General features: G+C 39.0%; 4 protein-coding genes and 1 long non-coding RNA gene across 7 annotated transcripts in view; 2 read left to right on the plus strand and 3 right to left on the minus strand.

The window, feature by feature from the left end:
- Positions 1-13,025, minus strand: part of LOC146478916 (N-alpha-acetyltransferase daf-31-like) — a 13,139-nt gene extending 114 nt beyond the window's left edge. Inside the window, exons 1-10 of one of the 2 annotated variants that reach the window (XR_014865058.1) lie at positions 12,899-13,025; positions 11,456-11,554; positions 10,305-10,363; positions 8,857-8,902; positions 7,953-8,006; positions 6,838-6,899; positions 5,106-5,150; positions 2,238-2,322; positions 264-1,287; positions 1-176 (exon numbers count right to left, since the gene is read on the minus strand). The exon at positions 1-176 is cut by the window's left edge and continues 114 nt beyond it. Coding sequence is in view for 1 of the 2 variants with exons in the window: in XM_085111644.1 (XP_084967770.1) it covers positions 1,072-1,287; positions 2,238-2,322; positions 5,106-5,150; positions 6,838-6,899; positions 7,953-8,006; positions 8,857-8,902; positions 10,305-10,363; positions 11,456-11,554; positions 12,899-13,012 (780 nt within the window). In the remaining variant the exon portion in view is untranslated. Of the gene's footprint in view, positions 1,288-2,237; positions 2,323-5,105; positions 5,151-6,837; positions 6,900-7,952; positions 8,007-8,856; positions 8,903-10,304; positions 10,364-11,455; positions 11,555-12,898 lie in introns of both variants that reach the window. The other variant, XM_085111644.1, reaches the window with a different exon arrangement.
- Positions 13,026-13,131: 106 nt separating this feature from the next.
- Positions 13,132-24,056, plus strand: LOC146478917 (histone-lysine N-methyltransferase SUV39H2-like). The gene is made up of 3 exons (XM_085111623.1): positions 13,132-14,227; positions 18,065-18,313; positions 20,827-24,056. The coding sequence occupies exons 1-3, from the start codon at positions 13,247-13,249 to the stop codon at positions 21,052-21,054; spliced, it is 1,458 nt and encodes a 485-aa protein (XP_084967749.1). The 5' UTR covers positions 13,132-13,246; the 3' UTR covers positions 21,055-24,056.
- Positions 24,057-26,902: 2,846 nt separating this feature from the next.
- LOC146478918 (uncharacterized) lies at positions 26,903-43,990 on the minus strand. Its single transcript, XM_085111631.1, has 11 exons — positions 43,836-43,990; positions 40,868-40,908; positions 38,320-38,447; positions 37,535-37,601; positions 36,555-36,627; positions 35,686-35,766; positions 34,588-34,936; positions 33,772-33,845; positions 32,992-33,084; positions 31,094-31,297; positions 26,903-30,408 (listed from the first exon to the last, which is right to left on the minus strand). Exons 1-11 carry the CDS (start codon positions 43,974-43,976, stop codon positions 30,337-30,339), a joined length of 1,323 nt encoding a protein of 440 aa, XP_084967757.1. The 5' UTR covers positions 43,977-43,990; the 3' UTR covers positions 26,903-30,336.
- Positions 43,991-59,236: 15,246 nt separating this feature from the next.
- Positions 59,237-107,133, plus strand: LOC146478919 (voltage-dependent L-type calcium channel subunit alpha-1D-like). 2 transcript variants are annotated; one of them, XM_085111624.1, is made up of 46 exons: positions 59,237-59,390; positions 59,569-59,798; positions 59,995-60,102; positions 63,661-63,800; positions 65,649-65,758; positions 66,920-67,072; positions 67,456-67,655; positions 68,740-68,843; positions 69,550-69,665; positions 69,794-69,856; positions 71,820-71,919; positions 72,849-73,009; positions 73,498-73,610; positions 73,883-73,995; positions 74,781-74,912; positions 75,450-75,525; positions 75,769-75,892; positions 77,136-77,334; positions 78,902-78,968; positions 79,896-79,971; positions 80,747-80,846; positions 81,110-81,239; positions 81,814-81,873; positions 82,356-82,462; positions 82,764-82,851; positions 83,107-83,214; positions 83,832-83,884; positions 84,856-84,901; positions 85,761-85,861; positions 86,215-86,416; positions 87,169-87,327; positions 87,705-87,815; positions 88,675-88,758; positions 91,070-91,150; positions 92,019-92,138; positions 93,394-93,459; positions 94,856-94,947; positions 95,365-95,527; positions 96,992-97,216; positions 98,290-98,395; positions 98,979-99,089; positions 99,469-99,599; positions 101,026-101,142; positions 103,132-103,187; positions 103,599-103,707; positions 104,280-107,133. In XM_085111624.1, the coding sequence occupies exons 1-46, from the start codon at positions 59,378-59,380 to the stop codon at positions 104,922-104,924; spliced, it is 5,769 nt and encodes a 1,922-aa protein (XP_084967750.1). In that variant the 5' UTR covers positions 59,237-59,377; the 3' UTR covers positions 104,925-107,133. The 2 variants fall into 2 exon arrangements, with proteins under 2 accessions (XP_084967750.1, XP_084967751.1); XM_085111625.1 differs by lacking the exon at positions 91,070-91,150.
- Positions 96,659-96,912, minus strand: LOC146478920 (uncharacterized). The gene is made up of 2 exons (XR_014865064.1): positions 96,770-96,912; positions 96,659-96,731 (listed from the first exon to the last, which is right to left on the minus strand). It is a non-coding gene; the product is annotated as an uncharacterized LOC146478920 (long non-coding RNA).
- Positions 107,134-144,179: the final 37,046 nt, after the last annotated feature.

A 144,179-nucleotide genomic window follows, 5' to 3' on the forward strand; every position in this document is an offset into this window, starting at 1 on the left:
TTCTTTTTGTAATTACAACAGCTAAGATCTGCTTTTTCTGTGTAGTCCTAAAGTGCGCATAAGTATTTATTTAGTAATATAACGTGCCTTTGTACCTACTTATATAGCGTACCTTTGTATTAGTAGGCACCATCCTTAGCGGACCCGAGTAATCTCGTTCCCAGAGCCCGCGTTACCTTTATCGAGTGGAACGAGTTGCCCGTTCCGCTGGATAAGGGTAACGCGGGCTCTGGGAACGAGATTGAGACCCGAGTTTCTGGGACCATCTTCAAATGCGCAGAACGTGTGCGCAGTAACAAAGAGGCACCGTCCTTAAATATACATGTACATTAACACAGATCAAATAGTGACCTTCAAAAAACAATGGACTGTTCTAAGGATACATCCATCCTCGGATATCCAAGGGCAGTCAGTCGGGGACATGCAAAATGGCGCGAAGAAAGTTTCCTAGAACGGTTCTTGGAAACTTTCTTCACGCCATTTCGCCTGCCCTCGACTGACTGTCCCTGTGTCTCCGAGGATGGCATACATCTTGACTGGGTGGTCTTCGTAAATCAGGCACCTGGATAAATTCTAAAATTTGACAGATCTCAACATCAACAAAAGGTAAGTAAAGGCAGAGGTGGAAAGGTTCTTACAAAATAGAAAGATTGTTCATGTAAACAGCGCCATGCCCGAGAAAACGCGTGCGATTAAAGGTGGTTTTCAACTGTCGCGTAAATTTTACATGCGTACCGACGTAACGTTAAGTGGCTTTACGAACGTAAAGAAAATTAGAGACGATGTGTGAGCCACTTGGGTAAACATAAAATGTTGAACACCCACGCAAGCCATCCATACGTTGCTTATTATGTAGTTTACGCACGTAAAGCCAAATAATTTATGTCTGCCTGCACGTAAAATTAACGCGACAGTGGAAATTCACCTTGAGTCTTAATTGGTTTGGTATGACTTCTTATTGGTTGAGAAAGTGGCACGAGTTTTCTGAATCAATCACAAAGCACAAACAAAAGTTTCACTGAAAACTGCTCTCGTAATCAGGCACACAACGCTGTATAAATTGTCCTTCTACTAAGATCCTTCGTGTGTTTTGTTCCTCGTTTCTTCAAGCGTTGTTCGAGGACATTTACTGGGGGCCTCTTCTTTAACATGGCGGGTGTGAGAAAGTGACGGGCAGCATTTGTGAGTTGCTTCACTGTTATCTTGGCAGTTGTCCTTCCTTTCTGCTAGTTTTGCTTGATCCCTGGAATTAGAAGCTTCTTGATCGTTTTCGTTGGCTACTTTTTCCTACAGTGAGAATAAATCAGGCGAGGTTACTGGAGTTACACCCAAACTTTTGGTTTGTAATTTCCATATAGTCAAACGTCCACGTTTGCAGTTGCAAACTTGCAATCTCCGTGGTTGATCAGAAAGCTAATGTGATGCAAACAATGGCTGAGAAAAAAAGAAAACTTAAGTCGGTCAGGGTGTGGGAAAATGATAAATTTTATTGCGACGGCCTTAAAGTTGTTGAAGTAAAAGCTATTCTCTACGAATTTTCCGTAATTGGGAAGTTAGTCCAAAATTACAGTGGCTTTCAATTTCAAAACCAGTGTAATTACTCTGTCCAATAATAATGGACGTAAACCGCGGAATGAACCAATGAAAACTCGAAGCAAATACGTGTAGCCGGCGTCAAGCGCGGGAAAACGCGTGCGACCAATCACGATTGGCTTTGATTTTGTTTCTCATTGGTTGAGAAAATGACGCTAGTTTTGCTAACCAATCACAGCGCGAAGTAAACCAAAGCAAAATTACTTTCAATAATCAATTGTAAGTGTGGGCCGACACCAGTTTTTTCCAATCGATCCGACACGAGTACGATATTATTTTTTTCGATATCAATGTCGATACCAATATTGTGACGTCATCATCCAACTTTTCTGTGAAGTTATCACCTACACTCTAGAAACACTCTTTATGGTCCGTAAACATTAAAAAAAACTCAGTCCCAAGCAACAGTGTTTCAACTTTAATTGTGATACTTCCTTCGAGCTCAGTGCAACAACACAAACACAAACGAAAAAAATGATGGTTTTCGACACTAAAGCAGCCTTCAAATATTTAAGTGAGCTGTCACGTGAACAGTATCGAAAGCGATCGAGACAGTCGATATTTGTCGTACGTATCGATATTTTTCAAGGTATCGATTATATCGAGTATCGTAGAAATGATGAGTTAGAAGAAATGCAACCAACCTCTAGCTTGAGCCCAGTCAGATCTCGTTTCATGGCATAAGCATCTTCTCCATCAGCATAATACTTTGGTTCTATCTCAGAAATGCTGTTAATGCAAACAGAAGACAAACAAAAACAATGATTTACTGAAAGGAGTGGAGAAAAGCAAAACCCTCATTCAACGTTACAGACAGAGTGCTTTTAACGATTACAAAATATAATCTATTGGTTGGAAGCATTTTGAAACTTCCAAATACTATGAAGTTGTTCTGTTTGGCTTTACTGAAAGATGGGGAAAGGGAAATTGCATTTAGTTTAATACAAGCTAATATAGTCATACCTAACCGCCTCGACTAGCTTTAGCTATTTGTGGGAAGGTATATACCTAACTTGTAACTCTCTGTTTTTAATAAAGTGCGTTGTTGCTGTAGTTGGGAAATTTCCAATCTGGGTAGTGTTCCAGATACGAGAGGGGTCTCATGTCGAAAATTCGAGAAAACTGGCTGGTTTCCTGGATTATCTAACCCATATATAGGTATACACCAACTCAAAAAGCTTTGTTTACAGCCCTCAGTGCACAGAATAGTCAATGACATTGTGCTTTTTTCCCTTTAAAGGAGAAGCTTCACAGTCTTTTTTAGTAATTTAAATCGCTATGCAAGCCTCTTTAATTGAAGAAGCCGGGTTAGTTTCTAAAGAAACTGTGGTCCTGCGTCGGTGGGGAGTAGAAACAAATGTTTGGTTTATCAACAGTAGAAAACATCAAAAGTCTAAAACATCAAAAGATCTTGAGGCAGTTATGAACTCAGAACTTCAGAAAGTAATTAACTATTGCAATCTCAATAAGTTGTCTATTAACATGAAGAAAACAAACTTTATGATAATAACATCTCCACAGAAGCCAACTATACACAATATTAACATTTTAAACATTGATCGCAAAACTTGTATTAAATATTAAGGCATTTATTAAGATGAGCATTTGAATTGGAAAACTCAAATAGCACATGTACAAGGCAAACTGACTAAAAACCTTGGAATCCTCTACCAACTACGGAATCACCTGAATTTAAAGATGTTAAGACAACTGTATTATGCACTTATTTACCCTTATCTTAATTACGGTGCAATGTGTTGGGGCAACACGTATCCGACTATTTTAAATAAGATCAGTACTAAACAAAATAAATGCATTCGTAGTATTTTTTTTGCAAGCAAACAAGAACCCTCTTCCCCATATTACCAAATCCTTGAAATTTTAAAATTTGAAAATGTTGTTAGATTCAAAATCTGCTCACTGGCATTTAAATTATGTAACAATCCATCAACTGTTCCAGCAATCTTCCATAAATTTTTAATACCCACAACAACTGTTCACTCCTATAATACCAGAAATGCCGCCAAACTTAATTTCCACCGACCACAAGTTAGAACTAACATAGGCAAATTTACTTTTAAGTACTCTGCTTCTGTCATGTGGGAAACTGTCCCCATGGCATTGAAAAAAACAAAAACATTTAACAGGTTTAAGAAACTTTATAAGGCCCACCTGATGTCTTGTCAATCAAATAATATATGTTCTGTTTAATGATCAAATATAATAGTATGTAACTATCTAATAATAATAATAATAATAATAATAATAATAATAATAATAATAATAATAATAATAATAGAGTTAAAAATATTATTAATAATAATAATTGTCTGCTTATTTTTTGATGTTTGTTGTTGTCGCTGCTGTTGCTGCTGATGATGTGTTGTCCTTTTCCTTTCCTTTTGTTTGTTGTTGTTGTTGGTTGTTTGTATGTTGCTTGCTTTTTTGGGTGCTTTTTTTTGTTTTTGTTTTTTATTTATTCTTATTTATTTTTTGCTTTGTTCTTCTTTTATTCAGCTTGTCCTGTTTAGATCTCTTGCTCGGTTCAGTATATCTTTAACATACCTTAATTTACACAAATATAATTCTCTCCTGTACATTAATCCTAGGCTCTATAAACATCTCCTACATCTTCTAATATTCAATAAAGCTCAGTGTCATTTCCTTGTTTACTTTAAAGTAGGTGGTGGTCAACTAGAAAGCCTTTGCTACTTTGACCACCACACACATTTTATAATTTGTACTGTATTTATTTTTATCTTGTAATTATCTGTTGTAATACTTTACTTTTTATGTTAATGTTGTGTAAATAGTGTGAAATAAAATGAACCAATGAACCAATAACTAAACGTAAATTGGCCACTGTAAAGAGATTGAAGTGCTGGCGTTTTGAGTGTTGGCCTTTTGTCAGAGCAGATTCAGTCTGATGAAAGGCTAAAGGTTGAATCGTCAGCACTCCAGTCTATTTGCGGTGGCCAATTTACCTTTAGTTAACCTGTATCTTCATTTGTAGGCCATATTGAGTAAGCAGCCAGGAAAAGTTCATTTCTTTGCTTGTTGCAAATAAACAGTAAGTACGACGCAAACGCTAGCGCAAGCGCAGAATGAGATACACATGCATATTTCAGTATCCCAAGATGACGGCAATCTTGTTCCCAGAGGTCGCGTTACCCTAGACCAGCAGTCGGGAAATGAGGACTCTGGGAGCAAGATTAAAGATGGGGGAGGAGGATGCCATCTTGGTTTGAATGTAATCCATAGAGGCATGGAGCCAGTATTTTTCATCTTACGTTTGTCTTTGCGTTGTCCTGGTTCACACGTGTAAAATGCAAGCGCAAGGAAATGAAAAATTTTCCATGTCTTGTGTTGGTGCTTGCAAATGTGTTGTGGTAGTTCACACATGATGCATATGCTTGTGCTTGCAGTTGCGTTTGTGTTTGCGTTGCTCATGTGAACTAGCCCTAACTGACTATAATCACCTACTCCAATAACTGAAGTACATTGTGTCTCACCTGAAACCAAGAGTCTTGTTGTAGAGATGAAGAGCTGCTCTGTTGCTGTGGAAATAAGTTAACCCAGTGATCAGCATCAAATTTCTCCTTGTAATATCAATGTTTATTCAATCCCTGAGGTCATGAGAATTAAGGATATGATCACCCAAGGTGAATTTCCTTCATATTTTAATATTTTCTCCCTAGTACTTTTATAAGAAAAGCATGGGGACAAGATATGAGAATTTGTTCTTTGATATTAGGGATTAAAGGGTTAATCAATTGATGAGATGTCTGACCTGATAATAAACAAGAATATGAAGTACAAGATAGTGAACTAAACTACAAAAGCAGCACCTTTTTACTAATTTTAAGTTGCATTTTCCAGCAGTGACAATAATTCTTGTTTATCTTTACTGGGATTAGATCAAAATTTTACAGTCAATCTACGTCACGTGTCACCAGTATTTTTGAAATTTGAAGGGAGGTTAAGGTGGCCGAACACAGTTTGCGCGCGCTTTGCAGATTCTGCTAGTGATGCTATTAAGCGCGCGCTAGGGTTGTGGTACGCAAATACGGCGGTCGATAAAGTGATCCCTCAATTTCACATGAAATTGATAATAAGGTTAAGTTTTGATCCTAAATAACTAAGTTTCTCGTTTCCTGACTCTTTTTCTTTTCTTTCCGAGCAAAAAAGTCATTCACCAAGACCTTTTGCATGCTTTTCATCTTGGCCATAAAACCCAATTAAAGCCACGCATGCGCATTTGACCAAAAAATTGCGTCTGGTTGTTTTCGTGGAAATGAACTGTTTTCTAAGGAACCGCACATTAGAATTTCGTGAAATTTGGCATGAAAAAAGTTCCCTAAAAGGGTAACTCGCCTACAAAGAGAAACCTAAATCTAACAGAGGGTATCTTCACAAAACATTAAAAAGCAAAATCAATATTTAAAGGAGTTCTCTCTGTTAAAATTACATGAAAATAGCGCAACTGTGTCAGTGTTTTGTGAGTTGTTCTGGATACAAAAAATGGAAAAAATCTAATGAGTACATTTTCTAAAAATAAAGGAAACCTACTATTTATGGACATTTAATAGTTTGCTGCGTTGCCATGGAAACGGTACTTAGCTCAACAAGACATACGAAAATACATTCTTTCTTAGTTAGTCTTACACCATACCAATTTTGGGCGTCCAGAAATACATAGTTCCAAATAACCTCTTCTAACACCTGTACACTAAAAAACTGTATTCGGCCACCTTAAGGTTTGAAATTTACATGAGATTTCAAAGTTCCTGTAGAAATTACCCTAGTTTATTAATGGCATAATGCTATAAATATTATTATTATCATCATCATCATCATCATCATCATCATCATTATTATTATTATTATTATTATTATTATTATTATTATTATTATTATTATTATATTACAACATTAAGTATTTAATGACAATGCATTTTTTTCGGAAAGATTTCTCAAGATTCCATTCAAATCCCGGACAGTACAAAAAGGAATTTGAATGTTCATTTCATTCTCTGAAAAACTGGTCACATGATGTAGCTGTAGACTGACAGTAAATTATTGTGATAAGGGAGAATGCCTCCATTCCCTCTCCCTTCCCCTTCTAAGCACCTACAACACAGGTCACCCAATTCAACATGACCTACAACACAGGCCACCCAATTCATATGACCTACAACACAGGGCACCCAATTTGAGCTGTAAACCATTTGCCCAGTCTCTTACCTCTTTCTCACATGGAGAGAAACATACTGGGCATTGAAACACTCCACCATAGCACGAGATGCCTGGAAACATAAGAGTGTGCATACAAAAATGAAACACAAATTTAAGTTGACCTCACATGAATCCAGAGGGCACACTTTTGAAATGAATAATACGAACATTGACGAAGTGTCTGGTAAAAAGCAATTCACTCAAAACAGTTTCCTTTTTTAAATATATTAAGGAAAAGGATATTAATGCTGTTACTTCAATAGAAGCAGAGCTCTATCATTGATAGTTAACAAAACAACATTAATTACTCTTCTTAAAGCACAATTACATTTTTTTAAATGTAGCTAAGTGTAATTTAGACTAACTTAAACTTGAGATAATAAAAAAGAAAATTATTGCAGGTCAGCTGCAAGGTGGTAGATGTGGGGTGGCCTGGAGGGTTGTGCAGGGCCCTTGTTTATAGTTCTTCTGTGGACGTCAAGGCATTTTATGTATGCTTGAACATTGTTCTGAAACATTGTTCGCAAGTGTTTGCTCCCCGCCCATCCAACCCTTTATGTAAGTACATGGTAAGTATTTTCTTGCCACTGAATTCTTAGTGTGACGGTGCCTGGTGGTTGCCACTCACAGGGTTGTCATGGTTATCCTTCGCACTCAGCTCAAATTGCACATGGCTCCATTAACCATTCAGGCACCTACCCCATGTTCATCTTTTTCACCCAGCTTGGCAAGCAAAAGAGGGTTTCAGATGGCAATGACAAAGCATTTATTTTCTCAAACTAAAAAGAGGTTTCAGTTTTCAAATCAAGGAATGAATTATTAACAGATCTGTCAACAAAAATGTTCTTTCGGGAATTCTACACCAGCAATTACACAGCATGGTGTCCTGTTTTTCCCAAGTAATCAGTCTTTATAAACAAAACTTGTCTTGCTTTTATTTCGAAAATGTGACGCTCCACGGATTTGAAATTGACCGTGTAGGTTCGTTTTTAGATGAACTTTGCAATGCAGAAAAATTAATGAAATCTGAAAGTGGTCAGTTAGCCTTGTTACCACCTAAATGAACTGTTTTCATCAAGTAACACAATGTACTTTTAAAATATACATAAATATATCTAACAAACCTGTTCCATCAGTTTTTGTGCTAATCCCAATCTTCTGTGTGAGCGTTTAACAGCCTGTAAGTAAAATAAACCTTTCACAGGGTGTTTGCATACATGTGGGACGATCTGTATTGTCCGTTATATGTCATCAGTGCAGCATGCACAAGCTCTGAACAGTTAGATAGGTGTTTGCTTGTTTATCTTTTTAAACCAATGAAGGCTCTGAAGATAAATAAGACCCTGAAGATAAATAAATTACGGACGTTTGACTGAAATAAATTCCCGCTATATTTACTGACTCTCGCTATTAAAGACGCAATAAAGAGAGTTGACTGCGTCTACCATACTCAAGTTTTAAGTAGTAGTAATAAGTAAGCTCAAAACATTATCATGTAACACACAATAGCTTTCAAGTCTATGGATGAAATCTTCAATTGTGTTCATTCAGATGAAAGCTATCAAGCAACTGTTTATTATCAATACTTTAAAAAGTGGTTCTTTTGATCTCTACGTGAACGGATGAGAGCAACAAAATTAACAAGTGAAAAGGTATTTGGCAGCACTTAAATTCCTTGGTATTTTTTCTGCGAAATTGATCATGAAACAGATGCCTTTGAATTTAAATGTAACAAACAACCACAACGATCTTTATTCGTGCCCAGAAATTATACAGTGTTACATTTAATACAAAAAAGAAAAATTACTTAAGAAGAGGGCACAGCCACTTAGAAATAGCAAGCTAATCGAGCTAAGTGGCTGGGCCAAGCGGAAAAATTTGCAAATACCCTACATTAAAATAGAACTAAGGACACGATTTACCATTCACACACACACGCACACACAAAAATAACAATAAACAAGGGGAAGTGCACACGCAAAAACTGGAAAATAAATTATAATTTGTTATTGAATTTGATTTTCATACCAAAGAGGTAATGTGTCCATGGACGGCTTCATCTGGTTCTTCTTCCCTAAAAAGCAAAATTTATTGTTCAAAATTGTAATGACAACAAAATTGAATCAGTTGACTCCAGCATTGGAAGAAAACAACCCAGCAACACTGTACTTCAAGCTTCCAGTTTATTTTATTCCCCACAGGTAAAAAATAATATAAATGAAGGGCTTGCTTGAGAACTACCTTTAGTTATATCATTAGGAAATCCAAAAACTCATTAATAATTCACAAGCCCATTGACCTATCAAATGGTCGATAAAACATCACGTGCAGAGGTTTGAAAACCCGATAAAACCTCCTCCTTATATTAGTATGCGGTGATTAATGTTTTTCTCGTACGCTAATTTCCAAAGTTCACAAAAGCATCATTGTTATGAACTCTCTTGACACACGCTTTTCCAGGAATGTTTTTGAAGCCATTCAAAAAACTCGCAGCACATGTTTTATCGGGTCTAAAACTACTCGGCTGCACCTCGTGGTTTTAAATCCGGATTAAACACTGCTGCTCATTTTTTAAACATTACTCAATGCTTCATGAAATTAACACAAATCTTAAAAAGTTGCGTTAATCTTTGTTAACGTTAATTTCCACGTCATTAACTAAGTGGCAAGTTAATTTCCGTGACCTTAATTTCCATTATTTTCACCCTAAATTCTCGATACACTCCTGAAAGGAAAAAGCCTTGTTTTGTCAAGGTGGAGGTCCACTGGTATCATGGACACTGTGAAGAAGTGGCCAAATTAATTCCTTCGCTTAATCCCGTCATAAGGGATAATTCCACCAACATTGTCTCCATTTTGGATCTTTACACCTAGGATTCCTGTTGCCTCAACAAATTGTGTTTCTTTCTGTGAATCACGGTAATTTCCCTCATTTTGAAATTTTAGCACCTCTTTCGCATTAATTACCTCTATTGGGAAGTAATTAAGACAAGCACTAATTTCCTATAATAAGGTACACTGTATGCTACTTAAGTGGACATTTGGCGATTAATTAATTAAACCCATTGCAATTTTCTCCAAATTAGCTCTAATTTGTCACACAGACTCATTATCAGATGTTATTTACCAACAAGGAGGTCTGTATTGAGAATAACTGTGCTCAAGGTCTTGAGCATGGCCCACAGGTCGCAGGCTGTACAAGGCAGAGGGCACAGTTTTATCCAATACAGACTGCCCTTGGCTGGTGAATAACATTTCTTTTTTTTGCAAGAAATCAAGGGACAAAGTCTTGCAACAAATCCTCCCAGGTTTGTAGGCAACATCGAAAAATTCCACCCACTGCCGAAACCAATCAGATTGTATGATTTACACAATTCCACCCACTACTTACACTGAGAAAAAAAAAACATTCATAGTTCTTGTGCCTGTTTTCTTATGTTCAAGCTTAAAAGTTGAAGAATTATTCCACGACTTACATTTTTGCAAGTACATATCCCACAATTTTTCCTTTTTCATCTTCAGCAACGTACGACAACTGAAAGAACAAAAATAACAGGATCCGAAATTAACTTTTTTAGGCAGGTGCCAACTGGCGACTAAATATTTTTTTTCAGTTGCCATATGGAAAAATGTGGGCGCCAAAAGGTGTCAATAACATTTTTCCTTCGCAGTAAAACACAAACCAAACTTTTTGGTTGCCAATTTTTCTTTTAAGAATCAGAACGAAGAGAACGCATTTGGGGACGCAATGGCAATTTTTCTGCTAACAAATAAGATTAAATACAAACATGCTGATCGTAGCTGTGAAACGTTGTGGTAGATTTATAACAACAGGAAAATCGGTTTTATACTTCAAAATCAGCGGAAAGGTAAAAAAGTAAGTGACCAATTGGCGGGCGGCTTTGAATTTTATTTTAATCGATTTGGCTGAAAATCAAAGTTATTGTTTGTATAATGATCGTGGCATGAAATAGTTAATCCCCCGTTGGCGACCAGTTGTGAAATTCTGGTCGCCAGTGCAAAATTTTTAGTCGCATTGGCGACCAGGAAAGTGCAATTTTGGACCCTGAATAAGTAATTTAACTTTAGTTAGTCAACCCTTTAAAGCAGAGCAAACAATGTAACAGGCTGACAACTTTTCATTTTAAAAATGTTTTCAAAAATGTTTTCTAAAAATGTTTTCAAAAAGCCAGAGTTGAGATGCTTAAAAAAGAAAAAGTTTATATGAAACAGGAGTATGGAATTTTTTTTTTCTATTTATTTTTTATTTTTAATTTTGAAAAGTGACAGAGCACTTTCTGTAAAATGACACCGAATCGCAGGTCTTATGGCCCTGAAAACGGTCAGAATGATGCGAAAGAGAGAAGGAAGGAGGAAGACAAGAGAGGACAGGGGAAAAAAGACTATGCAACCTTTTCTTTTATATTCAATTTGGCAACTTATTTGAACGCCAAAAAGCATTTGCACTGTAAATTATTGTACCAGTTGTCAAAGAAGCATCACTTGAGTGAGCACATTTCCAAAAATCCAGGCAAATAATAATAACCAGTAATATGAAGATCCATCATGAAATTTGTAAGTACAGTACTAGTGACAGTACACAGGGAAAAAAAGGAATAAACTTCACCTGCGGCCAGGACAAGCCATGGTAAAAATAATACTTCATTTGATAATTCTCAGGTAGGCATAGCAAATTACAGTGTTGCATGTTCATGAGATCTTCCGGCTGAAAGATAAATAAGATGAAATAAGGCACATACCTGACAACTTCTAATTAAAATAGATTACTACAGTGTGTATTATGTTAATGTAGAAAAGGTTGCCACAATACTGTAAGTTAAAAAATGATTTCCAACGATTTTCTGAAGACTTCCGAACGTTGCCCGACAAAAATGCCAGAAGATACATGTAATCCGACGACCTTTGATTCCAATTTGAATCAGATTTGCAGACTGAAACATGAAAATTTTAGCATGTTGTGATACAGTTAGGACACAAAGTTGACATTAAGCGCCTTTTTGGGGGAAATTGAATTGAATTTTTGTTATTAATCATGTGTTAAAGAACAACTTGTCCGGATTTGTGAGCCAGGCGTGACAAATTGTCCTCCATGACTTGTGTGACATCAATGTCTTTAGTCCGCAGGGGTGAGACTCATGCATAATGCGTGAGAGTTGGCAGGCATAATACAGTGTATATGGGGAGAATCCACTCAAAAGGGCTGCATTTTTCACTCACCTAAATGTAAGTCAAAGGCAGTAAATGCTTTTAAATATTTTCATTTTAAAGGGTCACAAACATTGACTATGGACTGAAAAGGTGGCAAAAATTGAGCAGTAAATACTGTCAAAAACTATAAAGCAGAGCTTAATGTTTGTTGTTTGTATTGTAGGGTGTTATTCTCCTGTCTTTGTTGCATCTTGGAGGTATAAGAAAGGTGGTCAATTCTTTGTTCTAGAGGCGTGTGAAAGGGTACCATCTTGGTAAAGTTAGAATGGGAAAGGGTGAGTAGTTGAATCTCCGGGTGGAGCCTCCTTAAGTGAAACTTTGTTGAGTAACCCTTGGTCATCAAGCAACACCTCTGTATACATTTACTCCGTAAATAAAAATTTTCTTATGCTTTCCTTTAATCCCTTAGGATTATTTTTTTAATACAAGTTCCCACACCAATGGGAACCCAGAAATGGCTCAAACTGGCAAACTATAGCTACTGGTACCCACTTAAAACCCGACTAAAATAGGGTGTTAGTTTAAATTATGCAGGTCTCAAATTACATTACTGTAACAGTTCGACGGTCATGGAAGTCATATTGTCTCGTAAGTAGCTTGTAATTAGCTCCTTGTCCAAGGCAATCGAGCCACAATAAAAATTTACGTTAAAGTTAAGACTTAGATAGCTACAACTGACAATAACTAAGCTTAGATTACGCTCCAAAGCCAGCTGTTGCCAGGATATAATTTAAAACTCAAGCTTTCACTTTAGCGTTGGTCAGAAACTAACAACTAAAATTTCAAGTTAATGGTACTTATAATCATGATCGATTTGACATAGAATTAAAGTGATGCTTACCGTCGCACATCTGATGTTCATTTTGACGGTTTTCGAATGGCAAAACGGAAATTTGAAGGTGTTTTGCAAGTAAACTTCAGTATCTTTTTTTACTCGCATGGACTGAAAACACATGAGCCTAGGAATTATGTCCAGCGGAGCCACCCATCGATCTCGGTCCAGGACTTTCTCGGTAAAATTTCGAATTTATCCAGAATCCCTTTCGGGTTCCTCTTGAGTAAACTGCGGCGGGAAACAAGACAACATGGCGGAAATTGCAGGTTTTGAAAAGTTCATCCACACGCCTACGTTTGTCTTTCCTCAGTTTCCAATTACTCGGGGGAAATCTTGATCCTAGGAGAGTGCTTCATGATGGATGAAAGCTTTATTGCATCTCTTGTTTTCTTAAATTCTTCAAGTTCAAGTCAAACTTATCTGTCAACTTTAGATGAAGTTGAGACCGCCGACTCAAAACTTCACGAAGTCATCTACATAGAAGACTCACCCTTAGTTTCAACGTCTAGCACGGTTAATGGAGAGACGCCAACTATAACGCCGTGCTCCTCTGTCTGCGAAGACGAAGACACTGGAAGCGTGCAAGAGGTTTTTGCGGATGACACTTCAAGTATTCGGCCTCCTGTCGTTCTTATTCAAGACGACGACAATGAAGACCAAACCACAAATCAGACTTCACTACCTTCTATCGAAACGCTTTCTAGTGTTAGCTCTTCATCGAACCTTAGTTCCTTTCTGGAGTCTGTTGAACAAGAAAGTGCTTGTCTCCCAGCAAATGATCCAGATTCCTCAACCGCATCCAACAACAACATGTGTGGGAGAGATTTTACGGTCCCCTGTTTGGACTCGATAAATACACTTAAATCTCGATTTGAATCCGAGTATGAACTTCATTTGAGACTTCGGAAGATTCTTAATAGGGGTAACAAATCACATCGTAATAATTTATATAAGTTTAAGAAGAACCTTCATCAGCAACTTGATGACTGGGAGAAATACTTGAACGAACAGAGCCCTAACGAGGCATACATTGCTGTGGAAAACATGGTAGATAACGAGGGTCCCCCCAGGGACTTCACTTATATTACTCAAAATATGTGGCACAAAGATATTAGCCACTTATTTGATATTGACTACCTTGTCGGTTGCAACTGTGAACGGATTTGTACAATGGACTGCTGCGACTGCCCACGTAACAGTGGAGGGGTGTTTGCATATGACAGAAATGGACGGGTGCGTGTTAAACCAGGGACGCCAATCTATGAGTGTAACTCACGTTGTCCTTGTGGTATGTCGTGTAGGAATCGTGTGCTACAGCGTGGACGTACTGTGAAGGTGAGTGGAATGTAATAGAAAATAGACAGCAAGATCTGATAAACCAGGATATAGAGCTTTTTTGTTTTGTTTTGTTTTTAAGAAGGTGAGTTTTTTTTTAACAATTTTTATTTGCCTTACATGACACGTCATTTACAATACTGAAGACTATTAACATTACTTACAATACTTACAATATTAACCACAATAACTATATCTACATTGTTAACAATACTTACCATACTTACAAAACTAAAAGTACTTACAATGTCCACACTACTTACAGAAATAACGCTATTTCTTCTAGTGAACTTATACTACTTACACTTCAATGCAATACTTGCGCTACCCACAATACGTCACTTATGCTATCTACAACACTTATGACTACTTGCAATACAATACCTACACTATAGTACAATACGATACGAATAGTATAAGTATCGTATGTTAAGAAGGTGTTTATTAAAGAAGAAAGAGACCATCAATTTGCAGAAACAAGTGGAGAGAACAGAACTTCGACTTTACTACAGTCTAAATCCTAAACAACTTAAAAGTACTGGTTTTAAAATAGTTACTACACTAACAGGATCCAAAATGGATTTTGTAACCTACAAGCTTTTAATACCCTCACCAAATTCTCTTCAAGTGTTAGGGTTTGAGGTTTTACCACGTTACTTGATTAAGGGTGGGTTTTTCCAGCGATCTACCTCAACAAAACCTCAAACACCATTACTTGATGAAGATTCCGTGAGGGAATCAAAGGCTTGTATGATACCAAATCCATTTCGAATCCTGATAGTGTAACTGTTTTGAAATGTGATAAACATGACAGGATCAAGAAACAACATCTTTGTTAATTAATAACTAAGCTCGACACATCTCAGTGGTCATTTTGTTCTTTGTTCTTTCAGCTTTATTGGTCAATTAATTAATTAATAAACAGCAAATAATAAATATGAGAGAAAGAAATATGAAAAAAAGACCAATAGGGTTAGCATGAATGGGATATGGTACCCATGCGAGGCACAACCCCAACCTAAGAAAAATCAAGTAAAAATTACAAATGAGAACACTAACAAAAACACAAAGATTGCGAACGATGGCACGAACAGTCACAGGAGGGAAACCAGTTGCGAGGCATGTCTATGTCAAAGGTGGTATCTAATAAAGTAAAATAGGTGGCACATAGAAAATTCTTAAAAATACTGAGACTGGAGAATTTGTCAGGAAAGGCAAGATTGCAGATAGTATTCCAGGGTTTTACAGTTCTGTTGAAAAATGAGGCCTGAAAAGTAGTGGTTCTGCAGTGAGCAGAATGAATGAAGGTATACTGTTGAGGGGTAAATCATTTGCTTAATCACGGGAATTTGGAACACCCTAACTTATGTGAGCTAAATAGGTATGTGGTGCCTTGCTGATGCACTTATTAAGCTTAGTGTCAAGTGAAGGCAAGTCTGAGACTGTCGAACTCAAGTGTACAAAGTTGTGAACAACCTCCAGTTCATACTAAGAGTTTCTGATATCGTTTGGGGAAACCACATCCTGACCCAGGATGTGTGTTTCTTCAGACTGATGGTGAGTCTGAAATCTTGGCAGGCCTCATAAAGCAACTCATAAGCTGCTGAAGGTAGAGATCTGATCTTGGGGAGGATGTTAAAGAGGCTGTCCCTGCTGATCAGATCGAAGGCCTTCATGAGATCTACATGTATGAAGACTATGAGGAGTTTGCTCCTTGTATTTCTCCTCTACTTGTCTGAGGGAGAATCTCATGTCGATGGTGGACCTGTTGGCTTGGAAACTGCGCTGCGATTCTGGGTAGACTCTCTCTGCAAGTACCTGGAGTCTCTTAGCGCAACTGCTGCGCCCAATCCTGGATTACCTCGCCTGTGGCAGACTTCTAAGGGGCAATTTTTCCCTGTGTCAGGCCCAGAGCTTGCTTGACTCCATCATATATCCCTTGATGTTACCTTGCAGCTGCGGTCTGTATCTGTGAGCAAAGGTGGAACCAATAGGCATCGGCACAGCACCTAGCACTCTGCTGAACTTTGCTGCTGGCAGACTGTAGGACGACCTGCAGGTTCCTTTCACTGGGGCAGAATTTGTATGCAACCAGGGCTTTTCTCATCTCCACGATGATGGGTATCAATTCTGCCGAGGGAGTATACAGAATAAAACACTTTATTTAGAGAGGGTGGCACGGAATAGTTGAGGTAACTAATAAACTTGTGGCCCTCTATCTAAAAAATTCTTACAAAACTAATACAATGTAATAGGAAGTGTACATAGACCAGTCTGCCGACTTGCTAATCTTCTTGCCCAAGGTGCACATGGCAACATTATAGACAGTATCCCTAAAGTTTCCCCATCTTTTTCTGGCATTAGCACTGGTTGGGCCTGAGAGAGAAGCCTCTACTTTGTAGCGCACATAAAAATTCCTCCACTTTCCCTTGGTCGCGTGCCATACTGGTGTCGATGCGAAGTCTGCCAACCTTCTGCGAGCAACACAGTTTCTTGTTGGCAGTTTTACCTTGTTACACAAGGCTAGGAGTGGTCAGTATAATATGCACCATGGTAGCTGCGCGTGAACTTGATGCTGGGTAGGCGGAACACCTGGTAAGAATCCGGTCAAGCTGGTTCCAGTGCTTGGATTGAGGGTGTCTCCAGGAGACACTGTGTTGAGGCTTCGTATTGAAGAATGTGTTGTTGACGAAAGGCCATGATGACAGCAGCACTCCAGCAGACATTGCCCGTTTTCATTTATTTTCCCAGTGCCAAACTACCCTAAACAGGTAGGCCAGGAGTTGTGATTGACATCCTCTCTGCCATTGAAATACAGGGTCCGACAAATACTGAGCCCGGACGCCCATGACAAGCTGAAAATTTAACCGGGCAAGTGTTCCATTTCTCGAAGAAGCCCGCCGGGCCGTGGTGGTTTACTGACGAGTTGTTTTGTGTAAAATGCTGAAATCTATGTAATGTTTACCCTTTGCAATAAAACTTGAGGCATTTTAGGGTACAATACAGACCTTTTTGTCAACATGTCGTCAAGTTTCATTCTGTGTTTTTATCGGTTTTGATCGCCACTTTTGAGGAGGCCAAAAGGCAAGAAAGACCACTATTCCCCTAACAAAGTGGTCTTCTGCCATTATCGTCCGATTATGGATAAGTTTGTCACGAAATGGCCAAAGCCCATTACCGGTAACACGAGTGCCGAAAAAAATGCAAAACGGAAGACAAAATATGATGACAAGGAGTACGATTCCAAAAGACACAAAAGGGTATTCCAAGCGAGGTGGCTTCAGGAATTTCCTTGGCTAATGGTGCCGAAGGCAGCGGAATTTATTGTCTGCGTATTCTATGAACGAGACAGATAGCGACCTTCATCGTAAAGAAAAATGTTTTATCTAAGCCATAGAGTCAACATGTTGTTGCAAATAAAGAAAGATGTTGCAGTTACCTGCAATTTTGCTTTTGGTACAAATGCATTAGAATATTGTACTTTCTTCACTCTTTTACTTTGCAAATTACAGGAATTGATTTTGCTAGGCTTTCTTCCATCGTGCTATGTATTGTACAACCAGGTCATCCTCCTGGGCAAGTGCTTTTTGTCTCCCACTTGCCCAGGGACAAGTTTTGTCAAAAATATTTGTCGGACCCTGAAATCACCAAGGATGAACAATGGCTAAATCAATCAATCAATCAATCTATCAACTAATCAATCAGTAACAATTTATAAATCAAAGCTGCTTGCTGGCCAAAAGCAGCCCAGTAATTAGACGCACGTTAATATAATGATACCAGTTTTCCATGGATAATCTACATTATATCCTGATACAGAGTAATATCTGTTGACAGGTGGCAATATTCCGGACTCCAAATGGATGTGGGTGGGGTGTGAAGACAATGGAGACAATAGAGAAGAACCAGTTAGTGACAGAATATGTTGGAGAGGCCATCACGCAGGAGGAGGCCGAAGAGAGAGGGAAAATCTATGATAGTTGCGGACAGACATACTTGTTTGATTTGGATTTCAATGAAGGGGAATGCTTGTACACTTTAGATGCAAAGAAGTATGGCAATATATCTCACTTTATCAATCATTCGGTAAGAATTATTTTGTCAGCTTATATCTGACTGCCTCCATAACCTATCAAATTACCTACATGTGCTTGAGTATCAACCTTAACATCTATTTGTCCTTATCTACCTTCATTTCTGGTGTTGCTAGCGTTAGCCCTTCATCAGAGCACATCAGGTATTTTCTGACAAAGGCTAATGCTTGAAATGTCAGCTTTGTATCGTTAAGGTGACCAATTCGCCCTCCCATATCAACAAAGTCGATAAAACCAAACACTCATTGTCACTCCCCAACTGGCACAGCACCACAGTTTCTCTAGAACTTACTCCATTTACCTTCATTTCAACCTACCTACCTTCCCCCTACCAATCTTTGTGCTTGACTACTTACCTACCATACCCAATAATTATCTAAAGTATGTACTTTACACCAACAAATATGTCTAACTCCCAACCTACCTTAACTATTTACTCACCACCACAACCACACTCCTGTTTACCAGCCACAACCAACCTTACACTAATCATTCTACCTAACTACCAACCACTTCCCTTCAGCCTTAAAGGGGCAGTGTAACCTATTTGTGATGCTACTTTCAATGACCAAAAACCATAGTTGATGATGGAATCGTCCAAATTGTGGTTCAGTTTTGTTAAAGTGCACCTAACCCCCAAATGTTTTTTCTGTTAAGTAAATCTTTGCACCTGTTCGAAACATATTGCGCTATTTGGCGCCTTTTTCAACCAAATCTTGACTTTTTAAAGGATGTAAAAGTTATGAAATCTAGCCATCACCTGTCCCATGACCGAGCTAGTAAGGGGCATGGGTCTATTCCTTACTTGATGTCACAAACTGATTTGCATTGTATTGAGGCTTTGTGAAAATGCATGCAAAGCCGTTTGTGACATCACATAAGGAATAAACCCATGCCCCTTACTAGCTCGGTCATGGGACAGATGATGGCTAGATTTTGTAACTTTTACAGCCTATAAAAAGTCAAGATTTGGTTAAAAAAAGGCGCAAAAAGGCTCAATGGGTTTCAAACAGGTTAGTTAACAGAAAAAAATTTGGGGGCTAGGTGCACTTTAACAGTAACCCTACTGCACAGAACTAGTGTTAGTTATCTTTTGCCGTGGATGGCCAAAGTTGAATTGGATTGAAACTTGAAAACATTGGCCAGTTTTTTCAAGTTCTTCCAGCATATTTGGAGAAATCGCTAAAAAACCTGATTATAGTTTGTTCTTCCCAGGAAAAATCACTTAAGGACGGTGCCTTTTAATACCGAAGTATTTTTGTGCCGTTTATTACTATGCGGGAAAAGGAGATCTTAGCAAGGCCTATTGGAATCCAAAAAGAAAATTGGGGGTAACCACACATTTTTCAGAGATAATTAAACATTAGTATCTCTAAAAACCGCCAAAACATAAAGCAATGTATGGGATTTTTTCCTAAATTGAAGCCTAATTTTCTCTGAAAAATGCATGGTTACCCCCAATTTTCTTTTGACATACCAAAGGCATTTGGTAAGTTCTGCTTTCTCCGTATAGTTTTAAACCGCGCAAAAATATTCCTGTTTGGTAGGCACCACCCATAGGAAACCCGAGTATCTCGCGATGCGCAGAACGTATGCGCAGTAACAATAGCAGGCACCGTCCTTAATATTTTCTTCTCAGTGCTCTAAGAGCAGTTTGATGTTAGCGAAAAGGTACCTTGTCAAAATTTTTAAGCAGTTTTGACCTAAACACAGAGAAATCCCCATGACAGTGCCCCTTATTGCAACCCCACTTATCTTACGACTGTCTTGCCATAATCCATTCTCTCATTAGCCCGATTTATACTAGAGACGGATAATCCGACTGGAAGAACTTGGGCAAGAATTTTTTAGTTTGTCTGATAATCCATCCATGTATAAATATGGGCAGCAGACGGATTGTCCGTCAAGACGAACTATCTGCTTAGTTCGTCGTGGCAGATGAACTAAGGTGGATAATCCGTCTGTGTGTATAAATGCAGATGAACTTTAATGCCGCCATTTTTAAATTTGTGGCCAACTCGACGATTTGACTGGTACCCATTCCTTTTCCATGCACCAGTTTCTAGCGACTTGCATAATCGGTCTAGTATAAAGGGGACAAACTATGAGACGAACTAATACTGTGTTTAATAGTTCGTCCCGCATTTATACTAGACGGATTAAACAACCAGGGCCCGGTTGTTCCAAAACCGATTAGCGCTAATTCACCATTAAAAGTTAATCGAGGCTTTCATCATCGCTCGTTAAAATGGCTTTGAAGGCTAAATTCAAGCTAAAGGTAGAGAAAAGTCCAAGTCAAAACTGAGGAAATCTTTTGGAAAAATCTTTGTTCATTAGCAATTAAACTTGAGTCAAAGTTTGCGTTAATCCAGGATTAGCTTAATCGGGCTTTGAACAACTCGGCCCTGATGGATAATTTGTCCAGATGGATATCCGTCTCTAGTATAAATCGGGCCATTTACCTATTTTTAACAAAAAATAAACTATTAATTGTCCCCTCTTCAGTGCGACCCTAACCTAGACGTGTTTGCTGTATGGGTGGACACCCTTGACCCCAACTTTCCACGAATAGCCTTCTTTGCAAACCGTAAGATCAGAGTAGGAGAAGAGTTGACATTTGATTACCAGATGACAGTGTCTGAAGTCGGCGCAAGTGGCTCGGGGTCACCAAGGAAAAAGGAGCGAATTAAATGTCACTGTGGAGCTGCCAACTGTCGAATGTATTTGTGTTGAGAAATTATTTTAGCAATAAAATTACCAAGGTTCCTGTAGTGGCTAGGTCATACCATTTTGGGCATTTTCTGCCCATGTTTGACATGAGTTGTAAATTTAAAAATGCATATTAAATTTTATTTTATTCAGTGGTAAAATCTGCATGCAACTTACAAGTAGATTTACAAAAATTTCTCCAGTGTTGTCAGAAAGTCATGCAAATGTTTCCAAATGGTTTGCAAAATCTTCTGTTTAACAATAATTTTCAGTCTGCCCATCTTTTACACTTGGAAAAGATGTTAGAGATTGTTATGTTGTGGATCATTTTACATACATGTAAAATTGTAATTTTTACTCGTGCCATTTTCACATTTTCGCAGAGGTTAAGTCAGTGTTCTGCATCACACCATATCACACCATTGCCAATGGACAAAGTTTTTGATGTGTTTTTGACAACAATTTGTCAACAATTTCCTCCAAAAATGCACATAAGTTGAATGTGGGTACTCCATATTAGGTCAAGGTATTTGCCATTTTCATGACTTTATGAATATTTAAAATATATATATGTTTGAACTGCAGGTAATACATTAAATAGAAGGTTTAAAACTATGCAGAGAAAGCAGAACTTAGCAAGTCCTTTTGGTATCCAAAAAGAAAATTGGGTGTAACCATGAAATTTTCAGAGATAATAAAGCTTCAATTTGGAACAAAAATATCATACATTGCTTTGTATTTTACTGCCTTTAATTATCTCTCAAAATGTGTGGTTACCCCCAACTTTCTTTTTGGGTTTCAGTAGTCCTTGCTAAGATCTTCTTTTTCCGCATAGTCATAAACCACACAAAAATACTTTAGTATTAGTAAGCACCATCCTAAAACCTTCTTACATTTGAAAATCTCAGCTTTAAGACCCTTCTTTCCACTCGGCTTTCAGAACGTCCAACGACCTGTGGGATTTGGTATTGATAAATCTTACAACTGCACATTTTTGAAAAATGCAGAAAGAAGAACAGCTACATTGTAGCATTTTCGTCAATCCGACAACAGGACATTCAGGAAATGAGTTACCACCCCCCTTATTTTTTTGCAACCTAAATTTTATACCTAACTCATCCGAACATATCAAACTTTATTAGTTTATACAAATTTGGCTTTGAAAAGTCACAAGACGATCTGGAAACGCCGAAGACAACATTTTAAAGGGGAAGTATCACAAGAATTTGATGTCATTTGAAAACCCAAAAACGTTTGTCTGTCAACAGAAACAAGAAAATAATTGGCTAGTTTTGTTATAAACTATCATCCCAGTGAAACAAAACTATTGATTAGTGCCTCTAGTCAGAGACAGAGTTGGTCGGAATTGATTGAAACTTGAAAAATGTTAGGCTAATTTATTTCAAGTTCTCGCATTTTTGTTTCCAAAATGTGCTAGAACAGATCAGGAGATGTTCCTTGCAAGAATTGAGTTGATTTCTTTCCTCTCGTTGTTCTAGAATTATTTTGCAGCTAAGTTAAGGTCTTATTTCACCATTTTTTTTTTTAAAAAAAGAGGTTAAAAACACCATGACACTTCCCCTTTAAGTGTTTTGCTGAAATGTCCTCGTTGGGTTCCTCTGATAGAATGGCTTAGTACAGGATAGAGCGATTTTCCTGATTTTCAAATGATTAAACATGGAACCCAAACAGCTGATAAATGGAAATAGCAATTTGATTTGGTTGGCAAGTAAAACAAACGTGGTACATGGTTTCTGGCTGTTTTCAGTCTGTTGCCACAGACAGGGTTCGTACGGGTTATGGAAAACCTGGAAAGTCATGGAATTTTAGAATTTCATTTTCCAGGCCTGGAAAGTCATGGAATTTAGGTGTGGGTCATGGAAAATGATGTTTATTAAAAACGTACACAAAATGAAAGATGATTTCCAAGAAAATGGTCAAATTTAGGTCACGGGAAGTCATGGAATTTCAAAAGCTCAAAAGAGTACGAACCCTGTACAGAGTATTCTAGAAATTGACCATTGTCTCCAGTGTTTTTTCGCAATCAAGCCCCAAAGAGCAGATAGCTTTATCCAGCGGATACAATAAATTGGTTGGAGTACATTTTATCCGCTGGATAGCGATTTATCCACTGGATAGAGTTATCCGCTCTTTGAACAACTTGAGCCTGGTCAGTCAATCAAACAATGTGCAGGAAATCAAAGCTTTGTCGTAATTATCCTGACAAGTAGCAGATGAAACATTGAAGTCGAAACGAAAATCGCTCTAACCTAGCTACTTTAAGTTGTTAACTTTGATAGTCATTTCCAGTTCATGTGGTAAAATTATCTTTTTTCGAGTATATTATTGTGGTAATGTATCCAAAGAAAATTATTTTTTTGTTAAAAAAAACTAATTTGAGGACAGCTATTTTTTTTATACCAACCTTAAACGGATCTTAAGTTCTAAAAAAGGTTAGTTTTTTCAGGGGCGAAACTTGTTACAGAAGTAATATTTTAATGCGAGTGAGGCCCCTTGCTTCAATTTCCTAAAACCTTTTTTAAACATTTTTTGACCTAAGTCGTTGAGATAACAATAATTCATGGAAAACATTGTTCAACAGAACCCAAACTTTAGCCATGGTCATTGATATTTGTCCAGGTTGCATGTACACGCTATAGTAGTAGGTGATCACTTGTACATACTCACTAAAACATTACATTGGTTAATCATTAGTTAATGTCAGTTTATTCTTTTCCGGAAGAACTCTTGATGGAAACGTAAGCTGATACTTTTAAGCAATAAGAACATTTAGAAAACACAGTACTCATCATTTATTTTCATAATAGGAGATTTTTGTCCACCCGGCCCCCTGCAGTGAAAATAGCGCCAGCTATGTAAGGTTATGTAACTTTTCCCCCAAGCAAAAAAAGGTGTTGTGTTTGAACACCTGCTGTTCATGGCGTTATTTTTGTATTGGTGTTTGCTATTGTTTTGTACATCTGGTAAACCTAAAAACTGCAACGCAATAAAGTCAATTTAACTTTCTTGCTGTGTGCAAAATTTCTGATTGATACACCAGAGATACTTCCATAGTCTCCACTATTTTGAAAGCTTGTGATGAAATTAAAAAATCTGACCTGCTTCAACAAGTTGGTGCTCCTTTGTTTCGTAACTAAAAAAAGCTGCGATTTAATATTATAAAATCCATTTTAAGTATAAAAATCGATGATGTTTTAACGTTGGCCCGAGAATGTATCGGAATGCTCGTGCATTCGAAACGTGGTCGATTGTTATTCTTCTTGAAATGGATTTGAGCACTATTTTTGCGTTCGACGTAGAGAGAGCGCTCTCCTAATTGCATTTGGAGTCGCGATTGTACGGGACAGTCAATGGATCTTAGGACGCGTATCTGGCACCTCCCGCAGATTTTGCAGGGGCGGATCACATCGTAGGATCGAGATCATCGAACGCACTCCCTTATCTTTGATTATTACTGGTAAAGTTTGTGGGCGTGGTTCCCGGTTTTTTTTTTTTTTTTTACCCCAGAAACCCAGTACCCAAATTGTTTTCAATAGTATTTAAGAGGTCATTAAGGACGCTTTCCATTTGTCAAAAATTACCGTAGACCTGTCAGTCGGGTCGTTTGGAAGGCAAAAAAATATTGAAACTTGCACATTGCTTAAATGGTTCGCGTTAATTTGAAGAAATCCAAAAGAATTAATGTACAACCAGGCCTTTAAATTTGCGCTTTCCGTTTTACAAAATGTCGGTGTACTGGCCAGTTCTGACAAGGAAAGTGCCCTTAGCTTCGTATTTCACAAATTAGGAAAACATTTCAAAATTAGACAAATAAAATTAAAACCAAACCAAACACAGTGCTTCTTCATTGCTAAGTACAACTTCTTGATCAAAAAAGTGCTTCGGTCACACCACTCAGTGACGTCATTCGTGAGTCTATTCTTATTTAGGCCGTTCATTGTAACTTTATTGTATATATTGTAAATACTATATATAACATACTAGAATAATTTTATGAAGACATTTCACATTCCTTGTACCTTAGATACTGATAGATAACGATTTTTGTTTTTGTTTTAGTACAGCACTGATAGAAATAAAATCTTATTGAGAATGGCCTTTGAAGTTGTTGATATACAAATAATCTGTCCGCATGGACTTTGAACATTTGAAACGTTTTTTCAATGCACAGCCAAAATCCAGCAAACGTTTCGATTGTGGCTATGTTCTATGATTGGTTAGCAAACCTCTTGCCACTTGCTCAACCAATGAGAACTGAACGAAATCAATCGTGCCTCGCTCGCACGCGTTTTCCCGCGCTTGGCACCGGTTACTTGCATTTGCTTCGAGTTCTGATTGGTTCATTGCGCTGTGTACGGCCGTTGGCATTGGCCAGAGTAATTTCACTGACAGGATTTTACTTAATTGAAAACTACTCTTATACAGTCAAAAGTGCTGGTGAACTCAGTCTATTTGACTAAGACATCAGGAAACGCTGGAGCATTGAACAGTTCCCCTTGATCAGCTCATCATCTTACGATGAATCATTTATTAATCATTTCTGATTGTTTTTCTTGTTTCGGCCTTGACTGATTGGTTGTTAGAGAATTGAACTAATGGGAGTGGAAGACAAACACTCAGCTCCCGGGGGGAGGGGGAGAGGGAAGGGGATGGGGGGGAGGGGGACGAACGTGTTACGGTATCTAATTTTCAACTTTGTGGAAAAGAAATTAGCTTGAGTTACCTAAAGGAAACGGAATGTCTCGATTTTGGGTTTGGGCTTCTCTGAGGTTTCTGTAAGTAACTTTCCAAACCTTTAAAACAACCTTGAAAGATCATGTTCTTCTTTTGCGCGTCGAAAATTAAAAAAGTGATTCCTGTAAACTTTCTTTCACGTCCTACGATATCCAGTGCCACTTTCACCGTCAATCTACGCCCTTGAGAATGCGCAAGTTCGTATTTATTTACACAGTGGAAAATTTTGTCCCAGTAGAATGCGATCTTTGAAAAACGCGCAAATGAGACAGGAAAAGAGAAAGCCTCTCTAGTATCCTAACACGAGAGTAAAAGGAACTGATTTGGGGTTCTCATGAATTAATAGGAGCTCTAGCAACGACTACGGTGTCGGCAACGAGAACGTCAAAAACGCAACAGACTTAATAACCCAAACAACAACTCTGCACGTGCATTACAGTTTTTGGTATGCATTTCTTTGCCGTCACTGCACGACTAGGGCGCAAAATTTCCTGATGGGACGTTTTATGGAGGACGTAAGCACACGAGGACAAATTTTTCTTTTTTTTTTCTCAACTTGGGTGCAGTCTCCAAGAATTCAACTCAAGGAAATTTCACCCACATTTGACATTTAAAGCGAGTTGGAATAATCGAGACGATGCTTGAAAAAACGCGACTTCATTGTAAGGACGGTGCCTACTAATACCGAAGTATTTTTGTACGGCTTATGACTGTGCGGGAAAAGCAGATCTTAGCAAGGCCTCTTGGAATCCAAAAAAAAAATTGGGGGTAACCACGCATTTTTCAGAGATAATTAAGCAATAATATCTCTAAAAAGCGCCAAAATAGAAAAGAATGTATGGGATTTTTTCCCTAAATTGAAACTTAATTATCTCTGAAAAATGCATGGCTACCCCCAATTTTCTTTTGAGATACCAAAAGCAGTTGCTACGTTCTGCTTTCTCCGTATAGTTTTAAAGCGCGCAAAATTATCCCTGTATTAGTTGGCACCACCCATAGGAAACCCGACTATCTCGAGATGCGCAGAACGTATGCGCAGTAACAATAGTAGAACATGTATTATGCACAGCGCGATACATTTGCTACGTAAAAGTAAAACAAGACAACAAAAGCAAGATAATTTCAGTCTCTTCCATGTTTTATTTTGATTCACTTTTGACATGTCCAATATTTGTAACAGGGAGCTTTAGAAATTACCACAGGAATAACACTACGCATTTGGAATAAAATAACTGCCAAATTTCTCAGAGCATCTTGTAACTAAAGAAAGTCCCTCGGCTGGCTACTTTAACGTATACGACAACCTATCCTTGCTTTCTTTAAGGAATGCATGAGCGAAAAGCGAAACGCCATTGAAACTCAACGCATCCAAGTACACGATTTTTCTGAGCGCGTTTCGCTTTTCACACAACTAGCGCAGAATTGACTCCAGTGAAATGTTTGCGCTTCGTTTGCACATTTTAACCAACTTAGTAATGGGTGATGCAACAGATACAATACCCACACCAAAAATGATTAGGCGATAAATACATCTACAATGAGTTATTACAGTTCGCGACTAAAGTCGATACACAACCGTTCTGTTGATTAACGTTTTCGGCAACTCATTGTTCTTTCAAGGTCAAAACGACAAGATAGAGCTCTTTGTCGTGTAAATGTATGCAATTTATGCTTACCTAGAAAACGATTTAAGCCTAGAAACTGCTAATGGATTGTTTTTCCCGTGGTGGTAATTAATTCGGGCTGCAAAGGTACATAAATAAATAACAGCATCGACAATGCTTGATGTTAGTGTTGCAGCCACAGTTATCTGCTTTTTGTGCTCAGTTTTTATATATTTTTTTACTCATCTCTCAATAAAATGGATTTTCACGAGATAAACTTCAAGCCCTAGCTTTTCGCGAAAAATCATCCCGATATTTTGCAAAAATATCGATATACCTATCGTCACAAGAGGTATCGTCGTGCACCCGAGTATCGTAAAACGCAACCCATGAGCACCTTGGAAGCTTCCAATGCGATTGGTTCTTAACTAACGAAGGTGATACCCTAGAGCTCCCTACCATGGATTGCTTTGAGCCAACAGAAAAATCATCTAAACTTTTATATATTGGCCTCACAGACTTCTACACAACGAAACATAACAGCCACAGCAGCTGACGATTACGGAGAGTTTTCTGCAACACTTCCTTGCGTTCCAAAGAGTTTGGTCACGTACTATCATGGCCCACTCGGCCAAAGGCTGACTAATTTTCACATAAAGAGGGCGTGAGAAAATATTTTGGAATACAGGGAACTGTTGCAGAACTTAAGCTGCTTTATATAACTGGCTCTGATCTCGGGAAAGGATTCACGGAGTTCTTTTAAGTTAACACTCGTGAATCCTAAGTACTGTATTTAAACAATTGGCTTTTGTTTTTTCAATCTTTAGAACACATTTTATCCACATTTTATCCATTTTAAGTGGTTCATGCTGAACATAAGAGTCAAATTGCTCTCCTGCCGCTTTCCTTAGTCACTTTCCTTAAAGACGGAAATGAAATGTCTCTTTGAACTTCCGGTAAATCAAGCAACTTTCGATGAGAATTTTTCTTTAACGCAAAGGTACATTCGAAAGAGAAAACCAGATATGCATATTACATTGCATAAACTTATTACTGCAGATAGAGTTTGTAGGGCGAAAGAAAATGTTGAAAATTTTCCAGTGCATTTACCTTAAGTTGGGAAGCGTAGACCTAAAACTAACATGGCTCCTAGAGTTTCTCATCCTTGCAGCGAGGTTTGGACCGAGAAGCAAGGAAGGGAGACTCTAAGAATGAGCTTGGATTTGAAATTTGCCTTGATTGTCATTAGGGCCAACTACATCAGCCAAGTGACAGCTATTTTGAGAATCACTTTAAAAAGCTAAAAGACCTCTATATAAATAGAAAGCTAAAAGTCAAAACATGCCTTAGTTTAGTCTAATAAAAGATTAGTCTGCGAGCAGTCTATATCTTCTCCAAAGTTCTGTAGCGCGCGCGATGGATCTAGCGAGCAACGACCCTTCCCATCCCCTCCCAAATCCCTCCTCGTTCATTTGTCTAATTTGCATAATTTTACCGTCATTTTGGGCGCGTAATCTGAGGGAAAAAGTACGACTGCTCGCAGTCTAACAAAAGCTATTAAGGTTTATTCTTCGAAAGTTGAATTGATGTCAATGTCTGTTCGTTCTTCGCGAATGTGCGCATAGTTAAACTCTCTAGCCGTATTTTCTACCTGCAAAAATGACATAGTCCATTAAGAACACATTTACTCTGTAAGTATCTATGGACGATACATCCCTTTCTTGAAACCTTTGCCTTTTGAATGAACCTACTATCTGAGAGTTTGGACCATGAAGACAGTCACACTGCCTTCAAGTAACTGTAACAAAACTTACGTGAATTAAAACGGCAGTAAGATTTACATTAGTAAAATTAGTACCATAGTTTCGGAGCTTTTCTTTCTTCTTTCTCCTCAAACAAAACTGAGCCACCCATTCCGCCACTGTGCGGTTCATTATCGCCCCATTTTGCTTCAGGAGAAACAAAACAGATCCTCTGGAACCTAGGGATTTAGTTTGGCGATAAATTAAAAGCACGGGTTTTACCTGATTACGTTAGATCTTGTGTACTAGTCGAAAATGATTATGATGACAATGATGGTGGTGGTGGTAACATTGTTGGTGACAATAGTAGTGATAATGGGTGATAACGATGGCGTTCCCGAAAATGATGACGATGATGATGATGATGATGATGATGATGATGATGATGATGATGATGATGATGATGATGATGACGATGACGATGACCATGACGACGACGACGACGACGACGACGATGACGATGATGATGATGACGATGATGACGATGATGATGATGATGATGAAGATGGTGTTGGTGGTGGTGGTGGTGATAACATTAATGATGACAATAGCAAGAGAAATAACTGCAACAATATGACAACTAAATTACAATCAAGTTATCAACCATTTAGTCCCAAGGGTCAGCAACGAAAGTTCCTTACTGCTAATTTTTACTCCGTATAATTATATTAACTACATCTTCTTAGAAGAAATGTTCGAATAAGTAAATTCTCCGAGATATATTTAGCAATAAAAGCTAAAATTTCAAGTTCAAGAAAATGAAATGTTGAAAATGAAAGACGTTCAGTAGAAATGCCATTCGTTTTTTAGCGCTAGCCTTTATTAGAAAATTGTGTTGAGATATAGGCATTCCCAAGGTGATCAGTTATTGAACTCTCCAGACCTGGCTTGTTTAATTTCCTTTAAAGCACTTGAGAGAACTTACATGACCAACTGATTTGAAACTTGACCTGGGAATTAAAAGGTTGATATCAAGAAACCGTTATTTTGATAACATTCTTTTCATTTAACGTAACAAACTCTAAACATTGCCAACAAAGATGCACCTTGCTGAACATTCTCTCTCCTTTCCTTGCTGCCTTTTCTGCGAGACCACAGAGCTTCGCGGTCTTTTTAGCACAGGCACACCAACCTTTACAGGTTGGTTAAGTTGGCAGCTTATCCTGTAAGCTTTTGAAGTACGCCTCGTGGATTTTGCTTACAAATTCTGAGTCATTCTGAAACAAGAATTCAGAGATCTTTTACGATGACAATAAACAGTTTGAACCCAGAATGTACCACAGTTTAGATCTTTTACTTACCATAGAACATAAGAAGCTCATGTGAGTTCATAATATAGGGAAATTTCTCAAACATCGTCTCGTAAATTCATAAAAAAAATGAACAGTATCGTAGAAAAGAACTGAGCAGAAACTCCTATTTGAATGGTCACACTTTTGGGATTTCGTCCACAGACTCAAAAGTTTGAAAATCTCCTTGTACAACATAACAAACAGCACCACAGGAAAGTACTGCTCAGTAGCTTTTATATTTTATATATTTATATTGTAATAATTATATTTATTTAGTTAATTTTTATTTTTAAATTATAACGGTTCTTGGGAGGGTTTCTTTAGGTGGTCTGCCTTGTATGGGGTCTCCGACTCTTTTGTAGGTTATCCTTATGACTCTCTTTATCTTCTTAAAGTTCTGTATGAACTTCTTTTTTGCCATGAAATTGTAATAAATAAAAAAAAATTATATGGTTGGTTTCAAGATTTCTTTTACAGCCTCCAAAGTTAGAAACACCTTGTACAGCATAAAAACAGCACTACAGGAAAGTACTGCTCAATAGCTTCCATTGTCACAATTTAATTGATACGAAATTTGAATCCAAAATGTTCATGAGAAATCAAACAATACCTTTAGTAAATAGGTGAGAGCTTGAACAAGCTGTTCTTGTGTCAGAGGCGCAATTTCCATTTTCGGAGGCTGCTTGGTTTGTGGTGGTGGTGGTGTTGGTGTCATAACAGTCACCGCTTTTCCAGAAGGTTGGAAAGCAAGTGGTGACATTAGAGAGGCACTGGCCATACCTCCTTGATCTGGCAAAGGCTTCTGAGGAGACTCCTACAATGGGAAACAAAATGCAATCTTACTGAACTATTTGTGAGTAATCAGTCCATGCATGTGAGGAAATATAATTTTTGATAGAAAAGTACATGTACCCTCCCCATATTAATCCCCACCTTCTAATAAGCCCTTCCACCCTTTCACCTTCCCACCCCTTTGCACAACCTAACATTTATCAGCCCACAGGGCCTTTAATATACGAAATAGTATACAGACTTTGTGTGGAGAGAGGCAATGTAGATAAATTACAATAACGGGGGAGCAGGGATGGCACAGTGGTGAGCGCACTCACCTCCCACCAATGTGGCCCTGGTTCGATTCCCGGACTCAGCGTCATATGTGGGTTGAGTTTCTTGTTGGTTCTCATCTTTGCTCCAAGAAGTTTTTCTCCGGGTACTCTGGTTTTCCCCTCTTCTCAAAAACCAACACTTCCAAATTCCAATTCGATCTGGATTATTGTAAAGCACTTTATCATGAGCCTAGTGGCTCGAGAGACTGCGTAAGCACTCCCCGTGTTATTACACGGAATGCCCGCAGGGCATGACGTGTCTAGGTTTCGGTCGGGTATCTTTTTTTTTTCTTCATCGTAGTCACAAATGTGCACATTAATTTATGCATTAAACTCTGTCCTCCCCATGTAAGGATATATTGTTCTGATTGTCTTCAACAGAAGCGGCCCAATCAAAATCTATTTTTCAGGCACATATCACGAGAGAGGGGACCCACTCATCACTTCCTGTGTGACGTCAAATCATCATTTGATTTATTCATTAAAACTAGATTAAATTCTTCCCTCTCCCAGAAGGGATCTATTGTTTTGATTGTCTTGAACAAAAGCGGCCCAATCAAAATCTATTATCGGCGCGTATATCACGAGGGAGGGGACCCACTCATCTCTACCTGTGTGACGTCAAAGCAAGTCATCATTTCGAAAAGTTGTTTTTGTTCAATGGCGGCCACATGTATGAATTTAAGATCTGCCGTTTTCAGAGAGAAAACAAACCTTTTTCAAGCGGTAAATCGAAATAATAACTTCTAGGTAGTACTCGACAGTTGAAACGGTGGAAATTGGGAGAGTTCACAGCAAAGAAACTCCGCTTTAAAAAACAGATCGAATGATCAACGCGAAGGATTAGAGCTAGAGGAGGCCAGACCAGTTTAGTGGGGTCATGACGTTATTGCATAGTTATTTCTGGTATGATTCCTAGTAACACAACGATAAGTATCACGCAATATATCTGAATAAAACCATTCAGACAATTATTGCAATTGCCAAGGGAGGATAGTTTTTAAATATCTGCGAAACATACAATTGGGAATAATTGGGGCTACATTAAGCATTCCGTGTAATGCCATTAGAGGGGCATCTTGTTGACATTAAATTTGATTATTTATTTTATTTTTCATTTTATGCCCTTTTCCTACCAAACCCTAATCAAATGCAAAGTAGCCTACATTTTAAGTAGTGGTCACATGGGGTTCCATTACCAATATGAGGACTAAAATGTGGTTTGAGCCATGAAATAAGTAGCCTGCTTTGCAGATGTACTTTCAGCTCATCATGCAATCTTTCCAGATTGCGTGACAAGCCAAAAGAGCATCTATGAGGGGGGCTGTGGAATCAGATGCCTTCAGGGACAGGGGAAACAATTTAAGTGCTTTCTTTTTTTAGACTTCAATCAACAACTAACCTTAACTTGAGAGACAACTGTTGACTGTGGAGCAGCTGATTGCCCAGGTAATGTGTTGGCAGTCTTAGTCTCTGGTCGCTCATTATGAAATAACTAGAAAAACAAAGATGGTAACCAGCTAATTTATTTCAAATGTTTGACTTTGTGTGACTGATTCTATACATATTTTGAGCTCATAATTATGGTTTTAAAAGAGAAGTACAAAAAGTGAATGTTTGCCCCCATTCAGACTAGGTCCCTGGATCCGGTTCTCTGGCATGGGCACTAGTCTGAACAGAGCTTTTTTGCCCGAACAAAAATCTAGGCACCCAGGCACAGGCACTACCCCCAAGGGTAGTACTCGGGCACTGTTCCTGAGAACAGACACTTGTCTGAACAGGATTTAATCAGTTCGGGACTGCGCTTTTTCCTCATACCTCCCTACAAATAGCAGGCACTATAAATTGACAAACGAGAACATGATTGCTCCTTGGGAACCGAGGAGTTTGAACAAAGCCCTTTTAAGTGACCGGGCACTGGGCCCTGGCACAGGCACCTAGTGATTTGTGGGCTTCGATCCTGACTTTGCTAGTTTCTGTATTTTTTTGGTCCATCAGTTGTTGCCATAATAATTATTATGACTGACAGCACTAAAATTTGAAGCTCAGAGTTCACCTATTATTGAGAAGTGAACTTACAGTAACATGTCCCAAGGAACTCTTTAAGGTTGTCTGGAAAAAGGCAATTGACACTCAAGAGTAGAAATAAAAAAAAAACAGTAATATCCATTTAACCATATACCTTTCTTTGTACTCCAGATTTTGTGCTGTCGATTGCAGAATCATCTTGTGTTCTTCTTATTGGCCCTACACCACCTAAAAACAATAGGTAATAAGTAATACATAAGTAATAAATCAAAGACGAGGAAGTCAGAGTGTTTCATCCAATTCCAAAACACTGAAAAATCAAAAAGTCAAAAAGTAGGCAGAACAAACATGGTGGAGCCGAGTTTTTTTCTTTCCTTTCTTTTTAACCAACTTCAAGGTATTTGGAAATCAGGTGAAACACTTTTTCTAGTGTTTGCTATAGCTTCTCAGGGGTTTCATTAAGTTTTGAAGTATTGGGGCACCTATAGGAGAGTAGCTGGGCAGAAAATTACACTTGAAGTGAAGTTCTTTATGTTCAGTTTGAAAGTAGGCAGGTACTGACTCTTGTGTATTCTGGCACTGGTACCCGGGTCCTGCCTTCTAATACTCGGGTCCCGCCTTCTTATGAGAACCCTGGCTTCTCAAAATATTTTAATAATTCTTGCAGAAATTCAAAGCAAAAATTCACCATTAAGATCACATTTCCAAACCTCCTCCACGGTAGCAATCTCCTTTGTTTTAACTTAGTTTATGAGTTACTAATAAGTTTGAGAAGTTGCTTTAAAACATACATGTACATCACAGACAAATTAGCATGTTGTTTTCTGCCCTGTCAGACTTCAAGTGTTAAGCTCAGTAGCCACTTAAAGTGATGCCAAACGACACAAAGCATAATGCTTAGATTAATTGCTGTAGAGGGAAGAAAATAGTCATTGAATACCACATGTTTTTGTTGTTGAGTTGTTCGCACCTGAGCTAATGGGAGCCTTCATATCTGACAGCGTGAGACTTTTTTTCACTTTATCCTTTCTTCTGCTTGACTGCCCCTCCCCTGCTGGTAACACACCATTCACCAGCCCCTCCCCCTTAGGTGTATTTGAAACTTGTCCTGACAGGTAGGGGGCAGGGGAGGAGTATGCTCGTGGCTTCTTAGGACGAGTATCCTCATTTTTGAAGAGTCTCTGAAGTTGTTCTTTTTGAAGCTGGTTTTCTTGGAGGAACCTCTGCTGTTGTTCCTGTTGCTCTTGAGGTATTTGTATCTGTTGCTTTTGCAGAGGGCTACTTGGAGAAACCAATATGCCTGGAATGCTTGTTTTTGCCTGTGTTGGGAGATAAATGCAAAATACAAGTCAATCTATACACCTCTAGCCATTATCTATACCCAATCCAAGGAGGTTCATTGAAAATTCTAAAGGGGAAGAACATTACATGTATAAAAAGCCAAACATCTAATAAGAAAGCATGAAGCTAAACTGGAATTACAGAGGGGGGTGGGGCATGGACATTTCTAGAATGACACATTCAGCCAGCACATCTTTTAAATATTTGGTTTATTATACATGAATCTGCGTGCTTGCATCTAAATATTCAGGTCACACACCTTCAAACACCTCAATGAACAGGGTACCCAACTCAATTTGCAAGTTACATGCTTGAATGAACAGCTGACCCAATTCACTCCCAAATGATCAGATCTATCAACTTAAATACACAGGACACCCAACAAAAACCTGAATGGATACTAACAAGTCTAAAGCTGAAAGAACAGGATATCCAACATATACCTAAACTAGTAATAATCAAAGACTAGGGAGTGTGTTTGATGATCTCGATCCCAGGGTCTTTGCTAAGTTGGTGATGATGTCATCCACTGAGATACGCGTCCCAAGATCCGTTCATTCGTTGATCAACTGTCCCATACAATCTCAACTCCAATCTGTATTAGGAGTGCATTCTTTCTACGTTGAATTGCAATGAACAGGATAACCAACCATAATTTATGTAAATGAACAGGATACCCAGCAAAGTAAATGGATAAAAACAAGATGATGCCCAATTCATACCATACCTGATTGTTGTATCTTTCCTGTGCTTTGGCAAACAGCTGCATGATATCCACTTTGTCTTCTGTTTTACTTTCTTGACTTTCCTTCAAAAGGAAATAATTAAAGGTTATAATGTAACTCAGCCAAAATGGACAGTAAAATGTTTTTTGAACTTTCTTATGTGTGTGTGGTAAACCAATTTGCTGCTCTTCTGTACCTATCAATATTAACCCCAGAGGGAGAGGGGGTGGGGGTGTTTGAGGGGGACCCTGAGAATATACAGAGTAACTGGATAAAAAAAAGTCAACCCCATCATTCTGGGAACTGGTAATTTCATCTAAATTTCAAGTAGTTACATACAAAATCCGTACTGGTTACACATTATTATACAGTCAAATTCCCTAGGGCGGGTGAGGGTAGAATAAATGCCTTCCATCTGCACATCCCCCACCCCTCCCCCTCCCCCAACCTTTCAGGCGACATGTGCATTTGGAGGTGTAATTGTTACGTTTGGAAAAGTTGGCTCTACAAGGATACTGAAGGTTGGAAAGAGAGTATATGCAATTTAGTCTGATAATGTAGTTTTATTACTTAATGATCATATAATCATTTACTAGAATAAGCTGTGTTTTTTTGTCTAGGAATGAAAACGGAGATTGAAGGATGAACATGAAATCATGGGAAAGGCACAATTTTTAATGAAAGCACATGTTATTCTTTATTCTTGCAAGGGGGTAATGAGATGAATAGAAAAAGAGCCAATAAAAAGTTCATTCCACCGGCTCATAACATTCTCTTCACTTCAAATTGCAGCAAGGCTGTTCATGCAAACATTAGTATCCCAGTACAATGAGGGTTTTGAGTCAAAACATGAAATTAAAAATTAAATTACCTGTGGAACTTCTACTGCTGCAGGTGGATTGCTTACAACACTGCTATCGACCATCCCTGTCTGAGAACTGAGCCTGTGTAATGAGAAACAGGTTTGAAAGTAGTCAGTTTTGAAACACAGCACTTGGCTGATCACGTGTACACTAGTAAGTAATTAGGCACTGTGCTTTATCGTTCACTCTGACAAAGGACTAGTGCTCGAAACGTTAGCACTCGAATCTCTTTATGGTGGCCAATTTACCTTTAGTTAAGATTTCTGTTAATAAACCAAACATTCGTTTCTACTCCCCACCAATGTAGCACCACAGTTTCTTTAGAAACTAACCAAATCAATTTTCATGCCAGAATAGAAAGTCAATCCGGAATGCCAAGGTAACAAAATGACCATTAAACAGCCCATTGTTATTCACACTATGCCTGATAGGTGTCATTCCAGAGCAGATCAAAGCTCAAAAGGCTTTGTACAGTTGTCTGTTCTTATTACATGTATGCTTTGAATCTAGCATCAGACAGAAAACCAATCCAGTACAAAGTATTCCACTTCAAGAGCAATAAGTCAGATTTGAACAAAAATTGTGCCCTAAATCAGAGAGACTTAATGTTTTCATGCTGGCACAGAAACTATCCAATACAGTGTGAACATGGACGTGTCTGACATTTTCCATGTACCGCAGTGTATGGTCACTGCGGTCCTATGCCCCACTGAGGGCTCAAAGGACTTAAGAGAGAGAGAGAGAGAGCAGTGTACGGTATACAGTCTGCAATTTGTATTCTTCAGCTTGAGGTCTGAGGTCTGGGATCTGCAGTCTGCAGTCTGACGTCTGAGGTAGACCTACAGTTTGCCATTTGCAGTCTGGAGTCTGTTGTATGCAGTCTAGTGTCGGACATCTGAGGTAGATCTGCAATCTGCAATCTGTAGTCTGGAGTCTGTGTTCTGCAGTCTGTTATTGGTGTGAACTTAGCCTTATCTGCAATACTCACTTGTTCATCAGTGTTGCCAGTCTTTTACACTCCTCACTGTCGTAGAACCATATACCAAATATCCCTTCTGTAATCATTAATTAAAACAACACCAATCAGCAGTTAAAATGAAGCAAAAAGCACTGAACATGATTCATTTGATCAGTCAATTCTTGTCCTGACTATCCCTAGGGGCTACGTAGACCTTTATCACCATTATTTGGAATTTCGATGTAGGCTGGCCAAGTAACAAAAAACAATTGACACTATACTTGAAAGAGCATCTTAAAATTAGTAATGAGGTCAAGTGCAAGAGTCTTGTCTTTTAAAATACTGAAGATACAGTTCCATAAATTCAGGAATTTTTGCAAACGTTTGTATGAAGATAGGCAAAACTTGCCTGTTTCCACATGAATGTCTATAAAACTTTTAGACTTAACGAACCTAGCTACCTGTAACTTGCTTTATCCCTTAATAATGTATTATGTCATATTTTTACAGATTTGTATCCACATCACTATTATTTCTACAATTTAAAATCAACACTTCTAAATGTTATTTGCTTTAAAATTATAAACTGAAGTTGACCAAAAACATTAATTTTGTAAACATCCTTGAACTGACGATGGATACTGAAGTATCCCAAACATGTCTTCCAAACTTAAATGTTGTGCCGTATTTTTGAAATGTCTAATATCATTTTCAGATGAAAAGCTTTGCACTAAGCCTCGTTTTCAAAATGAGGTTCCAATTGAAACAACTTGGAAATGGCCTATTCTGTGACCCTAAATGTGATCATTACTAACTTGCGATATTTCTGTATAACAGAAAAGGATCCTGAAGCTTGAATTCCATGTTACTTGTGATTGGCTCCATCATGTTGTTCATGTTTAGTCTGTTCATTATGAAGAAAGCAATGCTTGGCGATATCGACCTACGACAATAATTAAAAATCATTTTCAGAATATTAGTAAATTAAAGAACATTACATAAATTAATTAGTAAAAACTAGGGGCCAGTTAAACAGAGTCTAACTTAGGCCGCAGCTGTATGTTAATCTATTATAATAATTGCACTTTTGTTATTCTTTACTTTTTTTGCTCTAGTTAGTTGCACGTTATACGCCAGTTAGTTGCACGTGGCAGTGACCAACTCGAAAGCCTAAGCTCCTTTGGTCACCACGCACATTTTACTTTTCACATTTATGTAATTTAATGCCGTCTTTATGTTAATTTGACTTATATATTGTAATTTCCTTTTGTTGTAAACCATTGAAATGGTGCATAATAATAAAAACCTTAACCTTAAGCCTTTCCCGTCCGAGGGAAATGGCGAATTTTTCTAAATCGCTAACTATGAACTGGGAGACCACATGTGATATACCATTTAAAAGGTATTTTCTGGGGTGTGCTATAAATCACACCAACAGAGATGGAGGAGGTCACATATTAGAGTGAAAAAAAGTCCAAAACGAAAGAAGAAAAACATTGAAAATTTTCTCATTCGTTGTACATACTGGGTATCCCCCTAGACTATAGCTTAATGTACAGCTCTCAGTGCATTGCTTGTTGTAAGATATCAACTGGACCCTTAACGAACAAAGAAAACAAATCCAAAAGGTTGAGGGGTGGTAAATCAAGTCTCATATAGGAGGGGGGCATGATTTTATGCCTTCAATTTATAGATCTTTCAAAGATCTTTTGGTTGTGCAAATTTCACACAAATTGACCAAATACTGAGCTCATAATTGCATCTTGTGCCATTAATGGCACTCTTGGTCGGGAAAGGGTTAAGACAATCAGTGGGCCTCCAAATCTGTTGATATAAATTTAAAGTGGTTTATTTTAAGTAGATAAATACTTTTCTACTCTGGGATGCAAGCCTTCTTGTCACCGTCGGCAGCAGACAATGTTTAGATATGATTGTTGGCAAAATTGAAAATGGCTTAAAACGTGGTTTTGTTAAGCACTGTCAAAACTGTCTTTTAATAACTTACCCTAAGGCCCAGTTCAGACGCCGAACTTTTCATGAGTCGAACTTAATTCAAATTAAGGTCGGTCCAAATCACGAAAATCCCGCCTTTTGATTCAGACGCCGAACTTTATTAGCCGAACTTATTGATTTACTTGAAGTAAAACCAATCGAAATGCTAGCGTTTTTTTTGTTTGTTTTTTTGTTTGAAATACGTTATAATAATCATTATTATCACGTATTTCAACCAAAAAAAACAAACAAACAAAAAACCCTTACCTAATGCATAAATTATTTATGCATAAGGTTCGGCTCATGAAAAGTTCGACGTCTGAATCAAAGTCGTTCCAAAGCCGAAATTCCCTGCTGAGCCAGGCGGGAAGAACGGCTGAGCCGTTCCAAATTGAAACAGCCATTCTCAACGGATTCAGACGCCGAACTTTTCATGTACTTAATTCGAGGTATTAGGTTTGGCTCATGAAAAATTCGGTGTCTGAACCGGGCCTAAGTGACTAAAAAGAACATTAGTAAAAACTAAGTGATGACAAAGTGTAAAACTTGTGGGATGTGTCTAAAATGGACAACTGATTAGTCATTCATTTGGTAAGGACTAATTTACACATATTGATTTAATAAAGGTTACCAGGTACCTTCAGGGGTGCTCCTGAACAGTGTAATGGATGTGGCGCCTCTGGGGTATATCACTGATACCCAAAACCCTATATCGAATTAAAGCTTATAGAACTGGGTATTTATTTCATTATGTTTTCAAGAAAATGGATTTCCAGTGTTTCTGCACAGTTGAAACTTGAAGGTCCAGATCATCGTACTAGAGTTCCAACGCAATGTGATTTTTATATTTTGGAATTTTTTTTCTCAAGGTCAGGATCCCAAAGGCTAAAAAAATGTGTTGGGGTTTTCCTTAGTTTGATTGCATTCAAAAGTTACAGCACATTTTTAGAACTGCAAGAAAAACAAGCAGAGTGAACGCATGGAAATGGCTTTCAAGGAAATACTTTTTAGAATTAATAACAATTCCCCGACACATTCAATAAGTTGATTATAAATCAATTATTTTTTCTAGCACCTGGCCAAATTTGGCTGAAATTGGCCAAATCGTTTCGACAGAGAGTTGTAAGCAGAGGCGTGGGTCAATTTAGGTCATTTGGGAGAAGAGGAAAAGTGGATTGATGACTTGGGCAGGGGGTGAGGAAGGGGGGGGGGGGGGGGGGTTGGAAGAAAAAACTCCAGATTTCAGATCTCCTAAGATTGGCATCTCTGTAGAAAGGACCATATGGATATTTTCTGCAAGTTAACACAATGTGTAAATGCACACAGTGCTATGTACAGTACATGTATATATACACAAAATCATTGGCATACCTGCTATAAACAAACAATGCTCCCTCCACCTCTGTTTTCTCCTGTAATAATTAAAAAGAAACTCATTATCTAAGAAATGGAGATCCCTTCTGCTCAAAATAATTTGAAATCTCTCACTCCTGAAATAAACAAACCTTTACAGCATCCCACAAAGCTCAAGTCACAATAAATTTTTTCGCCATAAGGCCGTCCCAATAAAATGCTTCATTTCCCATCTCCCGACCGACCCTTTTTTTCAAAAAATAAAAATAAAAAATTCCAGATTCACTAGTTAGGCAAGTACTTTAATTTACAAGCACACGACCTTGTTTTATTAACAACAATTGTTATGATGTGATGTCCTTGTCTTTAATTAACATCGGTACTACGTAGGTAACGAATAACGAACAAAAATACCACGTTTTCAAGTTGACTTTGTATCCAGGCTTTCTAACTTAGCAGCCTGGCCTTCACTGGAACCCAGACCCTTTCAAGTGTTATTTCTTTTTTTTTTGCCCAACCAACCGACCCACCATCACAAGAGACGGGGCGATGGGAAACGAAACATTTTATTGGGATGGCCTAAATTATTTATGGCAAAAACATTGGTCAAATGAAGGGATGCCTGGAAAAAAGCCCTAAGTGACTTTTGATAAATTGTTAGATTCTCTTTCTAAATTGCCTTGTATTCACTTATGAAACCAAAGGACAATTTGACCTTGCATCAAAAGTCACTTAGGGCCTTGTTCCCCACACCCCTTCAAATATCCAATTTAACTAAGGCACACATAGCTACAGGCTGAAGTAATGTTAAGCTTTTATAAAAAACCCTTTCAGCCCCAATATAAACACGTATATTCTCCTCACTGTCCTCCATATATTTCTTATGTTACTAGTTGGGAGATTTTTTAAAACAATCAAGGCATTTCATCTTTGGAAATTATTTTCTTTATTCTCCTGACTTAAATGTTTAACCAAACTGTGGCATTGTAAGGAGAAATCTGATGTTGATCACCACTGAGGCTTAAAGGGGAAGTATCATGGGGGTTATAATATCTTTTGTGAAAAATGATGAAATAAGACCCTCAATCAGCTGCCAAATAATTCTAGAATGACAAGAGGAAAGAAATCAACTCAATTCTTGAAAGGAACAACTTGTGACCTGTTCCAGTGCATTTTGGAAACAAAAATGCGAGAACTTGAAAAACATTAGCCTAATATTTTTCAAGTTTCAATCGAAACCGGCCTAATCTGTCTCTGGCCGGAGGCACAAATCGACAGTTTTATTGCACTGGGGTGATAATTTATAACAAAACTAGACAATAAAATTGTTTTGTTGTTTCTACAGACAAACAAACATTTTTGGGTTTTGAAATAACAGCAAATTTGCATAATACTTCCCCTTTAAAGGGATAAATCCCTTCCTCACATTTTAAGAACTTTCTTTGTTGGAAGGTTGTTTTATTTGTTTTCTGGGAATTTTTTGTCTTTTCCAAGGTAGGGAAGGGGGTTGTTTTCCCGTCTCCCCTCCCCCTCCCCCAGTATTTTTCCCTTTGGAGAATTAGGCAAGAGTTCCTTGCATCCTAATTTTTTTTCTTTCATATGTCACACAAAACAAGTTACAACATGGGACATTGACACTGTTCTCTTGCATGGACTTCAAAAACTCATTAATAATTCATAAGCCCATTAACCTATCAAGTGGTCAATAATTGAATACATCAAGTCCAGTGACTTTATATCGATAAACCTCCTCCTTATTAGTATGCGGTGTTTTATCAGCTGATAAAACACTCATCATTAGCATGTAGTGTTTTTCTCGTATGCTAATTTCCAACGTTCACTAAAGCATAATTATTGCTATGAACTCTATTGACAAATGCTTTTCCAGGAATGTTTTTGAAGCCATTCAAAAAACTTGCAGCACATGTTTTATCGGGTCTAAAAACACTTGGCTGTGCCTCGTGGTTTTTAACCCGATAAAACACTCCTGCTCGTCTTTTAAACATAATTACTAAAAAATTTTATTAAGAAAAAGTGTTCGGCACACCTAAAAGAAACTACATGTAGAAAGCTTGAACGTGATTTAACCTCCTCAAAATAAGGTTGAATTATATTATGGCATAGTGCTGAGATAATGACATGGCATAAAGTCCATAGCAAAAAAGTACCTAAAACTGAAAGAAACACTAGAAGATTTAATATTATTCATAGCCATTAATAATTTTAGCCTTAACAAATTTCTTAAAAGAACGAATACATAAATCATGTATACATTTTGCAACTCAAACTCTACTCAGATTTACTGCTTGTGTAAAAGGGTTCGTTTAACAGTGGTGTACATGTATGTATAATAAATTAATCACTAACTGTACAGGGCTGTGTGGAAATATGTCCAAGAGTTGCACTTCAGTACCCTCAACTTTTTTCCTTGGGAGTTACTTTTGGCTTATGGGTATTACTTTTTTTCGTAGGTCGAGTTACTTTTGTCCCATGGGTTTTATTAAATACTGCTTCATTCACATTTCGCCATCAGTTTCGAATTCTGGTACCATCTACACGGGCAATCCTCTGAAGGCAGTAAGGAACAGCTGTATAAGCTTAGTTGCTAAATAATTTCACAAATTCTTCACTATTGATTTCTTAATGACATTGGCTTTTACTCTTACACATGTCCAAAACTCCGTTCGCCTGTTCGTGTATTCGGCTTCTGCGCTTGTTACGTTTATCTTTCAGAGCATATCATCGCAATTCCCCTTCTATCAATTATTAAACCTCATTACAAACTTGTAACAAAACAGCGACGAAAGAAAGGAATGCTTATAACCGGGTAATAACTATTGCCGTCTAGAATAAAATATATAGACTGGACAATCTCAAGGATTTCGAGAGGAAAAGAACTTTAGCTAAACTGGACTTGTCAGGAAGCTGCCGGGACGAAACCGAAAATTAATTCTTCTTGCTTGCTAAAAGCATATGTTCTACCTACCCAGGCTTGTGTTTCTCCGTTAAACTTGTAAAGAGCCACTTGCGAAGCACTGTCTAAAATATTTACCACGTACTGATCGCTCTTTTTTATCGCACTGAGATTTAGTTTGACAAAAGAGCTCGATACTCCCTCGGCCGCCATTTTGAATGACTTGAATGATTATTCATATAAACGTCACGAAGTGAACTCAAAGATTATGAAGCACTGTGCATGTGAACACCGTCAACAGTCATTTTTGCGTTGCCCGTAAAGTGAAAGTAAGGAAATAATTTGATCATTCGCACACTTTCACTTAAACGCCTTAAAAACATGCCGATTGTAATAGCGGAAAAGAGAATATTTCCAAATGGAATAAAGAAAACTTCTTCAAATTTGTATTTAGTCAGAAGTACCCGACGACCCTCTTAGAGAAACTGATTAACCGTATGTTGCACTAAACACTAGCTGAGTGTCCCTACGTCAACCTTGGTTACTGTTTAACGTTCCTGGGAAAAAATACCCGTTCTTCACTGCCAGTGAGCAAGATTTTTAAGAAATTAAAATCCCAGCCAGCTGTAAGTGTGATGTCTGTCAACTGACTAGCCAGCAAGCAAGTTAGCTTGTAGGTACGCAGTATCTTCCCGACTGGAGACTTAATTTGTTAATATATTTTTGTGTCATCGGCTACAATGGCAACATGGCTCGTCAGGACCGAATCGGACAAGTTATTTTCATAGATGAGAAATAACGTCGGGCCTAAAATGCAGCCGTGAGGTATTCCGGAGCTGACAGGCAGAAGATCAGAGGTTTCACCCAGCTAGCACGGTTGCACGTTGGTAGCGACCCATCTGGTAAGAGCTAAACCACTGCAAGAGGCTACCTCCAAATCCGAACTCGTCAGTGAAACTTTTTCAGCAGCCAGCCGTGGTTCACCTTAACGAAGGCCTTAGACATATCCTTGTACACCCGTTTCGGCCGTGGTCTAGTGGGGAGCCCACGTACGTGGTTCAAAACTTCCAAAAGGTGGGAGGTGCATGATTACCCTCCAATATATCACACATCGCTCCAAGACTTTGGATACCAGTGACGGTAAGGAGATGGGCCTGTAATTCTCTGTGCACTCGGCCTCACCCTTTTTAAAAAGAGGAACAACGTTAGCTTCCTTCTAGTTCTGCGGGAAAGAACCAGTGCTTAATGACTTTTTTAAAAAAAGCTTACAAGAGATGGTGCAATTACAGAGGCTGTTTCCTTAAGAAGATTCGCTGGGTTTTTATCAGATCCGTGACATTAAGCGCTTCGAGCACGGATTGGACCTCGTTAACCGTGAGCGTTAATTCCAACATATCAGTAGAAGCTGGTGTATTGGCAGCGCTTCCAGATGAAGGAGGGGGGGGGGGGGGGGGGGGCGGGTGGTCATGGGCGAAAACTGATGCGACGTAGGAGTTAAACACGACGGCTATTCCCGAAGATTTTCAGCTGAAGATCTTAACGGCGTATGGTTACTTAGGTCACTGGATGCACTGGCTGATATTGGCGTCGGGTGACTCGATCAGGAATTGTATGCGATTTGGAATTCAGCTTCCATATCGACAAAAAAACGCTTTGGGTTTGTGTTGAGGTTAGCCTCCCACGCAGACGTTCTTAGGGGTTCGTCACGCATTCCTGCAGGAACGCGTGACGAACCCCTAAGAACGTCTGCGTGGGAGGCTATGTTGAGGTCGGACTTGAAGGAACCAAGAAACTCATCCCGGCTGTTCCACAGCATGCGCTTAACTGTTTTGCGCAAGTTTTTTAACTTTTCCCTAACGTAGCTCGAGGGAGATAGTTTCAGCTTTTGTCTTATATATTCCTTTTTCTTGATCAAATTAAGTATGGCACCAGACATCCAAGGTATGGGATTCCGTCCCTTAAGCCTCTTGGTCTGTATCTAGTCAGAGACCGCTACAAGAAACGTGCCGGCTTTCCATTGATGCCAGTCAGTATTTATATCGTCATTGGCTATGATCGAAAAAAGGTTAATTGCTGACAGAGCCGTACGCAGACCCTCACAGTCGCCTTTTGCATTACCGTAGACCAATCTTAGGGTTTTTGGTGGGGCTTTTATACAACATTAAACTAGAAAATAATGACGCTATGGTCTGTAGATACCCCCCCCCCCCCCCACCCCTTATCGTTTCGGCACATTCGTGATTACAAGGTCAAGTATATTGTGCCACGAGTGGGTTTCAATTAATGGAGTTGCGCATATCAAGAGGTGGTTGTGAAGGGTTTTAATAAAGACTAGTTCGTTAACACCCGATGCGTTGTCAATGGAGTCCCAGAGGATCTCTGGCAAATTATAAGTCACTCCAATTTACCATATTGACGAACTGGTCATAACTTCATGCAGAAAATTAACGAATGCATCCATCCAACTTGGGTCTTCATTGGGTGGCCCATAGCAAAAACGGAATAAAATTCTTTGACCAGTAAGCGTAGTAATTTCGGCAAAAATGATCTCAAGCTGTTGCAGCTCGGCTTCCGATTCAGGTTTAAATTCTTTGACAGCTTTGAAGGAGGCTGGTTTTACTGATTGCGACAAGAACTCCACACCACCGTCAAACCGATCTCTCCTCAGTAAATCCTAAATATTGTAAAGCCAGAATGCAATATTTCAGAGTAGCTTTTTTTTTGGGGGGGGGGGGGGGGAAGGAGAGGATTTCAACCATGTCTTATTGACGCATATAACGTCAGAGTTTTCGGCGTACACGAGGTTCTGGAAGCGATGGAGATTACGCGCGGATTGCCAGTTTGTTGTGCGGTCTTTGTGATAACTTTTTAAGCTTCCGGCGTTCATCACGAGGCAATTGATCTTACCAGCAGTCGAAGCAGAAACCGGTCCAGGGTTAGGATTAATGTCACCAGACATCAAGAGGCGGCAGGTAGCATCTGAGTTGTTGTAGTAATAAACGTGGCACATTTTCATTACATGGCACAGTAATAAGTGTTGTCTTAACAGCCAAAAACAGAAAAATAGCAACGTCTTTCACAGAGCTCTTCGAGTGACGACCTGATTCCCTTGAAAATGTCAACAATTTATCGAGGGAGCAATCGTTTTCGGGAAAATGGCAATAAAAATTGTAAGAATGAAATAAGGTAAAAGAAGTCCAAGACTTAGCGGTACTTGTAAGACTACAGGTCGTTTAACCACGAGTCATCCTTATGTCATTATATCGTTTTAGCCCGTGCACATGCTTTTAAAAACCTCAAAACGTACCACATGGAAGACAAAATGACTACATTGTCATATATATACATGGCGGAATCTCAGTTTAGGTCAGTAAGGTGGAACTGAGGTGCCAACGAAAGGGATCTGTCTCATATGGTCGAGGGGCCGACTTTTCTCTCCCTCACCGTCTTGTCGGGGACAAGTCATCGGAAAGCAGCGCGGAACTATCTCCAGCTGGCATAAGCGAGCTGCGGGCCGAAATCTCGTGGTGCATCGTCATGGTACAACGCTCCGGCACAGTGTCTAGAGGTACCGCTGTCAGCTGTATTTTTCTCTCTTTTTCAGCCATTTTAATATTAAGCCTGGCAAGTCGCCCGAAGACACCGCAGGGAAAGAAGCGTTTCATTCATGTCCCTTGTCACGTCCTTGTCAATTGTCGACGGGTATTGTGAACTATTCATAGGCTTTAATCCAATTCTGTACATTAAGCACGTTCCCTCGAAAATATAACATCGATAAATACATTTACGTGCAAGGGGGATTGCAACCCTTAGATGTCCAAGATCAAGGGCCTGTTTCACAGGAAATTCCTCCGCGAATCTGGAGAGATTTTCAGAAAAATGTCAGGGAAACATGAAATAATTACAGTACAGCAGGTTATTAGAAGTCGGAAAATTCGAAATCTTTTCCGTGAATGTCACCGAAAAATTGAGAGGATATTCCAAATTTCCAGAAGAGGGCAGGCAATAGAAGTATACAAGGCAAGTAAAGTACGCTACGCGAGAAAATTGGGCTAAGGCTAAGCAAGTAGAGTAAGGTCAAGCAAGTTATACACACCATTCAAGTAAAGTATATTAAGTAAAGTAGGCCCTACATAGGACATTACAGTTGGTTTTACATTTACGTTCCCAGAGCCTACCATGTTTTGGGCAACCGCTGACCAAAAGATCGTAAGCTCTGGGAGCGAGGGTGGAGGTCATGACGCAAGAGACTTGCGCAGAAACGATGGGCAATGCAGACCAACACAGTTCAGGAGGAACTGCATTATGGGCTTGCAGAAACATGATTATAGGAAGCAAAATTTTCTCCCGAAAATCGACATTCAGGTTTTTCACTCAGTAATTCAAAAGCGTTTTCTTCTATCCAAGAAGCGAGGTTTGCTTTTCTACATAGGTAGACATTTACTTTCGAAGCACTTTTCTCGAAATAGAAGCGAGACCTTTAACTTCCTTCTTTTTGTTGCTATCTGAAAAATGAGAATACTGGTTTGTGACGTAAAGCTTTCCCAGGAATATACAAGCCAATGAAGAGGCTTTTCGAGAGACAAAATCACCTCGTGTTATCGGAGCACCACGCAAACTATCCTAATTAAAAACTTTAAAGTTACTATTTTGATTTTCAGCTAAATTATTAATTTTTAGTGACAACAAAAGCTTAGGTGGTAAATTTTGTCCTCCTTCATAGAAAGACAGATGTAATCGGCTCAGAACGTCTTCATTACAAAGTTCAGGCATTTCGACGATTTTTGAATTATTTTTAACGATTCTGCGCGTTTTCTTTAAATAGCAATTAAGTTTTCACGCAACAAAAGCTACGCTCGTGAAACGGAGATCTCTCTAAAAAGTTTTTGGCGCAAGCTAAATATCACACTCCATTATTTGTAAATTTCTCGTACAACAGACAGTTATCAAATGAAACTATTTTTCAGTTTGTTTTATTTCTGGTTTGGTTTAGTTATCATTTATCGTTAGTATTTAGTGTTTATTTATTTATTATTATTATTTTGCGGTCTTCCGTTTCCGTTCAGCTACTTCGGCAAATCAAAGCCAAATCTGCCATTGTTGCCTTGCAGCTGCAGATACACCATCTAATACAGACTAGTATCAGACTTCATCTCAATCAAAACCAAATGTAAGCGAATAATTTCTCTCACACTGAGTTTTGCTATCTGATCTGCAATATCCAGTTGATTTTCAACAGCGAATCGTTCAGCGTCTGTCCTTACTACGATTTAATATTCAGCTCTCACTTCTGATTTTTGATTGGTCGCTATTCCATTCATTTATAACTTGAATAACTTTTTTTCCAACTGCGGTTATTCCATACTTTTGGTGCGTATCGTGATCGGCTATGATGCTATCAGTATTTCTCGTTTGGCGATTCTCGGTGGCGTCAAATCTATAAGAGGGCCGTGTCTCTTACAATGACTCCTTTCAGGCATTTCTACCGAAAGCTTCTTTACAAGAAATCAGGTATGAAGACGATACTCAGTGTGCTACTGATATGTATAGCATATTACTTCACTATCCTGTGGTTGTGAGCAGAGTTTTCCTGGTTCTCCTGTGCGCTCCACCTTCCCTGTCCTTTTTCACAATTTTGTCTTCGTGTATGTGAATTATTTTGTTCTTTTTATTGGTCCACTGTTAGTGTTATTGTTCAGCTATTTTTGTTGTTATTGTTGTGTACGGTCGAGGCTAGGTTGGGAAAGTGGTCAGGTTTGATAGCTCTGCGAGCTTCGTGGAGGGGATATTAGGCTCTAATGTAACTGAAAGGCACTGACTGTTCATTATTACATAACGGTCCTCAAATATTGTCCAAGGACAATTATCCTGGCTTATTTTCTAAGGCAAATATAAATTATTGTATTCATTATCCTTTGACAAGCTCTTTTATTTATTTTTATTTTTATTATAATTTACTTATCTATCTCGCTTTGCACGATTTTTTTTTCTGTTCCACAGTGATGTAGAAATTCTTTCCGGTATGTATTTGGTCAACCCCCCTTCCTCAAAAGTATAATGATCCTCCTCTAACAGATAGTAAGTCGCGAACTAGTAGCCGACAAACGAACCTACACGTATCATGGCAGAGGAAAAATGAAAGAAATTGAGCTCAGTAAATTTAGTATATAGCCCTAGATTTTCAAACATTAGTTATTCACCGGTTACACAGATCAGCGATTGTGATAACGATTCGCACAAGATGGCAGCAATGGGATTAACACGTGAACTGCTAAGCCCCGCAAGTTCTACCACTTGTGACGTCATCAGGTTTGTGAGAAGGACGTCGTTCCCAGGACCTCTCAATCAGCCAGTCTGAACAAGGAAAGAGCTTGAAGTAAACATGTCCCTAAAGTCAAATTTAACATGTTAAAGCAGGAGCCCGCCTAGAGTTATGCCTCCCGAAACCAAAAGGTTGTTTAGTCGCAATATCGGTGGAAACTATGGCTTCCGGCACCAGTTGCTGACGTAATTATTCAAAATTTTCACTTTGCTCGTACGTTTATTTCAAAATTTCGAGGGTACGTTGGATGCGAGATGGTAGATAACCAACCAGTGAGTAACGCACTGAACTCGTTCAGTAATCATCCGTAGTGAGTGGAATTATAGTTTTACTGAAAAACAACCAAGAATTATTGCTAGAACTTGCCGGCGATTTTATTCTGCCTGGACGACCAAGAAATCGAATCACTGGCCGCTATCTCTGACACGGTAAAAGGCCCGATATCGCATGCCCGCTAAGCCATTCAAAGCTCTGTGATTGCTTCAGAGGATCCAATGATCCGTCCAGTGAGTTATCCTTGTCAAAATATTTTGATAGAAAGAGTTGAGGGCTTGAGGCTGTTTACTCAACGGAGCGATAAGAAAGGCAATTAGGGTCACACGATGACGTCAATGTTGAAGTTACAATTCAAGCTCTTACGTATTATTGCTTTTCACCGATGCCGCCGCCGATGTTTCCAAAGCAACAGCGTACTATAAATACCGGCCTTCAAGGTCATGACCACCAATTTTGAAAATATGCCAAACAAGACTCGAAATTTAACCCAGATGGCTCGTGTCGTTCCTTAATACAACAATCTTTCAGAGATATTTTGAAATTACGAAATAACGCAACCTTGCAATAAATTCTACTACTTCATTTTGGGGAACAGCTGTTGGAAGCGTATACGTACCGAGATGGTTCTCGAACTTTTTCAATTCTGATAAATTCGCAGAAAAATTTACATAAAAATGAGTCAGGAAACACCATGGGCAATAGGAAACATGCGTGCTGGCGATATAGAATGTTAGGGCTATTCTACAAGAAATAAATGGGGAGAAACGACCAGAAAAGACTAAAGACTACTTCATTGCGAGTAATTCAACTATATTTGAGATAAATGTAATATTTATTTAGTCAAAACCCATGTTTCCTATTGCCCCTGGAAACACAGAGCTAAAATCGCTCAAATTTGATTTTGCCAGCGTAATGCATGCAAATGTGAATGCTTCAAGAAATAAAATTTTCCCGAAATTATTTGACATGGGATCTCCGAAGCAAATGCTACAGGAAAAACTGTATTTCGCGCCACGCTTGCCCTATGAAAATGCCCGGAGGGGTGTGAGGGGGGGTTGGGGGTACGTACTTCTCGGAATTTTTTGGTGGTGTTGTGCGGCTCGATTCTCCAAACCCTGACTCTATTTCAGATCAAAATGTGTAATTTTCCGGTACCTTTTTCATCCCTGTACTTTCAAATTCATACCCATTTCAGACTTTCAGACCAAAATTGATAAAATCCATACTCATTTTCAGACCAAAACGCCTCAAAAACTATACCCTTTGGCGCCGTAAATACCTATATATAGTACATACAGTATATAGGGGAGAACGCCCTCCCCCGGGTAAAAAAGGTAATTTAATTCGTAAACCGTACCGTTGACAGCGTTCCGTATCCCGATGTTGCCCAAAAAAAGACGATAGCGCACTGGTCGCTGGTGTTGGAAGTGAAAAGCTAATACGAAACTTTGAGCTATGCCGGTTATCAAAAAGTTTTAATTAAAACTGAAAATTTACGACCTCGTTTGACCAGCGGGTGGGCCGTTATATCACTTTAGGATGTAAAGACTTCCGCTCACTGATTTTCATCAAGCTCAGGTCAATGTAAGATTAATTTTCAACGTTTGGCTACCATGCACGGAATTCTTCGAAAGGAACTGTCGGAAGTTCGTTGTTTTTCTTTGGATCAAGAACGCGTGCAAGGCTGTTGCTGTTGGTGTTGTTGTTTTTGCTGTCTTCACAAGCCTGTCTTCACAACATGACTTTTCCAAATTTGCCATGATTTGCGGCTCTGTCTTGCCAGCGATTAAGAGTCCTAGTTTTATTTCGAATTCACGAATTTGTCTACGACAGTTTACGGTGAGTAATGAACTTCCTCGTACTTTAATTACTATCTGATGTACACAGGTTTTACCTGCCGTATCATGCACCCTGATATCGAATTTATCCGCCCCCTCCTTTCCACCTTAAATTATCTTTCGTGCTAATCAGCTGTTTTCGTTTTGTGTGGCAGAATGTTAGCTTCGCAAATCGAACACTAACAGCCAGAAAAACATGGCCTGTTTAATTGGTGATTACAAGTTAACTATATCTAGATTACAAGCCATCCCTTTTTTTGTTAGGGACACTGAGCGAGCGGACCACGCGCGCGAGCGAAAATTGTCTCCCGCGAGGAACAGTTTTAGCACGCTCGCGAGATTCGTTATAACAAAACTAAGGAATAAGGAACTGTTCATAGTCTAAACTATATCAAGCTTCCTGACGTTTCATCAAACCGCACAGAATAACAAAGCTTTCGCCTTCCAGCCCTCCGGGCCGTTTGATAGGGTACGGACATTACTGTCTATCATTTTTCTCAGTGTCTTGAGCACAGTTACACAAACCGAATTATTCTGTGTGGCGGGCGCTAGGAACTCGGGGGATGAGAAGACTTGGGGGAATCGAGCGCGCCCGCCACCTCTCCCATCCCCATTTTTACCACCTGCTAAGTAGGCTAAAACCAAATGCGCGGGGAAATCGGGAGTTTCCTCGCGGCGGTAATCGTTTGTGCTCGATTATCTTGGATGCACTCACTGAACGCAACACTGACAAGGATCCTCATGAAAATGAAGTCAATAACTGCAAATTGTCATCAGAAGCCGTCTCAATCTCTGTATTCTCTATAGTTGTATTTTAAAATGTTGGAAATTAACAAAATGCATGCTGGGATAAAGGAAATGTTGTGCCAATATCTAGCCGCTAATTTCGTTCCTGTTCAGTTTTCTTTCGTTTTTGTTTCTTCCTTTCACCGCTTTCTTTTGTTTTTCTTTCTTCTATTTTGATGTAATTCAATTCCCTTTCTTTTCTTGTCTCTTGGTTTCGTTTCTTTCCTTTCCTCTTTGTTGTTTAATTTCATATTTTTTTACACTAAATGGAAAAAATTAAGAGTTGAGCCATGTGACCCAGCTGTAGGTTCTGTTCCATCCACGTACTCGGTAGAAAGCAGCCATTTGTTAGTTTATCAGTCTATACTCTTCCTGATCAATTTATATATCTTCCTTGAGACTTTATCTTGTTTATCTTAAATTGCTATGTGTGCTTTACTGTGGTTCTCTTTCACGATGGGTTATGTTAACAACGGTGGTTCTAGCAATTGTGGTACTGTTTAGTATGCTGCACAGTTGGCCGGTTTACGTAGTCCTTTTTTAAATATGTAGAAAAAAATCCTAAAGTGAGACCATCACAATGTGAACTACTGAGCAGTACTTTCGTTCCTGTGGTGCTGTTTATTACGTTGAACAAGGTCAGTGGTCGAAGTTTGAGTCTGTGGATAAAATTCTAAAGTGTGACCATTCAAATGAAAGATACTGAGCAGTACTTTCTTGTGGTGCTGTTTATTAAAGGTGGTTCTAATTTTTGAGTCTGCGGGTGAAATCCCTAAGTGCGAGCATTCAAACTGAGCTACTGGTCAGTACTGTGGTACTGTTTAGTATGCTGCACAGTTGGCCGGTTTACGTAGTCCTTTTTTAAATATGTAGAAAAAATCCTAAAGTGAGACCATCACAATGTGAACTACTGAGTAGTACTTTCCTGTGATGCTGTTTATTATGGCAAAATGCTGTACAAGGTGGTTCTAACTTTAGAGCCCGTGCTTAGTTTGTATGAAATTCTTAACTGTTAACATCGATATAAAGGCAACTGAACAGTAGGTTTCTTTTGTTGGTGCTGCTTATTATGCTGCACAATGAATACTTTTACTGACTGTTTCAGATGTGATGGAATGCTAGCTCAAGTCTGATAAATCACATTGTAAGGCTCCCTCCCTGAGCAGATTTTTTCCTGTGGTGCTGTTTGTTATCTTCTACAAGTAAATCCAAAATTTTGGGTTTTGTGCCGTGAACAAAAACACTGTAGTGTGATCATTCAAATGAAAGCTACTGTGCAGTATTTTCCTGGGGTGCTGTTTACTATGCTGTCCAAGGTGGCATCCAGCTTGTACGTGTGTGAAAAGATTCAATACGTTTTAGTATTCAAATCAGAAAGCTACCGAGCAGTACTTTCCTGTGGTGCTGTTTATTATACTACGCAAGGTGGGTTAGCCTTTGAGATCATGAATGACATCCTAAAGTGTGAGCATTCAAATGATCGAAAGCTATTGTGTAGTGCTTCTCAGTACGTGAAATTGTTTATCATGTTGTACAAAGTGGTTTAATATTTTCTCACGCACTGCGGATGAGAGTCCAAGCGTGTAACCATTGAAATGAAAAATTAAAAACTTCAACTACACAGCGGTGCCATTCAGTAGTGATACTGTTTGTTTCACGCCGTTATACAGAATTAGTTTTCTGACCTACGTCTATATAGTATCGCAATTGAATGCAGTTGGTAGTGAATGCCGGTTGGCAATTCAATTAATTCTCGTCATGTTGAAAACCTACTAAAGGCTGGTTTCCATATGATCGCAGATCGCAGATCGCTGATCGCAATAAGGTCTGCGATCGTCTGCGATCATATGGAAACCAGCCTTTAGATAGAACATGGTTCTATCTTCGCAGGATCGCAGACGATCGCAGAAGTAGTTTCCATATGATCGCTGAGACGATCGCAGACCTTATTGCGATCTGCGATCTGCGATCCGCGATCATATGGAAACCAGCCTTAACACGATTCAAAAACAAAAAGACAGGAATTTTTATTATCAGGTTAGTCTAAGCAGCTTCTTGGTCTTTTCTAATCAGTGATATGCCTTGATAGCTTCAACTTTTGCTTGTGTAGCAGTCGTTTTGATTTCCTTCCAAGTGAGCACGAGAAGCGAACGAAAGCTTCCGAAGAGACTTGAAGCGGCAAAAAACTGGATTCCTTTCGGCCTTCCTCTCCCGTCCCTCCCCTTCCCATTTTTTTCTCATTTTCACGCTTCATGCCTTCCCAAGCCCTCCCGCGCTCTCAGAAGGGAAACGACTGCTACGACTGCTGCTTCAACTCCAACGTTACTGTCAGTTATTTTTTTTTTAATTTTCAGACAAATTTTTGCCACCCACAAATATCCAACTTACTAATCGAGGGGGGCAGCAAAAGAAGATTTACGTTAATGAAAGGCTTACCCGGAAATTAGAATTGAAGAGTTGAGAGCACACCCGACCTAAATGCATTCAGATCGCTTTATTGCGTTTCAGCTAAGATTCACTGAAGTTTTTTTTTTTGCATGTGACCTTGAATTCCTTCAGGAAACGTTACTTTAACGTTTTATCCGCTGCTTTGCGCTTCGTTTTGTGATGAAAACTGAAATCTTGCCTATAATCATAGGTTTTTATTGCAAACGAAGCGGGCGGGAAATTAGCTTCCTTCGTCGATCTCAGTCCCGCTCTTAATAGTGCGATGCCTTAACCAAAGATCTTAAACTTTGGCTTCTGTAGCTCTTTCTCCACTGTGCGTCTCCAAATATCTTTCGGCCTCTTCCTACTTTCTCTTGCCGAAGTCTGCATGCAGCTCAGATGTCGGGGCTGTGCGTGAGATCTCATCTTTCTCCATTCCTAACACCGCCCATGATGGCCAATCCATCACTACCGCAAAAAATGATCATCATAACTTAATTTAAATAATAGGCAAATATTTATTTGTCAGTTACATAAATTAAATATGATATTTATGTCAGGTAATTAAGGTCGGAGGAAACAGAAGCGAAGTTACTGAAAAAGGTTCTATATGTCTATAGTTCATATATATATGCTACAGTTCAAAGAGATTTTGGACAAAAGACTTTTATACATCTTTTGGATTTTAAAACAAAGGTTGCAAATGACTATTATTGTTCTAAAATCCAAAAGAAACATAAAAGACTTTTGACAATAACAATAATAGTCTTTTGTCCAGATTTGATTTTTTTTAACAATCTTTTAAGCCCATTGAATAAACGTCGACCTCCCCAAAGTTCGCTTTTTAAAGACAACTTTCAAACTAACTAGTCTGAGACGACCGTTTTGCTAGCTCTGTTCTATTTCTACTCTGCCACTGATTCTGTCATTATTCTACTGTTAATATAGTGGGAGCTGAGTATCTAAAAGCCTTAAGGTTTCTCGTGGGCTTCCTCGCTTCCTTTATTTTATAATTATTACACTGTCTTGTAATTCTTTTTATTGTGATAAAAAAACTCATAAACTTGAAACTTGTTAAACGCTGTCTTAAAGGGGCTATACGTGAAAATTGTTACGTTTTATGGTCAAAATTGTGCTGGAATTAAAACTACATACCTTATATGCAACTAGGACGTACTTGCAAATGGAACGCATCGAGTGATTTTGTCAAAGAGGGAAAAACGGTAATTAGTTTCTAACGAAAGAACTTGAAAAAATTGGGCCCGCAAATTTTCAAAGCTGCAATCCATTTTCTTCCAGGCCATTCCAAGCCAAAAAAATTTCAGTGAAACTAGAAGAGGTATATAAATAAGGAAAAAGACGAGTCCGAGAATAAAAATTATCGCACGGAACCAAGTTTTGATTTATGCAAGATATAATGAAGAAGATACAAAATTTCAACTCTATTCCTGCAGAGTCATAATCATGTCGTGTTACAAGGATATTACGTTAGCAGTATTTATACCCAAGATAATTAGCATATGGTACACAATGAATAAAGTTATTAGAAGAGGTATTACTTGCAAAAACTAACTGATCGTGGTCTCCTAAAAAGAAATATAGAGGGAGTCTCAACCAACCAACGAAAATAAAGGTTCAATTGCAACTGAAAGGCAGCGCCTTATGGCCTCTTGACGAAGTCGCCAGATGTCCTTACGATTTCCGCTCAGAATATTTCTAGACAAAAGAAACCACGCATCTGGGGCTCGTTTCTCGGCCGATCGATAACTTGGCTGCCAGGGTCAATTTTTCAAAACTTTTGGAGACTTTCTGATCGAGATTCAGATCCGCTTTCTACAAATCTATTTTTGGTAGTTACTGCCGTTAGCCGGGTACCTCTCTTTATCTTGTAAAGTTGTCAATGTTTCACCCTTCAAGGTTATTAAAAATCCAATTTCTGGTGCACACGTCGAATACGGTTTTTCGACTACGAATAGGTCTAGCGAAATTAAAAACCCACGCCTCATGCCAAGTCGAAAACTATATATCTGATAGCGTTCACAGTGCTCCTAAAACGGATTCAATCTGTCGCATTATTTTTGAAAGATAAATGGAAAGCTATGTAAAGTCTTGATATCGCTTTATTTGCAAGGTTGTCAGACTAAAATCGGCCGGCACCAGTCACTGGCAATACTGAAAAACGGATTTAACAAGACATTGCCCAGTAACTTATCGAGTCGGCAGGCAGGCCCCTGGCTATTAACATGAAAAATTATTGCATTGTGTAGTTCCATTTTTCTTTTTTACAAGCAGACGTTTATGCACCTGTCTCTTGCCGATCCGGAATGATCTGAATAAGTTCCGATCAACTAGAAATTATAGAGGATTTAATCAGTAAGATAACAATGCCAAGCCAGTTTATGGACACCCTGAGCAGGACTTCCAGGTCACATTTTGAAATGACCTGCTCTTCTTGAAGAATTCGAAAAGGGTCCAAGCAATTTCGATCTCAGTTACGCGGGCAACCGTTTTTCTGAAGTGAAAAAAAAAAAAAAAACCCTTCCTACAAAAAAATATTAATTCATTTCGACCGAGGCTTATGATCCGAATTTAATAGATGCGTGAAGCCTCCTGGTCGCTTGATAATCTTTCGGATTTGTCCATTTTCTTTCTCTGAGTCGAAATTTTCAGTTAATTTAAACCTGTGCACCTTTAAATAATAGGTAAGAGTTATCGTTAATTCAAGATCACTTTACTGAAAGTTAGGAAGTGTTAACTCGTATTTTCGCTTCCAAGAGACTAATACGCCCCCAAGATAGGAAAGATTATCTTTTTCTTTCAAAAGATGACGGAATATTATGAAATTAATAAAAAAATTCCATTATTCGAAGAATATCGCTTAATGAGCGAACTGACAAAACAGGGAAGCTTAATTTTGAATAGTCTCAATTGTTGCGTGGAGTTTGATAACGGAATCAAGCCCACGGAATAAAGCTCATTGAAAATCATTTTGCACAGCAGAAGGGTACCTGAACAGTTTTCGTTTCATATGGTCACTCTGCACTGCACGCTTTGCAAGATCTCCATTTTCTTTACTGTTCCAAACTATTGACCTTGGACACGGCCGAGTTGCAGGCGGCGTTTTTAATATATTGAATTTCTGTGGCTCTCGAAGGTGTTCATCTGCTCGAGAGAAGCTTACTGCCCGCAAAGACTTCCGGTCTTAAGAGGATCTCGCAGCTTCCGTGAAAGCGTGGGAGTATTTTTGAATCTCTTTTACTGCATTACGCATGCGCTATAGCGTGTTTTGTCAACTTGGCGAAAGTCTCGACAATTTCATGTCTTTTCCCTAAAAAAATTCCCAATTAAATCACAAGTCAAAATTGACTTTTGTTTTTAGCCAGCTCTGTACCAAACGTTCGACAATCCAAACGTCGTTTTATGACACCGAGAGATAAATTTGTTCAATTTTCAAACCGATTTGTCTTGAATTTTCCTTTTGATACGTCCCACGCACTTGCCAAGTACAATCTGCCCAACATCCTTAGCATCATGAACAATTGCGACGAGAGTTCAGAAAGTTCTGCCTTGTAAGAAAGCAAAGACTGACATCCAACTGTTCAGAAAAATAATCCGTAAGAAAGACTTCAAGAAACACCTGTTTCTTATATCTTGCTGACTTTTTCTATTATTGATAATTTTCTTCGACGTGGCCCCCCTAGCAGAAAAACGGTGGGCTCAAAATGTTTTGTTACGAAAACCGTTGTCCGAAGTAATTGTAGCGTGACACTGTCACGCAAAGGTTCCACTGCAGCAACCAAGTGCCCGTATGCACTTCAATTCACTTTCGGCGTTTCACGCGGACAGACCGAACTGCGAGATATAAATACGGAATTAATGATGTGCATTTCAAATAGTTGACATGACTGTGGAACGACTTTGTCAAAGCTAAATGTTTAAGAATCGGGCTAATTTAAATACCCGAAATGGAGCAAAACGGTTAGTATTTTTACGGGGATGTTTTGAAACAACCTGAGCGCTGAAAACAGCCATTTCGGTGTGTAGACAGCACGACACGGGTTTTGCCGCATCGTGATTTTTTGTTTAAATTTCCTGCAACGGCGGACCGAATCTTACAAATTACTGCTAACTTGGTGTTCATGTTGAACTTTTTTAGGCTATCCAAAGGCCAATTTTACAACAGGAATGAAGCCCCTTTGGCCAAACGGCACAGATCTTATGCAGCATAGAACACGCTTGAATGGACACACTGCGAAGTATGCCAAATCTGGGGCTACAACAAAACGACAGAAAAAATCTGGAAACGCTGTTCGGCCGAAGAGAGCTCTTCTTTGCCTGTCACTCGGCAATCCAATCCGAAGTGCTGCAATAAATCTCGTGGAATGGAAATATCCTTTTAAATAGCAATGTTTAACCCTTTTGGGGATTTTTTTCGCGGGATTTGCGGCCGCTGCGGTAATGTACAGTGGTTCATGTTATGATTTCGCTCGTTGTAGTCTAATATTATATCACTAAGATTTCTGTTACCAAGTTTGAGGCTTTACTTGAATGGATTTCTTATGTTCTCCTTAACTCTTGACTTAAGCCTTTTGACGTTATGATTTTAATCACAATTTTCGCGAACTGTGCCGCGTTGGCCGCTTACGAACCACTGCCTGCGAAAGACAGCAGTGAAATAAACGAAGGCCTGGTAGGTTTTTGTGCTGATTTAAGCTTACCCCTTGTGCGGGATTTTTATTTTTTCTAGTTTGAATATTCATGCTGTGAAATGTGGTTTTGGTTTTAACTTGAGGAAAATATCATCGGCTTTACAATGGCTTAGTCTTTATGATCTGGCAAAAATATATACATATTTTTAGAATCCAAAAGCGTTGTCAATTGTATGAAACGAGCGATGCACCGGCCTCGTAAAAATATTAACACTGATATTTAATATATTGCGGTAGATTGTATACCATATACCCATATATTTCTTACCTTGTTTTAAGTTAAAGATGAATTTATTATTGGCTCAGCACTCCGCTAAGAGGTTAAATCTTCGTGGAAAACAGCTCTTGCATTTGTTTGGGGTCAGACATTTAAGATTTGTAATATTTAGACGGGCTTCGATTCCTATGTATCTACTTTAGGTCAGCGATATTTTTCTTGAACAGATAATCGGTGAGGTGTCGTTGATTGTTCGCTCGAAAGTTTGTATTTGAATCGGCTGTTTCCTTTGTTTAGGTACAGAGAAATTGGATGCGACTTCAGGCGAAAAGCGTAAATTGTCGCTGCTTTTCCATAATTGTGAATGTTTACTGCGTCTCGCAAACATGACTAGAATTGCTGCTCACGAACAAAGACCGGCTTCGCTCGTCTCGTGTCACCAGGAAAACAAAATTGCGCCCAGATTCATAAACTTTAATTCATTCGATACAAAGACAGAATTTGATCGTGTTTCTTCCAATTAAACTTTAATACCAAGAAAAGCAATGCGTTTGAGTGTAATCCGATGAAACCGCCGTTGTTAATTTCTAAGTCGTGAACTTGCGAGAAATCGATGACTTTGAATGTAAACAAAGCTTCGCTTACTTAGTTTCGTTTGACCCTCTGACAACTTATAAAATGTCACAGAAAACAAATCGCATAAAATATAGGCGTTTACACTGAGTTCTTAAAAGATATGCCAATTTGTGATCAGAAAACGCTTGAAAAAAATTCGTGTTTTCCCTTGTTTTAATCACGGTAGAGGACATGTTTTTGTGAGGTTTCCTCGTTGCCGATCAGGATATGTTCAGAATGCCAAAAAAAGTCTTGTACAGTCGATGTTTATCTCTGAACGTTATTGAATTAGGAAAGAACGAGCTGTGATTGTCTAACGCGAGATATTTATAATGAGCCCAGCCAAGTCATTGCGCATCCGTGTAAACCTGAACAGGTTCTCAAGCTATTCTTTAATTTGTAATACGTATCTCGGTTGTTTAAATGTTTAGTGTTTGGAAGGAAGACATGCTTTGAACTTACAACAACCCTTAACTGTGCCATTTTCGCAGACATAATAGTTTTCAAGACTTGCTCTGGTTTCTTTTTAATCCAAGAAAAATATTAATCGTCGTGGCAAACATAAAATGGGCTCGTTTATAACTTTGTAAACCTTGTGAACTCCGAAATATGGAAAATGCAAGTAAATTAATAAGACGGTCGAGAGAGGCAAATTTTTTAAAAATTTATTTGAGGCGACTCTTTCTCTCCGATCTAAGAGCTGTTTTGTCTGCTAAAATTAGAATTGTTAATCTAAGATGGAAGCATTAAGGTTACTATTTTTTGTGGTTTATTACATCATAATTATTCGCACCTAAAGGGTAAATAAATTTTTAAGTAATTAACAGTGTGGTCATTCTTAAGAGATTTTTTAATTTTTGTTTGTTTTTGTCCAAAAACAAAAGACAAATTTATTTATTAAGTGCAGTGATACACGGCTGAGCTCTCAGGGTAGAGTTTCTATGAACCAAGCATAATATAAAATTTGCAAATAAACCGTTATCAGTGCCTCGGCAGGGCTTTGGTCCAGCTTATGCGTACTTATAAATTAAAGTACTTACAGTTGAAATATACAGTTCGTATACTGGATGAAATCTCAACTTTGCCTCAAGAAGGTGTACATGTACACAGAATTTGGGTTATGGTGACATTAAGCGCCCCCTACTGTTTTTGCTTCCAAAATGAGAAACTTATGCATAATTCTTCAATTATTGACTAAGTAAGTAACGGTGTGTTTTATACAGAAAATTTAGATGTCATATGAAATATTCCACATCTGTTGGGTGATAAGAGAAACATTTCTGATCAAGTCATTTGCATTGTTCTGTTATTTTTGTCCTTTTGCACACTAATTACTGTCCAGATTTTCTTTGATTTCAAAGAATGCCCATATAATTACAGCATGAATGACCAATCTTGTCAGCCTTCATCCCATTTAAAGGTCCAAAATGCCAAAAATAAAATCCTTAGAACTCGCATCAGATTGCAGAGGAGTGATTTGTACCAGATTAGTCTTAAACAGCGGGGGCAGTTGTAGTGTTAAACTATTTCAAGTGTTCTTAATTAGCCTGTGAAGCAAGCGTTTCCATGGAGTTTTCTGCTTTCTGTATTTTGGATGTGTGCCGCGCAGCTAGCCATACAGCGAAAAACGCACAAACAGAAATGTTTGCTGTGCATGCTAAAGTGTTGTAGGCGGGACAAGGTTGAAATTGACTCTACCTCAGGGAGCCAAAACTTGTGCAAACAACTGTAAATTACTAGTTGTGCAGTAAATACAGCTGGCTCAAAGAAAAGGCAGTCCCCCACAAGACTTTAAGGAGATTTTAACACGATATAGTACATGTCGTTCAAATATGGTAAAATGCCAAGCAACTTATAATCAATTTTTAAGAAGGTGTTGGTACCATTCAAAGTTGGCGCCTTTCTGTCTATGGGCAATTTTTAATTATTATGCTAAATATTCTATAACTGAAAGACAAATTATTCCAAGACAAACCTGTATTCAGTAAAAGCCCTTGGGGAATGGATTTTTGCCCACTTAACACAGGGTGACTGGCTTGAAGTGACAAAAGAGATTTAAAATTAATGTAGTAGAAATCCACCTAAGAAGAATTGGCCATTTAAGAGCTTTCTCCTCTCTTTGTCATTAAGTTTTTGTTTAGAGAAATTACGTACAGGATTTGATTACCTGTATCATGGCCATACTTAATTTATGCTGTCATGGTCTCCTTATATGAAGTGACCATGGTGAAGACAACGGAAATACGCTCAATGGGTGACTGTGACCACTTAAAGGTCATGTTTACAGTAAATAAAGGGAGTAATGTTTGGGACATTGAGTTTTCTAACTGGCCATTTGATAATATAGGGCCAATATTTAATACAGGCTTGGATCATGCATGTGTCTTGTTAACTAACTAAATAAAATAAATAAATAAATATGAAAGGGAAATAGGGTTGGAAATTTTAACATCTGAAGCCTGCAAAAAAATTCACTTGCCCAAACCCCACCTGATTTTTTTTCCAATATCCCAATGCAGGGAGCTTGCAAAATCTTGAACAACTGACTTGCCCCAGATCACAGGCCATGGATCCACTGCTGCGGTCCCAATACCCCCTTTCTGACCAGACAGTCATGAATGTACAGCTGTAACATTGTCTGATCTTGTTGCATTGCTATACATTCACAATGTATTTATTATCACTTTGCTTTATTTTTGATTTGTAGGAAGTTGCTGAATATGTGTTCTTAGCAATCTTCACATTAGAGGCTGTTTTGAAAATAATTGCCTATGGCTTCCTGTTTCATCCTGGAGCTTATCTTCGAAATGGATGGAATATCTTAGATTTTGTAATTGTAGTTGTAGGGTAAGTGAGGACCATGCACACTCTTAAAGGGGCAGTATCACGCAAATTTGCTGTCATTTCAAAACCCAAAAATGCTAGTCTGTCAGCAGAAACAACGAAATAATTGTCAAGTTTGTTATAAATTATCACCCCAGTGCAATAAAACTGTTGATTAGTGTCTCTGGCCAGAGACAGTGTAGGTCGTTATGGATTGAAACAGGCATATGTTTTTCAAGTTCTTGCAATTTTGTTTTCAAAATGTGCTAGAGCAGATCATGAGTTGTCCCTTTCAAGAATTGAGTTGGTTTCTTTTCTCTCGTCATTCCAGAATTATTTGGCAGGTGGTTGAAGGTCTTATCTCATCATTTTTGACAAAAGATATAAAAAACCCCATGATACTTCCCCTTTAAGGACGATGCCTTTCTTTTGCTACTGCGCATACATTCTGCGCATCATGAGATGTTCCAAGAACCTCTAATTTTTTAAAGAAGGTGCCTACAAATTCAAGGGTCTTAGCAAGGGTTTTTAAAATCCAAAAAGAAAATTGGAGTAACCATGCATTTTTCAGAGATAATTTATTAACTTTCAATATGAAAAAAAAAAAAGCCATACATTGCTATGTTTTTTCATAAACGCTTTTTGGACAATTATTGTTGCTTAACTTTCTCTTAAAAATCTGTGATTATCCCCAATTTTCCTTTTGGATTTAAATGACCTCACTAAGATCTGCTTTTCTCGTATGGTCATAACTGGGGCAACGTTACCCCTGCATTAGGAGGAACCGTCTTTAACTTGCCTTTAACAAATACATGTAGAGCAGTAAAGCAAGACATACATGTGAATAAATATTCTGCATTGTGAAGAAATTAATTTTTGTTAGGTTATTGGGTCTTGAATTTTCTTACGATCTTGTCAAATCTCGGCTTATGTATAAATTGTTAGTTAAATTGACCTAACACATCCTGTTCATCACATCTTTAAAATTATTTTGATATTTAAGTTCTTAATTTTTGAATTTTTTGATATTTCAGTCTTTTATTTGTCTTAGTATTCTAGCCAATTATTATTATTATTATCAATTAACTCTTGGTCGTGATGAATATATGTTGCTGACTTGCCAACTGTAACATCCCAGTCTGTCCATTTTATCCCATGCAAACCCCAGGTGCATTTCAGGAGTGTGGCCAATGTGCAAGCCAGCCAGCCAGCGAGCCAAACGTACGAGCCATGCAAGCCATGCGAGGCAGACGTGCGAGGCATAAACAAAACATGCGAGGCTTGCGAGGCATGAACAACCCCCAACATAAATGCTAACCGTTAAACTGACTGGGGAGCTATTTAGGCTAACCAGAGTGCTTTTTAGGCTAACCTGAGTGCCTCGCACGTCTGCCTCGCATGGCTCGCTGGCTCGCTGGCTCGCAGATTGTCAAGACCCACATTTCAGATATTCAGCAAATATACCATTTGCACATGGTAAACTAACGAGGACAAAATAATTACATGTAAATACACAAATCATACATGTAAAGCTGTATCTGTTCGAAAATCTAACAAAATAATTATTGGTCAGGAGTACAGTAGCCAGGAGTAACCAACATAACTTGTAAGTTTTTAGCACGTGTGACAGAAATGATGTTCTCACAAAAAAAGTATTTCAGACTTAACTTTCACATAACTTGCTGTTGATCAGTGTTACATGAAAGTTTTCAGGTCAGCTTCTTAGGTAAAAAATGGACCTGGTGCTGATGTACTGTACAATATACTAACTTTAGTAAATTAGTTGTTACTTGTAAATTTTGTGGTGCTTGAACAAAGAAATAAGATCATGTTTACTTTTTTCAAATGCTGTTTCTTTCTTTTCTTTTGCAGAATAGCAACTATTTTAGTAAAGGCATTTTTGAGTTCAGGAAGCTTTGATGTCAAAGCACTCAGGGCATTCAGAGTTTTACGTCCTTTAAGATTGGTTTCTGGTGTCCCAAGTAAGTGAAAGGTTACTGCACCTTTTAATAACATGCAGACTCTGAAGTTCAAGATTCGAAGAACCGTTATGCTTTTCACTGCTGTTAATCACCACAGTGGACCTCTTAGAAAACAGTAACAATTGGCTCAACAGGGTCAAAAGGTCATGTCTGTGTGCTGTTATTGAGGGTTTTGCTAAAAGGCGGCCTGTGGCCCACAGCCCACCTCAAAGCCCAAGGCCCGGTGGCCGTGGCCCCCACTTTCTAGTTCACAGCCCCACAGCCTGAGGCCTACCTCAAATGTGACGGCCCAGTTTTTTTTTCCGGTTAGCGTACATAGCACCTCGGTTAGCCTAAATATCTCTCCAGTTAGCCTAGTTTAGCTATGGTGGGTTCCTAATCCCCTTTCTCAGTGGTTTCCTCCTCTGTACCTTCTGCAGATCACTCATCCCCTTTACTCCCAAGTTCCTGCCCAGCCCCTCCCCCCCATCTATCCCCACTCCATGATAGTGGGTATGGCTATCTACAGGGGTAAGGCTAACCTTAGGAGAGGACTTTGTTTTGTATACAGTGAAATATCGCCCAAGAAAGTGGTCAAAACTTCTATACTCAATCAGGACCCACCAACCCACACAATAAATGGTTGTCTCTGTCTGCAGCCCCTTTCTTCATCCTCAATAGATGGTGTCTTTATTGCAGAGCCACCCCTCTATCCAGCAAAAAATGACGATGAAATTCAAACCTCACTTTTCTTGTTCATCTATCAATGGTGACCCTTGCTAGCTGAATTTGAACTCAAGTTTTAAAGCAACAATTTTCTCTGTAATGTTCATGAGATACATGTAGGTGGTGTCGTCGATAACCCCCCTACCCCAGACAAGGTGGGTCCTCTTGGAACAAACTTGTTATGACCAATTCCCCTGCGAGTAATCTTTAATTTGTAAATTTTATTGGAGTCATGCCTTGTGGATACCCAGTTCAGCTCCATTTTTTTTAAGTCTACCCAAATTTCTTAATGGTATGAGAGATATTAAACATTTGAGAAAAATTATTACACACACTTTTGAAATTGAAAGACGCTTAAGATTACTTTATGTTGATCCTAGAGTTTAGGTGTGATTGTAAAGGCGAAGAATTTAATATGCTTTTATTTCTGACTCTTTTACTGGTGTTTGTTTTCAGGTTTACAAGTTGTGCTTAATTCAATCATCAAGGCACTAATTCCACTCTTCCATATAGCCTTGCTGGTAGTCTTTGTTGTTATAATTTATGCAATTATTGGCGTGGAGTTGTTTATGGGACGGCTTCACAAGACATGCTATGACAATACAACAGGTAATTGATTCAGTTATGTGCGATATATCTGCTTGATTGTTGCATGGATGTAAAATACTTCATTTACATGTATCCTTAAGTTTGAATATTATGTAGGGGAATGCTCGTGTTAAAACACGTCTGTTTGAAGGTTGGTTGTTTAATTAACCCTTTAAGCCCTAACAGTGATCAGGATCAATTTCTCCTAGTGATATCAGCTTATTCAACTCCTGAGGTCATGAGAATTAAGGATATGATCACCCAAGGGGAATTTTCTTGGTATTTTAATTTAATTAATAACTTCTCTCCAGTACTTTTGTAAGAAAAGTATTGGGACAAGATAGGCGAATTTGTTCTTTGATATTAGGGGTTAAAGTGTTAACTATTCATTTTTCTGCCAACAGGAGCTGAAGCCATGGAGGAACCCCACCCTTGCAGTTCAGGAGGATCAGGGTTTCATTGCGATGCTAGCCTGGGACAAGTTTGCGAGGGAGGCTGGAAAGGGCCCAATTATGGAATTACAAATTTTGATAACATTGGCCTGGCTTGTATGACTGTGTTTCAGTGCATCACTCTGGAAGGTTGGACTGATGTTATGTATATGGTAAGTGGTCCATACCATGTAATATTTTAAAGTTCCTTCTATGCGCTCAACAACATGGAGTTGTTGTTGTGCTGAGCCAGTTCTACAAGGAAGTTGGCAAGTGTAGTCATACTTTATCAAACCCTTCTGAAAGGCTTTTCCCAGGCAATTCAAAAGAACAATGAAAGAACAACAATACAAAAACAATGAGCTAGTTCATACATATTAATGCGTCTTACTAGATGCGCGTCTGCAGAATTTTAGACGCGTATACATGTACATGTCCGCAGCAGACATGTCATACATGTATGTTTTGGTTTGCTTAATTCTGACCTGCGCTGTAAATTAGTAATGCAAAGGGCTCTGTTGGCCCTAGGGGGAAGGGGGGCTTACCTATTTTCAAGCCTCAAGCTACCATCTGGAGCAGATTTTCCTGGTATTTTTGGGGAATTTGAGCTGCAAATATAGATGAATTTATGCTTTAATGTAACTAAATGTAATTTCATAGGCAAAAGTTAGGCGCAAGCCAATGAAGTCAGCGGTCTTGTTTGTGACAGTATGTGATCTGTGGGGCGTTCCATAGGTCCTAGCAGGGTGGGGATCATTTGCTGTGCAGCGAATTGTTGCGGATTCTTGCCTGTTTTTTCGTAACTGCAAGTTATCATTGACTGTGGTTATCACTTCTTGCTCATGCGTAACAGTCGTGAGGCGGCGCTTGACGTTATTTTGCCTGATCTGTTGGTTTCCGCGTGTTTTTGGTAACATGCAAATGTTATGTACCCAACATATTTAACATCCCCTCCTTGGGTTTGGCCTGACTCAACTCACTTATGGGGCACTCTGGATAAATGCCATGATTTTGGAAGTTTTCATTGTTTTGTTTTGATTAAAAATTAAAGTTGAGGTTAATAAGTAATAGATGAACACCAAAACAGTCTGCTGACAACCTGGAGTGCTCTTGCATGTCTGGTAGTCATCTGTGTACAAAATGTTTATACCTCTGTCATTTCTTTCGTAAATCAGATCCTATTTCATAAAAATATACTCAGATTGCAGTCTTAATAATTATTTTCTTGTAACAGTTGTTTTAATTTCTTTTTTTCAGATAAATGATGCAGTAGGGAATTCATGGCCCTGGATATACTTTGTTACCCTTATCATCTGGGGCTCCTTCTTTGTGCTCAATTTAGTTCTTGGTGTCCTTAGTGGGTACGTGATAATGTTTTGCCATTTTGCTAAAGGGTTTTAGTGAGTGAAGCATCAAGAGACATTACCAAGACACTTAACATGTGGTGCATGACAAGTTGTAGGCTTAATTGCATTCGACACAGTAAGAACGCACTCCTAATACAGATTGGAGTTGAGATTGTATGGGACAACGTTGATTCAATGTATGAATGAATGGATCTTGGGACACGTATCTGGCATCCCCCACAGCTTTTGCAGGGACGGATGACATCATCGCCAACTTGGAGAGGGAGGCTGGGATCGAGATCATCGAACACGCTCCCTAATCTTTGATTATTACTAGGTTGTGCGAAACTATTAGTATCACAGGCTCGTCGTCAGCATTTTGCATACCAATCTCATACCCAGAGTCCTCAGGCTCTTTGGCCAGTGGTTGGTCACCAGGAGAGACTCTGGGGAACTGGAACTCGTTACTGCAGATTTCCGCAGTAAAACAATGCAAGCTGTTACGAGGCATCCAATCAAAAAATTTAAAAATTCCAGTTCCCCAGAGTCTTTCCTGGCAACCAACTTCTGGAAATTTTAGAGCTAGAGGACTCTAGGTATGAGATTGGTTACATACAACAAACCCACACTGTCTGAATTGGCCTTAAGAAGCATTATCTTGCAGAGTTCAAATGTCATGTCTTCAATGATGAATGTTTCCATTTTTCATCTTCTCTCACAGAGAATTTGCCAAAGAAAAGGCAAGGGCCCAGAAAAGTGGGGAATTTCAAAAATTTAGAGAAAAGCAGCAAGTGGAAGATGCATATAATGGCTATCTTGATTGGATCACACAGGCTGGTAAGAATCATTCAGTGAAAATTAAGAGCGCCTAGAAAATTCACAAATTTTGCAAAACATCCACCTGCAAAAAAGTCAGCAATATTATATAATAATTGCAACTCTTGGTGTCTTTGTTATCTCAATAGAGGACATTGAAGGTGACAGTGAGAGCGAAAATGGAGAGGAATCAAAGAGCTCAAGGAGAACTTGTAAGTACATTAGAAATTGGAGTGAAACAGCAATGACTCTTGGTAATACCATTTTAACAAGTAATAGGTGCCTTGAATTAAGAGGTCACATGACTCATGCTTCCCCAAAATAATAGACCATTTTCAAGTTGCTTTGAACCTCATTAGGAAAACGAGGCTTAGTGCATGGTTTTTATTGTGAAAATTCGTTTTCATTTATATGCAAACAAAATTAATTTTCACATGAAAAGCCTTGCACTTACAGCTGTAGCCTTGCTTTCATAATGAGGTTCACAGCAACTTGGAAATGGCCTATTAGTTGAAATACTGATGATCAATGCTGCCAGTCTGTATTTGCAACAAAGTAGAAGGATTTGTGTAACTACCATTTTGGAAGTCACAACCCTTAATGGCCTTAGCTCCCACAAGTCTCCTGTAGCTCAGTAGTAGAGCATCCGAACTAGAAATCGGAAGGTCTTAGGTTCCACTCCTGATAGGCGCACTTGGATTTCCTTTTTCCGAGTATGTCTGTGTCACTTTGAATAATACATCATTTCTAATTAATTTACCAGGCTTAAAATATCCCATCACATTTATTCCATTACCCATATGCAACACATCGACATTCAAATCCTGGCAGTATGCAGGATGTTTGTCCCATGAACCTAGTTTAATGGCCTTAGCTCCCACGAGTCTCCTGTAGCTCAGTGGTAGAGAAAATCCGAACTAGTAATCGGAAGGTCTTAGGTTCGACTCCTGATAGGAGAACTTGGATTTCCTTTTTCGGAGTATGCCTGTGTCACTTCGAATAATACATCATTCTAATTAATTTACCAGGCTTAAAATACCCCATCACATTTATTCCATTGCCCATATGCAACACATTGACATTCAAATCCTTGCAGTATGCAAGATGTTTGTCCCATGAACCTAGTTTAATGGCCTTAGCTGCCACAAGTCTCCTGTAGCTCAGTGGTAGAGCATCCGAACTAGTAATCGGAAGGTCTTAGGTTCGACTCCTGATAGGAGCACTTGGATTTCCTCTTTTGGAGTATGCCTGTGTCACTTCGAATAATACTTATGCTCAAATTTTCTGTGTAAAATAACAAGGCATCTCCTAAATACTTCCTTGACGTTTTAAAGGGACTATGTCACCCCAGGTGCATGCGCGTGCGTTTATGAGAAGCACTTTGAAATCGTTGGCTCAACTTTTCAAATACTGTCGGAGAGTTCAGGAAGCTGTTTTCATCTGTTTGAATCGCGCTAATCTTCGGAAAGTTAGTTGAATGTTTTATTTACAAACGTTTTTTGTAATTAGTAATTAGAGAAGCTGTTTGTTGCGTTATTTTTTAAAGCTTTTGCAAAGGCGGAGCAGCAAAAATCCCGCGACGAGTTGTATGCAAATTAGTCTCAACCGCACTCTACTGCGCATGTGCCCCAGCTGACATATTCCCTGTAAACGGTGAAGATGATTCAGCATAAAACTCGGCCCAATCCTCTGACCACTTTTGAAAGCAAAATAGCTCAACTTTGAGCGTTTGTAAAATCTACAAGTTTTACCCCAGTACTCTAAAACTTCGGAATCGTATATGTTAAAGTGCAAATTATGTAAATACACAAAAACAATTTTCGCTTCGTAGGCACTTTAAAAAAACTTCCAATCTAGATATTCATCTTCGAAATTACCAATGTTTCCAATGCATCATTTCCAGATGATAATAAAGAGATTAGAATCGCGTTTACAGCAAACGACAAACGCGAGGTTCGCGTTTATGTTGTCTTCAAAAAATGAGGACATAAATGAGAATAGAGCAAACCAATTCTGGCCTTTCATGGTAAAGGAAGACTAATCAATTTTTCGCAGAAACTGAAAACAGCAAGCGACAAATGAAGGATAAACATGGTCACGTTTCCAATCATTTCTGCCTTTTGCCGTAAAAGTAATTCTGAATCTTTTTATAATCTTTGCTCTTTTCATTTGCAGCAAAGCACTCAAGACTGGATGACATTGAGATGGTGGATAAAAATGAGCGACAAGAAATTGCTGTGCAGGAAACTCATCATGGATGGTGCCATAACGAAAAGTAAGAAAGTTGTTCGGTCAGTCCGGCACAGCATTCTTCAAGTTTCAAGTTTCTTTATTTGCACATACACTGTATTAATTTAACACAAATAACAGGAATTAGGAAGAAAGGAATGTGGAGGTGTGAAAACGAAAACCCATGCAGGGCTGTCACTAAGATTTCAAGTTGCTGGATAAATACAACAAGTAGGCGGGGAATCAAACAGCTAGGAATTTCTTTTTCTTCGGCCACGTTCTTAGTAACCGAGGAAAATCCCTGGCCCCCGCCTCTCAATGACAGCCCTGCCATGGGGTTAAAAAGTGTTTACACACCTGGGCCCAGTTGTTCAAAGCCCAATTAAGCTAATCCTGGATTAATGTGAACTTTGATTTAAGTTTAAATACTAATCGGTAAAGATTTTTCCAAAAGATTTTTGGCCCTCAGTTTTGACTTAGACTTCTCTTTCCTTTAGCTTAAAATTAGGCTTTAAAACCACTTTTAAAGAGCGAGATGAAAACCTCGATTAACTTTTAATCGTAGACTAGCGTTAATCGGCTTTCGAACAACCCGGCCCTGATCTGTTAATTAACAAAAGGATATCTGCATTTACATTAATCTTAGTTAGCGAGCGTACATGGAAATAAGCAAACATAGGTATGTAAAATAAACGAATAAGTAATGAAAAAGAAGAAGAAAAAAACTAACTATTTAACTAACTAACTAACTGACTGACTGACTGACTGACTGACTAACTAACTAACTAAATAAAAAGAATAAATAAATAAATAACTATGCAGGGAGATAGTTGAGACACTCTCCCCAGATCGCGCTCGTCTTTACAAACCAAGATGGCGGCAGTTCGACCGTAGCGTCCGAGTCTCGAAAATCCCACGGAAAAATAGGGGGACTGTGAACAGTCTAGCTAACTACCATCATTTTTCTTCTGACAGGAAAGTGTTAAAACGTTGGCATCATCGAACTAGAAGAGAACTGCGCAAAGCCGTCAAAACCCAAGCATTCTACTGGATTGTCATAGTAGTTGTATTTTTGAATTCGTTAACATTGGCGTTGGAACATTATGGCCAGCCACCCTTTCTAACAACGTTTTTAGGTGAGAATAATGTCGAGAAGGCAAACGTATCACTGATGATTGTTTGCTGTTGTACCGAGTGTACATGCATAAGCGCCTTGCTTGTGGTCGCTTCAGATGAATTAACCTGCCACTAAACTCTCTGCGGGACGTGTGAAAACACGAAATCACAGACATCCCCGATCATCTACGATGGTCGGCGATCATTCCCGACATCGGCGATCGTTTAGATCGGTATCGCCGATAGGCGTTACTTTCATCGAGTAAACAACAAAATCTGGGACAATCGGGAAACAACGAAATCGCAGATTATCTGAGATTTTCCCGATATAGGAAAACCAGACCTAAAAATATGCATTATGTCCAAGAAACAAATGATTGGGAATCAAGAAGAAAGCTAGAAAAAAATATTGATATATAAAACGGCTTTGAACAATCAACCACCCAAGACGAACAGGAAAAGGACACTTTCAAAGGTTCTTACGATTATTCATTTCTTTCTCTTTCAGATATTGCAAATAAATTATTTTTAGGTATATTTACTGTTGAGATGCTTATCAAGATGTACTGCTTAGGAATACATGGCTACTTTGCGTCGCTTTTTAACAGATTTGACTGCTTGGTAAGTGAATTGGTGATGATGGTGGCTAAATTTTTCACTGCAAATAGTTGCAAGCGAATTTTGTTTGGGTCTTATCCTAAAAAGTTTCCGTGGCTATTGAAGACCAAGTAAAAGACCAACCCTTATAATCATCATCGTCATTATCGTCGCATGCGCATGCGGTGCAAGTCGCCAGAAAATGTTGCTCGTATTACTTTGCCTTTAGGTAGCACTTTTCAGTGCAGTGTGGATACGCGTGTTAACCTGTGGTTTGTCATATCCTTCCTTCTCAGGTTGTGGTGAGTAGCTTATTAGAGCTGGCCATTGTTGAAGCCATGAATCAGCGACCAATTGGTATCAGCGTTCTTCGTTGTGTTCGCTTGCTTAGGATTTTCAAAGTAACTAGGTAAGCTATAATTGGTTAGTGGGTTAGTTTATAAAGGAAACTGTGGTGCTGCGTCGTTGGGGAGTAGAAACGAACGTTTAGTTTATCAACAGTTGATAACTAAAGGTAGAGAGATTTAAGTGCTAATCTCTTTACGATGGTCGATTTACCTTTAGTTATCAACTCTGTTGATAAACCAACCAAACATTCGTAAGCTATAATGGGTGGTAGATTTTCTGCGTACCTTTTCTTCTCTGGCGGCCGTGAAATTTCCAGATGAGTTCCACACTTGTTACTTATTGGAGTATTGCTTTTTTATAAGAAGCTCTCGAACCCCGTAAAATACTTTTTTTGATTCACGAGAATTTTCTTAAGCCATTGACAAATTTTTCAATAATTTAGTGCCTTTATATCGAACCAATAAACTGTCTCCTTGATAAAAAAAACTCACAACAGTAGAACTACAGTCGTGGACAAAACTGTGGTAAAACGTTTTGTGGACCTTCAAGTTTCACCGCTACATTCATACATCAACAGCTCGTCCTTCCCCCTAACATCCCCCCCCCCCCCCTTTCCGCCGCTGAAAAATGTCTTGGTAATCGTCCGACCTTCAAAGCAACGTTGAGTTGTGTTTACATTCAGAGTGAAAACTAATTTTCATAATAAAAATTGACTCTGAGCCTCGCTTTCATAATGAGGTTCAAAGCGACTCTTAAATGGCCAAATGAGCCTGCGTGGGAGCAGTGGGAATTGCTTTACCTTGCGAAGTGGGGTCCCAGTGACTGATATGAACATTCTGATTTCAGGTACTGGAGTTCTCTTAGTAACTTGGTGGCATCGCTGTTGAACAGCATGAGGTCCATAGCTGGTCTTCTCTTGCTTCTCTCTTTATTTATGCTGATCTGCTCACTTCTTGGAATGCAGATCTTCGGTGGCAAGTGAGTGGGATTCCTTGTTTATTTTTCGCAGTCTCGGTTATACAGTGTTTGTAATACATTCCGTTGACGTAACTTCCAAGAATTTGGTGACAAAGACCTCAAGATCCACGTTTACTGCTAACTGCGAACTGCAGTTTGAGGTTGGCGTTTGGCGCTAGAGATTGGCAAAGCATTAAGATTGAATGATGCGCAGTGCGTCGCTTTGGGCAGCCATATTGAATTTCCATGACGCTCAACGTTGGTACTGATTTGAGACGAGAAAAAACTATAGAATCATTCCTTTATTGATCTTTTAATTCACAGAAAACAACAGTGAAAGGTTGTTTTGTATATCACGAGCATTCACGCGTGGGAACACGCAAATCAGTTCTGAGGTATTAAAATGACTTAAGTGAAAGCGTGCCTTCTGTCGTCGAAAACGTCACCAAATAACATAGACTGTGACGGTAAGCGCCAGTCACGTGACTACTAGTGCATTGCGGTTAAAAAGGCCATACCCTTTTACCGATTTTTGTTTGACTTTTTGTTTCCTCCAAGGTTCAACATGGATGACGATCAAATTCCACGCAGCAACTTTGATTCCTTCTGGAGAGCACTTATCACAGTTTTTCAGGTACGAAATGCTTACTTACCACAACCACGTTGAACCGTCAGTATATTGCTATCCTGGATTATTTCGCTTGCAAAAAAATATCTGTGGTAATTGAAGATCAAGTAAGACCAAGTAAAAGACCAGCCCCTTATCATCATCATCATCATCATCATCATCATCATCATCATCATCATCATCATCATCATCATCATCATCATCATCATCAATTTTAAATTAATGAGTATTGCTGTTTTGTCTATCCAGATTTTGACGGGTGAAGACTGGAATGCGGTTATGTATGACGGCATTCGTTCATGGGGCGGCATTGGAGATGGAGGCGCTATTGTGGCCATCTTGTATTTTATTTTCCTTGTGGTGGTCGGAAACTGTATCCTTTGGAGACGAAATGATGTTCTAATGACATTAGGGAGGTTAAGCGACGACGACGGCGACAACAACGCCACAAAAAATAGGTTTAATGAGGAAAAGCAATCGCTCTGCACGTGCGTTTTACATTTTGGTACGTTTCTCTGCCGTCCTATGCAAAACAACAACGTGAAATGACCAAATGCAAAGTTTTGTGGAGAACGTGAGCATACGACGGTGAATTTTTCATTTTCTTTCTTAACTTGAACGCCATTCCTACCAATTTGGTTCCTGGACAGTTCGCCATTTCTGTAGAAGTTGAACGAGTTGAAATAATCGCAAAGTAGCACAAATGAAATAAAGTTATATTTTCAGGTGACGTTTTCGTTGGCGTTGCCGCCGTCGCTACTCAACTTCCCTAATAAGAGCTTATAAACTACAACATTACAAAAAAAAAAAAAAAAAGAAAATCTGCGTTTCGAATGTAGGATTTAATAGGCCATAGAGAAAACGTGGTTGGTGATGTGATTTTCCGTAATACTTTGTGCCAATATGGGAGTGGATTCGTTAAAAACCGAAGTAATCGCTCAGGATTCGTACGGGTCATGGAAAACCTGGAAAGTCATAGAATTTTGTAATTTCGTCTTCTGGGCCTGGAGAGTCATTGAAAATGATGATTATGGAAAAAAATCACTGGGAAAGCATTGTTTGAGGTAATAAAAAGGAAGAAGATGAACAATCAAAAAAAAAAAAAAAAAAAAAAAAAGACGAAAAGGAACCAAGAACCAGATTTTCCCTCATTAGAAATAAACACTGCGGATTATGACACTATAAAAGGCGGACGCTTTGTCATGGAAAACTTGAAAAGGTCATAGAAAGTCATGGATTTTTAAATTTCCAAAAGAGTACAAACCTACAAATAATAGCTATTTTGAATTGAGTGTCGGAAAACCAAAACCAAAGTAATTACTCTGATCAAACATCGCAACGAACCAATCAGAATTCGAAGAAAATACATGTAGTCGGCGCCAAGCGCGGGAAAACGCGTGCGAGCGAGGCACGATAGGTTTTGGTTTAGTTTCCCATTGGTTGAGAAAATGGCGCAAACTTTGCCAGCCAATCACAAAGCGCAGTAAAACAAAACCAAAGAATTTAAAACCGCTCTATTGGCTAGGAGGCCGACCTTATGCCTTCTTCTTCTTCTTCTTCTTCTTCTTCTTCAGTTTTTTTTTTACGATTTTTCAGCATTCCTTGACTTCTGTAAGACATTCTTCTCAACGTATTCTTGGCCATTGCCGTAGATAACCTGGCCGATGCCGAGAACTTAACAGAAATGGAAGAGGAGAAGAAAAAAAAGAAGGAGAAAGCTCGAGAAAAGTTGAGATCTTCAGTGGAGTCTCACAGCAAGCTTGAGCAGGATGGAGCAGTGGTGCCGAATCACAGTTCTGCCTCACGATCAAATGTGTAAGAGCTCCATTTTTTTTGGTGTTTTCAACCCATTTTGCCATCACTTGCAAATTGTATGGGTGACTGGATAGCCTCTTTGGACGATGTTTTTCTTAACCCATTCAACTATATCAAAAATTTTAATATCTTCCAATCAAAGGCTCCTGTGAGCCAACTCGTGAATGCAGATGACACATAGTAATTGAAATTTAGACGGCTACGGAAACTTCCTCAAAAGCTAACAGAAATTATATCTTTGCCCGATTATGTAGCGAAAAATGACCATTCTTGTACTATTAAAATGATTGTCAAATTATTCTGTACAGATTGAATAAGCCGATTATTCTGATGCGCCGATTAAAAAAACTCACGTGTTTTTTTTATTCAAAGTTCATAGGAGCACGCCATGTGCAGCTACGTCATGCAAATTCGTGTCCCCGATAGTCCGGGGCTACTGGATTTCGCGATCGGGCTAGTGGATTCTAACCATCACTTGCCCGATGGGCAAGTGAAGTTTTTTTGGGAATTAAAATTACAAAATTACTGTAGGGCAAGCCGATCTCACAAAGGAAAATATGTTCAACAAAGTATCGCATTACATTTCATGCCCGACATAAATGCGTGAAATTTTTCCTTTGGAGTTCAGTCCACGCAATCCTCAAGTAAAAATAATGAACTATGACAAGCTCTTGCTAAATAAGAATTATTTATCGACCGCGTCCTTTTGCTTTCCCATAAATTTCCAGTTGTAAATTTCGAAAATGAAACATTTTTTCCCTGTGAAGCTGACAAGATCTTAAAGTGTTCATTTCACCAGAAATTTGCATAATTTTGTTTACGACGTCAATGATGCGTGACATGGCACGTTCCGCTTTCGCGTGAAAACTGACAAATTAAATTATTTTTTAATTAAATTATTTCTAAATTAAATTATTTTTAATTCTTAAAAGAAACCGCACTTTGTAGAAAAAAACGAAAAAACCTATAACTTTGCTCAGATCTCCATTCTTACACTGAAATGATTGTCAAATTATTCTCTACAGAATGAATGAGAGAATTCTGACGCGTCGTGAAAAAAAATTTTCACGTTTTTTTTTTTCACTAATTGAGTTTACGACCCCGGACTTTCTGAAAAACTGAAAAAAACTTGTAACTTTGCTCAGATTGAACGAAAAATCTCCATTCTTGCACTAAATGATCGTCAAATTATTCTCTACATATTGAATAAGAATTTCCTGATGCGCCGTGAACAACAAATGTTCGCGTGTTTTTTTCCACTAATTGAATTTAAAACTCATTCACTGCGCACGCCCGAAAGTTAACGACAAAACCGACTGATCGACTGATCGACTGATCGACCGACCAAGTCGAGAGTCAGCTATCGCTATAACTCGTTCATTGCGCATGCGCGCATTCACGAGTTAAAAACGTTTTCGCTCAGATTAAGTGCTGTTAGAACCAAAAGAAATTTGGGCTTCTTTGGAGTAAGGATGTGAGCCAAAGTAAGATACTCAAGCCAAGTTTAGTTGGGTGTAAAGCAAACTGTGATAACCGTTTGAGGTTAGTTAATCTTTTGTTTTTTCAGAACGCTCGACAAGTCTGCCCAAGAACTCCATTCCACAGGCAATTTAAACGGAAATGGTGTCGCAAGAGTAAGTTCAAATCAGTGCTTGTGAAATGTTTTTTTCCGTGATCGATTTCTTATTAATAAAGGTGTTTCATAGGGAACGTCGTGTAGATGGACCCCAAACCAACAGTTGGTACCCTGTGCATTATGGTTCAATCAATCAATCAATCAATCAATCAATCAATCAATCAATCAATCAATCAATCAATCAATCAATCAATCAATCAATCAATCAATCAATCAATCAATCAATCAAGTCAACCTCGCTAAATAACGGAAGTGGTCAAAACTACTATACTCGAACAGGACCCACCAAATCACAAAATAGATGGTGGTTTCCTGCCTGCACCCCTCTTTCTCATCCTCAAAAGATGGTGCCTTTATTGCATAGCCACCCCTCTATCCAGGAGTGGAAAGGACAGTGAGATTCAAACCTCACTTTTCTTGTTTATCTAGCGATGCTGACTCTTGCTAGCTGAGTATTTCTGTGTCAACTCAAATTTTAAAGCGAATTAAATTTTCTCGCTAATGTTCATGAGATAGGTGGTTTCTTCCATAACCCCCCTACCCCAGACAAGGTGGGTCCTCTTCGAACAAACTTGCTATGACCAGTTCCCTAATAAATGTATGGCTGTTCACTTTTAACCCTTTAACTCCTAATATGAAAGAACAAATTCTCCTATCTTGTCCCCATACTTTTCTTATAAACGTACTGTTGAGAATCTAGTATTAGGCTTATTTTGTTGATCTTTTCCTTAAGCGACCACTTTGTCGTGCACCAAGGGTGGTCGCTTACGAGAGAGTTGACTGTATTAAGAAAATTCACCTTGGGTGGTCATATCCTTACTTCTCCATACCTCAGGGGTTGAATAAGCATTGATGTTACAAGGAGAAATTTGATGCTGATCACTGTTAGGGCTGAAAGGGTTGATAGTTTTTCTCATATTTACAGACCGCATCTCACAGCGACATTGAGGCTCAATCAGCCGAGCATTTAGAGGACGGAGGATCCAAAGCCACCATCAACAGTACGCATTTCTATTCACTCTCTTTTATTTACGTCCTAATTTGCTGGGTAGAAACGCGGTGAGCTGGTCAGGCTGTTTCCGCATCCAGCTTTCACCCTAAAGGTCGGAGAATGCTGAAGCTTTTCTTGACGTCCAGGCCTTTTTTTGTAAGTAGGGAGGTTAAGCAGTTACTACGGTGACGGCCACGAGAACGTCACAAAATAATAGGACTTATTGAGCAAAAGAACGGCCCTGAACGTGCGTTATAAATTTTGGTATATCCCTTCACCGTCCTAGGCAAAACAACAACGTGAAATGTGTACATTCAAGGTCTTGCTGAGAAAGTAAGCACATGACGGTAAAATTTTCATTCTCTCTCTTAACTTGAAAGTCGTTCCAACCAATTCTGTCCCTGGATAGTTCGATCACATTGCAAGTTGAACCAATTGGAATAATCGCGAGGTAGTGCAAGTAACGCGAACTTATATTTTCAAGTGACGTTTTCGTTGGCGTTGCCGTCGAACGCACGGCTAGTCCAATTGTTATACTCATTTAACGATGTTTTTCTTTTGGTTGTTTGTTTGTTTTTAATGTCGTTGTTGCTGTCCCTGTCATGTTTGCGTAAGGTACCTATTCCTGGCAAAGGGCTGTGGATGAGCAACTTTAGCTTGCAAAAGCGACGCGAGTTTTCGAATCGCGCTGCCGAGGCGCGATGAAAATTCGACGTAATGGTATCATTTTTACTAGTCTTATCATCGCTAAATTTCGATATCATTTCATAATTGTTATTTTTCAGATAACAATGGAAGTGCGAGTAGCGGTAGTTCAGCACAAGACATTGATTACGCACCCATGCCCCCTGAGTCTGCTTTATTTATTTTCTCCACAACTAACATGTGAGTAACATTAATATTCAGTTAATCAGAAGCAAATCCAAAACTAATCGTGATTGGCTGCTTTCTGTGACGCAATCTCGTACCCTGAGTCCTCAGGGTCTTTGGTCAGCGGTTGGTCGCCAAGAGACCAACCGCTGACCAAAGAGCCTGAGGACTTTAGGTACGAGATTGAAATGTAGGTTGATAACTGATCAGTACTTTGGTTCGCGCTTTCGAGACAACCCACAATTACTCTAATGCATAGTAATATCTTTTTGTTTCAGAGTTCGGGTCGTCTGCTACAAGATCGCCACCAACAAGTATTTCGTAAATTTCGTTTTAATACTCATCATTGTCAGCAGTATTCTATTGGCAGCGGAAGATCCACTTAACGCAAGCGCAGAGAGAAATCAAGTGAGCTGAAAATATCGATAGGCCATTTCCGAGTTGCTGTGAACCTCATTATGAAAGCGAGGCTTAGTGCAAAGGTTTTCGTGAAGATTAGTCTTGTTTGCAAATGAATGAAAACTAATTTGCATAATAAAAACTTTGTACTTAGCCTCGCTTTTATAATGAGGTTCAAAGCAACTCGGAAATGGCCTATTAATTTGTATTTAATCTTGACATTAACATTATTGTCATTATTACCTTTTTAAACACGATAAGATTTAATTGACAATACTTGATGGGTTGTGTGTAGACCAACTAAAGAAAGAATATAAGAGAAATTCAATAAGATGGAAAATCTGACTTGATCGAAGGAAGTCCAACCATTGTCTCAGTTTACTAACTGTGGCGTTATTAATACAAAAGCCTGTGCTTGCTGTGCAAATTTGAGGTTCACAAATACTTTTGATGTGCGCAATAATAAACTAATGTGGAACGCAAAGAAAAGTGATTCAAACTTAAAGTAGAAGCTTACTGTTATGTCTTTTTTTATAATAATTTCAACCATTTTAACATCACACTATTGTCTCTCTCTTAAAAGGTGCTCAATTATTTCGACTATTTCTTCACTTCCGTATTTACGTTGGAGATTCTTATCAAGGTAGGCCATGCTATATTTTGTCACCCTATGTTAGGTCACGCAAAGAAAGCAATAAAATATTGGAATAAAGAAAGATCCGCAAGGTCCCAAACTGGCAAGAATGATTCACAAACTTATCAGCTCACAGAACACGAATAACTGTAAATGTTTTGAATCTAGGAGTCATGTCATACGTACGTAAAATATGATCATCCGGGTGAGTGTACTCTTGAGGAAGAGCGTAAGTCATCTTCAAAGTCAAGTAAATTGTGAAACGTCAGTAGATGGTATAAATGCCTCTGGTTGTTGACCTGATTGGTCTACGAAGTCGAGATGTTATTAGTCGGGTCTTGATGAGATCAGGTCCCTGAAAACCCCAAGGACCACCCCAATCATACAATGTTTTAATGGGACGCATTGTCTTAGCCGTTGTGCGCCTCTATGTGAACGACAGTAGTCTTACTGGAAAAATGACTGATTTTGTGTTCATATCTGTCTTTCAGTTTGTAGCTTATGGACTCATCCTTCACAAGGGTTCTTTTTGCCGTAGCGCCTTCAATCTGCTGGATTTATTAGTTGTGTCTGTTTCTGTAATCTCCATCAGCCTTAGGTGAGTTAGTTGCATCTGTGAGTAAAGTGGGCGTCAACCGACAGAACAACGGCAGTTGTAGATTTTCAGATTTCAGATTTTTTTAAATATGCACTATTTCAAAAGTTTATTACAAAAGGAAATTACAATACATCACAGACGTAACATAAAGGCAACATTAAATTACATAAATCATCAAAAGTAATATGTGCGCAGTGACCAAAGGAGCTAAGGCTTTCGAGTTGGTCACTTCCATATGTAGAAAGAGAAACTTGAACTTGGGCCAAGTCTTTCTGATGAATTATTTTTGTTTCTCTCACAGGGACTCGCAGTTTTCTGTGGTGAGAATTCTCAGGGTCCTTAGGGTCTTGAGACCTTTGAGGGCGATCAACAGAGCCAAAGGACTAAAGGTAAGAGAGATCAATCTTCATTAAGGGTGGGTCGATACCGATACCAAGTATTCGATAACAAATACTCGATACCAGATACTCGATACCAGATACTCGATATCAAATACTCGATGCCAGATACTCGATATCATCGATACTGAGGTTTCCTTGACAAAAATCGATACTTGCGCGAAATATCGGCTGTGCAACAAATTACCGCTAACAGTGTCTGTGTGTAGCTTACTGGCATCTTCTATGTACCTGTTATTTCTACAGCATGTGGTGCAGTGCGTTTTTGTAGCCGTGAAAACCATCTGGAACATCATGCTTGTGACAATGCTATTCAACTTTTTGTTTGCTGTCATTGGTGTTCAGCTTTGGAAGGTAAGAACCTGTGGCTTGTGGTATGCCAGAGGCGAGAGGGCACCTTAGAATCCACGTCGAACTTCTCTGACGTGCCAATGGTACATTATAGTCACTTTGTAGATGTGAAGAACAAAATTTCGTGAATTCTCCCAAAGTTAGTCTCAACGAAACGTTGTCAAAAATGTGTCGGCCTGGATTATAATTTTGCTAGGCTATAGTTTGTTTTGCTTTGCCTAAAGTAAGCAACCTTTGCCAACAGTTAATTGCAGTGCAGTCTGTCGTTGTCAATAGTTACAAGAAAAGACCTTCTACATTAGAGAAAATTTCATAGTGCACTGAGTTGCAGACTGCGAGCATTTCTTTCTTTTCCTCTGTTCTGTAACTTCTGTAGCGCGCGCGAGCGGTGAAGCCGCGAGGCGCGAGAAACGTTGGCGCGGAGGGAAGAAAGAAGAAACTTTAACCTTAATCTTTTACTTTTTCCTCCCTCTCCCCAATCCCTCCTTGTTTACTTTTTTAATTTGCATAATTTAACCGTCACTTGCGCGCGTGATTCGCGCGTGATTTGAGGAAAAGGTACGACTGCTCGCAGTCTAATTGAGTTGCCTTACAATACGTTTTTCCTATCCTTTATGTAGGGAACATTCTTCTACTGTACCGATCCCGAGAAGCGTTCTCAGGAAGAATGTCAGTAAGTTACAGCTTCTAAGCCTTTATCAAAATCCTCATTCTAATACTATCCAACATTCAGGTCTCGTCCATACTAATTAATAAATCTAAGTCAGTTTTCTATGGTCTATACTCGACTACTCGTATAGACCATAAAAATGACGTCTAAAATGTTCAAAAGTCAAGTGGAACCACGAGCAGCAGGCCGGAGTGGTTTTACTGCCAAGTTTTGAACATTTTAGTTTGTCATTTTATGGTCTGTAAGAGTATAGACCATAGAAAACTGCCGTCGATTTGTTTTATTATTTTCCGTTGAGAAAGCGCGCGCGTTACATCTGCATGTCATTTTTATTGTCTGTACTCTTATTGAAAACATCTACGAGCCAATCAGAATGCGAGAATTTTGACAGTTATTGTAAAAAGCGTTTTCGTTTGAAACTTGCACATTTCGATGCTGTTTGGTCTTGCGTCACACTAAAAACGATCGAAAACGCTGATCATTTTTATCGAATACACATACAATCCCAGGACACTTTCCAGAGTGGTCGCTATCAGTGTGGACAGCTTAAAAGGAGGCTTTGTAAAGCGCTAACGCGGGAAATGCCATAAACATCGCGGGCGTGTGTATTTCTCGCATGCGAAGATGACCCTTGTGACGCTTCCTCCCAGGGTACTAGCGTGTTCGAATGTTTCAGTGTTAACGGAGCAAAACGCTGCGAAAACGATAGTGAGGACACGAAGCTATCGATGCGTATCCGGTATAACGAACTACAGTTTCAGACACCGGGGAGGGGAATTTCGAACGGTCTGACTTCAACAATTCACTGACTCTTCAACATTGTTTTTGTATTGCAATGTTTAATCCAGACGTTTTTTTCTTTATACTTTTAATTGTTATATTATATACAGCACGTACGTATTTTGAACGAGCTTTTAGATTGATTGAGTGATTGATTGATTTATTGATTGATTAACCACTTTTCTTTTTTGTAGGGGAACGTTTGTGGAGTTTAAAGGACCTGGTCTGTCCAACCCTGTGGTAAAGCGAATACATTTTTAAATATACTGAATAATGCTATTGAGTATTAAGAGATTTCTTTTAAAAAATGTTTACCAAAAACTGAATATTCTGTTGAAAGTTACTAAACCAAGAAAGGCTATCAGGATCAATGAGTTAAGTAACGCAAAACGTTTAGCACTCAGTGGCTTATTCAAGTGATTGGTAATGGTTTTCATCAGGTGATTTGTGATGGATCCAGAGCCATAATGAGGTAGTAGACCCGGGCAAATTTGCGTGTTAACGCGCGCGTTTTTGACGTGAGGGTGACGCAATTTTTTCCAAAAATAGATTTACGCCTACGGTCTCCATCCGCGATTATGTCTCCTGGATGGATCATATAACGTGACAGGATATCTCAATACATTGTCGGACGTAATATAGAAAGAAGGCTTTACCCAGAATCTCTAATTTTACGTCTCGCGAGACTGTAGCACAATGGACCCACAAAAGTTGAGAATTTCGATATATAAAATTCTAGCTTGGCTACGAGGCTTGGGGGAATAAAACAACAGAAATTACATCGAGGATCAGAGATGAATAATTAATTTCTGTTGTTTTATTCCCCTAAGCTTCGTAGCCAAGCTAGAATTTTAGTATAGCGCAATTGGTCTATTAGCTTACTTTCTTCGTTGATCTTGTGGTTTCTTTTGTGAGCATGTGTATCCAATTCGTGATAAGGGACGGCACTGTAGTCGTGTGCTGAGCTGTTTCGTGCGTGAGCAAGCTCAGATCTGCTCCCTCAGGTCTCCGCTGGTCTTAAACGCGCGCGGGCTGTGGGGACGAGATTGCTCAATGAGCTACACTGGTTTTCTCATCCCATTGTCTTTTCTTCTGTCAGGAGAAACAAAGAGAATGGAAATTACACGACTTCAATTTTGACAATGTCGGTAACGCTATGTTGACTCTCTTCACTGTCATGACATTCGAGGGCTGGCCAGGGTAAGTGAGCATGTGCTCTGGTTAGTTGATTATACCTTAAAAACCCTTTTAGCCCTAACTGTGATCAGAATCAAATTTCTCCTTGTAATATCAATGCTTATTCAACCCCTGAGCTCATGAGAATTAAGGATATGATCACCCAAGGTGATAAGACACGTGCTGCGAGTTTTTTGAACGGCTTCAAAAACATTCCTGGAAAGCGTGTGTCAATAGAGTTCATAACAATGATGCTTTTGTGTACGTTGGAAATTAGCATACGAGAAAACATTAAACTACTGCACGTGATGTTTTATCGACCATTTGATAGGTCAATAGGCTTATGAATTATTAATGAGTTTTTGAATGTTCTATAGTATACTGGAGCATTCCATTGACTCCACGAAATCGGATGAAGGCCCTTTCCAAAACAACCGACCCTGGGTTGCAATCTATTACATCATTTACATCATCATCATCGCCTTCTTCATGGTGAACATCTTCGTCGGTTTTGTGATCGTCACTTTCCAAAGTGAAGGCGAGGAGGAATTCAAAGGATGTGAACTGGACAAGAACCAGGTTAGCAAACAATACTATTCTTGATGATGTACTGATTATTCAGTAAGTGACACAGGCATACTCGGAGAAAGGAAATCCGAGTACTCCTATCAGGAGTCGAACCTAAGACCTTCCGATTACTAGTTCGGATGCTCTACCACTAAGCTAGAGGGGACTCGTGGGAGCTAAGGCCTTTAACTAGGTTCATGGGAAAAACATCCTGCACACTGCTAGGATTTGATACTATTCTTGGTTGTCATCAATATGATAAAGTTAGTTTACTTGTATGAACACGATTCAGAAAGGGAGGAGTTGAACGGTACATAAAACGAAACAACCAGAGCAATTTCTGGCTTAGTACTCTTCAGAACAAAGTTATTCAGCAAACAGTCTTCAGAACGGTAGATTAATCCAAGCTGTTAGCTTTGCAAGTACATGAACTCACCGTTTGGTCGTCAGCAGGCAAAATCAGTGAAAAGTCAGGGCATTTTAAGCAAATTTCTGTGGCTCCATTGCATTATTGGTAGAGAAATTGTCTTCTGTGCACCTTGAAAACTGGTTTGTGGTCAGGGAAAAGTTAAGGAATTTTTATGATCGTGCTGAGTGGCAACCATGTAATGATTGTACTCAATATGACAGTGTAAAAGGTCAAAAAATCTATAACCCTTTTTGAGATTGATATACCAATAATGACATATAACTGCCGTTTCGATTTTTATTTGTTTATTTACTTATTTATTTATTTATTTATTCATTTATTTATTTATCCGCAGCGTCAGTGTATCGAGTTCGCCCTGAAAGCCAAGCCCTTGCGGCGGTACATTCCCGACAATCGCCTCCAGTTCCATATATGGCGTGTGGTGACGTCACAAGCATTTGAATACCTCATCTTCGCGTTTATTGTGTGCAATACCGTGGTGCTGATGATGCAGGTATGCAGCTGTCACGGATTTGCGTGACTTCCCTGGCGTGACATTTTTATGGTCATGTACGTCAACCAAATATTTGCTCGATCAATACAATTCTTTGAAGGGACGCAGTAACGTCATTTTAAGTAGGCACTTTTATCACAAGACTGACAAATCTTGTCTTAAGTTCCATTTAAGTCGTTGTCAATGAGGTGTCAATAAACAAAATCTCTATTTTCCTTCCTGATTTCAAGGCTTTTTAAAGAGGGGGGGGGGGGGGTAGGTGCTCAAGAGAAGGCTTCTTAGAGAGAAAGGCCTTTAATGCAAGTAGAAAAGCGATAAAGGGCTATTTTGTGGTACATATTTGTATTTTTGTCTTATTATTTATTTCTTTATTTCAGTATTATCAAGAACCTAAACTATACACCCGAGTTCTTGATGGTTTCAACATCGGCTTCACTGCAGTGTTTCTTCTAGAGTGTATACTGAAGCTAATAGCTTTTAAACCAAAGGTGAGAACCATGTGCTAGTGCTTTGAGATAAGGAGTTACGTTTCATCAACATTCAGGGTTGCGAATGTTGTTTGCGCCTAGCTAGCCTTAACGCCCTGTTATCCCCAGCAGTTTTCGTGCAACTTACAGTTGCTTGAAAAAAAAAATGCTACCCGTTACAGGCGCATGTTACACATTACAATTGCCGTGTAACTTGTCTTGCGAGAAAATGCGTCATTTGTAAGATGACGAATCTGCGGCTCAAAAGGTTTTTGCAGAACAAGTTGCAGGATCCATGTCACACATGTTTTTTGTTATTCACAACGAAGAAACTTGTTGCAGAAAGGAAAAACCTATTCAACTTATCGTGCTAGTTGTAAAAGCATCAGTGAAGTCACACGAGGTGATTTTCCTAAGATAAAGTGAGGTAAAAACAACAGTCTTGCCTATTTTGTTGCAAGAGTGGTTTCCAATGGACTGTCCCTAGTACTGTTGCTTTTGCTTTACCACACTACGTGATTGGTTAAAAAAAAAAGTCGCCCAACTTTCTCAACCATTCAGAATTCAAGCCAAAACCAATTTAACTGTATTTTATTTGGTTCGATGTCTGATTGGTTCGCTGCGGTTATTGCGTCTGTCGTGATTGGCCGGAGGAATTATTTTGGTTTTGGTTTTACAACGCTAAATAACACCAATTTCGATATATTAAAATTCCACTAGGCTACGAGATTTTGGGAAATAATACAAAATAAATTAGTTATTCATCGCTGAACTTAATGTTCTTTCTGTTACTTTAGTCCCCTAAACCTCGTAATCAAGTCCAAATTTTAAAATATAAATTGGTCTATTGAAAACCAATACTTGTTATCTGTTGTTTTAGAACTACTTCATGGACAGATGGAATCTGTTTGACTTCATTATAGTGGTTGGAAGTATCATTGACATCACCATGAACGAGGTTTCGGTGAGTAAACGGGGATGACAGAAATCTATCTTCTTTTTCTCCTGTTTGTTTCAAATCTATACCCCGTTTCAAATCAAAGTGGTTCAAAAACCATTTTCTTTCCGAATTGCAGTTCCCTTTCCAAAATGCAATATCAATCACACCTACCTACCAACCTACCTACCTACCTACCTACCTTTTTACCTAACCTCCTTCTTTCCTTCCTTCCTTCCTTCCTTCCTTCCTTCCTTCCTTCCTTCCTTCCTTCCTTCCTACCTTACCTACCTACCTACTTACCTACATATCTTCGTACTTACCTACCTACTTACTTTCCTACCTACCTACCTACCTTGCTTCCTTTCTTCATTCCTTCCTCCCTACCTAGCTACCTACCTAGCTAAATACCCTCGTACCTACCTACCTACCTCCCTTTGTTCCTACCTACCTTCCTTTCTACCTACCTACCTACCTACCTACCTACCTACCTACCTACCTACCTACCTACCTACCTACCTACCCACTTACCTTCCCTCCTACCTACCTACCTTCCTTCCTTTCTTCATTCCTTCCTCCCAACCTACCTACCTACCTACCTACCCACTTACCTTCCTTCCTACCTACCTACATTCCTTCCTTCCTTCCTACCTACCTTCCTTCCTTCCTACCTACCTACTTGCTTCCTTGCTTCCTTGCTTTCTTCCTTTCTTCCTTCCTTCCTTCCTTTCTTCCTTCCTTCCTTCCTTCCTTCCTTCCTTCCTTTCTTCCTTCCTTCCTTTCTTCCTTCCTTCCTTCCTTTCTTCCTTTCTTCCTTCCTTCCTTCCTTCCTTCCTTCCTTCCTTCCTCCCTTCCTTCCTTCCTTCCTTCCTTCCTTCCTTCCTTCCTTCCTTCCTTTCCTTCCTTCCTTCCTTCCTTCCTTCCTTCCTTCCTTCCTTCCTTCCTTCCTTCTTTGCTTCCTTGCTTCCTTGCTTCCTTGCTTCCTTCCCTCCTTCCTTCCTTCCTTCCTTTCTTCCTTCCTTCCTTCCTTTCTTCCTTCCTTCCTTCCTTCCTTCCTTCCTTCCTTTCTTCCTTCCTTCCTTTCTTCCTTCCTTCCTTCCTTCCTTCCTTCCTTCCTTCCTTCCTTCCTTCCTTCCTTCCTTCCTTCCTTCCTTCCTTCCTTTCTTCCTTCCTTCCTTTCTTCCTTCCTTCCTTCCTTTCTTCCTTTCTTCCTTCCTTCCTTCCTTCCTTCCTTCCTTCCTCCCTTCCTTCCTTCCTTCCTTCCTTCCTTCCTTCCTTCCTTCCTTCCTTCCTTCCTTCCTTCCTTCCTTCCTTTCCTTCCTTCCTTCCTTCCTTCCTTCCTTCCTTCCTTCCTTCCTTCCTTCCTTCCTTCCTTCCTTCCTTCCTTCTTTGCTTCCTTGCTTCCTTGCTTCCTTGCTTCCTTCCTTCCTTCCTTCCTTCCTTCCTTTCTTCCTTCCTTCCTTCCTTTCTTCCTTCCTTCCTTCCTTCCTTTCTTCCTTCCTTCCTTTCTTCCTTCCTTCCTTCCTTCCTTCCTTCCTTCCTTCCTTCCTTCCTTCCTTCCTTCCTTCCTTCCTTGCTTCCTTGCTTCCTTCCTTCCTTCCTTCCTTTCTTCCTTCCTTCCTTTCTTTTTTATCTCCCTTCCTGTTGTTGTTCTAGTAAAAATTCAAGGATTCCTGGACAAAACAAAACTCAACTGGTATTAATGTTGTCATCTCAGTTTCATAACCAGCCTCATATGGCTGCGTTGGTACCGTACTTAGCTGAAACACATGCGTGGACAAAAAATGGCTTTGAAAAACCACCAGATGCTTGAAATTTCCTAAACCATGAATTAATAAATAAATGAAGTTAATGTGCGAATTTCCTTAATCTAAAATGTGTTAAAATTTATAAGATCATTAAACTACCATGACTAATGTAACAATGAGGTGGACTCTATTCGTGCCCGTTATTTTAGGCCGTCACGCAACGCTCCTTATCAAGAAGAGAAGCTTGCGTGACGACCCTGATGAGTCGAAGCTTTTGTTTACAGCTAGGAGGAACGAACCGCCCCTGGAAAGGGTACTAATTTCTCGCAGGCAACCCCAAGTTTCTCCAAAGATTTTTTTGTTTTGAAGAGCAGAAATTCTTGGACATGATACGATGACTGAAACTACAATAACCAGGAATCACTGGCTTCACTGACTTTCGAGTCGATGGTCCGACGCCCTTAACCATTTTAAACACCTACGCTACACAACTGGCACTTTGAGTTATTTTTTTTTTAAATAACTAAAGCTTGTTAAATGGTTAATGCTTGCTTAATTATGTGAAGGGGAAAGAACGCTTTACTTTTTAGGACGTTTTCCGGAGACATCGCGGTATTTCGGAACTGGAGTTAGCAATGGAAAGTAGCTCCGACGGACAAGTTCAAAGAATTGTAAGACAATAAACAACGCACCATTCCTTACATTAAATTACATCACTAAACTTTCAGTGTAGTCAGACGCTGTTTAAAAAGTGAGCATTTCTGAGTCACGGCTATTAAATAAAAAGATTTAAAAGGTGTTAAAATTTATAAATTGTAATGTTTGCGACAGCTAATGCACGTGTAAACGATGAAAGCTTAAAGAACAATAACAGACATTATTGACTTCTCAGGTATTACAGGTTAATAACCCACTATAGTGCGAACAGATATCATTATAATATGAACTGTTTAAAATATTATGACGTCATTGAGCTATCCGTTAAACAGCGCATTTGTTCATTAAATTTTACCTAAACACTGGGACTTAGACATTTGTACAAAGCACCAGACTTGTTTGTTAACATCTGACATATGAACTCGTGTATGAATTACTAAAGTGCGACCATTTAAATATAATATGCCGTAAGAACGGGCTCTAAATTGAAACTCTTCAGTATAACCTTTCAAACAGAAGCTAAAAACGATACTTCCTTGTGGCACTGTTGAATTTTCAGTTTTAGGGACCGTTCATTTCTTGTGCGATGCCCAAAGGTGGTGGGTTTGTTTTTTTGTTTGTTTGTCTGTTTCTTTTTTGAGTTATTTATTTATTTATTTTTGGGGGATGGGGGGGTTGGGCATGTGAAATAAAGGCTCGCCTAAAATAAGGGGCGGTTTTTTTGTTTGTTTGTTTTTGTTTTTGTTTTATTTTGTTCTTTCTGTTTTTCTTTTTTTTTTGGGGGGGGGGGGGGGTGGGTGTGAAATGAAGGCTCATCTTCAATTTGGATAAAGAGCTCATCTCCATGTTAATTACTGTTGTTTTTATCGATTTGTTTATCAGAGTGAACAAATGTTTGCGTTTGGCTTCTTTCGCTTGTTTCGAGCCTTGCGTCTCGTGAAGCTACTCAACCAGGGGTCTGGGATCAAGACTCTTCTGTGGACCTTTATCAAGTCTTTCCAGGTGAGCCTAACTGATAATGCACTTCGTGACTAGGCCCCAGTCGCGTGCAATGTAAGAGATGTTTTCCAATTTCCCTACAATTCTCGATGATTCATTACGATAGTTACCACAGCAAATAATAAACAGGAGGAGAAGGAGGAGGCAGCGTGGTCGAGTGGTTAGTGATCCAGACTTGAAATCCGGAGGTCCCGGGTTCAAGTCCCACTCTGACCGCTAGGTGGAGTTGTTTCTCGGTAGCCCCTAGTTCAACTCCTCGGCTGCACTTGTAAATAGGCAGCTGGTCTGCTTCCTGCCAGTTGGGATTTTAACCATGTTAAAATGCTTCCCTGCTTCCTGCCAGTTGGGATTTTAACCATGTTTTTTTCATTTCTCTTTTCAATATAAACACTGCCGAGGGTAAATTAAAGGTTATAACTATTACTATTACTTAATAATAATAAATGACCCCTGCGCGGTTAGCTGTGACCTAAACGGCTGGAAATGGAGCCTGTAGAAGTGGTAAGCTGTCTTCTTCCCCAAGGATAAAACCTAATTGTCATCCGTTTGACATTCTTTACGAAGTCTGCAAAATGTTTGTTGTACATTTCTGTTTCGTGCTGGTTACATGAATAATTCACAGTTCCCAACTCACATGTTTACAGTTCGAATACCTGCAAAACATGCTGGACAAAATTATGCTCCTAGAACTAAACGAGAAAACAGTTTTAAAACGGCGACGCGACGAAGCACAAAGTTCAAACCACCAAAAAAAAAAAAAGATATACTAAACATGAACTAATTTAACTTAAAAGAACTGTTCGGCGCTAATTCAGCGTTCAGCTATCGGCTTGCTCACAAGATTGCTCACAATTGTTTTCAAGATGGCGGACGTCCAGCTTGGTCACGTGCCTTGTATGCTTGGTACCAGTCTGCACCGAGCGCAAACCCCGCGAAACCATGGGGCAGTTATTAGAAGACAGTTTAAACGGTGTTTAACAAGACCACGTTCTAAGCCATCTTCAAATTTGCCAACAGTCATATCTAAACATTGTCTGCTGTTGACGGTAGCAAGAAGGCTTGCATCCCAGACTAGGAAACTATTTATCTACTTAAAATAAACCACTTATGAACAGATTTGGAGGCCCAGAGATTGTCTTAAGCCGCGGCCTAAGTTAGACTCTGGCGGAAAGTTGTGTGTGGCAGTCAGGTATTTTGTGATCTATTCGTCCAGCTGCGTTTACCCGTTTGTCTTATTTCTGTTTTCTTTTTATGACAGGCTTTACCATATGTAGCTCTTCTGATCGTCATGATGTTCTTTATTTATGCTGTAATTGGAATGCAGGTAAGTCCAGCTCGGTTTAAACTCCCACTTGAGAAATAATAGAGACAGGTCCGCTTTTTCATTTTTGATGACCTTGCAATCAAGTCGAAATAGAGGCGTTGATTTAATGTTTAAAACGCGAGCAGCAGTGTTTTATCGGGATTTAAAGCCACGAGGCGCAGCCGAGTGGTTTTAGACCTGATAAAACACGTGCTGCGAGTTTTTTGAACGGCTTCAAAAACATTCCTGGAAAAGCGTGTGTCAAGAGAGTTCATAACAATGATGCTTTTGTCAACGTTGGAAATTAGCATACGAGAAAAACACCGCATACTAATGAGGAGTGTTTTATCAGCTGATAAAGCACCGCATACTAATAAGGAGGAGGTTTTATCGGTTTTTAAAACCACTGCACGTGATGATTTATTGACCATTTGATAGGTCAATGGGCTTATAAATTATTAATGAGTTTTTGAAGTTAACAGTAACCCTACTGGGCCGGGTTGTTCGAAAGCCGATTAACGCTAATCCACGATTAAAAGTTAACCGAGGTTTTCAACTCACTCATTAAGGATGGTTTTAAAGGCTCGTTTTGATCTGATGGTTACGAAAAGTCTAAGGCAAAACTGAGGGGCAAAAATCTTTTGGAGAAATCCTTACGGATTAGTAAATATACTTGAATCAAAGTTCACGTTAACCCATGATTAGCTTAATCGGGCTTTGAACAACTCGGCCCTGGTGCATAGAAACTGGTGTTGATTATTTTTCGCTCTGGATGGCTACGATGGAAAGGGATTGTAACTTTTAAAAAAATGGCCAATTTTTCCAAGTTCTTCCTGTGCATTTTGGAGTAAATGCTAAAACGGATAACAGTTAATTTTTCTTGTCATATTTTTCTCCCTGTGCTCTAAGAGCAATTTCATGTACGAGAAGAGGTTCTTTGTCAAATATTTGAGCAGTTTTGATCGACATGCGGCAATATTTCTGTGACAGTGCTTCTTTAAGATGCGTCAGTTTTATTTTCACCCTGCACTGATTTACTGTTATTTATAGCCAATCCGTTTTCACGTGCTTGGCACGTTTTGCATGGTTTATGGTCACGTGTTGCATGTGTTTTGGTCACTTGTTGGATGGTTTTTGGTCACGTGTTGCATGTGTTTTTGTGTTTTGATTGGTTCTTATAGAGTGTTTTCACATGACGTCACAACGGCCATGTTGGTGTCCCAAAACAAAGAAATGGCGGCCATGTTGGTGTCCCAAACTAAACCTCTGGGAATTGAACTCTATTTTTGTGCAAATACTTTCTTTTGTTTCAGTAAACCAATATAGCCAGTAGTCACGTGAATGAAAACACTCTATTGCTTCTTTGTTTTCGATGTTAACAGTTATTATTAAGCTAACATTCATTGTATTCCTGCAGATGTTTGGCCGTATCGCTCTGGATCCTGACACAGAAATAAACAGAAACAACAACTTCCAGACCTTCCCTCATTCGCTTATGGTGCTTTTCAGGTAAAGAAAAACTCACTTTTCTCCCTGCCTCCCCCCTCCCCCCCGACCACAGACACTCAGTGAAAAGTGTACGATTTCAGACAGCTCCTCCCTCCCCCCCCCCCCCCCCTCCCCTCCTCGCGGGAAGCCTTCTGAACAGGAATTCGGCCTCATCCTTGGAGTTGGAGCGGGAAATTGGAAATTTGCGCGAAAAATATTCCTTGCCGACTTTTCATCGCCAAATTGACCCCCCACCCCCCGTTGTCACTCTTTCCTCGTCCCCACCATCCGCTCCCGGGTATCCGAGGGTGTTCTAGTGCCTGTCAAACAGTTTGGTAGTAATATCCCTTTTTTTCATCGACCGTTTATAATCCATAGATTCACAACCGCCAAGTATCTATTATGCTCATTTTTCCTTCTCCTTTTTCTTCTTCTTAGGTCGGCCACTGGAGAAAACTGGCAGCAAATCATGTTATCGTGTAGGAATCGCGATGATGTGAAGTGTGACGCCATGGCAGACCCGCAGGAAGACTCGGGTCTCTGTGGCTCTGACTTCGCTTACTTCTATTTCGTGTCATTTTACTCCATCTGCTCTTTCTTGGTAAGAAAGTATACAGTGAGGGAGCGTTTACGTGTCTTTATTGGATCGCAATGTAATATTTCGTGTTTTATCGGAAATTAAAATCACGAGGCGCAGCCGAGTGGTTTTAGACCCGATAAAACACGTGCTGCGAGTTTTTTGAACGGCTTCAAAAACATTCCTGGAAAAGCGTGTGTCAAGAGAGTTCATAACAATTATACTTTTGTGAACGTTGGAAATTAGCATACGAGAAAAACATTAAACACTGCATACTAATAAGGAGGAGGTTTTATCGGGTGTTAAAACCACTGCACGTGATGTTTTATCGACCATTTGATAGGTCAATGGGCTTATGAATTATTAATGAGTTTTTGAAGTTATATTCCGTTTTCATTATTGGTTGTGTGGTTGGCACAAAATTTTGCCATAAACAAACTGCTTACCTGACCTGAATGATGAAAGTCCGAGAGTTTGATGGTGAGAGAGTATGGTAACATCGAAAATTGTTTTCCCTTATCTGTCACATTACAAAGTAACTAATTTTTCTGCCTTTTCCTAAAAGAAAAATTGCCCGTTCCGAAGTTCAAATGGAGAGTGAGACGAGTTTTTAAATTTTAATTTAACCAGAAATTGGAGTCCATCACAAGAAAGATCACACTAAAATTAGTCAGTTTACCAAGTTTGAGGTTCTGTTGTTAGATTGCAACCTTGCAAGACTTTGTATGGATTTGGGACTGGACGCCATCTCAGAATTAGAGACATTTGTATGAAATTTGGGCGACCTTTGACAAGTCACAGCCTGGTTACCAAACTTTTTAAACTTACTAATTTTTATGTGGCTTTCAAAAATTGGAAAAATTAGAGACTGTATGGATTTAGGAGACCTTTGACAGGTCACAGCCTGGGTACTACGCAATGAAACGTAACCAAACTTGGTAAACTTACCAATTTTTATGTGATCTTTCTGGCGATGGGGTTCATTTCTTCATGTGACGCAGTCTGAACAATGTGTAAACTAGGATCCAGTACCTTTATGAACTTCGAAACGGTCAATTTGGAAGTAATATGTCAAAAACGAGGGCGAGTGCTTTATCACGGGTTCCAAATACCGAGAAACAGATGCGGCCTCGTGCTTTCATCTGTTTCGAGGTATTTGGAACCCGTGATAAAGCATGAAGCCCGAGTTTTTGACATGTCTTCTCAAATGAAACAATAAGAAATTAATCTCATTAAAATGCAAATGTTTGATCTCAGATGAAAAACATGTTTCATCTCAGATGAAAACCTGATGGTGTTTCATCTGGTGTTTCATTGGGGTATCAAGATTCATCCACCTGACTGAAATGGAGGTCATTTATTGGCTTTTGACTGCATGAATTATTAATGAGTTTGAGAAGTTTGGTTTCACTCATTAGGACCATTCCTTTGCACTGAGATGAGTGTGAACAATATTTGGGCTATAAATGAAATTTTCCTTTGTTTTAGATCATAAACTTGTTCGTTGCTGTGATCATGGACAATTTTGACTATCTGACACGTGATTGGTCAATTCTCGGGCCACATCATCTGGACGAGTACGTGAGGGTCTGGTCCGAGTATGATCCCGAGGCTCGAGGCTGCGTAAAACATGTGGACATTGTCACCGTGCTGAAGAGAATAGCACCACCACTGGGATTTGGCAAGTTCTGTCCTCACAGGGAAGCATGCAAGGTAAACACCACTTCAAAAAGATTGATGGGTTGGTATGGGGGTGGGGAAAACTATCCCTGGGATGTGGAAAGTTCTGTCCGCACAGGGAAGCATGCAAGGTGAACACCGCTTCAAAAAAGGTCTACGAATTGGTATGGGGGCGGGGAAAAATATCCCTGGTATTCAAAGCTAAAACCTACTGAAAAAACGTCATTCCTGGGGTCTCTCCACGGGACGGGAAGAAGAGAGAACCTGGGATTGAGATTGTCATTGAAGACAACTTCAAAGAGTCATTCCCGGACGTTTTGCCACAGTATTCACTAGTGTTTGTACTGGGAATATTGTATTTTAACCGGAGGAGGGGAGGGGAAGGACAGGGGTACGGCGCTGGCACAACCCCCCCCTCCCCCCCCCCCCCCCCCGTCCGGTCTAGATACTCATAGGGTTCTAATTATAATGCTTGAAGGTAAAGGAAGTGAGAAACTGTAGAGATACAGGAGCGAATATCCCACCTTGGTCTGGTGAGAAAGCGTTTCACCTGAGACTGGGAAAATTTTCCTTGTTGAAGGTTTCAGTGCAGTGTTTGGAGAAATACTAACACAAGGGCGATTGAGAATGATGTATTATTCTAGAAAGTGACACAGGCATACTCGGAGAAAGGAAATCCGAGTGCTCCTATCAGGAGTCGAACCTAAGACCTTCCGATTACTAGTCTGGATGCTCTATCACTGAGCTACAGGAGACTCTTGGGAGCTAAGCCCATTAAACTAGGTTCATGCGACAAACATCCTGCATACTGCTAGGATTGGAATGTCAATGTGTGGCATAGCTCGACATGCTCCTAGAATCGTAAGAAGATTGTGGTGCCGGGCAGCATTTTCCTTGCATGACGGATTTGAAATTCAAAACTCAGAATATGCTTGTGCTACAAATTGAAAATTGTTGCAATTCTCAACAAAATTTTGGCGTCGGGCAGTGTTTCCCAAGCACGCCAAACTTAAAATCCGAAGTGCTTCTTTAGAATATGCTTGTGCTACAAATTGAAAAGTGCTGTAATTCTCAACTCCTTTGTATTTCTGAACTTTTTTCTACAGCGCTTGGTCACCATGAATATGCCGCTGACTAAAGATGGAATGGTAGATTTCAATGCTACCCTTTTTGGACTCGTTCGATCTTCTCTCAACATTAAGAAACCTGAGGGTAAGATAACTTTAACTCTGTTATAAATCTAGTCGCGAAATAAAAACGTTTGAATTCTCAAAGATGGGTGTATCTTACCTCTGAGTTGTAAAAACTGCCTTGAAATGTTTTTGGCGCTGCATACTAACTAGAAATAGTTCACACTACAGCTGCCCCCGCTATTTCAAGCTAATCTGTTATAAATCATTCATCTGCGATGTGATGCTCATGCGAGAAGAATTTGATTTCGGAAAATGATGTGGTGACATTTCGCACCTTTACATCCGACAAGATTGGTTTGAAATCAAAGAAAATCTGGTAAGTAATTAGCGGGCAAAAAGACAAAGATTACACAATGCCATTGGAGATTGTAAAGCATTTAGCGATTATAATGTTAGAGCGGTTTTCAACACCGAATGTACCTGCTCTTGCCTGCTCTTGTTAATTGTACAGACTGTTTTGCAGTCTTGTCTAGCGATAGCTGAAAGCGACGTGAGACAAGCTGCAAAATGTCCATTTGGTGTATTTTGACCCAAAATGATTATTTATTTATTTATTTTATTGTTATAACTTTTTTTTTTTTTTTTTTTTTTTTTTTTTGAAGGGAAAGGATCAATCGACAAAGCTAACGAAGAAGTCCGAAATATTATTCTCCGAATCTGGCCCAAGACTTCAATGCAGCTCTTAGACAAAGTAGTCCAGCCTCCTGGAGTGCGTGAGTAGTTGGTTTCCTTTCTTGGCAAAGGGATGGGAGGGTGGGAAATAATTGTAGAATTGACTTGGGGGTAAGGTGGAGGTGTGTAAAATTTTCAAACTTTCCAGCGTTTTGGCCTTTGATATTTCCAGTTTAGTCAAAACATTGCGCCAGTTTTGTTTCCGACGGATCAAAATACTTGTGCAAAACCTTGTCAGTCGAGGCTGGATTCTAAAGCGACATCTGGCTCGCGCGCACTCCACGCACTTACGTCATCCGTGCGTGATTTTCTAAAACAAAGGCCTTGTTCTTTATAAACAAACAAACATGTCGAGGAGTTTTGACCCGATCTCACGTGGCACTTAACACATGAAATGATAAATTTGTTTTGTCAACACAGGAGATGACGTCACAGTGGGCAAGTTCTATGCAACGTACTTGATTCAAGAATATTTCCGGCGTTTCAAAGCGAGACAGAAGGCTCAAGACGAGGCTAATGACGTCTCTGGAAACAGCACTATGGCTTTGCAGGTGAGTGACCGTTGTGTGCCTTGTCGTAGTAATGCTAGACTCAAAATCATCTGCAATTAAACTGGAAGGATTTGAAACTGGACGAATGCAGCTGAAATATGAGAGTAGGGATGGCACAGTGGTGAGAGCTCTCGCCTCCCACCAATGTGGCCCGGGTTCGATACCGAGTTTGTCGTTGGTTCTCGTCCTTGTTCCGAGAGGTTTATGTCTGGGTACTCCGGTTTTCCCCTTTCCTCAAAAACCAACATTTCCAAATTCCAATGCGATCTGGATTATTGTCAAGCACTTTATCATGAGCCTCTGGCTCGGGAGATTGGGCAAGCACTCCCCGTGTTATTGACATTAAATTTGATTATTTATTTATTTATTTCTGTTTTTGTTATTGTTTATTTAAATATGACAAAACCACAAAGACATTTGTACTAAAGTAGATCGCGAAACTCGATACTCGGAAACGCACTGAAAACTTGGTTATTAAGCGCCCAACGGCGAGGCAAATCTTGCCGTTTCTCCACTTTGTCATTAAGCACAGGGTGCTGTCTCTTTTGCAGAGCTTCAATAGGGAAAGGGAAGCCCCGTGCCCGCTCCCGCTCCCCCCCGCTCCCCCCCCCCTCCTTCCTTTAGGGCAGACGCGTCTCTTGCGTCCGAAGTTTGACCTGTTCAGCAGCAGATTCGCTTTCCCCAGAACTCACCCCCCTCCTCCCCGCTTTCTTTTTCAGTTTCCGTGTCCATTTTCCGCTATCTTCATAGTCTGCTTAACCCTTTAAGATCAAATAGTTTCAAGCATGCAAGTTCTCCTCACAGTATCACACCCAGCTCAAGCATTCAAGCATAATGGTAATGGTAATGCATTTATATACCGCATTTTCTATTCATTTATATATTCAAATGCGGTTTACATCAGCATATGTCCAGTAGCGACCTCATCCTACCCACCCAACCCATGAAATCATGGAACAGCACAAAGACCAGACCAGCACACCAGGAACTCCGTGCCCTACTCTTTGCGATTAGTGTCTGGGTTCTTTAACGTCCCACAGGGTTATGAACATTGAAGTGTTGTGAGACGGGGCCTACGGTTTATCGTCCTTATCCGAGAAGACTAGAAAGTCTAACCATTTGCAGATGTTTTTACAAAGGCAGCACTTATCCGAGAAGACTAGAAAGTCTAACCATTTGCAGATGTTTTTACAAAGGCAGCACTTTCTCCTCAGTTATTTAAAGACCCCGAGTGTTGGTCCGGCCGGGGTTTGAACCCACGACCTCCCGCACGGTAGTCCGATGCTCAATCAACTGAGCTAACCGGTCGGCGGTATAACAAATTCTCCTAACTAGTTCCATAAGAAAAATAAGAAGGACAGTGAGGATAATATTTATGTTGATATTAGTAGAGCTTGTAGGGTTAAGCTCTTACCTCCGTTTCTAGGCGGGTCTACGGACACTGCACGGGCTTGGACCACAGCTACGCCGCGCTATTTCTGGTCAGCTGGGAAGTGACGACGATGAGTTGTTCTTGAAGGAAGACGTATCTCAAAGAGCCCAGGTAAACCTCAAGAACTCAATGTTCAGAGGAGTTTTTCAGCTGAATTGTGGCGCTTTATTATGTCACTCTCAGGCTCAAAAGAACCACCAAAGGAGAAAACGGCTCAGTAGCTTTCATTTGAATGGTCACACTTTAGGATTTCATCCACAGATTCAAACTTAGAACCACCTTGTACAGCATGATAAACAACAACACAGGAAAGTACTGCTCAGTAGCTTTTATTTCAATGGTCACACTTTAGGATTTCATCTACAGACTCAACAGTTAGAACCACCTTGTACAGCGTAATAAACAGCACCACAGGAAAGTACTGCTCAGTAGCTTTCATTTGAATGATCACACTTTAGGATTTGATCTACAGAGTCAAAAATTAGAACCACCTTGTGCAGCATAATAAACAGCACTACATGAAAGTACTGCACAGTAGCTTTTATTTCAATGGTCACACTTTAGGATTTCATCCACAGACTCAAAAGTTAGAACTACCTTGTACAGCATAATAAACAGCACCGCAGGAAAGTACTGCTCAGTAGCTTTCATTTGAATGGTCACACTTTAGAATTTTATCCACTGACTCAAAGTTAGAACCACCTTGTACGGCATAATAAATAAAATAATAATAAAATAAATAATAAATAGGAATTTCAGTGGATTCCACGGGGTACCTCAATTACGGGATTACCTCTTTCTAACCGAGTTCGAGGTCTAAATCAACGGGAAAAAAACGAGGATCGGTAACTTATAGTACGGACCGAGAAAACGAGGTTAGTAAGATATTAATTATATCTCTGAGGTTAATCGGGCGCGCGGGAAAGGAAACTTTCAAATTTAGCAGGCCGCACAGTGAGATACGGCCCCCAAAATTGACCACCAATAAACAGCATTACAGGAAAGTAAGGTCCGTTTGCATTTTACGATTTTGTGCGTTTGGAGGAAAGTTAGAACCAGCTTCTGTCTTCATATACTAAAGTTTGTCTGCTGAGACTTAGATGAGAACCATAAAACGTGTCTCAGCAATTGCCCGTGCCGGAGTTCGAATGGAGACTGGGGACGAGTTTCTCAATTTTCATTCAATCAGAAATTGTGTCCATCACAAGAAAGATCACATTTAATTAGTCAGTTTACCAAGTTCACGTTCTGTCGTTAGATTGCAACCATGTAGAGGCTTTCAAACATCGGGGAAGTTTGAGACTTTGTATGGATTTGTGGTCGAACGCCATCTCAGAATTAGAGACATTTGTATGGAAATTGGGCGGCCTTTGACAGGTCACAGCCTGGTTAACAAACTCGGTGAACTTACTAATTTTTATGTGATCTTTCTGGTGATGGGGTTCATTTCCTCATATAACGTAAATCCTCTATTAAGCCCTCCCTCTCTAATACCCCCCCCCCCCCCTTTTCAGAGGAAGAAAGTTATTAACCCTCCTCTCTTTTAAGTTCCCCCCCCCCCCCCCCCCTTATTCTTCACAACCAAATTACATGCATTACAGGTACGGTATTCAGTTTTTAACATTTCGATTTAGCTTATCGTTTTGTTTAGGTTATCATTGTACCATTTACAATTTTTTTACTTCATAAATTTAAAGGTTCCCACAAGTGAATAAAAATGTTGAAAATAACTTGTACAACAAGTATGATCTTACTTAACTCTCCGTATGAGACAGTCATTGTCCTGGTCCAAAACAGGAAGGAGGGAAGCGTAACTCTAGTCTGTTTCTTCCTTTTTTTTTTCTTTGCTACCGGTAATGTTTCGCTAAATTAAATAAGCCTCCCCTCTCAAATAAGTCCCCCTCTCTATCAAGCCTCCCCCCACTCTCAAACGTGCTTGAAATAAACAGTCCCCCGGGGGCTTAATAGAGGATTTACGGTAACGCAATTTGAACAATGTGTAAACTAGGAACCAGTCCCTTTATGAACTTCGGAACAGGCAATTGACTCTAAAAGGGAATGTGTTGTGTGACTATTGATTCTATTTCTGTCTTTCCATAGCACAAGAGTTTCTGGGAGAGTCTTAAAAATGCGGTATCCGCGTCGCCGCGTCACAGGTAATAGAAACGCAGTGTTTTAAAATGGCAGGGCTAGTTTCTTTCTCGTATGTGTTTTGGAACTGTTTAAATGTTAGCGTTTTCCTATTAAATGTTTTATAGCTTCTGACCACTTCGTTTGGATCTTTTACACCTTTTTCCTTAAACTGCGTGACTACTAAACACTTCTATTTATTACGCGACCATCATGTAATCTCGTCCCTAAGTAGGCAAAGTCGTGCATTCCCCATGTCACGCAGTCTTAACTAACTTACGTGATCGTCACGCAATATCCTTTCTTGTGTGTGACGAGTCACCACTGAACACTCGTATCTTGTCACTTACAATTTTACAATTTGGTTGTATTTATCATGAGTTAGCAAGATTTGTTTGGAGTAATTTAATGCGTTGTTTTCGTTTCTTTTGGTACAGTTTTCGTCGACCAGCTTCTTTCCGCCTGTCTACTCTTCTGGGGAGGAATGAAAATGCCATAGAAACGAAGAAAAAGAGCTCGTCGATGTCGAATCTTACTGAAAAAATGGTAGGCGAAGGAAATATCATTGAATACAAATGTCGGCAATTCTTGAAAATGCGCTACGCAGACACGGCAAGCATGCAGTGTTTCTCTACGGTTTGACAACCTTTTTGTTGTGGTTTAATTTTGTGCTTGTTTCCCTCGTTTTGTTGGTAATAAGTATAAAGCGAAGGAAAATAAAAAGTAAATCAATTACAAAATTTAACTACAACATTGACATGTTTTCCCGCGCTTCAGATCGGTTGCATTTATTCCCGTGCTTGGTACCGGTTGCACGTTTCCCGCGCTCCAGAACGGTTACATCTTTTCCCGCGCTTGCATACTGGTGGTACGTTTTTACGCACTTGGTATCGGTTTCACGTTTTCCCGCGCTTGGCAGCAGCCAAGGTGCTTTACCGCGCTTTCCGACCTATTTTGATTCATTGGTCCATTTTGCTGATTATGATTGGCTAAATGTAATTGAGACATTTTGTGCTTATTTAGAACATATCAGATGTGCTTAGAAGTTGAGTTGTATAATTGGATTGCCCCTACCGTAAAAAGATTTACCACAGTTTTTCTTTTCGTTCTAATTGCAGAAAACCACTATGTTCAACGACCAAACGTTTTTAGTTCCGGGCACATCAGCGGACGAAAATGCGAACGAAAGCGAGGCCGAGAAGCCCCGCATTGAACTTCCTTCAAAAGACCCGGATGATCCGAGATCTTTCTGTGCCAGTAAAGGGCACGCTAACATCAAGGCTGCAAGGAGCTTGCCTTTAGATGCGGAAAGGGGTAATATACATGGGCCAATAAGTTACTTGAGACAACGCAGCAGGAGTGAAACATTAGGACTACCGAGGCGGCCTTCTTCAGGCGACGTTTCGTACATACGTCACGAGGTCGAGCGAGACAGAACGGAAAGTGTGAGGAACCTCCTTGAAGACGCGCTCGTTGACGAAGGAATATCGATTACCCTGGACGATCCCCTTATTCGTGTTGCCGAAAAGGAAATCGCCGAAGCTTTCGACGTTTCCGAAGATGAACTTCATGCAGCTGCCGAACGAATATTAGCGGAAACAAACGATTACGATCGTGATTCGTACACCGAGGAGGAAGACCTCGGCGACGATCAGGCCACGATCGAGGCTGACAGTGCCCGAAACTCGCCGAATGTGTCTCTTCGGTGGTCTGGTGGACTTCAAAGTGTGCCTGATACCGAGTTAGTGATTACGGATCTGTAATGAATGTAACTGACACAAGGCTGAGATGACGAAAGGAAATTTCAAGGCCTATTGAAGAATGCACTCTAAGCACGTGACCTTGGTGCGGTCATGCTACTGGCTTGAAAAGGTCCACGTGACAGCCCGACAAAGCTGGTTTGCCAGCGATGTCGTCGACACTATGAAAAGTGTTTCACGATGGCGAAGCACTGTCAAGCCGTTTTGGCGAGCAGCGTATCGCGTTCTGCTTTTGGGACGTCTGCTTTTAAAGAGTACTAGACCTTCATGGTCATGACATTGGAAACCAAACGTACAAATAGTAGATATCTGGTTTAGCTAGTCTTTTATATAAGGTATTCCCTTTTAATCCAAGTTAAAATATCTTGCAGTAGTATCGAACATCATAACGTACCGGCTTCGGATTGTAGGCTATTGTCTGAAACATTTTAGACGTTTAGACACTTGAAATAATTTTATGCCGCTTGATCTTTTTTAGACAACTCACGCAGCGAGTTCAATATAGGCCAAATTTAAGCAATACGGAACACTTTCCTCGTTCCTGTAAAGAAATCAGCAACTGTTTTGGAATTAGACTTCTTCCAAACTCGCGAACTAGACATTTTTATCTCCCTTAGCCGAAAAGAAACTATTTGGCATTGACTATATTTTTTTTGAAGCCCGGCTTTAAACCAATCATTGTTCGTGTTAGATAAACGCTAGGTTATTTTCTTTGTTTTATTTACTACATTGTTTCGTTTGAACGTGTTTGTGTCGTTATGGTGTTTTGCTGGACGAAAGTTAGTTTTGTTTTATTTATTTTGTGTGAAATGGTACAAAACTAAAAGCTTTTATTTTATTTACATTATTTTTACGATTTGTTTTTTACTAAAAAAAAATGTGCTTAGAATTTAGTAAAAAAAAGAAATGCATTGAGATTTTTGTGAATAATAATTTTAAGTCGTTGTTGCGAGGTCGACCAATTTTCGCTTTCACCTGCCCAGGAACAAATCTAAAATCTTTTCTTAAGTGAGAAACGCTCACACCTTAAAGTAATATAGGAAAATTTGTTTAACTCGCGATAACCGTTTTTATAAGAAGAAATTAAAAGCAAAAAAAAAGTATGTTAAAAAGGATTCCGTGAAACATCAACTTTTTTAATAGAAAACCAAGCGAGACTCCGATATGAATTTCAGCTTTGAATGTGGCGCAAATTTCTCTGATTAGAAGTTTACTCTCGATCAGCTTTCTCAGCTATAACAATACGAAAATTAGAGGAAAACGAAATTCCGATTACACTTGCATCATTTTAAGGTTATAACAAAGAGCTGATTTAAAAAAACAGAGACCGAGCAGTAGATAACGAAATAAAAAAATCTAATTCGTTCACTCATTGTATAATTTCACCGATAAGCTCAAGCACCTTGTACAGCATAATAAACAGCACCACAGGAAAGTACTACTCAGTAGCTTTCATTTGAATGGTCACACTTCAGGATTTCATCCACAGACTCAAAAGCTAGAACCACCTTGTACAGCATAACAAACAGCACCACAGGAAAGTACTGCTCAGTAGCTTTCATTTAATTGGTCACACTTTAGGATTTCATCCACAGACTCAAAAGTTAGCACCATCTTGTACAGCGTAATCATAAACAGCACCACAGGAAAGTACTGCTCAGTAACTTTCATTTGAATGGTCACACTTTATAAGTTTTATGGAAAACTCGTAAAATTTAGAGGCACCTTGTACAGCAAAATAAACATTACCAAATAAAGTACTGCTAAATTGCTGACAAAGCCTTCGAAAGTTGGAACCATCTTAGAACAAGTGCTCAAATACAAAATTTGCAATTTATGTATACTTTAAAGTGCATGTATACAGTAGTTGTTGGCCGAAGTTGTACAAGCTGTGTGAACGTCCGTTTTGCCTTGTAAAAGCTAAAGTATTCAGTTTTGGAAAGTTTACGATATTCAACACCTAAATGACCTATTAATAGGAAGACAATATTTTTCTAGCCGTGATATATTTATGCCACTTGAAAGCAGGAAGGTATATAGTAGATCTTAGAAAAGATTTGTATTGTATTGTAGAGCGATTTTTTACCAGGTTGTAAATAGAGATTTTAATTTTTTATAAGAAAGGTCCGCGAGCCTGCAAGGCAACGTATAATGAAAAATGCTGAAAATATGAGAATTAATCCGCAAATAAATAGAGAATATTTTGAACGAAGATCTGCGTTGTGGTAAATATAAAAAAGCGAATACTGCGGTCGCTTCAGTCAGCTCGACGCGTTCCCATGAACGTTGAACTCGTCAAACCTGTTTGGAGAGTTGGAGAAACACGCGAGTGTTACACGCTTTTGCCTATTGCGCATGCGTGTTACAATTATACCTGAACGAACATGACTTCTAATTGAAGCGTTTGACCCCATCAAGTCACAACTCTCTGAAATTATCAAGTGATATGACTGCTTTTAGGAGGTTTTAAACAAAAAGAAAAAATGGATGTCTTTTGGAGCCCTGCGTTACGAAGGTCGAGCCCGCAGTACGAGCGGCAGTTAAAATTGGTTTCCATGTCATCCAATGACATTCAAAAAAAGTAACACTACCTTGCCGATTCAAAGGGGCACTGTTACGGCAATTTTGCTGTATTTTGGTCAAAACTACTCAAGCCCCTTGAATGAAAATAACACTTCGCGCCATACCAAACTTTTTTCTGCGCCATCAACGTCCAAGACTTCATTTGATTTCTCTTGTTCGGTTCAAGTTAGGGCTGGACGGTGTTGATCTCTCATTGGCTGATTTAAATTAATTTCACAAGGGCAGACCGTACGGCAGGATACACAAACCACCACTCGCCAGTCACTTTAGTGAACGCGCCCAGATCTGCTTTTTCTCTATAGTCATAAACTGCGCAAAAATGTCCTCTTTTTCGACGGTTGATTATTATTCAGTGTTATTAATTTCTTTCCATTTTGTGATCTTGCCAGCCTTATAACAAAGAAGGCAAAAATACTGAATGCTGATTGGTATTTCCTATCACCGAGAGCAAAATAACTCACTCCTGATTGGTCGAGCGGCGAAAATACTTGCTCCTGATTGACTGAGCGTGCCATTTCTACATTTAGTTGGTTTCTTCATTTTGTGCCGCAACAACAACGACTTCTTTTAGGTTTTTTGGAGTTTGACTTTTTAAGCCGGATTGTTTGTGCCAAAATACTTGGAAATCAAGTGCTACAGCTACAAAGAAAATTCCTAAAGGTGAATTTTCGCTTCTTACAAGAAACAGCAAAAGATTATTTGTGTCAAAAACTAAAAACTTGATCGCATTTGTTTGGTTGAAAAACTGAAATCATTCATTGCCGCGACTAAGTGCTTTCACCTCGCTACGGCTTCTTCCAACGAACGATAACCGAACAATAATAACAGTGCCCTTTTGATGGGAGGAAGGACCTGGTCAAATTGAGTGGAAGAAATTACTCTGCAACTTCCATCTATGGACCCGCGGTTTGCTATTTTTATCGATCTGTGTTCGTGTGATTTTCAAGCAGTAGAAAGCTTCACAGTGAAGTCCAACACAAAATGTTCAAAACAATTCATAACTCTGGGAATATTTCTCCTAAAGAAATAATTCTAGTCACTAAATAAACGTTAACAAAAGGAGAATACAGGAAAAATAATGTTTGGTTGTGGTCCGAAATATTTGAGCGTTTAAAATTACTGCGTGTTTACAAAAATGCGCTGCGAATGAATTACACAAGTGCAACAGAAATTGTTCAAAACAATTCATCACTCTGTGAATGTTCAAAATTAATTTATCCATGAATATTTGTCGTATGGCGACGATTTAAGTATCTGTGTATAGTTTGAAATACGTTAAATTTGGAAAATTATCGACAGTTGCCTGCAAAAATGCATTTAATTTCTAAGCGACTTACGAGTTGATCACTCACCACATGGTTTGTTTAACCGAAATTTCGCCTGTTTAGTCGTCCTCTCAGTCGCTCTCAGGTTTCACATTTGCTTATTACTCGCCTGCTTTCTCGTTCTCTCTCTCTCCCCCTCTTGCTCTTCTTTCCGAGTTTGTCCACAGTTCAGTTTCAGTTTATTTACACTTGGATGTAGCATATCAAACACGAGGAAAAGTGTTTCCTCCGATTTCCAAACACCGAAAAGTAGGTTGCAAAAACGAGGCGCAGCCGAGTTTTTTTTAACCAACTTCGAGGTGTTTAGAAATAGGAGGCAACACTCTTTCAAGTGTTTGATATAGCTTCTCAAAGTATTGATAATTCTTGGAGAAATTCGAAGCAAAAGTTCACAAAATTTCATGTTTTATAATAATTAAGATCACATTTCTAAACCTCCTTCACGGTAGTGATTTGCTTTGTTTTGGCTTGATGAATTATTAATGAGTTTGAGAAATAGTGTTTACGTTGTTTATAGGAACATAGGAATAAAATAACAAATAAAAGGAGAAAAGAAAGAAGTTAATGGCTTTGGTAGAAATGTATGGTGGTCAGAGGAGCTTAGCTTCCGAGCTAGCCACCGCTATATTATAAATGGAAATACTAATAATAGTGTGTGCTTGGTGCCATGGCAACTATGGACGATCATATGGAACTGTCACTTTTATATTAAAATATACATAGTTTAATTACCCTTGAGAGTTAAGCAGAATTCTTTTATATTGTTTTTTGAACTGGAAGTAGCGAAGTGTTTTTATGTTAGTAGGAGTCTCTTCCCAGATTTTGGTTATAGCAAACTAAAATGTGTGTTTGCCATAATTTGATCTTACACGTGGTACATGAAAAGTAAGATTGGAGGCATACCTGGTATTGTGTGAGTGAATATCAGACACCTTTATGAGGTACTTTTGAAATAGTTTAGGGATATTGGCTTCATTTTGTGAGATCTTGTGGGCCAGCAGGGAGTTTTTAAGTCTAAAAATGTTGTCTATGTTGAATATGTCTAGTAGTTTGAAGTAGGGTGCACTGCTTTTCCTATTATGGCTAAAAATATGCAGCGTATACATTTATTTTGTTTTGTTTGAACTTTGGTTAATCTGCTTGGGTAGGTGTTTCCTCAACTCATAATACCGTAATGGAGGTAGGGGTAGATAAGTGAGTAATATATCTGTTTGAGAGTGTGGCATATTCAACGAATACAAGAATTAGTTTTCTTCAAAATGCCCGTTTGTTTTTCTAAAAGCAGTTGGCTATCCCACTTCCCACCGAAAACACACAGGTTGCAAGCACAGGGTTAAATTGATTGTAGCATTTACATTGGCTCATATACAGGGACGGACGTACGTACGGACGGTACAGGGACGGACGTACGTACGGACGGAAGTGACTTTATATCCAAACCAAAATTTTTGGCATCGATGCAATACCAATTTTTCTTACTAATGGAGCTCCGCTATAAAAATTACATCAGATGATTTGACAAATAAGGTTATTTACGTATAACACTGCACACTTATCAATTAAAACACGACTCTCTCTCTCCTCCTCCCCTCGGCCACCCACGTTTATTTGAAATTCTTGTTTTCCTCCTTGCATGCGGACGGTTTTGATTGTGTCCTGGCCTATTTTAAGGGGAAGTACCACGAAAACCCAAAAATGTTTGTCTGACATCAGAAACAATAAAAATAATTGTCTAGTTTTGTTATAAATTATCACCCCAGTGCAAGAAAACTGTCGATTAGTACCTCTGGTCAGAGACAGAGTGGGCCGGAATGGATTGAAACTTGAAAAATGTTAGGCTAATGTTTTTCAAGTTCTCGTTTTCTTGTTTTAAAATGCGCTAGAACAGATCACGAGTCGTTCCTGTCAAGAATTGAGTTGATTTTTCTCCTCTGGTTGTTCTAGAATTATTTCGTAGCAAAGTGAAGGTCTTATTTCACCATTTTTAACAAAAGAGGTCAAAGACCCCATGAAACTTCCCCTTTAAATGTTAAGTGTTACCAGATGTATGTCGAGGAGTAGGGTGGGCATACAATCGATATATTTCTATCCCGTTGCATGGTTTTGCTGTCTATTTTTTCCCTTAATAATTATCAGATTTTTCGTAATTGTTCTCCCGCCAAACTTGTTGTTATGTGGTTTCCAACTTTTTTTCCTGTACTAGTTGTGAGAGAGAAAGTGTTCGAAATGGGGCCCTTGATCTTGGTCAAGCGCAAATTTGTCAGAACATGTTTTTCTCTCTATTTCCCCTTTTCCTGTTGCATTGTCTTTTACTTTTTACCTTTTTTTTGTAACGATTTTTTTCTGTATTTAGAGGGCTTTTTGACAGCAATAAAGCGATCGAAACCTACAAAAAAATCTTTGATAATTAAAAGGATTTTATCAGTGGTGGGAGCAGGGATGGCGCAGAGGTGAGAGCACTCGCCTCCCACCAATATGGCCGGGGTTCGATTCCCGGTCTCGGAGTCATATGTGGGTTGACTTTGTTGCTGGTTCTCGTCCCTGCTCCGAGGGTTTACCTCCGGGTACTCCGGGTTTCCTCCCTCCACAAAACCTAACATTTTCAAATTCCAATTCGACTTGGAAACAGTGGAGAGAAGAGCCACTCCGTGCATTCCACTAAAATTCCCATTTATAAGATTGCCATGTTACCAGAAAATTGTTTCCAAATTGAGTTTTCCCATCGCATGGGAGTTTTCTAATAATTGTAAAGCCCTCCTTGTCTGGGGATAGGGTCTTGGAGTCTCGATAGACACTCATTTATTAATTTCACAGCCCGGCCAGGACTCTGTTAATTAAACGAGCCTTATATACTAAATCAGGTGTTCCTGGATAAATGTTGATACAAATTAAAAAAAAAAAAAGATAAACACTGAAAATATTATAAGGTGTGCACATTATAGCGGATTGTTTCCCTCGGCAGAAACTATTTCTTCAGCGTTTAAATGACGGAATGACTGCAATTTAACCGGGTCTTGTCTGGCAGCCGGCAATGAAAACACCTGAGCAGTAGAAGGCGGAACTTCAGGCTGATGTCGTCGTATGGCAGCCATTTCTATTTTCGGTGCTCGGTTTTCTGGCTCTCTTAAACGTAACATCTCGAGGAAAGCGTGGCGGAGCTTCTTGAAACGCCAACAGTAAATCATCGGATTGGTAAGAGAACCTAACATAACGAAAGCATCGGTCCAACCCCATACAATGGCTATAACGCGTGGTTCTATCATGTAGTCTGAGAAAGATGTCACTCCAAACCATATTGTTGAAGCTAAATAACTCACAAGTAAGGAACCCAGGATGATCGCAACGGTGTTGGTTGCCTTGTTCTCTTTTTTAACTTTTCTGGCTTCTTCTTGTGTTAGCTGTTCGTTTCTTAACCGTTTTTTCTGACGCCTTGACTCTGAATAAATATAACCATACATGTAAGCTATGAAAACAATGTAAAGTGAGCCAAGAATACTTAGCATTGCGTCCAGCATTTTACCATAAAAGAACGCTTCTTGTTTCCTACCAATTGCAAATAAAAATAGGTCTGGGATTCTCATACAAAATGTTAAGGCCCAAGCCAAAATCACACCAATTTTTACCCTCTGTTTTGTTACGATGTCTCGATATCTCAAGGGCTTTTTGACAGCGATAAAGCGATCGAGAGCTATTAAAACGAGGTGACTAAGCGAAGTTATACCAGAGGCAGACCAGAGGTGTATGTAAACTGTCTCCAAGTTACAAAACGGGCCATCACCAAGGATTCTCTTCACATAAACCGAAACAATTATGGGTTCCACCACGAGTCCAGTGAAAAGATCTGTTCCTGCCATGCTAGCGAGGAGTATACTGGAAGGTGTTCGCAGTCGGTGTCTTGTAGCCACAGCTATTACAACCAAAGCATTTAGCAGAATAGTCGGAAGAGCAAGGATCGAGGTGATACTTGTCAGAGCAACTAGATTTCTCCGCGTACCATCTGTCAAGTAACTTTTGTGCCAGACTGTTCCATGAAGAAGGGGGCATTCTTCTCCGTCGGGATCTGAAGTCCTGTTGGCAGGAAAAATGTCATTTTATCCATTTTATATATCTTACAAGGTTTGCAAACTGACCAAACGTAAGAATGAACGACACAGGCAGATGTAACTGAGGCAGTTTGGAATTGAATGAATAATAATCATGTGCGGGCCTTTTATTTTCCGAGTAAAAGTGTATTATTTCAATAGTGAATATAGACAGGTTCAGGTCTCGGACGCTTAAGTCTTGAGATACGCTTCGGATGATGGTAAGAACAAATGTCCAAATGACAGGGAATTAAGCGATGTAGACCAGAATTGTTGTTGATGCTTCAGTCGCCACTGATAAGGTTATTAACAACATGGCTTTAAACGCCGTTTTCCGCTAGTGATTGAGGCCGCAATATTACGAAAGATAAGCTAAACGCGAAACAGTTAGATTAGGAGGAAAGCTGTCAAAGCTGGGAGGTGAGTTGTTGTGTTTGATAATACCACTAATGCGTATTTTCTTTCTTTTCTTCTATCTTTACCGGTAAACAAAGTATTCCACCCTCCGGTTTACAATTATCAACTAATCGGCTTCTGAATGTTCCTTGAGATATTTCGGGTGGATTACACAAACACATTAATCAGCATGGATAGACATTTCAAAATTGATTATTCAAATTTCCCCTCTCCCGATATGTGCCATGGTTTTCCGAATACCAACAACAGTTGCCGCTGGCCTTAAAGGAAAAGTATCACGAAAATACGATTTTCATTTCAAAACCCAAAACCCAAAAATGTTTGGAAACAAAACATAATTGTCTAGTTTTGTTATAAATTATCACCACAGTGCAATAAAACTGTCGATTAGTGCCCCTGGCCAGAGGCAGAGTAGATCGGAATGGATTGAAACTTGAAAAATGTTAGGCTAATGTTTTTCAAGTTTTCGCATTTTTGTTTCCAAAATGCGTTAGAACAGAGCACGAGTTGTTCCTGTCAAGAATTGAGTTGATTTCTCTCCTCTCGTTGTTCTAGAATTATTTTGTAGCAAAGTGCAGGTCTTATTTCCCAATTTTTAACAAAAGAGGTCAAAAACCCCATGATACTTCCCCTTTAAACAGACAATTGAAACTATCATTCCGTTGTTTTTCTTGTCGATATAAAAACAAAATTACAAAATTGCGTGAATTTTATCACATGAATATAAGTTGATTAATTGGATGCTTAGACAATTTATAAAAAAACCAAATTAATTTAACTTCAAAAAGTCTCGAATTTGGGCGAGTAAATTTATCGAGCACTCGGCACACACAAACAAACACTGTGAACGTGCTGTGGCTATAATTGTGGGCTAAACACGGAATAGATCGGACGGTATAGTTCTTTTGGAACATATTCTGTTTTCGGAATGAACAGGAAAAAAATGAATGTAGTTTATTAAGAATGAAAGGAATTGTGTGGTTTTGGAGTCTCAAAGCTGTTTTAAAAACTCGATCCTTCTCAAACTCACTTATATAATAATTCATCAAGCCAAGACAAAGCAAATCACTCCCGCGAAGGAGGTTTAGAAATGTAATCTTAATTATCATAAAATTTTGTGAACTTTTGCTTCGAATTTCTCCAAGAATTATCAATACTTTGAGAAGCTATATCAAACACTCGAAAGAGTGTTTCCTCCTATTTCCAAACTCCTCGAACAGTTGGTTAAAAAATCTCGGCTGCGCCTCGTTTTTCCAACCTTCTTCTCGGTGTTTGGAAATCGGAAAAAAACCCTCTTCCTCGTGTTTGATATATTACACTGATTGTATTTATCGAACGCGTTGACGATCCCACATCAAAGCAAACGCTCACCGGTCAAAGCGAGCGAACGAAAAACCGAGTAAACGAACTCGCGAAACCAGATGAACAGCTGAACGGCCGAGTGGACAGCTCTCTTGTTTGTAGCCATAAGCCTTTTTTTAAAAAAAAGGATCGATTTCCTGATATTTTAATGTAAACATAAAAGCACATTTCAAAGTCGTGAAATCGAACATTCAACTACCATTATTTATAACATGTTTCTGCCAATGAATAGCAAGACTGAAGAACTGGTCAAACGGAGGAGGAACTGATCAAACTCGAGGAGAAATTGATCAAACTCGGAACGAACGAAAAACCGAATGAACGAACTCGCGAAACCAGATGAACAGCTGAACGACTGAGTGGCCAGCTCTTTTTGTTTGCATCCATAAGTGTTAAAAGAATCCACTGTCTGATATATATTTTAATGTAAACGTAAACGCACATATCCTTTCGGAATGAGTGAAAAAACGAGGTGGCCTTAGTTCATCGTTCACCCAAGTTAACCCTTCACCGGTGAAAACGAACTAACGAAACACCGAGTGAACGAACTCGCGAAACCAGATGAACAGGTCAACGACCGAGCGAAAGCTGTTTTCTTTAATCTGTGCTGTTCCTTATTTTTCTTTTTGGTGAGATCACTAAAATACGTGCATGAGATTGTCGTTATATTTACTTAACCTTTTAGCAATAAAAATAAAGGACACCTCGTTTTCTCACTCATTCCGAGAGGATATGTGCTTTTCTGTATACTTTAAAACATCAGAAAATTGTTCCTTTTTAACGCTTATGGCTTCAAAACTGCCAGAAGGTCTGTCTTTCTCGTCAGGGGCACAGTGAATAGACCAGGTAGAGAGTTCAAGAAACGCTAAACAATAAAAAACGCACGAAGAAAGAAATGTGAACGTAAAGACGATGGGCATTATTTTAAATAACTTCAGGGGAATCTCTCTGATCACTAGTTTCAAACTGTGGCACCACAGCTGGTCCTACGTGTCTGAGATGACAGTTGTCATTCTATTCAGTTTAATTAAGTAAATTATCATTCTAATGTTTCCTTGCACCTGAATAGACCGGTTGCTGCAGAAGAAGAGTTGCTACTTTCCATTAAATACAGCTTGATTAAGGCTCCACACCTTACTTCGTAGGTTAAATAAATTGGAAATACAAATTGTTGAAAAACGGAACTAAATAGCGGCGAGAGGATGGCGAGACCTTTGCAATTTTAAAGCTGTAAAGTCTTTTATTCTCCTTTGATAAAGACAGTTAAGTTTTTTTTTTATCTAATCCGGCCCATGTCATTAACTGGAAGCATTGATTTGTATTTGGATACCAATTTACTGGATTGATTGGCATCAAACAAACAAGACTCTCAAGCTTCCCACGTGTAGATCAATGATTCCCGAGATTGATGGATGCCGAAGAGACAAAAGAATACCACAATTAAGGATTTAGGTTTCCTCATTTACATCTTTGTTTACACCATGTTATTGTTGAAGAAAGTGGAATGCAAAGAAAAAAATACGTTTCATGTTTTCCAAAAAACAAAAACTGATGACGTGCATCTACGCTGCGTACAAAGCAAAGGTTGAAATGGTTGACACAACTTGCATCGGGCCATTTTCATTGACCAATCGGATTGGAGAACGTGATCGATTTAAGCAGATGTTTCTTCCGAAGACAAACATCTGGGTACAAGATTAATTTAAACCTGATGAAGAAACCTCTTCGTTATGTTTTGAAACAGCTTTTAATTGATTGAATTTAATGTAATGTTTAAAAAACGAGCAGTCCTACGAGTGTTTTGAACGGCTCGAAAAACATTCCTGGAAAAGCATGTGTCAATAAAATTCATAACAATTATGCTTTGAAAGGAAATGTGATGTAATATTTTAAGCCTGGTAAACAAATGAGAATATAATGATGTATTATTGAGTAATGACACAAACAAACTCGGAAAAAGAAATTCCGAGTGCTCCTATCAGGAGTCGAACCTAAGACCTTCAACTTGATGGTTTTGTGAACGTTGGAAATTAGCATACGAGAAAATCACCGCATACTAATGAGGAGTGTTTTATCAGCTGATAAAATACCGCATACTAATAAGGAGGAGGTTTATCGATAAAAAGTTACTGCACGTGATGAATTATCGACATTTCATAGGCCAATGGGCTTATGAATTATTGAGTTTTTAAATGTTTATAACATGTTTATGGCTATGAATAGTAAGGAGAACTAGGTAAACGGAGGAGCAACTGAAAAAACCAGACGCAAGCAAAAGAACGAGGGAAAGAACAACCTGACGAGTAAACGAATAGCCGAATGACCGAGTTAACGAACAAACGATCCACCGAGCGCTCACCGGTGAAAACGAACGAACGAAAAACCGAGTGAACGAACTCGCCAAACAAGATGAACAGCTGAACGACCAAGCGAAATCTCTTTTGTTTGCACCTATAAGTGTTTAAAAGGATCGATTTCCTGATATTTTAATATAAACATAAAAGCACATGTTAAAGTCGTGAAATCGAACATTCAACTTGTACGAGTTTTAAAAGAAAGGTTACACTTGGTTCTATTTGTACTAATTAGTATTTTCCAGTGTAATAAAATGAAATAGTTCTTTAGTTCAGCAGGGCAATATTATAGGGTTTTTGAGCGGCTAAGTAAGAGGTCTTCTCAATTCGTTCGACTCGTACGAGTCGTACAACTGGTGAAATTGGTCTTATTACAGACGCTTAGAGTTTTACTGCAGCCAGCTGTGAGCAGAAGGTGCCTTTTAACCTCGAACGAGTCGTACGAGGCGTACGAGTAAAGCAAGGGGTGAACTTGTATTAACCAGGCCCCAGTTGTTCAAAGAGCGGATAACTTTATCCACTGGATAAGTCACTATCCAGCAGAGCAACTGTACTCCAACTAACGCTTTTGGCAAGTTTTCCATATGATCCCATACTTAAATTTGACATATGCTGCTACTCTATCCACAAATTATAGGGCTATCGGGAAACTCTTGCACACATTTCTTCTGCCGGATAGCGACCTATCCAGTGGATAAAATTATCCGCTCTTTGAACAACTGGGGCCAGTTGACTAGGTCCTGTCTTAATCAGATCCAGTTTCACCACTTAATAGGGAGCAGATGAACAACGTCCTGGATGAGTAAACTGATAGCCGAATCACCGAGTTCACGAAGAAACGGTTCACAGAGCTGTCACCAGTGATAACGAACGAACGAAAAACCGAGTGTACGAACTCGCGAAACCAGATAAACAGCTGATCGACCGAGTGGGCAGCTCTTTTGTTTGCATCCATAAGTGTTTATTATTAAGGATCGATTTTCTGACTTTTTAATACAAACTTACAAGCAAATATCTTTTCAGAATGAGTGAGAAACGAGGCGGCTTTGGTTTAATTTTAATGCTTTAATGTTGAGGAAATTTCAGATAAATGAAGAAAAAAGAAGCATTTCTCTATAGTATGAAAGCCATAAGTATTTAAAAAAGATTTCGTAATTAATGTTTTAATTCAGCTTAATTGATTAAATTTTATTCTTAATAACATGATTCTGCCAATGAATAGCACGAAGAACTGGTCAAACGGAGGACGAACTGATCAAACTCGAACGCTCACCGGTGAAAACGAACGAACGAAAAACCGAGTGAACGAACTTGCGAAACCAGATGAAAAGCTGAACAACTAAGTAGACAGCTCTTTTGTTTGCATCCATAAGCGTTTAAAAGAATCGACTTTCTGATATATATTTTAATGTAAACGTAAACGCTCATATCCTTTCGGAATGAGTGAGAAAACGGGGTGGCCCGAGTTCATCGTTCACCCAAGTTAACCTCTCACTGGTGAAAACGAACGAACGAAAAACCGAGTGAACGAACTCGTAAAAACCAGATGAACAGGTCAACGACCGGGTGGAAAGCTCTTTTGTTTGCAGCCATAAGCGTTTAAAAGGATCGATTTTCTGATGTTTTAAAATAAACGGAAAAGCACATTTCCTGTCGGAATGAGTGATATTGCTAAAATGTTAAGTAAATATAATAATAATCTTATGCATGTATTTTAGTGAGTTAACCAAAACTGAAGAAAAATATGAGACAGCATAAATCGGATAGAAGCAAAAACAGATTAATCTGCCCAGCAGGTCTGTCTTTCTCGTCGGGGGCACAGTGAACAGACCCGGTAGAGAGTTCAAGAAACGCTAAACTGAAAAACGCTCGAAGAAAGAAATGTAAACGTAACAGCGAGGGGGAAAATTTTAAATAACTTCAGGGGAATCTCTCTGATCACTAGTTTAAAACAGCGGCACCACAGCTGGCCCTACGTGTCTGAGATGACTTCTGCCATTCTATTCAGTTTAGTAAGTAAATTATCAAACTAATGTTTCCTTGTACCTGAAAAGTCCGGTTTCTGCAGAAGAAGAGTTACTACTTGCCATTACTGTGTTATTAAGGTTTCACACCTTACTTCGTAGATTGGAAATACAAATAATATTGTTGAAACACGGAATTAAATAGCGGCGAGATGACGGATTGCTTTTGCAATTTTAAAGCTATAAAGTCTTTTAATCTCCATTGATAAAGACAGTTGAGCTTTTTCTTTTATTTATTCCAGCCCAAGTCATTTACTGGAATCATTGATTGGCATCTGGATACCAATTTACTGGATTGATTGGCATCAGAAAAACAAGACCCTCAAGCTTCCCACGCGTAGATCAATGATTCCTGAGATTAACGGATGCCGAGGCCGACGAAGATTGATTGGTAGCGCGCGCACTTAAGTTTTATTTAGTGAGAGAGAAAAGAATACCACAGTTAAAGGTTTTTGTTTCCTTATTTATATCTTTGTTTACACCATGTTATTGTTGAAGAAAGTGAAATGCAAGGAAAAAAATACTTTTCATGTTTTCCAAAAATAAAAAGCTGATGACGTGTGTCTACGTGTGTACAAGGCAAAGATTCAAATGATTGACGCAACTTGCAGGGACTATTTTCATTGACCAATCAGATTGGAGAATGTGATCGATTTTAGCAGATGTTGCCTCCAAAGACAAACATCTGGGTATAAGATTAATTTAACCTGTTGAAGAAACTTCTTCGTTATGTTTTGAAACAGCTTTTAATTGATTGAATTTAATGTAATGTTTACAAAACGAGCAGTGCTGCGAGGTTTTTGAACGGCTTCAAAAAGCTTCAAAAACATTACTGGAAAATTGTGTGTCAATAGAATTCATAACAATTATGCTTTGAAAGGAAATGTGATGTAATATTTTAGGCCTGGTGAACAAATGAGAATGATGTATTATTCAGTAATGACACAGGCAAACTCGGAAAAAAGAAATCCCGAGTGCTCCTATCAGGGGTCAAACCTAAGACCTTCAACTTGATGCTTTTGTGGACGTTGGAAATTAGCATACGAGAAAAACACCGCATACTAATGAGGAGTCTTTTATCAGCTAAAATGATACGTTTCAGCCAATGAGTAGCAAGATAAACTGGTCAAACATGTTAGGAACTGATCATACTCGAACGCTCACCGGTAAAAACGACCGACCGAAAAACCGAATCAACGAACTCGCGAAACTAGACGAACGGCTGAACAACTAAGTAGACAGCTCTTTTGTTTGCATCCGTAAGTGTTTAAAATAATCGAGTTTCTGATATATATTTTAATGTAAACGTAAACGCACATATCCTTTCGGAATGAGTGAGAAAACGAGGTGGCCTTAGCTCTTATTACTAAAATGTTAAGTAAATAATGATAATCTTATGCACGTATTTTAGTGAGCTTACCGATAAGAAAAATAAGCAACAGCATAGATCGGAAAAAAGCAAAAACAGATGCGTCTGCCCAGAAGGTCTGTCTTTCTCGTCAGGGCCACAGCGAATAGACCCGATAGAGAGTTCAAGAAACACTAAACAATGAAAAACGCACGAAAGAAGAAATGTAAACGTAACGGCGAGGGAGAAAATTTTAAATAACTTCAGGGGGAATCTCTCTGACCACAAGTTTAAAACTGCGACACCACAGCTGGCCCTATGTGTCTGAGATGACTTCTGTCATTCTATTCAGTTACGTTAAGTAAATTATCAAACTAATGTTTCCTTGTACCTGAAAAGTCCGGTTGCTGCAGAAGAAGAGTTCGTTCTTGCCATTAAATACAGCTTGATTAAGGCTCCACAGCTTTCTTCGTAGGTGAAATAAATCAGAGATACAAATTGTTGAAACACGGAACTAAATGACGGCAAGATGACGGTTTATCTTAGCAATTTTAAAGCTATAAAGTCTTTTAATATGCTTTGATATAAACAGTAAAGTTAGAATTTAAATAATCGAATTTATGATAATTTAATTTAAATTATCATACGAGAAAAACACCGCCTACTAATCAACTAATGAGGAGTGTTTTATCAGCTGATAAAATACCGCATTCCAATAAAGATGAAGTTTATCGATATAAAGTCACTGCACGTGATGTATTATCGACCATTTGATAGGCCAATGGGCTCAATATAAATTATTGAGTTTTTTAATGTTTATAACATGTTTATGCCCATAAATAGCAAGAGAACTAGGTGAACGGAGGAGCAACTGAATAAACCAGAAAAGCAAACGAACACGCAAGCAGAAGAACGAGGGAACAGAACAACCTGATGAAGAAACGAATAGCCCAATGACAGAATTAACGATCAAACGGTCCACCGAGCGCTCACCGGTGAAAACGAACAAATAAAAAACCGAGTGAACGGATTCGCGAAACCAGACAAACAGCTGAACAAACGAGCGACAACTCTTTTCTTTGCATCCATAAGTGTTTAAAAGGATCGATTTCCTGATATTTTAATATAAACATAAAAGCACATTTTAAAGTCATGAAGTCGAACATTCAACTCGTACGAGTTTTATAAGAAGGGTTACACTTGGTTCTATTGGTACTAGTTGGTACTTTCCAGTGTATTAAAATGAAATAGTTCTTTAGTTCAGCATGACAATATTATAGGGTTTTTGAGCGGCTAAGTAAGAGGTCTTCTCAATTAGTTCGACTCGTACGACTGGTGAAATTGGTCTTATTACAGACACTTAGAGTTTTACTGCAGCCAGCTGTGAGCAGAAGATGTCTTTTAACCTCGTACGAGTCGTGCGAAGCGTTCGAGTAAAGCAAGGGGTGAACTTGTATTAACCAGTTGACTAGGTCCTGTCTTAATCAGATCCAGTTTCACCACTTAATAACACGCGAACGAAAAACTGGATGAGTAAACGGATAGCCAAATCACCGAGTTAACGAATAAACGGTTCACAGAGCGGCCATCGGTGAAAACGAACGAACGAAAAACCGAGCGTACGAACTCGCGAAACCAGATGAACAGCTGAACGACTGAGTGGACAGCTCTTTTGTTTGCAGCAGTAAGTGTTGAAAAGGATCGATTTTCTGGCATTTTAATACAAGCTTAGAAGCAAATATCCTTTCGGAATGAGTGAGAAACGAGGTGTCTTTGGTTCTTAATGCTTTTATTAATGTTGAGGAAAGTTCAGATAAATGAAGGAAAAAGAAGCCTTTCTTTATAGCATGACAGCCGTAAGTATTGAAAAAAATTCTTTGTAATGTTTCAATACAGCTTTTAGCAAGGTGAACTGGGCAAACGGAGGAGCAACTGATAAAAGTCGAACGCTCACTGGTGAAAACGACAACGAAAAACCGAGTGGACGAACTCACAAACCAGATAAACAGGTCACCGACTGAGCGAAAACTCTTTTGTTTGCATCCATAAGTGTTTAAAAGAATCGACTTTTTGATATATATTTTAATGTAAACGTAAACGCACATATCCTTTCGGAATGAGTGAAAAAACGAGGTGGCCTTAGTTCATCTTTCACCCAAGTAAACCCCTCACTGGTGAAAACGAACGGAGAAAAACCGAGTGAAAGAAATCGTGAAACCAGACAACAGTTGAACGACCGAGTGGACAGCTGTTTTGTTGAGTTTGCAGTCATAAGCGTTTAAAATGAACAATTTTCTGATGTTTTAAAGTAAACGGAAAAGCACATATCCTTTCGGAATGAGTGAGAAAACGACGTGGCCTCAGTTATTGCTAAAATGTTAAGTCAAATAACAAAAATCTTATGCATGTATTTTAGTGAGCTCACCAAAAACAAAAATAAGCAATAGCATAGATCGGATCAGCTGATTCGTCTGCCAAGAAGGTCTCTCTTTCTCGTTAGGGGAACAGTGAATAGACCCGTTAAAGAGTTCAAGAAACGCTAAACAATGAAAAACGCACGAAGGAAGAAATGTAAACGTAACGGAGAGGGGGAAAATTTTAAATAACTTCAGGGGGAATCCGGGCTCTCTGATCACTAGTTTTAAACTGCGGCACCACAGCTGGCCCTACGTGTCTGAGATGAATTCTGCCATTCTATTCACGGTTATTTAAATTCAGTATCAAACTAATGTTTCCTTGTGCCTGAATAGTCCGCTTTCTGCATAAGAAGAGATCGTGTTTGCCATTAAATACAGCTTGATTAAGTCTCCACACCCTACTTGGTAAGTTAAATAAATTGGAAATACAAATTGTTGGGACACGGAACTAAATAGCGGCGAATGATGGTTTACCTTTGCAATTTTAGAGTTATAAAGTCTATTTGTCTCCTTTGATATAGACAGTTTTTTTTTATTTGATCTTGCCCATGTCACTTACTGGAATCATTGGTTGGCATTTGAATACCAATTTACTGGATTGATTGGCATCAGACAAAACAAGACTCTTAAGCTTCATACACATATATCAATGATTCCCGAGATTGACGTATGCCGAGGACGAAGAAGAATGATTGGTAGCGCACGCACTTAATTTTTATTTAGTGAGAGAGAAAAGAATACCACAATTAAGGGTTTAGGTTTCCTTATTTATATCTATTGTTGAAGCGAGGAAAAAATACTTTTCATGTTTTCCAAAAAAATAAAACTGATGACAAGTCATTTGTCTACGTGCCTGTAAACCAAAGGTTGGAATGGTTGACACAACTTCCATGGACCATTTTCATTGACCAATCAGATTGAAGAACGTGATCGATTTAAGCAGATGTTTCTTCCGAAGACAAACATCTGGGTACAAGATTAATTTAAACCTGATGAAGAAACCTCTTCGTTATGTTTTGATACAGCTTTGAACTGATTGAATTTTGTGTATAACATGTTTATGCTCATGGATATCAAGGAGAAGTAGGTAAACGGAGGAGCAACTGAACAAACTCGAACGCTCACCGGTGAAAGCGAAAGAACGAAAAACCGAACGAACAAACTCGCGAAACGAGACGAACAGTTGAACAACCAAATAGACAACTCTTTTGTTTGCAGCTATCAGCGTTTTAAAGGATCGATTTTGTGATATTTTAATGTAAACATAAAAACACATTTCAAAGTCGTGAAATCAAACATTCAAGTCGCATGAGTCGTACTGCTCTTACGAATTTTAAAAGAAGGGTTACACTTGGTTCTATTGGTACTGATTGGTACTTTACAGTGTATTAAAACGAAATAGTTCTCTCAGAGTTTAGCATGGCAATATTAATAGAGTTTTTGAGCGGCTATGTAAGAGTTTCCTTCAGCCGGCTGTGAGCTGAAGGTGTCTTTTAACCTCGTACGAGTCGTACCAGTAGCGCAAGTGGTGATATAATTGTTTTACCAGTTGACTAAGCCATGTCTTAGTCAGATCCAGTTTCACCGCTTAATAGCGAGCGAAAGAACAAGCGGATGAGTAAACGGATAGACGAATCACCGAGTTAACGAAGAAACGGTTCACAGAGCTTTCACCGGTGATAAAAAACGAACGAAAAACTGAGTAACGAACTCGCGAAACCAGATGAACTGCTGAACGACCAAGTGGACAGCTCATTTGTTTAATATGCAGCCATAAGCGTTTAAAAGGATCGATTTTCTGATACTTGTGAAATATTCATCTGCGTATAAGATTAATTTAACCTGATACGGAAACTTCTTCGTTATGTTTTGATACAGCTTTTAATTGATTTAATTTAATTGTTTATAATATGTTTATGTCCATGAATAGTTAGGAGAACTAGGTAAACGGAGGACCAACTGAACAAACCGGAAAAGCAAATGAACACACAAGCGGAAGAACGAGCGAAAGAACAATCTGATGAGCAAACGGATATTCGAATGACCGAGTTTAGGAACAAACGGTCCACCGAGCGCTCACCGGTGAAAACGAACGAACGAAGAACCGAGTGAACGAACTCGCGAAACCAGATAAACAGCTAAACGACCGAGCGAATAAAGGTCTTTGGTTTGCATCCATAAGTGTTTAAAAGGATCGATTTTCTGATATTTTAATGCAAACTTAAAAGCACATATCCTAGTTTCTCACTAAATCTAAAGGATGTGTGGTTTTAAGTTTGTATTTATAAAATATCGGAAAATCGATCGGTTCTTTTAAACGCTTATGGCTGCAAACAAAAGATCTGTCCACTCGGTCGTTCAGCTGTTCATCTGGTTTCGCGAGTTCGTTCACTCGGTTTTCCGTTCGTTTGTTTTCACCGGTGAGCGCTCTGTGAAGTGTATGTTCATTAACTCGGTCATTCGACAATCCTTTTGCTCATGTGGTTATCCCTTCGCTCGTTCTTCCGCAGTTGTGCGTTCGTTTCTGGTTTGTTCAGTTTTCCTCCGTTTACCTTGTTCACCTTGCTATTTATGGATATAAACATGTTATAAACAATTAAATTTAATACGAAGAAGTTTCTTCATGTTTTAATACTCATGGCTTTGATGCTATGGAGAAAGACTCTATTTTCTCCATTTATCTGATCCACAAAATACATACCTACTGAGTATCGATACTGGGCAGACGAATTATTTCTCCTTTTTTTTAAATTCGGCTATGCTGCTTCTTACGTTTTATTTTGGTGAGCTCACTGAAATAAGTCCTTAATATTATTTTTAAGCTTATTATTACAAAAATTGACCTATTATGAAAACATTAAAAAAAATAAAACCACTCTGTCGCTCGCTTCTTATGGTAGGATGTAGGTTTTAAAGATTGAATGTAAACATCAGAAAAGCGATCTTTATACATCCTTTTGGCTGCAAATAAGTTAAAACAGCTGTCCGCTCGCTTGTTCAGCTGTTCTTCTAGGTTCGCACTGGTTCGCCAGTCCACTCGATTTTGCGTTCGTTAGTTTATGGTGATCATAGCCGCTCCCTGGACCGTTTGATCGTTAACTCGGTCATTCGGCTATCCGTTTGCTCATCGGGTTTGTTCGGGTGCTCGGTGTTCGACCGTTTCAGCGTTCGTATGCGTTTCTGCTTTGTTCGGCTGTTCCTTAGTTTGCCCGGTTTTCAATGCATTTCATGATTATAAACATAAGCATAAATCTGTAATAAACTATTTAATTTAATTAATTAAAAGTTGTATTAGATAACGAGAAAGTTATAGAGAAAGGCTTCTATATTCGTCATTGATTTGAAGTTCAGTTACCCAACATTAAAGCATTTTAAAAGAACTAAAGCCACCTCGTTTCTCACTCATCCCGAAAGGATATACGCTTCTAAGTTTATATTAAAATGTCAGAAAATCGACGCTTATGGCTGGAAACAAAAGAGCTGTCCACTTGGTCGTTCAGCTCTTCATCTGATTTCGCCAGTTCGTTCACTCGGTTTTTCGTTCGTTCGTTTTACCGGTGACCGCTCTGTGAAGAGTTTGTTCGTTAACTCGGTCATTCGGCTATCCGTTTACTCATCCAGTTGTTCGTTCGCTCGTTATTAAGTAGTGAAACTGGAATGGCCTTGTCAACTGGTAATACAATTTCACCACTTGCGCTACTCGTACGACTCATACGAAGTTAAAAGACCCCTTCTGCTCACAGCCGGCTGTTGCAGTAAAACTCTAATCGCCTGCAATAAAATGCAATTTCGTCAGTCGTACGACTCGAACGTATTGAGAAGACTTCTTACTCGAAGAATATTGTAGACATTATTTTCTCTAGTAGTGGAATAATTAATATAAATCCGTCCAATTTCTTAAAATCAGTCTCTCTCTTTTTTTTTTTTGCTTGTTGGTTTTTTGACGTTGGTTCATTTTTGTGTTTTTTTTTGTTTGTTTTAAGGGGGTAGGGTAGGGCTGGGATGTTGTGATTAGTGCCGAGGGGCTCCAAACATGGCTAAGAAGAATAGAAACAGCCAAGTGCCTCGAAATTTTATAATCATACATCGGTTTTTTCTCTTTAGGGTTAGCCTGCAGTGCAGGCGTTTTTAATGGGCGAGCGCTGAATAATAAATTTAGTTCGCGTATTTGAAGGAAGCTGAGGGGGAGGGGGGGGGGGGGTCAGGTCCCCCCTCCTTTATTTCTCAGCCAGTCGTCCTCTCCCTTAAGGTCACTTTTGACTCGCTCCAGCCCTTTCGCGTTTCCTCGCCCAAGATGACAGCAACGAAGGATTATTCAGCGCTCCCGCTCCAAAAATACGCCTGCATTGCAGGCTACTTTAGGGTCCATTACCCGCCAGCTTCGCTGAGTTTATAAAAAATCAATAAAAAACAGTTCACTGAGCACTCATATTTCTTTTAATTCAACAGCATGACTCTTAACCCTTTTCAAACTTTCCATATTGTCACTGGAAAAACCCCTATGGGGAGTGTCAATAAAGTATTGTATTGTATAGCATATATGCCAAATAAGGTGTCCTTGCATAAATATTGATACAAATAAATAAAATCTGAAATAAATTGTAATGTGTGCACGTTTTAAAAAAGCGGATTGCTTTCCTCGGCTGGAACTATTCTGTCGTCCGCGTCTAAATGACGGAATGAAAGCAAAACCGGGTCTTGTCTTACAGCCGGCAATGAAAACGCCTCAGCAGTAGAAGGCGGAACTTCAGGCCGATGCCGTCGTATGACAGCCATTTCTATTTTCGGTGGGCGGTTTTCTGGCTCTCTTAAACGTAAAATCTCGAGGAAAGCGCGGCGAAGCTTCTTGAAACGCCAACCATAAATTAGCGGATTGGAAAGAGAACCTAACATAACGAAAGTATCGGTCCAACCCAATACAATGGTCATAGAACGCGGTTCTAACAAGTAATCTGAAGAAGCTATTACTGCCGTCCATATTATTGAAGGTAAATAAGTCAAAAGTAACACACCCAGGATGATTGTAGCGGTGTTGTTTGCTTTGTTGTCTTTTTTCACTTTTCTGGCTTCTTCTTGTGTTAGTTGTTCGTTTTTTAACCGTTTTTTCTGACGCCTTGACTCTGAATAAATATAACCATACATGTAAACTATAACAACAATGTAAAGCGTGCCGAAAATACTAAATATTACGCCCATTACTTTCTTATAAAAGTACACTACTTGTTTACTGTCTATTCCAAACAAAATAAGATGTGGGATTCTCAAACAAAATGTAAAGGCCCAAGCCAAAATCACACCAATTTTTACCCTCTGTCTTGTTACGATGATTTGATATCTCAAGGGCTTTTTGACAGCAATAAAGCGATTGATACCTATTAAAACGAGGTGACTAAACGATGTAATACTAGATACTAAGACGAGTTGTTCGTAAACTGTCTCCAAGATACAAAACGGGCCATCACTAAGGATTCTCTTGACATGAACCGCGACAACTATGGGTTGCACTATGAGTCCAGTGAAAAGATCTGTTCCTGCCATGCTAGCGAGAAGGATATTCGAAGGTGTTCGCAGTTGGTGTCTTGTAGCCACAGCTATTATAACCAAGGCATTAAGCAGAATAGTCGGAAGAATAGCTATCGAAATTACACTTGTTAGAGCAACTAGATTTCTCCGCGTATCATCTGTCAAAAAACTTTTGCGCCAGACTGATTCAGAAAGAAAGGAGCATTCTTCTTCGTCGGGGTCTGAAGTCCTGTTGGGGGGGAAAAATGCCATCTTATCTTGGAAAGTTTGCAAACTGACTAAACTTAAGAATGAACGACACAGGCATATGTATCTGAGGTAGCTTGGAATTGAATGAAAAATAATTGATGTGCAGGCCTTTTATTTTCTCAGGAAAAGAGTATTATTTCAATAGTGAATATAGGCAGGTTTAGTTGTCGGACGCCCTTTGTTTGCGATAAGCTTCGGATGATGGTAAAATAAATGCCAGGAAGATAAGAGATAAACCATAATTTTTGTGGATTCTTTACTCATCACCGATATTATTATAAACAAAACTTGTCGATTAGTGGCTTTTAAGGACGTTTTTCTCTAATTATTTTAAAAAGATCTCAAAAGATAAACTTAACGCGAAACAGTACTTAGGTTAAGTGAGAAGCCGGGAGGTAAGCTGTTGTTCTTAATAATATATACCACTAATGCGTAATTTCTTTCTTCCTTTCTTTCTTTCTTTCCTTCTTTTAATTTTGGCTTTACCGATAAAGAACGTTTTCCGCCCGTTTGTTGAATAACGAGACATTTTAATAGCATGAGAAAGTAGGAATTAAAGCCTCAAAGAATTGCCTGAATATTCTTGAGGTATTTTTTGGTGGAATATACGAACACTTGTTTTGTCCTGTTGGAAAGAAAAATACCATTTTATCTTAAATTTAAAAGCTTGCAAAGTGAGTAATCTTGAGAACGAACGACACAGGTAGATGTAACTGAGACAGTTTAGAATCGAACGAAAAATAATCCTTTGTGGGTCTTTTATTATAACGAAGACATAGGTAATCCCTTCCGACAAGGAGTATTTTTGCTTTGTATTTATCCAAAAATTGTATTAATGGTTTGAGAAGCTATCAAACATGCACTGGAAAATAGTGTGTCATCCGAATTTCAAACATCTCGGCTGCGCTTCGTTTTTCCCAGCAAACACTTCTTGGTGTTTGGAATTGGATGACACTCTTGCTCGTATTTCGTGATATATTATGGAATATAGACTTGTTCTGTTACCGGACGCCTATGTCTTACGATAAAGCGATAAGCTTTCGGAAGAGGGTAAGAACAAATGCCCAAATGGCAGGGAGTTAAGATATAAAGAGCACAATTTTCTCTATTCTTTATAAATCACTAATGATGTTATAAACACAATGCGTCTGATCAGTTGCTTGAACTGACTGTACGTTTTCCGGTGGTTAATTAGGAAAGATAACGAAATCTTACTAGCAAACACGAAATAGTTCGATTAAGTAGAAAGCGGAGGTTAAGTTGTTGTACTTCATTTTACCACTAATGCGTATTTTCTTTCTTTCTTTCTGGCTTTCCTGTAAAGAAAATCCACCGCTCTTTTTGTCGAATAACGAAGCATTATTAATAATAACATGCGAATAAAGATGCCTCAAGAAATGTACTGAATATTTCTTGAGGTATTTTTGGGTGGAATACACGAGCAAGTTAAATATTCAGTGAAAATTGATTAGTCAATTATATACTTTCCTTCTCCCGATTTCTTATCAATAACGGTTTGTTAAGACATAGACAAGCCAAAAAAAAAAAAAACAAAAACAAAAACGATAAAAACCGACGTTTCGGTGTCATCATGACGCCATTATCAAGCTATAGGTAAATTGTGGACAAAATGTAAATTGTCACAAGTATTTAAAGCAGTGTTGTTCTCTAAATACCAAGGAGAGACGCCACTGGAAAACGAAAAACTGAATAATAATTTGTTTTTCTTCCGCAAAATTTCAGTTTCACTTGGATAAATTGAGTTAATCTTATTAAAGGCCTGGTTAGGCTGAGCTACTGGAATTTTAGACAATTTATAAACAACTAACCAAATTAATTTAACTCCAAAATAAAAGTCTCGTATTTGGGCGACAACATTCCTTGAGTATTCGGTAAACACAAAAGCTATACATACTGGCTATGAGTGTGTAGAGGAGGAACAAAGCTATTGTGGGCTAAACACGGAATAGGTGGTTTTCACCTCACACATCGTCACGCAAGTGAAAAAAAAAAATCCTTAACCATTCAAAAGATAAAGTCAAGAAATTGATACATAAGAGTGATACATAAACAACGTGTGAAAGCCACAGGGCTGTGCGATATCTCCTAATCGAGCTATTCGAGAAAATGTACCACGGAAAATTACAGAGTTTAGTATGGGACGCCATGTTGGTGCCCCGTCTGATGGGCACCAACATGGCGGCCGGAAACCAGCAAAAACATCAGGAGTTTACCTTGGCTATTTCAAAGCCTTTCTTCTCTCTGCTGAACTTTCACATATTGACATTAACGCTTCTATTACATGTTAGCTGATCAGACCTAAATAAAACACGAGGCGAATCGATGTTTTCATGTACGTGACATGTTTAAAGCAGCACTGAATCCTTCTAAAATTCAAACTGCTCTATTTTCAAAACAAAGAATACTATCCTTATGAAAACAAGCAAGCCGATGGAAATTTAGATTTTCTTATATGTGGTGAAGATAAAAACCCAAAATTGTGTTTAGTTATGAATTTCAGTTTTTTATGACGTGATGTGAAAACGAAGAATACGAAATGAACAGAAAAAAAGCATGTAAATTCTTTAGAAGAAAAGGAATTGTGTCCATCTGGGAAGGTTTTGGGGTTAGTGGGAACAAGCAATTTGGGAATTTTTAAACCCGAATAAGAATAGCGAATTGAAAATTCAGTATCCCAAAATATTCTGCATTTGGTCAGTTTAGCGTTTGGCGAGGAAAATCACGAACAATACATTTCGTTGTCGCAGAAAATTTTTTTAAGAGACTAGACTTTTTGACTTTTTTAAATTCAATATAATCCTAGCTAATGCCTTCTGTTAACTAGTTTTGTGAAATTTTGCCAAGCGTTCGGTGACTGACTAAAATTAAACACACAAACAACAGATAAGGTGTTTTCTACTGTTTATAACTGAACCTGGGCATCAATCTCGTTTCCAGGGTCCTCTCTTTCTGTACGTCACATGGACAATGACGTCACTAAACATTTCAAATATCGGTAAATACTAAATACGTCGAATTGATGCCGAAAACCTAGTTTTTGGTTCCAGACTCCAAGATCGATAGTGACAACTGCTAAGCTTGTACAATGCAGCACGCAATATATCCTAACTGAACTTGCCCAAACCGCCTACAACTTACACAAAACGAAGCTTTAGCTAAAGCGGGTCATTTTTATGGAACAGCTTGCCCGAGAACCTTCGCAAAATAGACTCTCTTGGGCGCATTACAAGGAAATAGACCGATTTTATATCATTGGTCAAACAGGGTCTCACACGGCAACCTTAGAGATCTGCATATGTTATTATTATTCTGACGTTGTAAAAATTAGTACACTGTATACTTATGGTGTATTTACTAACGGTTTTACCGTGTTGAAGGACATGTAGCTTGTATGTAAGTAAGTGTGTATGTTACCGCCTACTTCCTTACCAAGTCTCCACGGTTTTTTTTATTTTTGCGGTCGCTCCATGTACCACAAAGGCAAGGAACAAGCTTTCATTTAGTAAACAGTCATACCTTACGATTTAATCCGTAAACTCGAAACCTGGCACAACATAAACAGCAGTACAAATAAAGCGTGCAAATGTACGTCCCATGTAAGATAGCAAGTAGAAACTAATACGATGGGCCAACAAAACGTATGTATGTCGTATAAAACCGCCCAAGGTTAGAACAGTTATATAACTTCCTGTTTATAATGATCATTATTACTGTTGCTATTGCTATCTCCTAAACAAACTATATGGATGTGTTTGTATGAAATGCCTGGGAATTCATACCAAAGCTTTTAGCGATTCAAAGTTGCAGGTAGTGTTGTTGGGTTGTTTCCTAAAATAAACAAGACGTAACCGTTAGAAAACGGGAAATAGTATTGGAGGTAAAAGAAAATATCGCACAATAATAAAAATACGGTGAACCAAATGTTTGAATATCAGAACTAAACATTTTTTGTTTGGCACTGACTATTGTTAACGTTAGAAACAACCTTATTATTTTAAGCATCAAAGACGTTTCAGCCAAACAACTTCGGTCTTCATCGGTTATTTTTAAAGCCAACTGAATCACGGCTTTGTAACGGTTCACAGTTCTGCGCGTGCTACGCCAGTAAAACGCAACCAACGGCATCCGCACCTGTTTACATGAGGGCTCTTTAGACATCCGGAATAGCAATATGTTCGTTTTCCGCGTGGTTGTCACTTTGCGAATACCAAGCCCCGAGAAAAAAGTCTCTCGTTAAAATTACGAGCCTTGTCCACAATTGTCGTATGGTCGAAGTCTATATTATGGACAAACTGGTTCGCGTGTTGCGCAATTTTGGAGTTATTATCTCCAATCCGAACTGCCCGTTTATGTTCTTTTAACCTTGTTTCCAAGGCTCGGTCAGTCTGTCCATAATACACGAAGTTGCAATCGACGCAACCGACCTTGTAAACAACACCTCGGCACTGCAAAGCAGAAGGTTTGTCATTTGGTGACGGGAAACGCGTGCACAAAACATTGCAAGGTTTGTAACCCACTTTAACACCATTGTTGTGTAGTACTCGCGAAATTCTCTCAGAGGCGCCTCTAACATACGGAACAACAACAGATGTTGACGTTGAAGGTGCGCTAGCGCTGGAAGCGTCGTTGGTATTTTAATCGCGGCGGAAAGCGCTGTAGTAGGACTTGCAGCTCCGAATAAAACGCAGAGGGTAATTGTAATCTCTTAGCTTGACTTTGATGACGTGTGTCCTCTCTCTAGACCGACCCGCATTTGTTGATGGAATATCTTGGGCACTGCGAAGGAGAGTATTAACGACTGAGCGATGGGTGGCGGGAGTTGTAATCGAGGTATTTATCTGTGTGTGTTGGTTTTCTGTACACACTGACCTGTATGCGACCACGTACTCGGGTTGTTTGAATAGTTATCTACAGTCTTCAGGTCGAAGAATGTTGTAGACAACATTTTTTCTATTTGTGGATTAATCTAAATCCGTCCGATTTTTCAATTTCTGTTTTGTTTTGGCTTGTTGGTTTTTAGAAGCTGTTGTTGTTGTTTTAAAAGGGGGGGGGGGGGGGTTAAGGTGTGGGTGGGATGGTGGGATTGGGGGGAGGGGAAGGGGTCCAAAAATGGCAAAGTAGAGTGGAAACAGCCTCATGCCTCAGTTTTTTTCTCTTTGGAAACCACCCGCCAACTTTGCTGAGTTTATACAAAATCAACAAAAACAGTTCACTGAGCACTCATCTTTCTTTTAATTCAACAGCATGACTCTTGACTCTTTTCAACCTTTCCTTATTGTCACTGGAAAAACCCCTATAAGGAGTGTCAATAAAGTATTGTATGGTATTGTTTTGCATATATGCAAAATAAGTTATCCTTGCATAAATATTGATACAAATAAATAAAATCTGATATAAATTACAAGGTGTGCTCATTATAGCGGATTGGTTTCCTCGGCTGGAACTATTTCTTCGGCGTTTAAATTGCAAAATAACAGCAAAACTGGGTCTTGTCTGACAGCTGGCGATGAAAACGCCTCAGCAGTAGAAAGCGGAACTTTAGGCTGATGTCGTCGTATGACAGCCATTTCTATTTCTGGTGGGCGTTTTTCTGGCTCTCTTAAACGTAACATCTCGAGGAAAGCACGCCTAAGCTTCTTGAAACGCCAACAGTCAATCAGCGGATTGGAAAGAGAACTTAACATAGCAAGAGTATCTGTCCAACCCCATACAGAACGATGTTTTAACGAGTAATCTGAAGAAGCTGTCACTGCCGTCCATATTATTGAAGGTAAATAAGTCAAAAGTAACACACCCAGGATGATTGTAACGGTGTTAGTTGCCTTGTTGTCTTTTTTCACTTTTCTGGCTTGTTCTTCCGTTAGTTGTTCGCTATTTAACCATTTTTTCTGACGCATTCACTCTGAATAAATATTACCATACATGTAAGCTATAACAGCGTACCGAATATACTGGATATTACGCCCAGTATTTTGTTATAAAAGTTCATACCTTGTTTACTGCCTATTCCAAACAAAATAAGCTCTGGGATTTTAAAACAAAGTGTAAAGGCCCAAGTCAAAATTACACCAAATGTTACCTTCTGTCTTGTTACGATGATTTGATATCTCAAGGGCTTTTTGACAGCAATAAAGCGATCGACACCTATTAAAACGAGGTGACTAAACGAAGTAATACCAGATACTAGGACGAGCTGTTCGTAAAACTGTCTCCAAGATACAAAACGGGCCATCACTAAGGATTCTCTTGACATGAACCGCGACAACTATGGGTTGCACTATGAGTCCAGTGAAAAGATCTGTTCCTGCCATGCTAGCGAGAAGGATATTCGACGGTGTTCGCAGTCGGCGTCTTGTAGCCATAGCTATTATTACCAAGGCATTAAGCAGAATGGTCGGAAGAGTAGCTGTCGAAATAACACTTGTTAGAGCAAGTAGATTTCTCCGCGTATCATCTATCAAGTAACTTTTGCGCCAGACATATCCAGGAGGAAAGGGGCAATCTTCTTTTTCGGGATCTGAAGTCCTGTTAGAGGGAAAAAATGCCATCTTATCTTGGAAAGTTTGCAAACTGACTAAACGTAAGAATGAATGACACAGGCAGATTTACCCAAAGCAGTTTGGAATTGAATGCAAAATAATTGATGTGGAGGCCTTTTATTTTCTCAGGAAAAGCGTATTATCACAATAGTGAATATAGGCAGGTTCAGTTATCGGACGCTTTTTTGTTGCGATAAGCTTCGGATGATGGTAGGAAGAAATGCCAGGAAGTTAAGAGATGCACCATAACTTTTGTCGATTCTTTACTCATCACCGATATTATTATAAACAAAACTTGTCGATGAGTAGCTTTTAACGAAGTTTTTCGCTGATTATTTTGGAAAGATGTCAAAAGATAAACTTAACGCGAAACAGTACTTAGGCGCGAAACAGTACTTAGGTTAAGTGAGAAGCCGGGAGGTTATTTGTTGTTCTTAATAATATATACCACTAATGCATAATTTTTTGGTTTGTTTGTTTGTTTGTTTCTTACTTTCTATCTTTCTTTCTTCCTTTCTTTCTAGCTTTACCGAGAACGAACGTTTTCCGCCCTTTTGTCGAATAACGAGGCATTTTAGTAGCTTGCGAAAGTAGGAAATTAAAGGGTCAAAGAATTTCCTGAATATTTCTTGAGGTATTTTTGGGTGGAATATACGAACACATGTTTTGTCTTGTTAGGAAGAAAATTAAAAGCTTGCAAAGTGATGAGGCAGTTTAGAATTGAACGAAAAATAACGCTTTATTGGTGTTTTATCAGCGAAGACAAAGTGAATCACTTCCGACAAGGATGATTTTTGCTTTGTATTTCTCCAAGAATTATTAATAGTTTGAGAAGCTATCAAACACTCGAAAACGGTGTGTCATCCGAATTTCAAACACCTCGGCTGCGCTTCGTTTTTCCCAAACACTTCTCGGTGTTTGGAAATCGGATGAAACACTCTTCCTCGTGTTTCATGATATATTGCGTGAATATTCACTCGTTCAGTTACCGGACGCTCGTATCGTACGATAAGACGATAAGCTTTCGGAAGAGGGTGAGAACAAATGCCAAAATGACAGGGAGTTAAGATATAGAACACAATTTTCTCGATTCATTAGTCATCACTAATGATGTTGTGAACACAATGTGTTCTGATCAGTGACTTGAAACTGTAATTTTTTCGCTGGTAATTAGGAAAGATAACGAAATCTTACTGAGCAAACACGGAATAGTTCGATTAAGTAGAAAGCTGAGGTTAAGTCGTTGTGCTTCATTTTTCCACTAATGCGTATTTTCTTTCTTTCTTTCTTTCTTTCTTTCTTTCTTTCTTTCTTTCTTTCTTTCTTTCTTTCTGGCTTTCCGGTAAAGAAAATCTACCGCCCTTTTTGTCGAATAACGAAGCATTATTATAATAATGACATGCGAATGTAGATGCCTCATCAAGGAATCTACTGAATATTTCTTGAGATATTTTAGGGTGGAATACATGCACGAACACGTTAAATATTTAGTAAAAATTGATTTTTCAATGATATACTTTCCTTCCTTTCTTAAGACATAGACAAGCAAAAACGAACGATATGATAGAAACCGACATTTCGGTGTCATCATGACACCATTATCAAGCTAAGTAACTTGTAGACAAAATGTAAATTGTGACAAGTTTTTAAAGCAGTGTTGTTCTCTGCGGAATACCAAGAAGAAACGCCGCTGGAAAACGAAAAACTGAAAAATAGTTTTTTTTTTCTTCAAAATCTCAGTTTTCCTTGGATAAATTGATCCACCGATTGAAGCCAATTTAGAAAAGATTAGAGTTCATTTTATTACAGGCCTAGTTAGGCTGAGCTATTTGAATTTTAGACAATTTAGTATTTAGTATTTAGTATTTTAGTATTCGGTATACACAAAAGCTACATACTGACTATGAACGTGTAGAGGACGAACAAAGCTATTGTGGGCTAAACACGGAATAGATACGATGGAATAGTAATATCCCGGGGGGGGGGGGGGTACTCCCTTATATGGGCTATATAGGTATGTGCGGCGCCAAAGGGTATGGTTTTTCGGCTGTTTTGGTCATAAATAGGGTATCGCTTTTAGCCATTTTGCCGCCATTTTGATAATAAATAGGGTATAGATTTTTGCACTCTAGTCCTGGGTTCGATTTTTTTTAGAAGAAGCTACTTCAGGTCATAAATAGGGTAGGGAAAATCGCAGATTTTAGTCATAAATAGGGTGAGGGTTTTGGGAAGCGGGCCACACACCCCTACCCAATTTTTTTTTGGAGTACCCCCCCGGAGTAATATCTAGTAGTAGATTAATATAAATCCATCCGATTACCCAAAATCCGTCTTTTTTTAATTTTGCTTGCTGGTTTTTTGAAGTTGGTTTATTTTTGTTTCTTTGTTTAAGCGGGGTAGGGTAGGCGTGGGATGTTGTGATTGGTGGGAGGGGCTCCAAACATGGCTAAGAAGAATAGAAAAAGCCATGTGCCTTGAAATTTTTAAAGCATACATAGGAATTTTCTCTTTGGAAACCATTACTCGCCCGCTTTGCTGAGAGCATACAAAATCAATAAAAACAGTTTACTGAGCACTCATCTTTCTTTTAATTCAACAGCATTACTCTTGACGCTTTTCAAACTTTCCATATTGTCACTGAAAAAACCCCTATGGGGAGTGTCAATAAAGTATTGTATTGTATTGCATTGCATATATGCCAAATAAGTTGTTCCTGCATAAATATTGATACAAATAAATATAATCTGAAATAAATTGCAAGGTGTGCTCGTTATAGCGGACTGCTTTCCTCGATTGGAACTATTTCTTCGGCGTTTAAATGACGGAATGACAGCAAAACCGGGTCTTGTCTGACAGCCGCCAATGAAAACGCTTCAGCAGTAGAAGGCGGAACTTCAGGCCGATGTCGTCGTATGACAGCCATTTTTATTTCTGGTGGGCGGTTTTCTGGCTCTCTTAAACGTAACATCTCGAGGAAAGCGTGGCGGAGCTTCTTGAAACGCCAACAGTAAATCAGAGGATTGGAAAGAGAACCTAACATAACGAAAACATCGGTCCAACTCAACACAATGGCTATAACGTGCGGTTCTATCGTGTTACTCGAAGAAGCGGTCACTGCAGTAAATATTATTGAAGGTAAATAAGTCAAAAGTAACACACCCAAGATGATTGTAACGGTGTTAGTTGCTTTGTTGTCTTTTTTCACTTTTCTGGCTTCTTCTTGCGTTAGTTGTTCGTTTTTTAAGCGTTTTTCCTGACGCCTTGACTCGGAATAAATATAACCATACATGTAAGCTATGACAACAATGGAGAGCATGATGATAATAATTACTACTACGCTCATTATTTTATTATAAAAGTTCAATTTCTGGTTACTGACGATTGCAGACAAAATAACCTCTGGGATTCTCAAACAAAATGTAAAGGCCCAAGCCAACATCACAGCAATTTTTACCCTCTGTCTTGTTACGATGATTTGATATCTCAAAGGCTTCTTGACAGCAATAAAGCGATCGATACCTATTAAAACGACGTGACTAAACGATGTAATACTAGATGCAAGGAAGAGTTGTGCGTGAACTGTCTCCAAGATACAAAACGGGCCATCACTAAGGATTCTCTTCACATAAACCGCGACAACTATGGGTTGCACTATGAGTCCAGTGAAAAGATCTGTTCCTGCCATGCTAGCGAGAAGGATATTCGAAGGTGTTCGCAGTCGGCGTTTTGTAGCCACAGCTATTATAACCAAGGCATTTAACAGAATAGTCGGAAGAATAGCTATCGAACTGATACTTGTTAGAGAAACTAGATTTCTCCGTGTACCATCTGTCAAGTAAGTTTTGCGCCAGACTGATCCAGAAAGAAAGGGGCATTCTTCTTCGTCGGGGTCTGAAGTCCTGTTGGAGGGAAAAAATGCCATCTTATCTTGGAGAGTTTGCAAACTGACTGAACGTAAGAATGAGCGACACAGGCAGATGTAACTGAGGTAGTTTGGAATTGAATGAAAAATAATTGATGTGCAGGACTTTTATTTTCTCAGGAAAAGTGTATTATTTCAATAGTGAATATAGGCAGGTTTAGTTATCGAACGCTTTTTTGTTGCGATAAGCTTTGGATGATGGTAAGAACAAATGCCAGGAAGTTTAGTTTCATCACCGATGTTATTATAAACAAAACTTGTCGATTAGTGGCTTTTAAGGACGTTTTTCGCTGATTATTTTGGAAAGATATCACAAGATAAACTTAACGCGAAACAGTACTTAGGTTAAGTGAGAAGCCGGGAGGTAAGTTCTTGTTCTTAATGATATATACCACTTATGCATAATTTTTTTTGTTTCTCTCTTTCTTTCTTTCTTTCTTTCTGGCCGGGATTAACCGAGAAAGAAGGTTTGTCGGCCTTTTGTCGAATAACGAGGCATTTTAATAGCTTGAGAAAGTAGGAAATTAAAGCCTCAAAGAATTGCCTGAATATTTCTTGAGGTATTTTTGGGTGGAATATGGGAACACTTGTTTTGTCCTGTTGGAATGATAATTAAAAGCTTGCAAAGTGAGCAACCTTGAGAACGAACGACACAGGTAGATGTAACTGAGGCAGTTTAGAATTGAACGAAAAATAACGCTTTGTGGGTCTTTTATTAGAGCGAAGACAAAGGTAATCCCTTCCGAAAGGAGTATTTTTGCTTTGTATTTCTCCAAAATTTGTATTAATGGTTTGAGAAGCTATCAAACATGCACTGGAAAATAGTGTGTCATCCGAATTTCAAACACCTCGGCTGCGCTTCGTTTTTCCCGGCAAACACTTCTTGGTTTTTGGAAATTGGATGAAACACTCTTCCTCGTATTTCGTGATATGTTATGGAATATAGACTCGTTCAGTTACCGGACGCTTATGTCTTACGATACAGCGATAAGCTTTCGGAAGAGGGTAAGAACAAATGCCCAAATGGCAGGGAGTTAAGATGTAGAACACAATTTTCTTGTTTCTTTATTCATCACTAATGATGTTATAAACACAATGTGTCCTGATCTGTAGCTTGAAATTGTACGTTTTCCGCTGGTTAATTAGGAAAGATAACGAAATGTTATCTAACGAACGCGAAATAGTTCGATTAATTAGAAAGCGGGGGTTAAGTTGTTGTGCTTCATTTTTCCACTAATGCGTATTTTCTTTCTTTCTTTCTGGCTTTCCGGTAGAGAAAATCTACCGCCCTTTTTTTCGAAGCATTATTAATAATGATATGCAAATGTAGATGCCTCAAGGAATCTACTGAATATTTTTTGAGATATTTTTGGGTGGAATACACGAACACGTGTATACTGATATACTTTTCTTCCTTTCTTAAGACATAGTCAACCAAAAACGAACGATAAAAACCGACGTTTCGGTGTCACCGTGACGCCATTATCAAGCTAGGAAACTTGCGGACAAAATGTAAATTGTCACAACTATTTAAAGCAGTGTTGTTCTCTGAATACAAAGAAGAGACGCCGTTGAAAAACGAAAAACTGAAAAATAATTTGTTTTTCGTCTGCAAAATTTCAGTTTCGTTTGGATAAACTGATCCACCGATTGAAGCCGAATTTAGAAAAAAAAATTAGCTAATTTTATTACAGGCCTAGTGAGGCTGAGCTACTTGAATTTTAGACAATTTTTTAAAGAACCAACCAAATTAATTTAACTCTAAAATAAAAGTCTTGATTTAGGCGACAAATTTCATTGAGTATTCAGGGTACACACAAAAGCTACATACTGACTATGAACGTGTAGAGGACAAACAAAGCTATTGTGGGCTAAACACGGAATAGACGGAATTGTTCTTTTGGAACATATTCTGGTTTCGGAATAAACAGGAAAAAAAAAATAAAAAAAGAATGTAGTTCACCAGAATGATAGGAATTACGTGGTTTTGGAGTCTCAAAGTTGTTTTAAAGACTCCGTTAGCTACGGCTCGTCAGTTTCAACCCACTTAGCTTGTAGTCGCTGTTTGGAAATCGCATTAAACACTCTTCCTCGTGTTTAATATATATTGCAGTGTTTCATTTTCGGTCCCACATCAAAGCATTTAAGGACGGTGCCTACTAAATACAGACGGAAGTATTTTTGTGCGGTTTATGACTTTGCGGGAAAAGCAGATCTTAGAAAGTGCTACTGAAATCCAAAAATAAAATTGGGGGTAACCGCGCATTTTTTAGACATATTCAAGCAACCATTATTCTAAAAAACAGTAAAAAACAAAGCAATGTATGGCATTTTTTCCCAAATTGAAGTTTTATTATCTCTGAAAATGTATGGTTAACCCAAATTTTCATTTTTAAGATTACTTGTTAAGTTCTGCTTTCTCCGCGTAGTTTTAAACCGCGCAAAAATATCCCTGTATTACAGTGCAACGAACTCAACCGGGGCCACCGAAAAAACCGACACTTTGAAATTGAAAGCAATGTTCTCGTTTTTGACTGGTTTACAAACTACCAAAGCCAGACTCCTTTGTTGTAAACGTGACCTGTGATTGGCTGATCAATGTTGGGTGGCCCATAGGAAACTCGAGTATTTCGAGATGCACAGAACGTATGCGCAGTAACAAAAGTAGGCACCGTCCTTAAGATTATTCCTCTTTTTTGCAGTGCGCAACTCTACTATGTACAATAGCAAAATAAAAATTTTGTGTTCATTTCTAGCTAACTACTGAATATTACTGAATATTACTTACATCTAACAACAAAATTCGTAATTTCAATTTTCCCGGAAGTTAAGGTGTTTTTCGTAAGACTCGCACCAGTCCATACCCGAAGAAACCAGTTTTGAAGCTGGATTGATCACTTCTTTGTGAAATATCTGCAAAACCAACCCGGTGACCCCATTTTCTCTTTTGAGATTTCTAACAACAATATCGTTTGCCAACTACCGCGAAAATTTAAGGAAAATCCCATGTTTAGAAATATCAAATTTTGCGCCTTAATCTAGCCAGCGGACATTTTTGGCGTACCTTCAGAGGTAACGAATTACATTGTTTTGTTGAGTATCTACAGTAGTACTGGTCAGGAATAGTTTTCAAACACATTTGACACTGAAAATAGTTTATGCACGTGAAAAAAATTCTATTAAATGACCTTATGAGAAAATAATTTCTGTTTGGCAGCGAAACCAGATGAACAGTTGAACGACCGAGCGAAATCTCTTTTGTTTGTATCCATAAGTGTTTAAAAGGATCGATTTTCTGATATTTTAATGCAAACTTAAAAGCACATATCCTCGTTTCTCACTAAATCTAAAAGGATGTGTTTTTTTAAGTTTGTATTAAAATATCGGAAATTAAATCGATCGATTGTTTTAAACGCTTATGACTGCAAAAAAAAAAAAAAAAGAGCTGTCCACTCGGCCGTTCAGCTGTTCATCTGGGTTCACTCGGTTTTTCGTTCGTTCGTCAGTATCACCAGTAAGCGTTCGGTGGACCGTTTGTTCATTAACTCGGCCATTCGACTGAATCCTCTTGCTCATCTGGTTATTCCTTCGCTCGTTCTTCCCCTTGCGTGTTCGTTTGCTTTTCTGGTTTGTTCAGTTGCTCCTCCGTTTACCTTGTTGACCTTGCTATTTAAGGGTATAAACATGTTATAAACAAATAAATTTAATTGATCAAAAGTTGTATGAAAACATTACGAAGAAGTTTCTTCATGTTTTAATACTTATGGCTGTCATGCTGTGGAGAAAGACTTTTTTTTTCCATTATTGATGACCTACTGGGCACACGAATTAGTTCTGCTTTTTTTAAAAATTCGGCTATGCTGCTTCTCACGTTTTGTTTTCGTGAGCTCACTGAAATACGTCCTTAATATTATTATTAAGCTTATTGTTACAAAAATTAACTTATTATGAAAAGATTAAGAATTAAAACCACTCTGTCGCTCGCTCCTTCTGGTAGGATATAGGTTTTGAAGTTTGAATATAAACATCAGAAAATCGATCTTTATACATGCTTTATGGCTGCAAATGAAAAAGGTGTCCACTCGCGTCTTCAGTGGTTCTTCCAGGTTCGCGCTGGTTCGCCAGTTCACTCGATTTTGCGTTCTTTCGTTCATGGTGATCATAGACACTCCCTGGATTATTTGATCGTTAGCTCGGTCATTCTGCTATCCGTTTGCTCATCGGGTTTGTCCGGGTGCTCGGTGTTCCATTTGTACGTTCATATGTGTTTCTGCTTTGTTCGGCTGTTCCTCAGTTTGCTCGGTTTGCAATGCATTTCATGATTATAAAGGTAAGTATAAACCTGTGACAAACTGTTAAAATTTAATTAATTAAAAGCTGTATTAGATAACGAAGAAGTTTCTTCATCAGGTTTTAATACTTATAGCTGTCATGCTATAGAGAAAGGCTTCCATATTCTTCATTGATATGAAGTTCAGTTACCCAACATTAAAGCATTAAGAACTAAAGCCACCTCGTTTCTCACTCATGCCGAAAGGATATATGCTTCGAATTATGTGTTAAAATGACAGAAAATCGACGCTTATGGTTGCAAACAAAAGAACTGTTCACTCAGTCGTTCAGCTGTTCATCTGGTTTCGCCAGTTCGTATACTCGGTTTTTCGTTCGTTCTTTTTCACCGGTGAGCCATCTGTGAACCGTTTGTTCGTTAACTCGGTGATTCGGCTATCCATTCACACATCCGGTTGTTCGTTCGCTCGCTATTAAGTGGTGAAACTGGATCTGATGAAGACATAGCCTTGTCAACTGGTAATTAAAAACAATTTCACCACTTGCGCTACTCGTACGACTCGTACGAAGTTAAAAGACCCCTTCTACTTCTACAGCCGCCTGCTGTAAAACTCTAAGCGTCTGTAATAAAATGCAATTTCACCGGTCGTACGACTCGAACATATTACTCGAAGAATATTGCAGACATTATTTTCTCTAGTAGTAGATTAATATAAATCCGTCCAATTTCCCAAAATCCGTCTTTTTTTAGTTTTACTTGTTGGTTTTTTGAAGTTGGTTTATTTTTGTTTCTTTGTTTTAG

The sequence above is a fragment of the Pavona decussata genome, unplaced genomic scaffold (assembly GCF_977016875.1).
Source record: "Pavona decussata unplaced genomic scaffold, jaPavDecu1.1 SCAFFOLD_62, whole genome shotgun sequence".
Classification (NCBI taxonomy): Eukaryota; Metazoa; Cnidaria; class Anthozoa; order Scleractinia; family Agariciidae; genus Pavona; species Pavona decussata.

Bases quoted from the DNA above. Each gene is read 5' to 3' on its own strand.
- LOC146478918 (XM_085111631.1), bottom strand. From the start codon at position 43,976: ATGGCGGCCGAGGGAGTATCGAGCTCTTTTGTCAAACTAAATCTCAGT. The intron at 40,909-43,835 runs GTAGGTAGAACA...TAATTATTACAG, and splicing joins ACGGAGAAACACAAGCCTGG to GAGAAAACAGAGGTGGAGGG. The intron at 33,085-33,771 runs GTATATGGTTAA...TTGTTTTTCTAG, and splicing joins AATCTGGAGTACAAAGAAAG to TTATTTCATAATGAGCGACC.
- LOC146478919 (XM_085111624.1), top strand. The intron at 73,996-74,780 runs GTAAGCTATAAT...TTCTGATTTCAG, and splicing joins AGGATTTTCAAAGTAACTAG to GTACTGGAGTTCTCTTAGTA. The intron at 87,816-88,674 runs GTGAGAACCATG...CTGTTGTTTTAG, and splicing joins TAATAGCTTTTAAACCAAAG to AACTACTTCATGGACAGATG.
- LOC146478917 (XM_085111623.1), top strand. From the start codon at position 13,247: ATGATGGATGAAAGCTTTATTGCATCTCTTGTTTTCTTAAATTCTTCA. The intron at 14,228-18,064 runs GTGAGTGGAATG...ATCTGTTGACAG, and splicing joins AGCGTGGACGTACTGTGAAG to GTGGCAATATTCCGGACTCC. The intron at 18,314-20,826 runs GTAAGAATTATT...TCCCCTCTTCAG, and splicing joins CTCACTTTATCAATCATTCG to TGCGACCCTAACCTAGACGT.